This window comes from Haliotis rubra, unplaced genomic scaffold (genome assembly GCF_003918875.1).
Source record: "Haliotis rubra isolate DU_JTF1 unplaced genomic scaffold, ASM391887v1 Scf362, whole genome shotgun sequence".
In the NCBI taxonomy this organism is placed as follows: domain Eukaryota; kingdom Metazoa; phylum Mollusca; class Gastropoda; order Lepetellida; family Haliotidae; genus Haliotis; species Haliotis rubra.
Window position 1 is genome coordinate 951,327 of NW_025767038.1, and position 144,179 is coordinate 1,095,505.

At 40.2% G+C, this 144,179-nt stretch overlaps 2 protein-coding genes and 3 long non-coding RNA genes across 11 annotated transcripts in view; 3 read left to right on the top strand and 2 right to left on the bottom strand.

Moving 5' to 3' along the window:
* Positions 1 to 31,040: 31,040 nt before the first annotated feature.
* Positions 31,041 to 86,597, top strand: LOC124285539 (acid-sensing ion channel 4-A-like). The gene is made up of 9 exons (XM_046721780.1): positions 31,041 to 31,224; positions 31,462 to 31,562; positions 40,245 to 40,426; positions 45,689 to 46,250; positions 47,169 to 47,254; positions 50,038 to 50,129; positions 50,345 to 50,489; positions 86,133 to 86,224; positions 86,446 to 86,597. Exons 1-9 carry the CDS (start codon positions 31,041 to 31,043, stop codon positions 86,595 to 86,597), a joined length of 1,596 nt encoding a protein of 531 aa, XP_046577736.1.
* A 15,040-nt stretch (positions 86,598 to 101,637) lies between these two features.
* Positions 101,638 to 104,827, bottom strand: LOC124285561. The gene is made up of 4 exons (XR_006900837.1): positions 104,768 to 104,827; positions 104,191 to 104,322; positions 102,715 to 102,861; positions 101,638 to 101,686 (listed from the first exon to the last, which is right to left on the bottom strand). It is a non-coding gene; the product is annotated as an uncharacterized LOC124285561 (long non-coding RNA).
* Positions 104,828 to 109,010: 4,183 nt separating this feature from the next.
* LOC124285562 lies at positions 109,011 to 110,382 on the top strand. Its single transcript, XR_006900838.1, has 2 exons — positions 109,011 to 109,864; positions 110,197 to 110,382. It is a non-coding gene; the product is annotated as an uncharacterized LOC124285562 (long non-coding RNA).
* Positions 109,756 to 144,179, bottom strand: part of LOC124285559 (receptor-type tyrosine-protein phosphatase epsilon-like) — a 34,970-nt gene continuing 546 nt past the window's right edge. The window contains exons 1-26 of one of the 7 annotated variants that reach the window (XM_046721806.1): positions 143,909 to 144,179; positions 142,961 to 143,101; positions 142,066 to 142,275; positions 125,611 to 125,743; positions 122,204 to 122,350; positions 120,309 to 120,452; positions 119,733 to 119,870; positions 119,458 to 119,592; positions 119,002 to 119,107; positions 118,824 to 118,915; positions 117,117 to 117,511; positions 116,317 to 116,404; positions 116,154 to 116,230; positions 115,795 to 115,831; positions 115,547 to 115,647; positions 115,272 to 115,397; positions 114,928 to 115,073; positions 114,270 to 114,405; positions 114,011 to 114,157; positions 113,421 to 113,442; positions 113,189 to 113,223; positions 112,810 to 112,929; positions 112,305 to 112,421; positions 111,738 to 111,874; positions 111,408 to 111,540; positions 109,756 to 111,108 (exon numbers count right to left, since the gene is read on the bottom strand). The exon at positions 143,909 to 144,179 is cut by the window's right edge and continues 533 nt beyond it. In XM_046721806.1, coding sequence (XP_046577762.1) covers positions 111,037 to 111,108; positions 111,408 to 111,540; positions 111,738 to 111,874; positions 112,305 to 112,421; positions 112,810 to 112,929; positions 113,189 to 113,223; positions 113,421 to 113,442; positions 114,011 to 114,157; positions 114,270 to 114,405; positions 114,928 to 115,073; positions 115,272 to 115,397; positions 115,547 to 115,647; positions 115,795 to 115,831; positions 116,154 to 116,230; positions 116,317 to 116,404; positions 117,117 to 117,511; positions 118,824 to 118,915; positions 119,002 to 119,107; positions 119,458 to 119,592; positions 119,733 to 119,870; positions 120,309 to 120,452; positions 122,204 to 122,350; positions 125,611 to 125,743; positions 142,066 to 142,095 — 2,814 coding nt within the window. In that variant the 5' untranslated portion in view covers positions 142,096 to 142,275; positions 142,961 to 143,101; positions 143,909 to 144,179 and the 3' untranslated portion in view covers positions 109,756 to 111,036. Of the gene's footprint in view, positions 111,109 to 111,407; positions 111,541 to 111,737; positions 111,875 to 112,304; positions 112,422 to 112,809; positions 113,109 to 113,180; positions 113,224 to 113,420; positions 113,443 to 114,010; positions 114,158 to 114,269; positions 114,406 to 114,927; positions 115,074 to 115,271; positions 115,398 to 115,546; positions 115,648 to 115,794; positions 115,832 to 116,153; positions 116,231 to 116,316; positions 116,405 to 117,116; positions 117,512 to 118,823; positions 118,916 to 119,001; positions 119,108 to 119,457; positions 119,593 to 119,732; positions 119,871 to 120,308; positions 120,467 to 122,203; positions 122,351 to 125,610; positions 125,744 to 141,224; positions 141,326 to 142,065; positions 142,276 to 142,960; positions 143,102 to 143,908 lie in introns of those variants that run through there. The other 6 variants (XM_046721807.1, XM_046721810.1, XM_046721809.1 and 3 more) reach the window with 6 other exon arrangements.
* LOC124285563 overlaps positions 141,389 to 144,179 on the top strand; it is a 5,408-nt gene continuing 2,617 nt past the window's right edge. Inside the window, exons 1-2 of the long non-coding RNA XR_006900839.1 lie at positions 141,389 to 141,477; positions 141,559 to 141,560. This is a non-coding gene — a long non-coding RNA (uncharacterized LOC124285563). The remainder of the gene's footprint in view (positions 141,478 to 141,558; positions 141,561 to 144,179) is intronic.

The window sequence follows — 144,179 nt, forward strand, 5'->3', positions numbered from 1 at the left end:
CTATGTCAGCCTCACTCATATCATAGAGCCATCGGTCCCTATCTCTAATGATGCCTTTGCTGCTGTTTAGGGATTTGTGAGGAGAAACTGTGACGTCAAATTTGCTAGGTGTCTTGTTGCTAGAAGAGTGACAGATTGCTTTGCGGTTTTACATTCGATCAAAAGGAAGCCGGATCTGATCATTTTGACAATTTGAACATCCCCAACAATTCCATAAATTGCTTTGGATGTTGCAAAAGGATTTAATTTAAGAGGTCCACCATCAGTAGACGAAACTACTAGAAATCTGCTCCAAGTATCAGGAGGTTTGTTTGTGGTATTGTCCTCATCAGAGAATGAGCATTCATCTAATGCACATTTATGTTTTTTTGGTTGAGCCATGGTTAATTTGAGAAGGTTCACCATCCCAGCTCCCCACCCACCACGGAGTATCACAAGGACAATGCTATAAACCAGTGGGTCGCCGACTGGCAGCACCAAGGATACTGAGATGGTATACTCCAGCAGAAGACTAATTGAAAATTAATCAAACCACCAGATTGGCCCATGAGCCATCGCCTTCTGGGCATAAGACTCTAGGCATTTTAAATAGGATATATTTCAAAACCAATTTAATATTTTACAAACAAAAAGAGCCAAGACCTAAAGTCAAAAATGTAGTTCATAATATAATTTGTGCAAATAAAAGTAATGCACAGGGCTCGACATGACCAGCCGATTGGTTGAACCGGGCCAATTCAACCACCCGTCTAGGTGAAGTAAGGGTCGAAGTGGTGTATTGGGCAAAGGAACGCTGTTCCTGGAGCCCTTGCCCTCAACCACCAGAATCCCGTCCTCCACCGACACAGAGGCGCAAACCCACGGCAAACGGGTTGGTGGACCTAATATCCCCCCGGGTCCACAACGGGGGGTTGAAGGGCGCTTAGCGTGACCCAGCACCCACCACGAGGAGGTGGCCCTTCATGGGTGCCTATTATTATTATTTGAGAGCATGTCGAAAGAGAATCAACATATATTATATCAATATATTATTATCAAATAATTCGCTGTCATTCTGTTCATTTCCTGAGGGAATTATGAGAACTTTGTACAGGGAGAAAGGTTTAGCACTGTTGATATAGTAATTTTTTGTAGCATGTTCCCTGCCTACTGATACCTCTCGCCTACACAGGTACTTACTTATGACACAATCCAGACCAGTATATTCATTGCAATCATGCATTTGATATTTTACATCTGCTCACTTCTATGTGACGTGATCACCTCAACTTTCGATATGCCACTGCTGTGAAGCAAATGCATATATTCTACAATGTGACCAGGGGTTTATGAGCGATTCATTAACATATTTAGTCACCAATTGTTATCAAGTACACGATACACTTGCCCCACACCAAGTCCTCTAGAAGCATATTAAGATTTAGTGAATTTGAATTGAATACTGAATTAAGATTTTCGGAAAGTCTGGAATTCATATGTTCGGTAAGTCAGGAATGCAAGTGATTCTACATTTATAATAGTAAATAGATTTACTCCCTCCTGCATGCGGATGCTGACAGGAATAATAATCATTGGTAATATATATAATGAAATTAGGAAAATACAAAACATGAATAGAAGAAGACAGTGGATAAATAAAGAGAAAGAATACGTTCATTAAATAAGACATCAATTATATCAAAGAAAGACACAGGCGTATTTTGATCTAGTTTACAGAAAGCGTAAGCTGACAAGCATGGCAATGTTGCGAAGGAGTGGTGCTGTTTTTATGCTTGTCTATACCTTTTATGATAAGATGTATAAGTAGAGAGACTGAAATATACTTTTGTCTGTGTGCAACTCACTGACTGAGTTTGGTTTTCACCCCGCTTTTAGCAATATTCCAGCAACATCACGGCGGGGGACACCAGAAATGGGCTTCACACATTGTACCCATGTGGGGATTCGAACCCGGGTCTTCGGCGTGACGAGCCAACGCTTTAACCACTAGGTTACCCCACCGCCCCGTCTGTGTGCAAACATCGAGAAGATGGTAAGACAGAAATGAACTTAATGAACGTTAATTCATGTGTAAAGTAACTTGACACTGTCGGTATGGGTTGGATTCTGTTTGGTGTCGGTGCAGTGTTTACTTCTGTATTTTCAGAAACACATAAATATGTAATCATATGCCATCATAAACATAAACGGGTGTCTGCGCAGAACAATTCGGATAACGTAGTAACGTTAATATGTTATAATAGTTTTCATATTCACAAACTTATTATGTTCGAGTCACAAATGAGTTTACTAAAACTGTTCAGAATACGGTTGTTTCCACCAAACATTATGGATCACATATATGAAAATATGAAGATTCAACTATATGCCTTTTGGATAATTTCTACAATATTCCAAATGCTCCGATATTACGTTGTAAATGTGAGAGTGACAAGTGTCTGTGAAATAGTAATGCACCTGTAACAAATTACTCTGCTCTATAGATCCGGACCATCTTAGGCAGTGAATCACCATTTGTATTGATTAACCCATGTGGAGTGAGGGATAACATTATTTTAAACGATTCAAAATATTGTCTTGGCGGTTTTTTTTGTCTTTGGTAGAACTGATATATACGCAGTAATGATATACGACACCTATTATGGATGTCAACTTCTTCTCTATTGTATACACAACGTTTCTTGGCTATTCCTTGCCCTTTCATCAGGTGAATAATAGCTGACATTATACATTAACCCTCTTGGGTGATGCCCCATATTACGTCTGGGTGACCTTTCAATTGCTTGCGGTAGGGGAGAGTTGTAATAGGTATTTTAAAGTTCAGAATCAGTAACAACATGTGTAATTAGGACCTGTGGGTCCAGTTAAGTGAAATCAATATTACAAACGCTTGAAGAGCTCTTAGCGTTACCAAGCATCCACCACGAGAGGTGGCTCTTCATGGGTGCAAAACGTCACGAGAGGTCATGACAACACAACTTTTGTCATAGGTAGAATAGCTTGTCTGTTCTCTATGTAGCAGTTACGCCACTGTCCATTTGAATCTGGACTTATTCATAGAAAAATTGCAACGTTTAGATACCGTGAATGAGAGATGTCTGATTTACTTTGCTCAAGGAAGTTCAAAAGAACTTTTTGATCTTAAAATATCTATCACCTTGTGTGTATTAGATGGTATATATTTTGATTCACGTGTAAACACGATATCACTAAATATATAACCAAAAACATATAGACAGTAACGTGCAGAAAACATACGTTACAGTGTTACATGGACAGTTGCAGTCCTGGTGATGACAGCGTATATGTCTTACAACATAACAAAGGAGCTGATGGACTACTACAGATATCCAGTCATCACCAACACAAAGGTCGATGTCCTTTAGGAAGTGCCTTTCCCTGCCGTCACCTTCTGCAATCAAAGTCCGTATAACTTGACCAAAGTAAGAGCAGCTGATCCTTATCTTGAGGAATTCTTCAGGAATGTCAGTGTGTTGGGTTCATTCATGGGACCCGTAAACTGGAACGACCCTGTACTTAATCGGCCTACCTTTCGAGAGAGTCATTCACTTGACTGGTGGAAAAATATACACATGGACCCAAAAGAGATGTTAAGTATTTGTTTGATGAATGGTGTTTCGTATGAACCATGCTGGTCGGTGATGAAACCTGTGTTTACAAACTTGGGCTATTGTGCCACTTACAACTGGAATAATTCTGATGTAACTACAGTGCGTGTAGCTGGTTCAGATAACAATCTTCTCATTTTTGTGAAAGTCGATCAAATCAACTATGTGCTTGGTTATCAACTCTCATCCGGCATAAAGGTACGTTGGACAATACATTAATGCACGGGAAAATGTTAAGCTTATTATATTTGAAATTCTTTAATCATTTCATTTAATTCTATGGACAGTAGACTACGATATGAATATACCTCTTGGTAATCACGATTCGGATGTCAAGGATTGATTATCATCACTTTTCACATGACAAGCGCGAATAATTTTGGATCGGCCAACATAATCCTCTAAAGGTATAATAATTGATGATTAAGCTCGGTTGTTTTTTGGTTGTTTTTTTACAATCAATGTGTTTTTAATGGTGACAGGTAATCCTGCACGATCCTCGTATTCACCCAGACGTAGCGGGAAGCTCTTTCCTGGCAGCTCCGGGTACATCAACTTATGCTGTTATACAGAGATCAACGGTACGCCCTGGATTAGCATGTGTCTTCCAACTGTCACAACTGTTCACACGGTCGAAACTTATTAGCTGGTCGTCCTGATAAACCTAATATGTTACTTAATCTTTCAGGTGAGAGACTTAATTCAACCAAAATTTATGCAGTATTGTTATTAGGTCTCTCTGTGCCTTTTGCATAGATAAGGGCAGGATAGATTTTATGGTGTCGTGTTAATAACGAATTTCTGTCGAATAACTTGTCCGATACACATGTACATATGTTCGAAAGATGGTAAAAATAATTGAAGCGTTGCGGCGACACACGTTATACATGTAATGTTTACAATTTTCTTGTCATCATTTTTGCCTCCACTTGTCGTAATCTCTCACTGCCACTCTGTGGAGTTCACTCTCGCTGTGTTTCGCTCGTCAGGCTTAAGATGTCCATGTTTTCAGCTGTTAATAGTACCTGATGGTACTACAGTATTTAAGAAATGTAATTCATTTTACAGTACATTACATTACATCTTGACATTTCCTTGTGACATATTCTGTTATAGTATCAGTACCTACCGCCGCCCTATCAGGCTTTCAAGAATCGAACATGCGTTGATACGCTGGATCCTTCATTTAACAACACCCTGGAATATTTCGACACATACACATATGAAAACTGCCTTCGAGAGTGTATGACAGGGATAACATACAGCATATGTGGATGTATCGCAATATACGATAACCGTAAGCCCCTAAATCATAAGAATTACAAATCAAACTAAAAAACGCCTCGGTGTTACTGCTTTTATAAGCTCATCTTGAGTTGCTCTTAATTACTTCAGTACTTCAGTAAAGTCAAAAGAAACAAAAACAATACGTAATGTTATAGTCAGTAAAATACATTTTAAGCATGTTTTGTCTGACTGAGAGACTAATTTATGTAAAATGTTCATTTGCGTACATCTGTATTTCTAGGAGCCATTGGACAATATTGTTCTATTTATAACCAGACGAAATGCTATTATCCGACATATGGTAAGTACGATACTATAAACCCTACATAACATCTATCATCTACGATATGGGGATGGATATAGTTGACATCGGGCTAAACATTGGCATGTTTATATATCATAAACACAGTCTTTGTTACTTGTTTTTAATGTTGTTTATTGCTGTTTAACGGACATATTCCTCAGCTTCCATTGATAGCAAAAGTACCATTTCATTGCACGACGAGTTCCTAGATGGGAAATTTCGTCTCTGAAAAATAATTGTGTTTTTACAGCCTCTTTACAACGTTTTACTAAATGAAATAAGACATGAGATTATATTTATATAAATAGGGACATGACCATATAAACAGTACATAAATGAAACTGACGTTGCTTTAAAATGGATATTAATTAAAGATGTACAATGAAATTGCAAAGTCGTTTATTTGACCGCATGATCTTATTGCCTCCATGTCTGAACGTTCAATATTTCTGCTTCTCGACCACTTCTATTCTATTCTATTCTATTAATCACTGCTGCCATATTACATCAAAGATGAGAAACCAATTGTGTATTTCTGGTCATACTGCAGCATATGTGATGAAGAATGCGACGATTCGGAAACTGTGTAAATGTCAACTACCCTGCTCATTCGAGGCATATACTGTCAAGGTATCATCTTCAAAATACCCATCAGATGTCTCTGTTAGAATGCTTCAGGATCTTAACATGGCTTCAGATGAGGAATACATCACGTGAGTACACCCCAAGATATAGTTATAAGAAAAACGAAGGTTATATTCTAGTCGAGTGATTCGTATGTACCAATCGTTGTCCATGCAATACGGGAATACAACTTTTTTTGTGGAAGTAGGACCTTTCGTTTCTGAAGATCTAAGACGATTTGTGAATCTTTAGATGAGTCTGTTGTCGTTTACATAACAAGTAGAAAGGGTAGAGGGGTATTTATCTTTCAAATTGGAAAACAAATTCCGTAAAATATTACCCAAAATTCAGAGCTGGTGTCTTACGTTTAAAGAATAACGTAGGCAGGTGGCAAAATATTTATGTATTTATATTTGGAAATTGTCCTAAAGGACATAGGGATAGATTCTTTTCTCAACAATGTACAAGATGATTTGATATCGTATAGCAATAGTTTTAAAAGTAAAACCGAAGACATTACGAAATATAGCTCGTTTTATCTCTTATGCATATGTAAAGTTAGTAAACTAGAAAATAGGCATTAAATGCTAAAGAGTTCAGTTCAGCTATACATTATATGTGTTACTAATATATATATTTTATTGGCGAGTAAGAGTAAGACAGGTAAATTCTATACATTTTGAGAACTTGTTTCCTTCTGCGTTCACGCGTTCATACCTCTTTGTATATAAATATGTACATGGGCCTGTGGCCTCCATCCGTAACAAAGATTTGATGATGAAGATGATGATGAGGCTTGTTTACCTCTCTGTACTTCGACAGTGTAGTGCAATGATGGAGAGTATTAAACCGTGTGTCTTTAAGATTAGCATCTGTTGACACGCGTGTTTCCCGTTCGAACCCAACAGATCAGGATGTGTGTCGTGGTTTATATCCCTTCTAGTCACACAAACACTATCATTTCAGAAAGAACTTTCACTACATTGAGCTCTGAATCTAAATCAATGCAATCTACATCTTATCCTTTGTTGGATGGCAGCTTTGACGTGTTTCGCATTTGCTATTGTTAGAAAAAAGATTTAGTCCAAAATACAATAGAGCACACTTTCCTTTACAACGTTCGAGCGTTTTATGATAAACCTATCCCTACTACCCACACGAATACTATCATTTCAGAAAGAACTTTCTCGAGATAAGACTTTTCTATGAGGACCTGATCGTCCATTCGACAGAGCAAACTCCAAAGTATACAACCGAGACTCTCATTGGTGAGTTCACTCATGACATTCAGTGTTTCAAAAGGAATTACTTACGAAGTAACATCAGTCAGGTAATTATTGAGAAGTACAATGGTCAACAATATATGATGGTGTGATCCTGTTCTTTGCATATTGTATACATAGGGTGACTGTGTTTGAACAGTGTGTAAGTCAATGTATACCTACTATGTCAATTCATTTGCTATAGACAGGCTTCCAATTAACGAATTTTAACCCAACACGTTGACGTTGTTGTGTTGCCAGGAAACTTGGGAGGACAAATGGGCATCTGTCTTGGAGCTAGCATCTTGACTGTCACAGAACTCGGAGAGTTCCTCCTCATTGTCTGTCTGTCCATCTACAGAAGATGTAAGCGCGGCGGCGAAGTCAAACACACCAAACCTTTGAAGTACTGAAGAATATGCACGTCGTGTTAGTGCATGTTGTCATTGACGACCGGATCGGGTTCCCTTATATATCCTTTTGTTCTTTTCAATTCGATGTTTCAGTTTTGGTGTTGTTACCGTCGAACATGATTTACAAGATATGATATTTTTACGCAAATAAGAGCATGAAGATCGATAAAGTGACAAACTATATTGGATGGTGCCAAGGGTTTGATTGTAATCTGTGGCTACAATAGAAACTAGCACATATAAAAAGATGTGATTGCAACAGAAAAGTTGAGGGCTGACTGGTTGGATAAATAAGGGTATTAAGTTATGTTGCTGCTATTGTCATCCTCTGCATGTTGTAGAGACAGCAAGAACTAGTAGCTGTTGTGATACTCCAAGGAATGCGTGATTCCAGGATTTCTAAGGTACACTGTCAGAGTTTATTAGTCTTGCTCACAGGTCCAAGTGTGAATATCAATGCATCTTTATATATCACTCTATTTAATGCTTGTTCTAACAGTCAACTGAGATGTGATAGGGGGGTCAAGCAGCTAAGAGCACGGAGATCGATAAAGTAACTACTAGAAATTCCAACAATAGCAGGGTAATCAACAATAGACGATATGGTATTGGCCATTAGGAGCATTACATAATTCAAATAATTCGATTAAAAGTGGATGGTTACATGACATATTCTGTGAAAGCACGATAGTGACTCTGTAAATATTACATACGGTTTATACTTACAGTTTTTATTGGTAATTTAAGAGATGTTATATAATTAATATGGCAGTAGTTTCTGTTGTGGCAAGTAGAGCTAGACCCAATTAAAGTGCCATAAGTATCCTCGGATCTATTTGTAGAAGCAGATGTGTATGTATGATATTTACTTTTTAACTGATTAAATTCTTGGATATTACTGTAACTCATTCTGATGTGTTGACTTTGGTCAAGGAAAGGTCTACCTGTGTCTTTGCCAATTGCCCAGGAGGTGGAGCAGGCAACCGTGAAGAACAACTTCCTCGTGCTGAGGGCTGGGTAATGCTAATAGCTCTTCTCCCCGTGTGGACATAGAATAGGTCCTTATCACCACATTGCTGGTCGTGTGTAAAAGGCGAACCTGTTTGCGCCCCTGTGTGGGTGTGGCTGATGAAACTGGTTGCAGGAATAGCGTTGCTTTGCCCAATACACCACTTCAACCCTTACCTAAGCAAGACCGGTGGTATAGTGGGCTCGATTCTTTTAATCGGCTGGTCATGCAAGCCCTGTGATTATTTTTCAATCTTGGCCTAAAAAACTTGGAATTTTTAAATGCATACTGTATATTAATGTAACGTGCCTAGAGTCGTATGCACAGAAGGCTCTGTGGTAAAAGAATATTCTTTTTTTCTTGTGACATGTAAATAAACTCAAACGTCACAATATATTGGAAACTCCAGAGGGACACAACTCGTCAATTCGACCGTTCGGTGAGGTGACTGTCATGGCATTGTCCTCCATGTTTAGAACATATCTTTGTCCTAAATGCCGTTACATTGTACATGAGGGCATACTGCGTCACACACTTTTATATGTTCATTGATCAGGTCATTAAAGGATGCATCATTTCAAGACCATAGATATACATCCCCCTGTTAGCGTGTATATGTTAAGCACTCCACAACGCTTTAACTGAGAGTGTAAAACATGTTGACATAAACGGATGTAGCTTTGTACTTGTCAAATCGTATTCCTCTGTATTTCCGTGATAATGGAATCTCATAGATTGTACAGATATGCAGCACAGAGTAGACAACCAGAAAAGTACTTAAAACAGTGGTAGGAATTTTAGTGGTGCTCGTTGACAACAGTGACAGGCATAAAAATCAGTAGTAATAGCTTGAGCGTAAATGAGCTGCAATTTACCCACAAAAGGACATTGCCAAGAAATACATTTACTCGTTACCGGGTCTCCTGCAGCTGAGGGCAAGGTGTACTCAAATCGTCGGCTTGTATTTGTAGATGTCCCATGCGCGTTTGTTAGACGTGGTTGACAGTATAGATGAAAGAAAAACACGTGCGACTTCTCTGTTCTTAAGGGCGACGGGGTAGCCTAGTGGTTATAGCTTTCGCTCGTCACACCCAAGACACCGGTTCGATTCCCAACATGGTTACAATGTGTGAAGCCCATTTCTGGTCTCCTCCGACGTGATATTGCTGGAGTATTGCTAAAAGCTAAAACTAAACTGACTCACTCTCTGTTCTTAAGTCATACACTCATGCTGACGCGAAGCATGGACATGATATTAAATATGGATTCAATTTTATATGCACACCCACACAAAGATTGTATTCCTTACGGTAACATTGTCTCTGGTCACACTGTTTACTACTTTCAATGCCATTGCCAATGCATATGATTGTCCTCTATGAGTGCGTTGCTTGTTTTCAGTCTTCATAATGCATACACATTCTAAGGCTTGATTGTTTGATATTGTGCTGCGTGAACAGGATCCGTACGATTCAACCACTAACTGAATTTGTCCGAGCATTTGAAGTGGCAGACCACAGACTGAAAGCGTACAATGTAGAACAATTAAGATAATCAATTGATTAAATCTAAGGATGCGTGTCATTTCATTAAATGGGTTTCTAATTTTATTACTTCCAGAACAATTTATTATGGTTTAAACCTTGCAATGCATGTTAATCAGTTGAAAGAGATACTATATGAATAAAGCTTAAATGAAGTATAGAGTACCGAATATAAAGCATACAGATAATGACATACACATTATTGACAACTGACAGTACAAACGTCTCACTTCTTGCTTCAGAGAAACCGGCAGTTGTCGAATTATGCATATCCTGATTGTGTTCAGATTCGGGTCGAATTAATTGTTTGCATAATCAATGAACAGTAAGTACATGATCAATGAAGCTATTAGGCTTGATAATTGTAAACGATTTGTGTAGACACAGTGGCTCCACCATCATGACTAACGACTCACTGTATTACATGGTAATCTCAGCAGTCCATCAACACTTATTGATATAGTCTCAGGTAAGGTAATCTATTGAAAGGTGTTTACCGCAGTTATTTGAAACTGGCAATAACAAATGAGACGCGGGAGCCAATGTATAGAAAGATCGCTATTCTCTGGCCCATACCTCTCTTATGATCTCACTGGCATTAAACTATATCAGTCACTTGTATATGGTGAGGGTCATCAATAACAACATACGTTCGAATTCATGGTTCGGTATGGGATTTCACAGCACTGTAATGACTGATAGTTATCATTTACCTGCACGACTGCGTTTAATGGTGCATAACAGAGCGTTCGCTAAACAAACACAAACCAAATACATGTAACGAAGTAGTGGTAGTTGACTGTATTGGCAACTGGATTATGACCAGATTAGTTGTTTGACAGATGATTGGAATGAAGCATTGTGTTGCAACAACTATGAACAATGTCTGAGAGGAGGGCGGCGTGGACAGATGCCCCTCCTGACAACATTGCACATCTCTAGGCTGATTTCACACAGAACACATGGTGTCACGGCGTCAATTAACTGAGTAAATGTTGTTTTAAGCCGCATCAGCTGATCTTGCAAGAGACTCATAATCTGTAATCTTTAGAGTACTGGGCACTGACGTAAGCTGCGTCTCAGAAAACCGAGAGTTGAGTTTGCTTTGCTGACAGAATTATTAATATGTGTACTCGACTTGAGGGAATTACTGATGGTTACTCCTAGATAAGGATTAACGTTAACTTCTTCTAAATTGACATTACAGGGTTGATAGATGAAGGTGCTTTTATCTTGATAGCACTTCTTGGCGCATTAAAAGACATCCCCCATTCATTGGCCCAGTGTTCCAATGAGTTGAGGTCCGCTTGACATTGTTTATGATTCTCGAATGTAGTTATGGCTCTATAGAGTAGACAGTCATCTGCAAATGGTCGCTCTGATGATTTGACAGGTAATGGTAAACCGTTAATATGAATCGGAAACAAAATTTGTCCAAGACAAGTTCCTTGCGGTACTCCGGACATGCACTGAGGATGATGAATTTCCTCCTACTACAACGCATTGAGTTCTTGGTGTTAAGAATGACTTGATCCATATTAATAAATCGTTATTGACATCGTAACTCTGTAGCTTGAATAACAGCTTCTTCTGGGTGAACTGTGTCAAATGCTTTGCTGAAATCTAATATGGCGAGGTCGACTTGTTGTTTCTTGTTGTGCGAGTTATTTGGAGCAGACAGTATTTGGTAGTTTATCGGGGCCCCTGGCTTTATTTGGCTTGAGTTTGTGAATTAGGGCTTCTTGTGTCAATAACTCGGTTGTCCCTCTGGCTCTGCGTGGTATTACATGCAGACAGGACATAAGATGTTATCTCAAGACATGTACTCTACCACCTACAGCAACCTGCGCGCATTTGACCGATGGATCCGTCTCCAGTGAACCAAATTCCAGTTGGAACTGTCACGACACCACATCAATCATTCGCGCATGTGCCGAGGAGTTAGTTTATGTCGTTTTCGGTCTTCTGGCATTGAACCCTGCTGCTTTGCAGCCCGAGGTTCACGACTTTAAAGTGGGCTTTTCACTCTTCACGGGTGTCAGTGAACGAGGTTCAGCAAATGCACCTTTTCCATGCTTGATCGTCTCTATCTTACAATAAAAAATCTACAAGAAACCATTGCTGCCTAAATCACTTATTTTGGTAATAAATTCCGTAATACTAAGAAAATAGTGAAATATGAACTTGGATGTTGCTTAAATTTTGTCCAGATAGAAATAAGCAGTATGTGGTAAGCCACCCGCGGCCGTCGTTTGGAGATCATTCGATTTATGCGATCATTGGAATGGGTAAAACGTGCATCGGTTCATTGTTGATATGATCCTCTTTAAGGGTTTAAGGATAAGAAAACATAACACCACCCTCGGTCTCATTACATACGAATTACACGAAACGCGCTATCGCTCGGTCAGATACCATTGAAAGGACACTCGTTTCGTATAATTTGTATGTAATGATACCTCCTGTAGAATTCTCTATATATTTGTGTTCCAGCGGACTGATTTATCTTCAGCCTGTAATGCACCTTTCCATCGTTGGTTCTATCGAGAGTAATGTCACTGCAGAGAAAGTCATCTCGAGGTATGGATTTTCTATGAGGATCTGATCGTACAGTCAACAGAGTGAGTGAGTGGGTTAATATTTAACGTCACATCGGCAATATTTCAGCCATATCGTGACGAGAACATACTTGACATTGAAATGGAATGGAATATATGTGTATTATAAAAACCTGTCGACGAAGGACAGTAAAACAACTAGAATATCACAAGTACATCTAAAACTAGTGTAGAAAGTTAAAACTGATAGCACTATTTGGACAATAAAATATAAAAACAGGCTATAGATCGCCAACAACTGAAAGTAGATCACCATACTAGGGACCATGGGGATTTACGGTACTTTTGCTACGTGCATGGGCCCTAGTTGGATAAACACCATCCAGTAATAGTATGGTGTCAGCACATTTCCGAGGTGACGTAACGTGATACAACCTCGAAAATATGCTGACACAACTGACAATAGGTCTCATCAGGCATGACGTCACGACCTACAACGATGGTAGTGACGTCACTTGTTGTGGAAAGTAAGAAGTAAGCATGTGACGTCACCAATAGTGGGGATGGTCACAAACAGTGGTCTTCAAGTGCGTGTGCGCGTGCGTGCATGCGACGTACGTGTGCGCGTACGTGTATTTTGTGTGTGTGTGTGTGTGTGTGTGTGTGTGTGTCACATAATGCCCTCCTGATGACGTCACACAAACAAAAATGGCGGCCATAAGAATCCGAACGCGTCCTTCAGGCTAAAATAGTATTCTCGATTGCTCTCAGACGCGTTTTTTACCATTAATGACATTAATATCTCTTTTTATTTTTATTTTTTTAAGGAGTCTAGGAAATCTAGTGCTGTCTATATAAAGCTCTCTACAATACTAGACCGCAAAACATGCATACCTAGACACTCTTAATCACACGACCACCCCGTCTGTGTAAAGCTCTCTACAATACAAGACGGTAAGACGGTGATATTCTACATTAAAAAAACTGTAATCTGTCAGGTAGAAAACGGCAAAGCAGCAAGAGTAGTACGGAGTGTTACGTTCTTTACCTCGTATCGTAAACCCAAAGCAGGACGAACAGCAATTTTGAAGGAAGTCGGTAAATGTCGTGCTGTCAATCTAAAGCTCTCTACAATACTAGGCAGCAAAACAAATGTACCAAGCCACTCAAAAATAACACGCACTCCAGTTTATGTAAAGCTCTCTACAATACAACACGGAAAGGCGGATATATTCTACCAAATACATAGAAGACATCGAGTCGGGCAGTCTATGTAAAGCTCTCTACAATACTAGACCGCACGAGCATCGTATTCTTCATTGTTTAAACCACCCAAATATACCCACGGGGTAGACAACGTCAACACTTTTCATAAAACACAACAGAGGCTAGTAAACAACATTTCACAAATTTTATTCGTAAATATGCATAGACACAACTATATTTCAACTCACAAAACAGCTCTGATGTCAGTTCACAAAGCAGTTCTCATGTCAGTATGAAACCTGACGGGGCACGTAATTTTGAGAAATGCACACGAAGGGTTGAACGTGTTGTGTTCAAAGTCTTTATCTTCTTCTGCACACCATTTCCACAGTCTTTCCACAGCCTTAACCACCACACATGCACACACGACCTTGTCCGCAACGCCCGTATAAAAGAACCCTCTCCGGGCTAGCTGACGTCCTTTTTGAACCAGTTCTTTAGGCCAGTCCTGGAAAGAAGCCATCCTGGCGTAGCCGCTTATCATTGGTTCGTGGCAGTAGTTCTGGCTTAAATCCGTCAACGGTTTCCTAGGTTCCCCCATGTGTCTCCGAGAGTACCCGCAACTGTCTTTCACCGTTTCTCCTCTACTCTCCCTGTCGTGAAACGGTATCTTGAGAATCCGTTTGGCGGTGGTATCTACGTTGAAACGCGTGAGACCATATTTCCCGTCCACCGACAAGCTGTCTTCGTTTGCCCAACACACCACTTTGACCTTTACTTCACCTAGACGGGTGGTAGAACTGGCCCGGTTCTATCAATCGGCTGGTCACGCCATGCCCTGTGCATTGACATCATTCTTATGCAATTAATGTACGTTTTTGTACATTTTTGACATTGAATGTTTGTATTTCAAATTATATTATATATGTTTGCCTAGAGTCCTATGCCAGAATGGTGGTGGCTCATGGGCCAATCTGGTGATAATGACCTCCAAATGATGTATGTCTCTAATTTCTTGTCTTGGGCCGAACTAGTCGGGCATGAAATTGGTAGATAAATGCAGCTATTTGTGTCGTTTTCTCTGGAGCATAACACCCCTGTATCCCTGGAGTCGGCATCTTGGATATTCGGTGCTATTTGACACTGTCCTTGCAGGGGTGCTGAATATTTTCCTTTCATCATGGCACTTCTACCTTCTGGTTCATCAAGATGTGCCAGTTTTCCTTGGAAAATATATCATATAGACTGTTTCGGTAAGTTTCTAAGTTTTTATAAACCCAATCTTCAGGAAAGAAACATTTCTTAAATCAGCTTGAAAGGATTCACATACAATGTCATCGCAACTTCTGAATGTTTTTTTGTGTATTCTTTTATGATTGTGCAGCATGCTTCCACACTTGTAGGTTTATCGACAACAATATGTATTTCTAGAGGGGGAAATGCATTTCTCTAATGGGTTGCAGTTAGTTTAATCAACATACAATTAGAATGATATCGTGAAACACACTGCATTATCCTACATATCTTTAAACACAAACTAACATCTATTTGTGCTTCATGTGTTTCCATGGCAAATGATGGCACACTACTCCATATGTGTATATGGTCATTGATCCTGCCATAAAAGGATCCATTTATTCAAAAACGTAATTAACTTAACAGTCAGGGCATGTGTACTAAACACTCAACCAACCCTTTTACTGAGAAAGTACAAACAAAACGAAAAGCTACGTACATGTACGTACATTTGTTCTTTTCAGTGAATTGAAAAAAAGTGATCCGGGTCACAGTATGTATTTCACAAAATAAAGAATAGCAAACAAATCCTTCCGAAACAGCGTATTTGCCATTTTAAGTTTTGACAACTGTATTGACAGTATACTTCCGCCAGCAAGGTATCAAATTCCTTTCTGATGATAATGTAATCTCGTTGATCGTACAGATCTACGCCACAGAGTAAATAAACAGGAAAATGTTTAAAACACTAGTGGCAGTTTTTTGTGTTGCATGACTATCCGTACATGTATCATATCAACTAATGACAACAGTGACAGGCATACAAATTAGTTGGCTGGTTGGTTTCATGTTTGATAATTATATTCCAGCTATATTGCGGCGGTCTGGAAATAATCGAGTCTGGACCAGACAATCCAGTGATCAACAGCATGAGCATCGATCTACACAATTGGGACACGATGACATGTGTCAACCAAGTCAGCGAGCCTGACCACCAGATCCCGTTAGTCAACTTTTACGACAAGTATGAGTTACTGAAGACCAATTCTAACCCGGATCTTCACCGGCCATACAAAATATACGATTAGAAGTTGACAACAGTTGGATAAATTTATGTTTTGACGGTTGTTTCGTAGGTATTCAGTAAACGAAACTGTGATAAGGCTAGTCTTACCCTGAACGTTAATGAGCTGTAATTTAATACCATGTTTGTGAAAGCTAAACCAGACAGAACATTGCGGTAAGGGTTAACATTTAATTTATTACAGTAGGTTTCTAAAGCATTAATTTGCATTTTCATCGGCAAACATCAAAATAAATATTTCCATCAGGACTCGTTTTAAATTTTGAATGGCATGCTGCAGCTGAGGGAAACATATTTACAAATTACTGATTGGAGTTGTACTTTTATCATCGACTTGTACCAAAAATTTAGTGCTACATGATTATCTGTAAATGAATCACATCAGTTGGCGACAGCAGTGACAGGCATACAACTAAGAGCTACAGCCTGATTCATGCGCTGTAATCTACCTCACATCAGACACATCACTGCTGAACAATATGGCTACACGCTTCCAGGTCTTCGAGGTGTTAGTGGCCCCATACGTGGGTTACACAAATGTTCTTAACAGGACATGTGACGGTTTAACACAAGCGTCATCTGTTGTTTTTAGAAAATACTGTAAAACTTTGAATCAGGTTTTAAAAAGAACATCATGATGAGTATACAATGGAATCACAAATGTCCTGTGCGTATCTACTCACGTCTTAGTAGTTACATGTGACTACTTTGTTTACTCCTCTCCAGCTCTTTTGTTAACCCTTACAGTCACACTGTACATTATACGGTAACACATCTCATTTCCCAACTCTTATACTGACGTTACACATTCAAAGCCTTGAATTCTCATGATCCGTCAACCGGATAATTACGATTCTACCACTAAGTGGTTCAAGCCTTCATCTGAGGTTGTTTCGACTTCCAGAAGATTGACTTCACAATCCTATCCTATCAATAATGTTTAACATAAAACATTGGTAATGTATCACTAAAGCTTAATTGCAATATAGGGAACAGAATGTTGTAAGTAATTACATTCAAATTATTATTAATTAACAGCACAAACGTATCGGTTCTTGGACACAGACTAACTGGCTGTTAATTGTTGAATAATTTATTAGCTTCGAGATGAGTTAATTGTAAGAGTAATGAATGAACGGTATATAATCGGAGGATATGATGAATGGATCCATTGGGCTTGAGGATTGTAAACGAGATCTCATTGTGTAGACATATTGGCTCTACCACCACGACTCACTGAATAACACAGCCATGCCATAGGTATATCCACAGCCAATGACATTGCTTCAGGTTAAATATCCTATTGAAATGTGTTTGCAGCAGTTAATTGTAACCTTACTGGTCCGTAAGTCCTCTGTCCACACAGCAAATAGGACAAATAGCCTGATGTATAGGAAGACCACCATACTCCGACAGAACCCTGTCCTGTGATCTCCCTGCCCCTAATATGTATCAGTAACTTGAGGGTTGGACCACTATCCTCTGAAACGATAGTTCCCTGTGCCACCTGTCTGTATGATGATACAATGACAACGTCTGGATGTCCGTCGTCAATAAAAGCATAATCTTGTTTACGATTTGCTCACTTATATTCAGGTAATACCAACAATTGAATGAATCAGTTTTGTTTGTTTGTTTGTTTGTTTAACACCGCACTTAGCAGTAATGGAGCTATATATGGCGGTGGTCTGTAAATAATCGAGTCTTGACCAGACAATCCAGTGATTAACATCATGAGGATTGCATTTGGGATACAACTAAGTCAGCGGGCTTGACCACCCGATGTCACTACGACATCCATGGGTTGCTGAAGACCAATTCTAACCCTGATCTTCAGGGATAGATTTCTGTAGTTGTTTGAAAGGACAGTTTTGTCCTGAACTATTATACTTACAGCACGAGGACTTAATGTATTTCTTAAATGAAGCGAACAGGGACGGAGACTATAAAAGCGAGCGTGCAATCACACACACATGTAAAGCATAGTATCTCATGGCACTTGAGTTTGTGTTTCTTGTATTTTTCAATGTTTTCTCAGATGAACTGTGTGAGTGAGCTTCATGTCGACAATACTTCATGTACTAGTATATCGTCACTTAAATAATCTAGGTACATACATTAAGATTGTTCGAAAAGTCGACTATGGACAGTGAAACAACTAGAGATTCGCTGGTAATCATAAGATAACACTATACAGAACAATACAACATACATGGGTTGGATACGCCATTTCGTTCATGACCCCGTTTGATTCCATGCTCGCTTTCTGGGGCTCCATAATTTTGAGTGAGTGGCATCGTTGTAATCGACCCAAAGCAAATGCATGCTCTCCAGTTCTGTCGTGACAATTTACTTCAAACTTACTTTGAAAGGACGCACGCACGCACGCACGCACACACACACGCACGCACACACACACCACACACCACTCCCCTTCCAGCCAAGCCAACTTCAGTGGATTTGTTTCGTGGAACGTGTCGGTTTCTAACTGGCATCCAGAAGAATACATCATTAATAGTATATTATTGATGGATGTCCCTTTGTAAATACTGGGTGTAGATCACACTGTTTAGATAGATACAGACCCTTGAAGATGAAGATTCGTCAATGAGTATTTAGATACGCGCACACAAGTTAGTGATTATGGGTTACCTACATCTATTTGGCAGCACTATAAAAATATGCTTATGGTACAATACATCATCTTATATACTGAGTCAAAAAAGAAACTTCACAAAATGTAATTTGAAAAATAATGAATAATTTTTCTCTGATGGGAAATGGGATCCCTATCTTTCGACTCTAGAAAAACGTTAGCAAACCCCACTCAAACCCATCCATTCCTCGTGCAAATGACGTTAGTGCCAAATCAGGTTTTGCACGTGCAGTCGATCGAGCAGTTCTTCATATGCACGTGTTTGCATTGGCCTCAAGAATTGAAAAAAACACTTATAAAGCAGTTCTAACGGTACTTGAAATGCCACGATTGTCAAATGTGCAACGTGAATGTGCCGTTGGCATGTTGTAAGCGGGTAGATCAGTTACTGACGTCGCAAGAGCAATGGGATGCAGCCGTCGTACTGTGTATGACTTGCGAGGTCGTCTACAACAAACTGGCACCACTTCTGATCGCCCAAGGTCGGGTCGTCCACGTGTGACGTCACGAGCAGAAGACCGTCAAATCGTCCTACGTCACCTACGTGACAGATTTCTGCCGGCTACACGAGCCAGGGCTGAGATGTTTAGAGGTCGACTGTCCTCACAGACCATTCGAAATCGGTTGCGGGCTGCCAATATCCATTCTCGACGTCCATATCGTGGGCCAATATGGACGCTTTTTTTTAATCAACGTCAACGTCTGCTGTGGGCCCAACGCCACGAATGGAGTCGTCATTAATGTTCTTTTATAGTGCCCTGACGAAAGAATGTGAAGTTCCTTTTTTGACTCAGTATATTTCATTGTCGTGATTGCTGCAACTTGCACATTATCCCAGGAAATGGACTAGCAAACATACCGTTGCCACAGTGCTGTCAAGCTTAATTTACGATCCTTGTGTTCGGTCCTATAGTCAGTCTTACCGCAATGTTATCAATGCCAATCGATGAACAAATGTTCCGGTCTGTGTGGATTGCAATATTTACAAAGGCCATACATACAACATGTTTGTGTGGATTGTGACAACTATTTACAAACAACAATCTTTCAGTATTTCACAGCATGCCTGTTCAATGTGGGCTTGCCTTCTACAATGAGTGAGTGAGTGAGTGAGTTTATTTTTACGGGGTTTTGATGTTTTCATTCCTTATTTGAAAGGTGTGTACTCATTTCCGGTATCAGGATTATTCATCAATTTTGAATTATTCATTAGTATTCCCTGATCAGAGTGGGTTCCCTAGCACACTCACATGTATGTTTAGTATAAAGTCATCAATCGTCCTGCTATGTCACTGTGTAACCTGCAAACAAAGCGTACTTTACAGCAGTGGACTGACTGACTGAGTACGGTTTTACGCCGTTTTTAGCAATATTCCAGCAATATCACGGCGTGGGACACCAGAAATGGGCTTCACAATTTACAGCAGTGGAGAATTGCCCTGACGTGCTTTGTTGTGTAATGAAAACGTCTGTAGTTTTGACTCGTCTGGTGCATTGATTTCTTTTCAGACTTGTAACTATTGATCCCTGTTGATGTTTAATTTACAATTAGATCCTCACATCGGATCTGCTTCAGTTTCCCAACACCGTGTACATGCTGTTATGTTGCATTAGCGGCAGGACGAATATGTAATCTTATGACAGGAAGTCAAGATGCCATTGATAAACATTATAGGTAGAAACCATTACCACCTCTCTCTCATATTGAAGCACAGTTTTTAAACATACTTATGCTTTCCTGACAGGAAATTCATACAGAATTCCGATATTTACTGATTTTGCACACACGAGAATTTTGGGTCTGAAATACGAGTCAGTAATGGTGTGTCATTCTACCAAGTAAACTTCCTTCGTGCTCTTTACCAAAGTGATACGGGTATTTGAAACTTTGGAACATAACATGTGGTTTTCCACTGTGCTATAGATTATATATTGATATAATCGGCAGGGTTTTTTAGGTTTTTAAAATTTGCAGCACACATGTGTCATTCTGCTTTCAGGAATCAATCGTGGATATTCGAAATAACCCAGATGAATACAAAAATACAAACAAACATTGAATTTCTGTAATTAAAGAATAAGATAATGGATTAAGTCAATCAGTCAACAAAATATATACTGTAAAGGTGCAACAACTAAAACTGACGACAAGCATGTGCAGTGAGGAAAGAAACTTTGGAGATGACTTGGTCACTAACGGGTAATGTACCAGCAATAGGTGAAACATTCCTTTATATGGCGTTTTATTATCAAAACAATATCATGAGGACCTTGTGGACTCCCCAGACTATCCCTGGCCCAAGTTGGATGATGTAGTGTGTGGCCTGCGACGTCGGCGATTCATGTATCTGATCATGTCCCATCCATGCTCTATTACTGGTATTCAGATGTTAGAGGTAATCACGTAAGGTACATATCTTAAAGCACACATTTTAACTCACTCTAAATAACAATCAAAACGGAGGATTGAATTCAAACTTGACAATCATAGTCAACACATTTTCGGGAATCACATTTAGAATTCATACAAACAAAATCACCAAACATGGTACCATTAAGATACCAAAAGTCAGCATCGTGTGTGGCCTCCATTGGCATCGATGAAAGCGTTACATTGTCTGTACATGGAATGAATGATAAAGGCCATAGGCCTTGCTGCTCGACTCGTCAGAAATGCCCATTTTCCTAGTATACTAAAAACTCCATTTGATGTTCCCCATCATGATGTGCTGCAAAACTTAAACCTGAACCATAGGTTCCAGGTTTTGTCTGATGCTTGTATACCAAATCCTCTGCAAATGCCACCAATCTTGGAAAACTGTGTATCCAAAATAAATTCTCGAACGAAAAAATTAAAGGTGCATCATCTTAAACATGAAGATCAATATTGAACGGCATTGATTCCAACAATAGAATATATGGGGAAGACAATAATGAACTATTTTCTATTCATGAACTCCATACTGCTCTGGAGTGAGGAGTGAGTGAGTTATTAAGGACAGTAAAGCAACTAGAATATCACAGATATGTATGTAAAACTAGTAATTGAATCTAAAACATTTTAACTATAGGGGACAACACAATATAAAAATGGGCTATCGATCGCCACCAACTGAAGGTAGATCACCATACTAGGAGCCATGGGGACTTACATTACTTTTGATACATACTGCTCTGGAACAAACTCACGATACTGCTACTGGGGCTGATAACATACATTATCAACTCCTGAATCACTTACCAGAATCCTGCCTAGAAACTCTTTTAAATATTTTTTATGATATTTGGACATCAGGTAAATTTCCTCCATCATGGCGTGATGCTATAGTACAGTGCCAATATCTAAACCTGGACGTGATCATACGGATCCGTCCAATTATCGACCAATTTCACTAACAAGCTGTGTTTGCAAAACCATGGAACGAATGATAAATAATCGACTTGTTTGGTACTTGGAGGCAAATAACCTTTTAACAGATATACATTGTGGTTTCCGTAAAAACAGAAGTACTGTCGATCACTTAGTGCGTTTGGAATCATTTGTTAAAAACGCTCTTATTAATAAACAACACGCCATGTCTATCTCTTTTTATCTTGAAAAGGCCTATGACACTACGTGGAAATATGGCATTTTAAGAGATTAACATGGCTTCGAATTGCGAGGCCGTTTGCCTCAATTTATAGCCAACTTTTTAAATGACAGACAATTTCAAGTCCGAGTGGGTTTTACCCTGTCTGATCATTACAATCAGGATCAGGGTGTTGCACAAGGCAGTATTTTGTCTGTCACACTATTTAGTATAAAGATAAATAGTTTATCAAAAGTTTCAAATGATTCAATAGATGGATCGTTATTTGTGGATGATTTTAACATTTCCTGTCGTGCTAAAAATGTGCATACTATTGAACGGCAATTGAAGTTGTGTTTAAACAAAATAGATAAATGGTGTCTTGAAAACGGTTTCAAAGTTTCTAAATCTAAAACTAATTGTATACATTTCTGCCGTAAATACAAACCTCATAAAGACCCGGGAACTATTTTTAAATGGCACTCCCATCAAAGTTGCCAAGGAGGCAAAGTTCTTAGGGCTAATTTTATACTCACACTGAACGTTTCTGCCACATATTAAATGTGAAAGCACTTGACTTGTTGAAAGTGGTTTCAAATTCTAAATGGGGAGGGGATCAAGCTACCCTCATCCATCTATATCGATCACAGGTCTGTTCCAAACTTGATTATGGCTCCATCGTTTATGGTGGAGCCTGTACCAGCAACCTAAAACTATTAGATTATGTCCACCACCAAGGTCTAAGACATTGTCTTGGGTCCTTTAGAACCTCTCCTGTTGACAGTCTCTACGTTGAGGCCGATGAGCCATCCCTTAACCAAAGACGTATAAAATCATCCTTGCAGTATATAATAAAACTATATTCCAATGAGTCAAATCCTGCATTTAATTGTGTTTTTAATCCTCTTTATGAGGATCTATACAATAAAACGTCTTCTCTTGTTCCGTCTCTGGGACTAAGAGTCAAGCCTTTGCTTTCTGCTGCTGGCATTGAGCTGGAAAATATATCTCCATCCCGTCTTCTTTCTTCTCCTCCTTGGCAGTTAGTTAGACCAAAGGTTGACCTAACACTGACAACATTTAAAAAATCGAATCCAAATGAAGTACAATAGAAACAAGGATATAATCAATTAAAAAATAAATATGGTACGTACAAATCCTTATTTACAGATGGGTCCAAGGATGGTGGCGCAGTAGCTTGTGCCACTGTCATTGGATCCAAAACAATATCTTCCCGATTGCCCAATAACAGCTCTATTTTCACAGCAGAGGCTAACGCTATATTAACAACTCTTAAATATATTAATAAACACCGTAAATATAAACGGATGCCAGCTATAACGGCGACAAAGCAGAAAGGCGACAAAAAAATAGGCGCAAAAAGGCGACAAACACTGGCGCAAACGGCGACAGAAATTTGACGCAAACGATATTCATTTAATCAAGATACATTTGCGATAAATATTTAAATGAAAACAACGATACTCCTTATATGATTACGGGTTACAATGGCTTTTCAAAATTTACATGTCGACTTGTGATGGTATTTTTACAGTCGGGTATACCACTGATTTTGAAAATAGAAAATCCGTGTATGTCCAGAAATACTACTCTGCAGTAATTATCAATGACAGAATTACACATCTCAGTGTCAATACTACAAAATAGGACAGGGTCAACTCATCGTGATGAACCAATGACCTCAGTGTCAGAAGCTGACTTAAAAAATCAAAATCACTACTCAGTGCTCAGTGTCACAACAGAATATTTAAGAATATGACAAGACGGTGTTGGGCACATTTCAACATGACCAGACCTAAGTGTGTTGTTTGTAGAAGGACAGTTGGAGACAATCAAGATACTTTCAGTTGTGACATCTGCGAAGATCGGACCCATCGAATATGTGTAACCGGTATTTGTGAAGATTCCACATTCACGTGCAGCAAGTGCGGACAGCGTAGATGTCGTCGTGGGCCAGTTTGAGATCGGTTTAACCAGTAGTGTCCCCACAGAGATAAGTAGTCACGATGTTGCCGAGCTGACAGAGCCAGATCCATCACGAAACGAAATGGTGAAGACAACGACACAGAAGAAGAGTGAGTTATTTAACTTTACTTTTTTTTATTAACATCTATTTTCAAACAACATTACAACTCTGTATCTCTAATTCGGCGATGAAATACAATGCTAATTGATAGATGAATGTATTTCAGGTCCATCCTTGACGCTACTCTCAACTTTAGTGCGGCAGGCCCCACCCCACTGGACATCACTGAACAGACGTACATGTTAGTCGAGAATGGTTCTCAGAAATCGAGGAAAAAGCTTGTGGATTTCAGAGGCTATAGTTATGTTCATTCGGTAAGTGATTAAAGTGTGATTAGTATCAAATAAGCTAATCCTCTTAGAAATAAGTATTATTACCCCATCGGCACTAGTGGTTTGTGATTTATGCTAATTAGCGTAATCCTGTTGTTAACGAGGGGGTTAATTGTTGTCATTGTTCTCACAGAGAACCAGAGGAGAGAAGGTGCATTGGCGCTGCAGTGTTCGTAACAAGACACAGACGTGCCGTGCGACTGTCACACAGACCGGGAATTCCTCCGCTCCAGGTCTGCACACCCACATACATCATTCCAATCCGGGGACATTGACTTCAGTGGAGATGAGAGTTGAGGTTGGTTTTGGTAAATCTTTCTCGCCAAATAAAATGCAACCTGTCACTTACAGTCAATAGCGTGTTGTAATACCATTTACAATTACTGTCATTACTTTCAGATCAAGGAAGTGGCTAAAGCCAACAAGTATGAACCAGCCACTTCAATTGTTGAGAGATCTCAGCACAAGTTCCATGGCCTTTCGCAACCCATAGCCCCTGTTAAACAGTCTACCCTAATCCGGATGGCCAACAGAACACGTGAGCAACTGCGACCAAAAGAGCCCCGTTACCTAGAATTTGAGGTATTACATCTACAACTACTAAAGTAATACCACTAATAATAGCAATGACAATCGTATAACAACAACAATAATAATAACTAAATAAAAATATTTATTTCTTTTTCTAACGTTTTTCAGTTTAAAGAAGAATTCCTCCCCCAAGGTTTCTTGCGCCATTACATCCAGCACCGCGAGGAGAGGCATATGATCTTCGCCACAGACAAGCAACTTCGTCAACTGGCTAGAGCTAAGCAGTGGTTCATCGACGGGACTTTCAAGGTGGCGAGGGGTCTTTTTCTTCAACTTTTCTCCACCTACAGCTTTGTCCGCTCGGGAAAGAACCTGAAGATGATGCCGCTATCTTTTGCCGTGGTGTCACGTCGTAAGACTGTGGACTATAAGATTGTTTTTCGTCACATTTTGCGGCTCCACCCTGATCAACCAAGCGTGACAATTATTGCACACTGAGAAAATTATTGATTGATTAAAGACCAAAGATCTCAGTAACTTTATCACTCACACCTAAATCTAAATGATTCGAACTATACTTACATTGCATATTTCCTCTTCTAGGTTGCCTACAGGAGACATGGAGGTATCCACAACTTCATCAGGAACATCATGTCCTAGCCATTCCTCCCCGCCACAGATATTGGGCGTATTTTCTACAAGTTGTGCGACAAAGCTGAAGGCAACACCAATCTTAAGAAGTTCGTAGACTACGTTGACCGCCAGTGGATCCAACATGACATGTTCACTCCAAAGTTGTGGTCAGTCTTCAAGGTGACCGTCCGCACAAATAATCATGTTAAAGGTAATAATGTCTTCTTACTTTTTTATTACAATTGATAGAAAAAGGAATATATATGTGAAATGTTACATGTTTTATACAGTTTATATTTAACTAATAAAACATGGTATCATTATATTCCAGGATGGCACTTGCGACTGAAGACGAAGACCAACTCTCACAAGCTTGGTATATACCAGCTGGCCGAAGTTTTGAAGACAGAAGCCGACATGGTGAACCTTCAGACCAGACTAGTGCGGAACGGTGTTCTGACTTCCCGCCTGAGGAGGAAAGCTACACAGAGCCAGAAGCGTATCTTTGCAGCCTGGAACGAGTACCGAGATCACTCTGATGTCTCTCCTGACAACCTGCGAACAGATCCACGGTCCAATGGAGTGAAATGCAAAATAGGACGTGTATATATTGTATATTTGTGTGTAAAGGACAATGCATGTTAGTGAATATAACTGAAAACAATCTGAAAGGAAGAAATGCCAATTTGCTATTGTGTGTTTACAATCTCAACAATAGACCAGTGAACCTACTAAATACATTATATGCGTAAACAAATCTTAGTTGTTATTTTCATATTGAAAAAATATATGTGTCGACGTTATAGCCAAAATTATTGTAGCCGTTACAGCCAAATTTGTCGCCGTTACCGTCAATTTCTTTGTCGCCGTTACCGTCAATTTCTTTGTCGCCGTTCTACTGTGTCGCCGTTTAAGCTGGTCCCCATATAAACAATTCATAATATTTTCCGATTCTCTTTCATGCCTTCAGGCCATTAAAGATCTTTCTTGTAAACATCCACTTTTAATAGAAATTATTGAATTGTACAATGATCTTGCTACTGGCCAGTGCGACATCGTCTTGTTTTTGGTTTCCCAGCCATGTTGGTATCTCTGGGAACACAATGGCTGATTTTGCTGCTAAGGCAGCACTCAACAAATCTGTGACACCACTTCTTATCCCATGCTCTGATTACAAAGCTAGCATTAGAACTTACATCCGTGATCTGATGCAAAAGAAGTGGGACACCCAGGCAGGTATCAATAAATTACATGCAATAAACCCCCTATATCGGTTACACCTACTTGGGTTGTCAGTCCAGATTTGAAGAGGTTATTATGCGACGATGTCACATTGGCCATACTAGATATATTCACGAATATTTATTGAAAGGCGAAGATCCTCCGTTTCTGTATCCCTTGTGATGAAAGAATCACGGTCAAGCATGTCTTGCTTGACTGCATTGAATATTCCAATACAAGGGATAACTATTTCAAATCACGAACTATAAAGGATCTTTGTAATAATATAAGTTCTCATTTAATTATTGCATTTTTAAAAGAATTAGATTTGTCAAATGATTAATAAATAGATAAATATTTTATTATTGGTAGTTTAGATTAGTATCTGAGATTGTTAGTGGCTGTACCCCCAAAGGAGGTTGAAGTATTGTAAAATGATTGTCCTCCTGAGAAGGTACGTAAGTCCAAAACACATTTAAATTCAATTTAAATCGATCCAACCTTTTAAATCGTAGAATATGCGTGTTTTTAATATATGGCTCAATATGTCTTAACAGCTAATGCCTGAGGGAATGGTGTTAATCCAGCGTGGGTCCATGGAGGAACCAAATGTACTGTAAGTCCACATTGTCCCTAGTATGGTGATCTACCTTCAGTTGTTGGCAGTATATAGTCTGTTTTTACCTTGTATTGTCATCTATAGTTAAACTGTTTTAGATTTAATTACTTATTTTAAATTTGAATCTGTGGTAATCTAGATATTTGACTGTCCTTCGCTGACAGGTTTTACAATTTGCCATTAACTATTATGTATAAAGATAATTGTTCTCGTCACGATATGGCTGAAATATTGACGATGTGAGGATGAATTGTAACTCACTGACTCCTCTCGCAAGTTATGCCTTGCCTTGGTGTCGTGGCATCAAAAGTAAACAACAACTGAATATGCATGTTACAGTTTCTGCAGGCCGGGCAGTGTGATAGGGTTATATATCAATAATGGTGAAAATTATAGGCTTTTGTCAATTCTTATACAACACAATATTACAAATTCCGTATACCAACCACACTGTGTACATATGCTAAGGTAAGCTGAACAAACTAGAGAAACCATTATCAGGTATTTGAACATATCGTGATTACCTCTTACGTCAAAAGTACATCAGAATGTAACAACTCACAAGACACGGACATGACATGATCAGAGAGATCATGAAGGCCACATACTACATCATCCAGCCTGGGCCAGGATTTACCCGGGGAGTCCACAAGGTCTCCATGATGTTTTCGGACAATAAAGAGCCTTTTAAAGGAATGTTTAATCTATTGCTGGAACATGACAAGTTATTGATCAAGTCATCTCAAAAATTTCATTCTTCACCACACATGGCTGTCGCCATCTTGGTTGCTGTACCTTTACAATATATAGTTTGTTGACTGACATGACCGAATCCATTTTCATAACCGTTAATGGCAAAAATTCGATATCTGTCTGTATTTCTGTATTCATCTGGGTTGTTTTTTCGAATATCCACGACTGATTCCAGACACAGGGAACGTTATCCATCTCAGATGGAAATATGTCATTAACCTTTGATCATGTCATTATCGTGATTTGCTACGGACAGAGTATTCACACAATGGCATTAGAGCCATAACGGTGACTAAAGCTGCCAATCTCGCTGAAAGTATCACTCACAATAAGACAAATCAAAGGTAAACAGCGCAAAATTGATTGCTACACCAATTTCAAGAGCGACAGAGCCGTAATGAGGACATTGTCGATCTGACAGCCGACCGGTGTGAGAGTCCAGTAACGGGTTGTAACAATGTCAGCAAAGATCGCAACTTCGGAAAGGAAAGTTGCCTGGACAGATGAACCTTCATCTACAGACAATATAGGAAGTCTGTGGACTGATTTCACACAGAATACGGGATTCCATGGAGCCAACAAACTCACCACTGGACATAACTACAGACCACGATGGTGAGTAGAACAATATCAATATATTGCACATACAATAGATAACTGGCGTGTCAGTCAATTGTGGTAAGAGTATATGTAGTTTATTGAGTTTAGATAACAAAGTACATGCATCATGTACACTCTGAGAGAAAACCATATGATACAAACAAAAACTAGGTCCCATTGCAAAGTAATGCAAAGAGGCCCCGTACAATGCAGGAGTTTATTTTATTATCATTATTAGATAATTGGTCGGCATTTTGGAAAAAAACACTGGATAATTAAAGGTCGCATACCCAGCACGATTACAGTTTTGGAAAGACCCTTTCACAAATATACGTATACGAGTGCAATTTGTAAGTCCCTGCAAAACGTTAGAAGATGTCATGAAACATCTTTTCCGAGAGATAAAATAGTTTCCCGTTGACGAAGAGCAACTACCTTAGTGGGCGGCGCAATATTATATTTTAGGCATGCCACTGTCTAAAAAGTAAGTTTGAATATGGATTTATATTGACAACACTCGGAGACTGGGCGTCATTATATTTGTTGCTGTACCTTTACAATATATAGCTTGTTGACTGACATGACCGAATCCGTCTTTGTAACCGTTAATAGCAAAAATATCTGTCTGTATTTCTGTATTCATCTGGGTTGTTTTTTCGAATATTCAAGATTGATTCCAGACACAGGAACGTTATCCATTTCAGATGGAAATATGTCATTAACCTTTGATCATGTCATTATCGTGATTTGTACGGACAGAGTCACACAATGGCATTAGAGACATAACGGTGACTAAAGCTGCCAATCTCGCTGGAAGTATCACTCACAATAAGACAAATCAAAGGTAAACAGCGCAAAATTGATTGCTACACTAATGTCAAGAGCGTCAGAGCCGTAATGAGGACATTCGCGATCTGACAGCCGACCGGTGTGAGAGTCCAGTAACGGGTTGTAACAATGTCAGCAAAGATCTCAACTTCGGAAAAGAAAGTTGCCTGGACAGATGAACCTTCATCTACTGACAATTTAGGAAGTCTGTGGACTGATTTCGCACAGAATACGGGATTCCATGGAGCCAACAAACTCACCCCTGGACATAACTACAGACTACGATGGTGAGTAGAACAATATCAATATATTGAACATACAATAGATAACTGGCGTGTCAGTCAATTGTGGTAGGAGTATATGTGTTACTTCCATCTTCATAATGCACGTCTAAATAAGCAATGGATATGGGATAAATGATTTTTTTTTATTGAGTTTAGATAACAAAGTACATGCATCGTGTACACTCTGAGAAAACCATATGATACAAACAAAACTAGTCCCATTGCAAAGTAATGCAAAAGAGGCCCCGTACAATGCAGGGAGTTTATTTTATTATCATTATTAGATAATTGGTCGGCATTTTGGAAAAAAACACTGGATAATTAAAGGTCGCATACCCAGCACGATTACAGTTTGGAAAGACCCTTTCACAAATATACGTATACGAGTGCAATTTGTAAGTCCCTGCAAAACGTTAGAAGATGTCATGAAACATCTTTTCCGAGAGATAAAATAGTTTCCCGTTGACGAAGAGCAACTACCTTAGTGGGCGGCGCAATATTATATTTTAGGCATGCCACTGTCTAAAAGTAAGTTTGAATATGGATTTATATTGACAACACTCGGAGACTGGGCGTCATTATATTTGTTCATAGAACATTTGCAGCGTTTAGATACCATGAGAGAATGATGTCAGATATACATTGTTCAAAGAAGGTCAGAATAACTTTCTTATCATAAAATATCTATCACCCTGTGCGTGTTAGGATGGTATATATTTGATTCAAGTGTAAACAATATAGAGAGTTACATGCAGAAAACATACATTACAGTGTTACATGGACAGTTGCAGTCCTGGTGATGTCAGCGTATATGTCTTACAACATAACAAAGGAGCTGATGGACTACTACAGATATCCAGTCATCACCAACACAAAGGTCGAAGTCCTTGAGGAGGTGCCTTTCCCTGCCGTCACCTTCTGCAACCAGAGTCCGTATAACTTAACCAAAGTAAGAGCAGCTGATCCTCATCTTGAGGAATTCTTCAGGAATATCAGTGTGTTGGGTTCATTCATGGGACCCGTAAACTGGAACGACCCTGTACTTAATCGGCCTACCTTTCGAGAGAGTCAGTCACTTGACTGGTGGAAAAATATACACATGGACCCAAACGATATGTTAAGTATTTGTTTGATGAATGGTGTTTCATATGAACCATGTTGGTCGGTGATGAAGCCTGTGTTAACCACCTTGGGCTATTGTGCCACTTTCAACTGGAATGCTTCTGATGTAGCTACAGTGCGAGTGGCTGGTTCAGATAACAATCTTCACATTTTTGTGAAAGTCGATCAGATCAACTATGTGCTTGGTTATCAGCTCTCATCCGGAACAAAGGTACGTTCGACAATATATTACATGGCAAGGGGAAATATCAAACAAAATTATATTTCTTCAATCGTTTCATTTTAATATTGATGGACAATAAAGTACGATATGAATAAAGCACGTGGTAATGACGATTCGGATGTCAGTGATTGATTATCATCACTTTTCAGATGACAAGCATGAATAAGTTTGGTTCGGCCAACATAACTCTCTTAAGGTATAACAATTCATTTGGTAGTGGTGATTAAGCCAGTGTTGTTGTGTTTTACAATCAATTAGTTTTTTCAATGGTGAAAGGTAATCCTGCACGATCCTCGTATTCACCCAGACGTTGCGGGAACCTCCTTCCTGGCAGCTCCGGGTACAACAACTAATGCTGTTATTCAGAGATCAACGGTACGCCCTAGATTAGCATGTGTCTTCCAACTGTCAAAGCTGTTTACACGGTCGTCCTGACAAACGTATTTTGTAACTGAATAATTCTGGCGAGAGGTTCAACCCAAATTTATACAATGTCGTTATTAGGTCACAGTGTCTCTTTTGCATATGTAAGGGCAGGATTGATTTTGTGGTTTTATGTTAATAAAGAATTTTGTTAAATAAATTATCTCGAAAGATGATAGAATGAATTGAGGTGAGGCGGCGACACACATGTAATATTTATCATTTTCTTGTCATAAATCTTGCCTCCACTTTTTGGAGTTCACATCCACTTTCTGGAGTTCACCCTCACAGTGTTTCAATCGATAGGCTTCCAATCTCCGCGTTTTAGCTGTTAATAGCACCTGGTGGTTAGCAAAACATTATTAAAGAAATGTAATTCATTTTATATTACATCCTGACATTTTCATGTGACTTATTCTGTTACAGTACCAGTACTTACCGCCGCCCTATCAGGCTTTCAAGAATCGAACATGCGTTGATACATTGGATCCGTCATTTAACAACACCCTGAAATATTCCGACACATACACATACGAAAACTGCCTTCGGGAGTGTATGACAAAGATAACATACAGCATATGTGGTTGTGTCGCTATATCCGATAACCGTAAGCTCATAAATCATGTGATTTACCAATCACAATCAAAATCGCCTAGGTATCTGTGTATATGCTCATCTGGTATTCTTATCTTTTCTAGTTGTTCTTAATTACTTCAATACATTTGAAGGCTACAAGTTAAAAGAAACAAAAATAACCAGTAATATTATAATAAGTAAAATATACTTTCAACATATTTTGTCTTCTTGCATATTACTGATTGATGGACTATCTTTTGTAAAATCTTCATTCGCGTACATCTATATTTTCTAGGAGCCATTGGACAATATTGTTCTATTTACAACCAGACGAAATGCTATTATCCGACATATGGTAAGTTTGAAACTGTATGTCATATACAACATGTGTCATTTACTGTCTGCTGTTGTGGATATGGGCATGGATAAAGTGGAAAACGAGAAAACCATTGGCATGTTTACATATAATCAAGTACTTGTTATTGTTTTTAATGTTGCCTCTTGATGTTTAATGCATACATTTGCCAGTTTGATAGCAAGATCGCCATTTCATTGCACAACGAGTTCCTAGATTGGAAATTTCTTCTCTGTAAAATAACTGAGTTGCCGTTTTCACAGCCTCTTCACAACGTTTTACGTAATGAAAGAAGACATGAGACAGATACTTACATAGATAAGGATATGACCGTATGAACGGTGCATAAATAGAGCTGACATTGCTTTAAAGTCGATATAAAAGCTGTAGAATTAAATTACTAAGTCATTTATTTGAGCGTATGTTATTGTCTGCATGTCTGAGCATTCGATATTAATGTTTTTGTCCCACTGCTATTCTATTCTATACTGGACAAAATATGTTAGGGATACTGGTATTTTATGATTGATATTTTATCAGTGTGCTAATGAATAAATATATCATTTTTCATAATTTTAAAATTTACATATTTCCAGTATATTAATCACTGCCGCCATATTACATCAAAGATGAGACATCAATTGTGTATTTCTGGTCATACTGCAGCATACGTAATGAGGAATGCGACGATTCGGAAACTGTGTGATTGTCAACTACCCTGCTCATTCGAGGCATATAATATAAAGGTATCATCTTCAAAATACCCATCAGATGTCTCTCTTGGCATGCTCCTGGATCTTAAAATCGCTCCAAATGAAGAATATGTCACGTGAGTACACCCAAACTCAGTAATCAGAAAAACGAAGGTTTTTATAGGCGAGCCTGTTGTCGTTTCAGTTTGGAATACAAATTCCTTAAAAATATTGAGCAAATTCAGATGTGGCGTCTTACGTTTAAATAATAACGTACACAGGTGGCAGAATATTTATGTATGTGTATTTATGTAAGAAATCGTCATTTGTACAAATTAGACTTAGAAGATGAAGACCACTTTTCCGGCTCAAATTTATTTTGGGATTGATTTTTGCCTTACAATTTGCAAGCTAATACGACATTGTTAAGCAATATCCCGAAATAAACCTGAAGACATTACCAGTGTACCTCGTATTATCTCCTATCCATATAATTTTTTCCATTCAAATATTTCAGTGGAAAAACTGTTAAGGATTGTTTTTGTAACAGTTGTTATTTTTTTATATTTAATTATGGAACTTTTAAAAGAATTATAGAATTATTAGATACATTTTGATGAATAGTTTGTAAATAGATAAATGTTTTATTATTGGTAGTTGAGATTAATATCTGATGTTGTTAGTGGCTGTACCCTCAAAGGGGGCTAAAGTATTGTTAAAGGGGAAGTGTACACGGATAAATGAAATTTATTCTTATGTGAATCAAAGTGAACTGTTTTAATTAGTTAATACCAATGTTTGAAAATATACACTCATTTGTCTTACAATGTAAGTATAACCCTCAAAATAAGTGCTGAAATGTTATGCCAATCTGAGGTATTCGTTTGCCGAGCTAAACAGGCCTGAGTTACCGCCCTTTGATTATGACGTAATTGGTGCCACTTGATTTTAAACTAGTCTCCTGTCTAGTCCCAAATCAAAAGATAATAATACTGATATTAATCACGTGAAAAAAGGTTTGTGAAAATACGAAAGAAGCATAAGAACAGAAAATGTAAGCAGCAGGACGGATTGATCGTGTGTATTTTCATTCATTACCACGCTTCAGTGAAAATACCAATATGTATAACAATGTTGACGTCCGTATGACATCACTATCGGGAATTAAGCGACTCTTTCAAAATGGCGTGTTCACTGACACGAGTACGCCGGAGTTTTCGAAGGAAATTTTTGTTGATTCAAGCAACGTATATGCATAAATGTGACGTGAAAGTAGTCCGAAAATTCTGTCAGTCTGCTGGTTGTTATTTTCGTTTTGTTTTCATTGTGACCAAGGGAAATAGTAAGAAATTAAGAGAAGTACCGTCATCGTTATGCGTGAGTTTGCGTCAGTTATGTCGTCATGCTTTCAAAAACTATAATATGTTGTGATGAATCTAGAAAATCATTGGAATACACCTGTTTTATTTAACTATCGCTTGCTACGATACCTTTCCCATGCATGTTCTAAAACTAATGAGCAATTGTATGACACAAGCAGGCGAAAGGATACACAGTGTAAAATCTGAGATTGGCTTTGTATACATTTCAAACAAGTATTCTTTCACAGCGCGGCATCTCATATCCTCGATATATTTCGTTAGATTTCACTGTAACACTTCGTATTGGTGACAGAGTCTCGGTTCATCGATAATGTTTAAGAACGAGCATTGGTGATTCGATCATACAACAACAAAACTACCGCTGATCACAATGATCACGTCTTTTTCTTTTAAATTCAATTCTCCCAGTAAAATTTGACATTTGAATTACGACATACCATAAATTACGCAAAACGCAGTGAATGGTGATTTAGAATGTGTCAAAACTGGCGAGATTTACGATGCATGTAATTTTCAGTAAATTTTATCTACAATGAGCGGATGATATCATAGAAAAACGAATTTCAAACAGTGTTCAAAACTGCAAATTGCATTTATCTGCGTGATGTATTTGGATATGTACTATCGATATCAAAGTGAAGGTGGAAGAGGAGGGACGTATCGTACCATTTATGTAAGAACTTTAGTAATAAACGTAGAATGCCGGCACATTCACCGATGGCAAGCAAAATGTAGTGCATATACGTTTTAGGTTTCATGAAAAAAGATACTGTTGGAAAGGCGACCGACTCCGGTTAAATATTGCATGCATAATATTTATTGATGGTCTGACGTTTGTAAAATTTTCAATCGTGTTTATCTATATTTCTAGGAGCCATTGGACAACATTGTTCCATTTATGACCTGACGAAATGCTATTCTCCGACATATGGTATGTACAAAACATATATCCTATATAGCATAGGTCATTTATTATCTGCTGTTGACGATATGGGCACGGATAAGGGGAAATCGAAAATAACATATACATGTTTACATAATATATTATAATCATAGTTTGTGTTATTGGTTGTGGGGTTTTTGGTCGCTTATTTATTGATGTCTAATGGTTGTATACGCCAGCTTTCATTTGCAAAAGTACGATTTCGTTGCACAGTCAGTTCCAATGTTAAAAATGTCGCCTCTGAAAAAATAACTGTGTTGCCGTTTCACAGCCTCTTTACAACGTTTTACTAAATGGAATGAGATGTGAGACACATGCGTATATAGATAATAACATCACCATATGGATAATAAATAAATGAAAACAGACATTACTTTTTAAAATGGATATTCTAGCTATAAAATGAAATCTTGCAGTCATTAATTCGACGGTATGTTCTGAGCATTCTATTTGCATGTCTGAGCATTTTGTAAATATTCGCCCCATGTTTTACACTGCTATTCTTGTCATGTTCATCACTGCTGCCATATTTCATCTGATCAAGTGTGCGAAATCAATTGGGTATTTCTGGTCATATTGCAGGATATGTGTGATGAAAGAATGCGACGATTCGCAAACTGTGTAAATGTCAACTACCCTGCTCGTTCAGGAGGCATATAATGTAAAGGGGTTTCATCTACAAAATACCCATCAGATGTCTCTGTTCGCATGTTTCTGGATCTTAATATATCCCAAAGTGAGGAATATATCACGTGAGTACATGTAAAAATATAGTAATCATAAAAACGAAGGTTTGATCATCATTCCTGTGTATAACCGGCTTCAGTTTGTGTCCTCTTGACCCTAATGCATCAATCGTTGTTCATGCACCCTGTTGGATCAATGATAATACAATTTTGTTTCGAGGAATTAAGACCTTTTGTTTCTGAAGATCTGAGACGATTTCAGAATTGTGGAGCTAGCTTTGAGCCTGTGCATGAAAATGTCCATCCCGGTATTGTCGCTCACAGAACAATTAGCAATGTTAGTGCGTCGTTTATAACTAAGAAGGCTACACCTCGTGAAAACAACGCACCACAAACTCACTCAATACTATATGTTATTCACAGCTTAATTGTAATCTGTATAATATTGGAATATTGTTTTACTTTTCAAACGCTGCATGTTTCTATGCTGTTGGGCAGGTTTGGAAAGGGATCGGATGATCATCGCTTTGAAAGCTTTTGCTATTGTAAAGGCAAAACCAGGTTCATGAACGTTTCTGATATTGATCAAAACTGAAACCACACAAAACAATGAACAACAATTACATTTTTGACCGGAAAGACATTGAGCTATCAGTATCTCAGTAACTCTTTACACAGCTAGAGATTGGAACACTTGGCCATGCTGGCGGAAACACACGGTGTACGCATCAGAGCTAGCTTAATTCCTACCGAATGTGCGGGCTACAGTGTTTTAAGCGATACATCCACTCTGCATTATCACTTCGCAGTGGGGTAGGTTTCATTAATCCCAATGAGATACTGAAATGCTACCTTGCGAAGGAGCCTGATGGTTTTCGCAATCGCGACTTCCGTCCTTGGCTGTACCCTGGGGCGATATTTTTTGTGAAGGAATATATCTTAGTGCTGGTAATGCATTATGGCACTAATGAAATCAAATGAACTTGAGAAACACAGGCGATGTTACGTCAGATAATTATACTAGTTATACTATAAATATTATATTAGTTTGATTAAATTTCCCCGGCTTAATGAAGTATGTGGTAGTGTAGGAAGTCGTGTGAATATAGTGTAATAATCGTGTAATTATAGTCCAGGAAGCTTAGAATGATGTCTAGTTTACATCTGACATCCCGAAATGACTCACTGTTTAGCTCTACCATACTTTGGGCAGTGTAATTACATAAGTGCAATGATGGGGAGTGATTGTTAAAAGCGTTGATTCTTACGTCATCTGTTGACACACGTGTGTCTCGTTTCAAGAGATCTATGACGGCAGATATGGCTGAAATATTGCAGATGTGTACGTTAAATAATAACTCACTCACTCACTCACTCACTATGACAGCAGATCAGAATGTACGTTGTGGTTTATATGTTGCCGAGTCGTTAGTAAACACACATCTTTGTCTCACACCTTTCGAATGTTTTGAGATAAGTTCATTAATTACAGCAAAGACAAAAACTACCATTTCAAGAAAACCCTACCGTGAGCTCTGAATATAAATCAATGCAGTCTACAACCTTGAATCCATTGTTGATGGCTGGCAGCTTTACATGTTTTTGCATTTGCCATTGAAAATGAAAAATGTAGTCCTTGTCAAAATACAATAGAACACACTTTGATTCACAACGTTCGAGCGTTTTATGATAAACCTTTCCCAACTACATACATGAATACTGTCATTTCAGAAAGAACCTTCTCGAGATAAGACTTTTCTATGAGGACCTGATCGTCCAGTCGACAGAGCAAAGTCCGAAATATACAACGGAGACTTTCTGATTGGTGAGTCGGCACCTCATGACATCCAGTGTCGTTTCAGCGTTAATGTAGGAATTGCTTGAAGTTACATCAGGTAGTTACATATATGACGGTATGATCCTGTTCTATTTTTGCGTATTGTTTTGACTGTGTTTGGACAGTCAAACGTATGCCTTTTGGCGTCAATTTGCACTGCGATAGACAGTCTTCAAATTAAAGTATTTTTAGCATCACTCACATTGACGCGTTTTATGTTGTTAGAAACCTGGGAGGCCAAATGGGCATCTGTCTCCGGAGCTAGTATCTTGACTGTCACAGAACTTGGAGTTCCTACTCATTGTCTGTCTGTCCATCTTCAGAAGATGTAAAGCGGGGTTGCGCCCCTGTGTTGGTGGAGGAAGGGAGTCTGGTGGTTGAGGGCACTGGTTCCAGGAACAGTGTACCTTTGCCCAACACACCACTTCGACGCTTACTTCACCTGGACGGGTGGTTGAATGGGCCCGGTTCAACCAATCGGCTGGTCATGCTAAGCCCTGTACATGCATGTTTGTTATACAAAATTTTGAAACTATTCAATTTTTGTCAGTTGTCTTAGTTTTATGATAATATATTTGCATTTCGATCAAGTAACTATAATTTAGTGTTTTGCCTAGAGTCCTATGTCCAGAAGGCAGTGGCTCATGGGCCAATCTGGTGGATTAATTACTTGTTAATTATTCTGCTTGAGTATATCATCCGGGTATCCTTGGTGCTGCAAGTCGGAAATCCACTTGTTATAAGCATTGTCTTTATGATACTCCATGGTGGGTGGGGAGCTCGGATGATGAATCAATATATACTACGCCATGGAATACGAAACCCCTCTAAGAAAACAAAACGTCCTCTTGACAACGATGATGACCAACGACCCTCCACTACAGTTGATTACTGGCCACGTTTCTTGATTGTTGAGACCTTGGATAAGACTCCTTTAAACTGAATCCTTTTGCGATTTCAAAAGGTGTTTATGGTATAGCAGGAGAAGTGAAGACCGTTAAGCGCTTGCGTTCAGGATCACTTTTAATTGAATGCAACAGGAAATCACAGGCAACGAACCTGCTATCGACAGATATGTTTGTTGGTGTTCCCGTTCTGGTCTCTGCTCATAGAACCTTAAACACTAGCAAAGGGATTGTACGAGACAGAGATCGTCTCTTTGCAGATATGACGGAGATTGATATCGTATCTGAGATGAAGGACCAAGGAGTGTTATTTGTCAGAAGATTTACCACCCGTAAAAATAATGAAACTGTACCAACAAACACTTATCTCTTTTCGTTTTCCGCTCCAAATCCTCCAAAATCAATCAAGGCTGGTTATTGCAATGTGAACGTTGATATGTACATCCCCACTCCTCTGCGGTGTTTTAAATGCCAAAAGTATGGACATGGTGTGAATAACTGCACATTGTCTGTTACATGTGCTCACTGTGCTGAGAATACACATGTAACAGAAGATTGTGACAATAGTTATAAAAAATGCGCCAACTGCAACGGTAGTCATTCATCTTTTTCTAAAGATTGTCCTATGTGGAAAAAGCAGATGGAAATAAACAGGATTAAATATACCAGAAATATCAGCTTTGCTGAAGCAAAAAAGTTTGTTCTTTCTACAGAACATACTGAAACCTATGCCTCCATCGCCAGCACATCAACCGTACCAACCCATAAAGAAAGTTCTTCAACAACCACTATTCTTACTTCCTCACACTCCTGCCAAACAGACTTGACATGGGTGAACTCTGACGCTCCCAAACGCTTTTCTCCTGATCAGTCTACTCAGACGGAGAAATCACTTCCTGCACAGCAGACCCTCTCGCAGGGACAATCATCTCCTATTCCACCAGCTTCTATTCCACCAACTAGTTCTCAGCGTGAAAGAAAAGAGAAACACACCGGAAAGACCAAAATCAAATCAAGAGCAGAAACTTCAAAACCAGATCGAGCACCCAAAGGGTCAGATCAGATAAAGATGTATAATAAATTCGGGTCACTAGAGGATATGGATGTGTCTGATAGCATCCACCCAAGGGCACATAGCTTGTCGCCCTCCAAGACAGTGCGGGGTAGATCCCCAATCAACCCACCAAAAAGATAGTTTTTTTCCAAAAATATAATACAGTGGAATTGTAGAGGATTAAGGATTAATTTTAATGAATTACAGATATTAGTCCAAGATTTTACACCTTCAGCATTCTGTCTTCAGGAAACCTATCTGAAACAGACAGATACATTTAATTTACATCAGTTCGATACCTATCATTGTTTTTTCACCTCCAGGTGACAGGGCAACCGGCGGATCTTCAATACTTGTTAAACAGGATGTTATCCATAGTCCTGTGGCACTTACAACTAATCTCCAAGCTGTTGCAGTTAGACTCACGCTTCACGTTACCTTTACATTGTGCTCTCTGTATATTCCGCCTTCTTCAATACTCCAGCAGTCTGATCTTCAAGCCCTCTATGACCAACTTCCGACACCCTGTATTCTAATGGGTGATCTCAATGGTCATAACCCAATCTGGGGTGGTACAAGCACTAACACTAAAGGTAAAATACTGGAAGATTTTATATCCAATAATGACTTGTGTATATATAATGACGATTCCAGCACTTATCTGCATCCTGCAACCGGCACTTACTCTTCTTTAGATTTGTCTCTTGCAGACTCTAACCTCCTCAATGAATTTGATTGGTCAGTCCACAATGATCTCTGTGGAAGTGGGCACCACTTTTCCAACTATCCTATCAAGAAATTTATCCCTCTGATTCTACATCTTATACAAGATGGAATTTTTCCAAGGCGGACTGGTCCTTATTTCAAACTTTGTTCACATCTAAACTAAAAACTGAATATTTCAGTGATATAACAGATCCTATTGAGGTTTATTCTGACGTCTTAAATAAAATAGCTGATGAGTGTATACCACTTAAAGATGGTGATAATTTAATTACTGACAAGTCTAAAATTGCAGATAAAATTGGCGAAACTCTTGCCAAAAATTCTTCATCGGCAAATTATGTCCCTGAGTTTCAGAGATACCAGAAACAACAGGAAAAGACTAAACTTAATTTCGAATCAAATAACGGTGAAGATTATAATGAAGTGTTTTCATTACATGAGCTACATACTGCTCTTGAGCAAGCTCATGACACTGCAGCGGGTGATGACATATCCATTACCAGCTACTGAAACACTTACCTGAACCATGTCTGATGACACTTTTAGATATATTTGACCAAATATGGACGTCCGGAAATTTTCCTCCCTCGTGGCGTAATGCCATTGTAGTCCCAATACCAAAACCTGGCAAGGATCATACAGATCCGTCTAATTACAGACCAATATCTCTAACTAGCTGTGTCTGTAAAACCATGGAACGTATGGTGAATAATAGATTAACTTGGTATCTTGAAACCAATAACCTTATAACAAATATTCAATGTGGTTTCAGGAAAAATCGTAGTACCATTGATCATTTGGTACGTTTAGAATCCTTTGTTAAAAATGCTATAGTAAATAAACAACATGCTGTATCAATTTTCTTTGATCTCGAGAAAGCTTATGATACGACCTGGAAGCATGGCATTTTGAAGGATTTACATGATTTTGGTTTGAGAGGCCGTTTACCTCTTTTTATATCACAGTTTTTAGAGGCAGGCAATTTCAAGTCCGAGTGGGTTCAACCCTGTCTGATCATTATAATCAGGATCAAGGTGTCCCTCAAGGCAGTATTTTGTCTGTCACATTGTTTAGTATCAAGATAAACAGTTTATCAAAGGTTTTAAATGATTCAATTGATGGATCACTATTTGTGGATGATTTTAATATTTCTTGTCGTGGTGGTAAAAATATGCATACTATTGAACGGCAATTGCAGTTGTGTTTTAAATAAAATAAATAAATGGTGTCTTGAAACGGCTTTAAATTTTCTAAATCCAAAACTAATTGTCTACATTTTGTAGAAAATATAAACCGCATAAAGACCCAGAACTATTTTTAAAATGGCACTCCAATCAAAGTTGTTAAGGAGGCCAAATTCTTGGGTCTAATTTTCGATTCCCATTTAACCTTTCTTTCCGCATATTAAATCCCTTAAAACTACGAGAACATTTTACATTGTACCGGAATATGTATATATTATAAAACCTGTCATCGAGAAGGACAGTAAAAGCAGCTGGAAGTATCACAGATATATATGTAAAACTAGTAATTGAACCTAAAACATTTTAACTATAGAGACAGCACAATCTAAAAATGGGCTATAGATCGCTAACAACTGAGTTGCAGATCACCATACTAGGGACCATGAGGACGCAGTACATTTGCTTCAAAGGGCCTAATACTGGATTTATATCATCCCCTCAGCCGTTAGCAATTAAAGACATATCTAGCCATACATTAAAATTACAAATATTCTACGATTAACAGACCGGTGGGAGTGCCCAATATTCGGTTGTAACAATGTCAGCGAAAATCGCAACTTCGGACAAGAAAGTTCCCTGGACAGATGAACCTTCATCTACAGACAATATAGGAAGTCTGTGGAGTGATTTCACACAGAATACGGGATTCCATGGAGCCAACAAACTCACCCCTGGACATAACTACAGACTACGATGGTGAGTAGAAGAATAATACATTGAGTGAGTGAGTGAGTTACCTCGGCAATATTCCCGTCATATAGTGATAAGAAAGGTTTTGCATACACAATAAATATAACTTGTTAAGTAATCAGAGGTCATCGAAGGACTGTAAAATAACTAGAGAATCAGAGACGGTGTCTAAAACTAGTGTCGAAATCTAAAAATAGCGTATTTACGAAGACAATGCAATATAAAAACAGGCTACAGGTCGCCAACAACTAAAGGTAGATCACCATACTAGGGACCATGGGGACCTAAAATGCGTATGCTACCTGCATGGACCCCAGTTGGATTTACACCATCTCTTCAGCCGCTGGCGATTGTAGGATAGGTTTTGCCGAAGTTTGAAATAATAAAAATAAATCTGGTAAATTTAGATTTAACTTTGAAAGTTTTGAGACTTACGTATCCTCTCAGGAGGAAAATAATTTAACGATACTTTAACCTCCTTTGATGATACAGTTGTTAATTTATACTACCATGTATAAAATGCCATTTATCTATTTACAAAACCTATCATTCAAAATTTATCTAATAATTCTATTTCCTTTAAAAATAATGTATTGAGCATACCATGGATAACTGGAATTGCAGTGGCTGTGTTACTTCTATCAGCATAATTAATGTCTAAAGTATCATAGGAAGTGTGATAAACGATACAAAATGCTATGTTAATATCCCTAGATTACCTAGTACATGCATCGTGTACAATCTGAGAAAACCATACAATGTAAATTAATTTAGTCCCTTTGCAATGTAGTGCAAAAACGTACACGTGCAATGTTGGTAGTTTATTTTATTATTTATTCTATCATAATAGGTAAATGATTGGTCAGAAATCTGGGTAGAACATTGGATAGTTCAAGGTTGCGTACCCAGCATTATCACAGTTTGGAAAGATTCTTTCACACTTAAATACTGAAAGGCAAAAGAATCGTCGTATGTAGATGAGATAGTAGCCGGTGGAATGGTAACGTCGTGTTTTTTAGATTATGGATTTGGTATCAATGATGTATGTTGATTAACTAGTTATCACTTGATGAGTGAAAACAAAATTGAAACAAAATGATTCGAAGACTAAATGATACGTTTGTCACTGTTTTTGGACAAGGAACAGCTCAACCAAACGCAACACTGAAAGCACACTGCGCGTGCATCTCGTGTGCATACAGGGTATAAATTGCCAGCTTGACTTCAGTCGTTTCCTGACTACAAGGTTAACAAGGACGTCTACACGTAGGTCAACGTGCTACTGTTATTGCCAATGACTTCAATTGTTTTGGAAGAGTGATCCATTCCCCCGCTTTCTATAGCATCTATTTATGACGTTTTTTGCCTTTCAGTATACATAGGTTTCAATCAATATATAGGAAATACTCTGTGATGCTTCACCTAATTTGTCAGACATAATATGTTATGTACCTTGTTTCACTTTTTGCCGTATGAGATATCTGATTGCAGTCTGTAATCACATTATGAAACGTTAGGAGAGGTCATGAAACACAACTTTTCACAGACGTAGAATAGCTTCCCGTTGCAGGTACTGTAGTGAGTGGAGCAATGTGTTGACGTGCTAAACGTGAACACTGACAAAGTTGAAATATTTAGGCACTTGTCTGCTGCGCTATCTAGCAGTTATGCCACTGTCTAAAAGAAAATTTGAATCTTGACTTATATTGACAATACACGGAGACTGGGCCTCATATATTTATTCACAGAAAAGTTGCAATGTTTAAAGAGCGTGTGTCGGAGATGTCACATTTACTTTCTTCAAAGAATTTCAGAACAACTTTAAATATTTCACTAAAGAAAATAAACCAGTAAAGGCAGTTACATACAGAACATGTATATTACAGAGTTACATGGACAGTTGCAGTCATGATGATTTCAATGTAATTTATTTCAAAAAAGAATATTTCAGTTAAATAGAGAAAATAAAACTCATCACTGTTTAACACACATTACAGTGTAACATGGTCAGTTGCATTCCTGGAGATGTCAGCGTATATCTCCTACAACATAACAAAGGAGCTGTCAGCTTCTATATTATGAGGAATAGAATGTTTTAAGAAGTTTACATGCATAAACTCTCTTCCGTGTGTGTGGTTTGTAAATGTCATTGAAAGACATTATTTCATTTTGTTGATATCTGATTGCAATCTGCAATCCCGATACGAAACTGTTTCTGTGACAAAAAGAAGCTTCCCGTTGACAAAGAGCAAGTACTGTCGTGGTCGGAGCAAAGTTAACACTGTGAATACAGACAAAGTTGAAAAATTTAGGCACTTGTCTGTTTCTTTATCTTGCTGTGACGCCACTGTCTAAAGGAGAATTGGAAGCTGGGTCTATATTAACAGGACACAGAGACTTGGCCTCACTATATTAATGCGCACATTCAGAGAAAAAATTCAACGTTCAGATACTGTGTGTCAGACATGTTATACTTACTTTGTTCAAAGACGTTCAAAATAACATCTGATGATAAAATATCAATAACGTTTTGTGCATTGGGATGGTATATATTCTGATTCACGTATAAACACAGTTACATACACAAAACATACATTACAGTGTTACATGGACAGTTGCTGTCCTGGCGATGTCAGCGTATATGTCTTACAACATAACAAAGGAGCTGATGGACTTCTACAGTTACCCAGTCATCACCAACACAAAGGTAGACGTGCTTGAGGAAGTGCCTTTCCCTGCCGTCACCTTCTGCAATCAGAGTCCGTACAACATGAGCAAAGTAAGAGCAGCAGATCCTTATCTTGAGGAATTCTTCAAGAATGTCAGCGTGTTGGGGCGTCTCAGAGGACCCGTAAACTGGAACGACCCTGTGCTTAATCGGCCTACCTTTCGAGAAAGAAAGTCACTTGACTGGTGGAAACAGATACACATGGACCCAAACGAGATGCTAAGTATTTGTTTGATGAATGGTGTTCCATATGAACCATGCCGGTCGGTGATGAAGCCTGTGTTAACCACCTTGGGCTATTGTGCCACTTACAACTGGAATGCTTCTGATGTAGCTACAGTGCGAGTAGCTGGTTCAGATAACAATCTTCACATTTTTGTGAACGTCGATCAGATCAACTATGTGCTTGGTTCTCAACTTTCATCCGGAGCAAAGGTACGTTCGACAATATATTACATGGCAAGGGAAAATATCAAACAAAATTATATTTCTTCAATCATTTCATTTCAATATTGATGGACAATAGAGTACGGTATGAATATAGCACGTGCAAATGATGATTCGGATGTCAGTGATTGATTATCATTAGTATTCAGATGACAAGCATGAATAACTTTGGTTCGGCCAACATAAAGGTACGTTGGACATGGTATGGGGGAAAATGACTAAAGTATATCTCGCGAATCATTTCATTTCAACACTGATAAACTGTAGGCTAAGATATGAATATACCATGTAGTTATGAAGATTCGGATGTCAAGGATTGTTTATCATCAGTTGTCAAAGGACAAATATGAACATTATCTAAAGGTATAACCATTGATTTGGAAGTAATGATTAAGGTAGGGTTGGGTTTTTTTGACAATCAGTGAGTTTTTTCAATGGTGAAAGGTAATCCTGCACGATCCTCGTATCCACCCGGACGTAGCGGGAACCTCCTTCCTGGCAGCTCCGGGTACAACAACTAATGCTGTCATACAGAGATCAACGGTACGCCCAAGATTAGCATGTGCCTACAAACGTCGCTTCTGTTTACACGTTCGAAACTCCCGACAAACCTAATTTGTTGCTTAATCTTTCTGGTGAGAGACTTGGTTTCGTTCAACCCAATTTTATTCAATGTCGTTATTAGGTCTTAGTGTGTCTTTGCATATGTAAGGGCAGGATCGATTTTGTGGTTTCATGTTAATGAAGAGTTGCTGTTAAATCAATCATACCTATGTATTGATGCTCGAAGTCTTTACCATCACAGTGTTTCAATCGACAGGCTTTAGATCTCCACGACAAGCTGTTATTAGACCCTGATGGTTAGCCAAACATTATGAAAAGAATGTAATTCATTTTCTGTTACAGTACCAGTACTTACCCCCGCCCTATCAGGCTTTCAAGAATCGGACATGCGTGGATACATTAGAACCTTCATTTAACAACACCCTGGAGTACTTCAACACATACACATACGAAAACTGCCTTCGAGAGTGTATGACAAAGATAACATACAACATATGTGGTTGTGTCTCGATGTCCGATAACCGTAAGCTCATAAGTCATAAGAATTACAAATCAAACTCAAAATCGCCTAGGTATCTGTGGTTGTATAACCTCATCAGGTATTCGTCTCTTTTCAAATTGCTCTATTTACCTCAGTACATTTGAAGGCTAAAAGTTAAAAGAAACAAAAACAACTAAATAATGTTATAATCAGTACAATACACGTGCAGCATCTTATTTCTGCATGCATAATATTTATTGATGGTCTGACGTTTGTAAAATTTTCAATCGTGTTTATCTATATTTCTAGGAGCCATTGGACAACATTGTTCCATTTATGACCTGACGAAATGCTATTCTCCGACATATGGTATGTACAAAACATATATCCTATATAGCATATGTCATTTATTATCTGCTGTTGACGATATGGGCACGGATAAGGGGAAATCGAAAATAACATATACATGTTTACATAATATATTATAATCATAGTTTGTGTTAGTTGTGTGGGGTTTTTTTGGTCGCTTATTGATGTCTAATGGTTGTATACGCCAGCTTTCATTTGCAAAAGTACGATTTCGTTGCACAGTCAGTTCCAATGTTAAAAATGTCGCCTCTGAAAAATAACTGTGTTGCCGTTTTCACAGCCTCTTTACAACGTTTTACTAAATGGAATGAGATGTGAGACACATACGTATATAGATAATAACATCACCATATGGATAATAAATAAATGAAAATGACATTACTTTAAAATGGATATTCTAGCTATAAAATGAAATCTTGCAGTCATTAATTCGACGGTATGTTCTGAGCATTCTATTTGCATGTCTGAGCATTTTGTAAATATTCGCCCCATGTTTTACACTGCTATTCTGTCATGTTCATCACTGCTGCCATATTTCATCTGATCAAGTGTGCGAAATCAATTGGGTATTTCTGGTCATATTGCAGGATATGTGATGAAGAATGCGACGATTCGGAAACTGTGTAAATGTCAACTACCCTGCTCGTTCGAGGCATATAATGTAAAGGTTTCATCTACAAAATACCCATCAGATGTCTCTGTTCGCATGTTTCTGGATCTTAATATGGCCCAAAGTGAGGAATATATCACGTGAGTACATGTAAAAATATAGTAATCATAAAAACGAAGGTTTGATCATCATTCCCTGTATAACCGGCTTCAGTTTGTGTCCTCTTGACCCTAATGCATCAATCGTTGTTCATGCACCCTGTTGGATCAATGATAATACAATTTGTTTCGAGGAATTAAGACCTTTTGTTTCTGAAGATCTGAGACGATTTCAGAATTGTGGAGCTAGTCGAGCCTGTATGAATGTCCATCCCGGTATTGTCGCTCACAGAACAATTAGCAATGTTAGTGCGTCGTTTATAACTAGAAGGCTACACTCGTGAAAACAACGCACCACAAACTCACTCAATAATATATGTTATTCACAGCTTAATTGTAATCTGTATAATATTGGAATATTGTTTTACTTTTCAAACGCTGCATGTTTCTATGCTGTTGGGCAGGTTTGGAAAGGATCGGATGATCATCGCTTTGAAAGCTTTTGCTATTGTAAAACAAAACCAGGTTCATGAACGTTTCTGATATTGATCAAAAACTGAAACTGACAAACAATGAACAACAATTACATTTTTTGACCGAGACATTGAGCTATCAGTATCTCAGTAACTCTTTACACAGCTAGGATTGGAACACTTGGCCATGCTGGCGGAAACACACGGTGTACACATCAGAGCAGCTAATTCTACCGAATGTAGACTACAGTGTTTTAAGCGATACATCCACTCTGCATTATCACTAGCAGTGGGGTAGGTTTCATTAATCCCAATGAGATACTGAAATGCTACGTACCGAAGGAGCCTGATGGTTTTCACTGTGACTTAGTTCTTGGCTGTACCCTGGGGCGATATTTTGTGAAGGAATATATCTTAGTGCTGGTAATGCATTATGGCACTAATGAAATCAAATGAACTTGAGAAACACAGGCGATGTTACGTCAGATAATTATACTAGTTATACTATAAATATTATATTAGTTTGATTAAATTTCGGCTTAATGAAGTATGTGGTAGTGTAGGAAGTCGTGAATATAGTGTAATAATCGTGTAATTATAGTCCAGGAAGCTTAGAATGATGTCTAGTTTACATCTGACATCTGAATGACTCATGTTTAGCTCTATATACTTTGGCAGTGTAATTAATAGTGCAATGATGGGGAGTATTGAAGCGTTGATTCTTACGTCATCTGTTGACACACGTGTGTCTCGTTCAAAGATCTATGACGGCAGATATGGCTGAAATATTGCAGATGTGACGTTAAATAATAACTCACTCACTCACTCACTCACTATGACAGCAGATCAGAATGTACGTTGTAGTTTATATTTGCCGTCGTTAGGCAAACACAAAGACTTTGTCTCACACCTTTCGAATGTTTTGAGATAAGTTCATTAATTACAGCAAAGACAAAAACTACCATTTCAAGAAAACCCTACCGTGAGCTCTGAATATAAATCAATGCAGTCTACACCTTGAATCCATTGTTGGATGGCAGCTTTTACATGTTTTGCATTTGCCATTGTTAGAAAAAATGTAGTCCTTGTCAAAATACAATAGAACACACTTTGATTCACAACGTTCGAGCGTTTTATGATAAACCTTTCCCAACTACATACATGAATACTGTCATTTCAGAAAGAACCTTCTCGAGATAAGACTTTTCTATGAGGACCTGATCGTCCAGTCGACAGAGCAAAGTCCGAAATATACAACGGAGACTCTGATTGGTGAGTTCACTCATGACATCCAGTGTTTCCAACGGAATTACTTACGAAGTTACATCAGGTAGTTACATATATGACGGTATGATCCTGTTCTTTGCGTATTGTTTGACTGTGTTTGGACAGTCAAACGTATGCCTTTTACGTCAATTTAACTGCGATAGACAGTCTTCAAATTAAAGTATTTTTAGCTCAACACATTGACGTTTTTATGTTGCCAGGAAACCTGGGAGGCCAAATGGGCATCTGTCTCGGAGCTAGTATCTTGACTGTCACAGAACTTGGAGAGTTCCTACTCATTGTCTGTCTGTCCATCTTCAGAAGATGTAAGCGCGGTGACGAAGTCAAACAAATCAAACCTTTGAAGTACTGAAGAATATGCACGTCGTGTTAGTGGATGTTGTCATTGACGACCGGATCGGATTCCCTTTTATATTCTTTCGTTCTTTTCAATTCGATGATTTAGTTTTGGTGTTGTCACCATCGAACATAATATACAAGATATGATATAGTTACGCAGCTAAGAGCATGAAGATCGATAAAGTGACAAACTATGTTGGATGGTGCCAAGGCTTTGATTGTAATTTGTGGTTATAATAGATAACTAGTAGATATAAAAGATATGATTGCTACAGAAATGTTGAGGGCTGGCTGGTTGGATAAAAGAGGGTATTAAGTTATGGTGCTGCTATTGTCAATCTTCGGCTGCATGTTGTAGAGACAGCAAGAGCTAGTAGCTTTCGTGATACTCCATGGCATGCGTGGTCCCAGGATTATTAGTCTTGCTCACAGGTCCAAGTGTGAATATCCATGCATGTTTCTATATCACTATATTTAATGCTTGTTCTAACAGTCGGTTGCGCCCCTGTGTCGGTGGAGGACGGGATTCTGGTGGTTGAGGGCAAGGGTTCCAGGAACAGCGTTCCTTTGCCCAATACACCACTTCGACCCTTACTTCACCTAGACGGGTGGTTGAATGGGCCCGGTTCAACCAATCGGCTGGTCATGCTAAGCCCTGTACATGCATGTTTGTTATACAAAATTTTGATTTTGAAACTATTGAATTTTTGTTAGTTGTCTTAATTTTATGATAATATATTTGCATTTCGATCAAGTAACTATAATTTAGTGTTTTGCCTAGAGTCCTATGTCCAGAAGGCAGTGGCTCATGGGCCAATCTGGTGGATTAATTACTTGTTAATTATTCCGCTTGAGTATATCATCCGGGTATCCTTGGTGCTGCAAGTCGGAAATCCACTTGTTATAAGCATTGTCTTTATGATACTCCGTGGTGGGTAGGGAGCTCGGATGATGAATCAATATATACTCGCCATGGAATACGAAACCCCCTCTAAGAAAACAAAACGTCCTCTTGACAACGATGATGACCAACGACCCTCCACTACAGTTGATTACTGGCCACGTTTCTTGATTGTTGAAACCTTGGATAAGACTCCCTTTAAACTGAATCCTTTTGCCATTTCAAAAGGTGTTTATGGCATAGCAGGAGAAGTGAAGACCGTTAAGCGCTTGCGTTCAGGATCACTTTTAATTGAATGCAACAGGAAAGCACAGGCAACGAACCTGCTATCGACAGATATGTTTGTTGGTGTTCCCGTTCTGGTCTCTGCTCATAGAACCTTAAACACTAGCAAAGGGATTGTACGAGACAGAGATCGTCTCTTTGCAGATATGACGGAGATTGATATCGTATCTGAGATGAAGGACCAAGGAGTGTTATTTGTCAGAAGATTTACCACCCGTAAAATAATGAAACTGTACCAACAAACACTTATCTCTTTCGTTTTCCGCGCCAAATCCTCCAAAATCAATCAAGGCTGGTTATTGCAATGTGAACGTTGATATGTACATTCCCACTCCTCTGCGGTGTTTTAAATGCCAAAAGTATGGACATGGTGTGAATAACTGCACATTGTCTGTTACATGTGCTCACTGTGCTGAGAATACACATGTAACAGAAGATTGTGACAATAGTTATAACAAATGCGCCAACTGCAACGGTAGTCATTCATCTTTTTCTAAAGATTGTCCTATGTGGAAAAAGCAGATGGAAATAAACAGGATTAAATATACCAGAAATATCAGCTTTGCTGAAGCAAAAAAGTTAGTTCTTTCTACAGAACATACTGAAACCTATGCCTCCATCGCCAGCACATCAACCGTACCAACCCATAAAGAAAGTTCTTCAACAACCACTATTCTTACTTCCTCACACTCCTGCCAAACAGACTTGACATGGGTGAACTCTGACGCTCCCAAACGCTTTTCTCCTGATCAGTCTACTCAGACGGAGAAATCACTTCCTGCACAGCAAACCCTCTCGCAGGGACAATCATCTCCTATTCCACCAGCTTCTATTCCACCAACTAGTTCTCAGCGTGAAAGAAAAGAGAAACACACCGGAAAGACCAAAATCAAATCAAGAGCAGAAACTTCAAAAACCAGATCGAGCACCCAAAGGGTCAGATCAGATAAGGATGTATAATAAATTCGGGTCACTAGAGGATATGGATGTGTCTGATAGCATCCACCCAAGGGCACATAGCTTGTCGCCCTCCAAGACAGTGCGGGGTAGATCCCCAATCAACCCACCAAAAAGATAGTTTTTCCAAAATATAATACAGTGGAATTGTAGAGGACTAAGGGTTAATTTTAATGAATTACAGCTATTAGTCCAAGATTTTACACCTTCAGCATTCTGTCTTCAGGAAACCTATCTGAAACAGACAGATACATTTAATTTACGTCAGTTCGATACCTATCATTGTTTTTCACCTCCAGGTGACAGGGCCACCGGCGGCTCTTCAATACTTGTTAAACAGGATGTTATCCATAGTCCTGTGGCACTTACAACTAATCTCCAAGCTGTTGCAGTTAGACTCACGCTTCACGTTACCTTTACATTGTGCTCTCTGTATATTCCGCCTTCTTCAATACTCCAGCAGTCTGATCTTCAAGCCCTCTATGACCAACTTCCGACACCCTGTATTCTAATGGGTGATCTCAATGGTCATAACCCAATCTGGGGTGGTACAAGCACGAACACTAAAGGTAAAATACTGGAAGATTTTATATCCAATAATGACTTGTGTATATATAATGACGATTCCAGCACTTTTTTGCATCCTGCAACCGGCACTTACTCTTCTTTAGATTTGTCTCTTGCAGACTCTAACCTCCTCAATGAATTTCATTGGTCAGTCCACAATGATCTCTGTGGAAGTGACCACTTTCCAACTATCCTATCAGAAATTTATCCCTCTGATTCTACATCTTATACAAGATGGAATTTTTCCAAGGCGGACTGGCCCCTATTTCAAACTTTGTCCACATCTAAACTAAAAACTGAATATTTCAGTGATATAACTGATCCTATTGAGGTTTATTCTGACGTCTTAAATAAAATAGCTGATGAGTGTATACCAAAGTCCTCTACGACTCCCCATGTACGGAAACCATGGTTTAATACAGACTGTAGGCAAGCGAGAAAAGCGCGGAAAAAGGCAGAGCGTTATTTCCGCCATCATCCAACTGTCCATAACCTAAATAAATTTAAAATACTCAATGCAAAGGCGCGTCGTACCTTTAAACAAAACAAACGACAATCTTGGAGAAATTATGTCTCCAAAATTAATTCACGTACGCCAATGTCCAGAGTATGGAACATGGTTCAAAGAATTAAAGGCAAAGGTTCCAAATCTGCTGTTCATCATCTTAAAGATGGTGATAATTTAATTACTGACAAGTCTAAAATTGCAGATAAAATTGGCGAAACTCTTGCCAAAAATTCTTCATCGGCAAATTATGTCCCTGAGTTTCAGAGATACCAGAAACAACAGGAAAAGACTAAACTTAATTTCGAATCAAATAACGGTGAAGATTATAATGAAGTGTTTTCATTATATGAGCTACATACTGCTCTTGAGCAAGCTCATGACACTGCAGCGGGTGATGATCATATCCATAACCAGCTACTGAAACACTTACCTGAACCATGTCTGATGACACTTTTAGATATATTTGACCAAATATGGACGTCCGGAAATTTTCCTCCCTCGTGGCGTAATGCCATTGTAGTACCAATACCAAAACCTGGCAAGGATCATACAGATCCGTCTAATTACAGACCAATATCTCTCACTAGCTGTGTCTGTAAAACCATGGAACGTATGGTGAATAATAGATTAACTTGGTATCTTGAAACCAATAACCTTATAACAAATATTCAATGTGGTTTCAGGAAAAATCGTAGTACCATTGATCATTTGGTACGTTTAGAATCCTTTTGTTAAAAATGCAATCGTAAATAAACAACATGCCGTATCGATATTCTTTGATCTCGAGAAAGCATACGATACCACCTGGAAGCATGGCATTTTGAAGGATTTACATGATTTTGGTTTGAGGGGCGTTTACCTCTTTTTTATATCACAGTTTTTAAGAGGCAGGCAATTTCAAGTCCGAGTGGGTTCTACCCTGTCTGACCATTATAATCAGGATCAGGGTGTCCCTCAAGGCAGTATTTTGTCGGTCACTTTATTTAGTATCAAGATTAACAGTTTGTCAAAGGTTTTAAATGATTCAATTGATGGATCTCTATTTGTGGATGATTTTAATATTTCTTGTCGTGGTAAGAATATGCATACTATTGAACGGCAAATGCAGCTGTGTTTAAATAAAATAAATAAATGGTGTCTTGAAAACGGATTTAAATTTTCTAAATCAAAAACTAATTGTATACATTTTTGTAGAAAATATAAACCGCATAAAGACCCAGAACTGTTTCTCAATGGCACTCCCATCAAAGTTGTAAAGGAGGCCAAGTTCTTGGGTTTAATATTTGATTCTCATTTAACCTTTCTTCCGCATATTAAATCCCCTTAAAACTAAATGCATGAAGGCACTTGATTTATTGAGTGAGTGAGTGAGTTAATATTTAACGTCACATCGGCAATATTTCAGCCATATCGTGACGAGAACATTTTACATTGTAATGGAATATGTATATATTATAAAACCTGTCATCGAAGGACAGTAAAGCAACTAGAGTATCACAGATATATATATGTAAAACTAGTAATTGAATCTAAAACATTTTAACCATAGGGGACAACACAATCTAAAAATGGGCTATAGATCGCTAACAACTGAAGGTAGATCACCATACTAGGGACCATGGGGACTTACAGTACATTTGCTTCCTGCATGGGCCCTAGCTGGATTTATATCATCCCCTCAGCCGTTAGCAATTAAGACATATCTAGCCATACATTAAAATTACAAATATTCTACGATTAAAAAACGGAAAATTTAAATTGACTTTGAATGTTTTGGGACTTACGTACCCTCTCAGGAGGACAATAATTTTACAGTACTTTAACCCCCCCTCGAGGATACAGCCACTAACAATCTATGTTACTAATTCAAACTTCCAATAATAAAATATTTAGCTATTTACAAATCTGTTAACAAATCTAATTCTTTTAAAAGGCAATAACTAAATGAGAACTAACATTATTAAAAGATCTTTCAATGTTTTGACATTAAAATACTTATCCCTTGTGATGGAATATTCAATGCAGTCAAGCAAGACATGCTTGACTGTGATCCTTCATCATCACAAGGATACAAAACGGAGGATCTTCGCCTTTCAATAAATATTCATGAGTATATCTGGTATGGCCAATGCGACATCGTCGCATAATGACCTCTTCAAATCTGGACTGACAACCCAAGTAGGTGTAACCAATATAGGGTTTTATTGCATGTAATTTATTAATACCTACTTGGACGTCCCACTTCTTCTGCATCAGATCACGGATGTAAGTTCTAATGCCAGCTTTATAATCAGAGTATGGAATAAGAAGTGGTGTCACAGATTTGTTGAGTGCTGTCTTGGCAGCAAGATCAGCCATGGTATTCCCAGAAATGCCAACGTGGCTGGGTAACCAACAAAAGACGATGTCGCACTGGCCAGTAGCAAGCTCATTATTCAATTCAATAATTTCTAATAAAAGTGGATGTTTGCAAGAAATATTTTTAATAGCCTGAAGACAAGAAAGAGAATCTGAAAAGATGATATATTGTTGATATTTACGGTGTTTATTAATATATTTAAGAGCTGTTAAGATGGCGTTTGCTTCTGCTGTAAAAATAGAGCTGCTATCTGGTAAACGAGAAGATATTGTTCTGGATCCAATGACAGTGGCACATGCCACCGCGCCACCATCCTTGGATCCATCTGTAAATAAGGATTTATATGTATTATATTGACTTTTTAATTGATGATATTCTTGTTTATACTGTAATTCATTAGTTTCTGCTTTTTTAAATGCTGTTAATGTTAGGTCAACTTGTGGCCTAACCAATTGCCAAGGCGGAGAAGAAAGAAGACGGGAAGGAGCTATATTTTCCAGCTCAATGCCGGCAGCAGAAATGAATGGTTTAATTCTGTGTCCAAGAGGCGGAAGAAGAGAAGACTTTTTGTTGTATAAATCCTCATAGAGAGGATTAAAAACACAATTAAATGCAGGATTTGACTCGTTAGAATATAGTTTAGTTACATACTGCAAGGATAATTTTATACGGCGTTGGTTAAGAGATGACTCATCAGCCTCGACGTAAAGACTGGCAATAGGAGAAGTTCTAAAAGATCCAAGACAAAGCCTTAGACCTTGGTGATGGATAGAATCAAGTAATTTAAGGTTGCTGTTACAGGCTCCACCGTATACAATGGAGCCATAATCAAGTTTTGAACGGATGAGAGATCTGTATAGGTGTAGTAGGGTAGTTTGGTCCCTTCCCCACTTAGAATTTGAAACGACTTTTAACAGATCAAGTGCCTTCAGGCATTTAGCTTTAAGTGACTTAATGTGTGGCAGAAAAGTTAAATGTGAATCAAAAATAAGGCCCAAGAACTTGGCCTCCTTCACAACTTTGATGGGTGTGCCATTTAAAGATAGTTCAGGGTCTTTATGCGGTTTGTATTTACGGCAGAAGTGTATACAATTAGTTTTGGATTTAGAAAATTTAAACCCGTTTTCAAGACACCATTTATTAATTTTGTTTAAACACATCTGCATTTGCCGTTCAATGGTATGCATATTTTTACCACGACAAGAAATATTAAAATCATCCACAAAAAGTGATCCATCAATTGAATCGTTTAAAACCTTTGATAAACTGTTGATCTTGACACTAAACAATGTTACAGACAAAATACTGCCTTGCGGGACACCCTGATCCTGATTATAATGGTCAGACAGGGTTGAACCCACTCGGACTTGAAATTGCCTGTTATTTAAAAAGTTGGATATAAATTGAGGCAAACGGCCGCGTAATCCAAAGGCATGTAAATCCTTTAAAATCCCATGTTTCCATGTCGTGTCGTATGCTTTTTCTAAATCGAAAAAGATCGACACTGCATGCTGTTTATTAATTATGGCATTTTTTACAAAAGCTTCTAAACGCACTAAGTGATCGATGGTACTACGGTTGTTACGGAAACCACATTGTATATTAGTTATCAGGTTGCTGGTTTCCAAGTACCAAACAAGTCGATTGTTGATCATGCGTTCCATGGTTTTGCAAACGCAGCTAGTCAGTGAAATTGGTCTGTAATTGGAAGGATCAGTATGATCACGTCCAGGTTTAGGGATGGGCACAATTATAGCATCGCGCCACGACGAAGGAAATTTTCCAGATGTCCAAATATCATCAAAAATGGATAAGAGAGTCTCTAAACATGCTTCTGGTAAGTGCTTCAGGAGTTGATAATGTATGTTATCAGCCCCTGAAGCAGTATCATGAGCCTGATCAAGTGCAGTATGTAGCTCATGTATCGAAAAGGTTTCATTGTAGTCTTCCCCATTATCTGAATTGAAATTAATAGATTTCTTTTCCTGCTGCCTTTGATAATTTTGGAATGTAGGTACATAATTAGATGAGGAAGAATGTTTGGCCAACGTCTCACCAAGTTTATTTGCAATATCTGATTTATCAGTCAATAAACTGATTCCCATCTTTGAGATGGTGAATGCTAGATTTAGAGCCCTTACCCTTGATTTTCTTGATCATATTCCACACCTTGATATAGGTGTGCGCGTAATTGATTTTTGAGACATAGTTTCGCCAAGAGTGGCGTTTTTTTTGCTTAAAAGTACGACGTGCTTTAGCATTTAAAATTCTAAATTTGTCTAAATTATGGACCATAGGATGGCGACGGAAATAATGCTCAGCTTTCTTCCTTGCCTTCCTTGCCTGTTTGCATTCGTCGTTAAACCATGGCTTTCTATGTGTGGATTGACAGAGGACTTAGGGATACACTCATTGGCTATGTTATGCAGTTCATCAGAAAACATGTTATAGCGTCAGCAACATCAGTGAAAATTTCAGGTTTAAGTTTTTTCAGCACAGAGATTCATATAAAGGCCAATTAGCCTTCTTAAAATTCCATCTGGATGACGGAGGAACATCAGATGGGGTTACAGGTGTTAGAATTGTAGGAAAGTGATCACTTCCACAGAGGTCGTCATGGACGGACCATTCAAATTCATTCAGGAGGTTTGAGTCAGTGAGTGACAAATCAAGATTAGAATATGTACCTGTACCAGGATGTAAATAAGTATGTGAACCATCGTTATAAATGCATAAGTCATTATTTGAAATGAAATCTTCAAGTAACTTACCTTTTTTGCATGTGTGTACACTGCCCCAAAGTGGGTTGTGGCCATTTAAATCGCCCATTATGATACACGGTTTTGGAAGTTGATCATACAGTGCTTGAAGATCAGTTAGTTGAAGCGTCGACGATGGAGGAATGTAAAGAGAGCACACGGTAAAAACAATGTGCAGAGTTATCCGAATTGCGACAGCCTGAAGATTGGTATGAATTAAAACAGGGCTGTGGATCACACCCTGTTTTACAAAAATAGAAGATCCACCAGTTGCTTTTGTCCCTGGTGGAGAGAATGAATGGTAAGCATTGTACTGACGTAAGTGAAAGTTGTCAGTTTCTTTTAAATACGTCTCCTGTAGACATATTGCTGACGGCTTATAATCTTGTATTAATAAGTGTAAATCATTAACATTGGTCCTGAGACCTCTGCAATTCCACTGAATTAGTGAACTGGAAATGCTCATCATATAGGTGGATGCACGGGAGATCTATTTTTCCCTTTTCTAGGCGACTTACTTCTGTTGCGCCGATGGGAGAGAGGAGAGACTTCCATGTCCTCCAAAGATTGAAATCTGTTATGTATCTGTACAGGGCCACGCTGACCCTTCGGTATACGATCTGAATTATCATGTTTTGTATTATTCTTCTTCACAACAGGAGATGGTTGTGATATCAACGTTGGAGCCAATGGTGACGTTGAAACCACTGTAGAGTGATTTTCAGTCTGGGATGAAGCAGAACATGATGATTGTTGATGACGTTTAGCCTGCACTGGAGTCGAGGACTCAAGCCACGTGTATTCAGTCTGGCAAGCAACCGAATGGCATGAAACAGGTCTAGAAACAAGAACATTTGGAACCGAGGCAGAAGCAGCGGCCGCGTAAGATGGGCCTGGTTTTTCATGAGCCAGAACATATTTCTTCGCTTCTAAAAAGGTGATATTGCGGTCATGTTTGACTTTTGAAACTTTGGACTGAAACTCCCATGTAGGGCAGTCTCTAGAAGACGATGGATGATTTCCTGAGCAGTTTACACATGAAGGAGCTTTTACGCAGAGTTTACTATCCTCACATTTGCCACCACATCGATAACAGGCAGCCGTGTTGTGGCATGACTTTGAAGCATGACCATACCGTTGACATCTGTAGCACCTAAGGGGATTGGGGATGTAAGCATCCACCCTTAAATGACAGTATCCAGCTTTGAGTGAGTCTGGTCATGATGGAAGACCGAATGTAAATAAATATGTGTTGGTCTTAATAATTTCATTGTCTCTCTTGGAAGAAAAGCGTTTAACAGCTGTAACTCCTTGTGAGCATAATTCCGAAACAATATCATCCTCATCCATGTCTGAAAGGCAACGGCCTACATCTCGGACAATGCCTTTACTGCTGTTGAGGGTCCTGTGAGGTGAAACCGTCACGGCAACATTCGCTAATGACTTTGTTGACAGTAGGATTTGTGACTGAATCTGCTTTTTGCATTCAATCAGTAGACAGCCAGAACGCAGCTTTTTAATTTCTTTTACGTCGCCAGCCAGACTTCTATGCCTTTGCAATGGCAAAAGGATTCAATTTCAGTGGACCATCATTCGGTGAAGACATGACTAAAAAGCGAGACCAATTATCAGGATTAACAACAATTGGAGGAGTCTCATCCTCGGACGAAACTGAATCATCAGATTCATACGATCTTTTTTTGAGTGGGGGTGCCATGTTTATATTAAATATAATTCACCCTCCTAGCTCCCCACCCACCATGGAGTGTCAACAAGGACGATGCCTTATGTCTGTGGGCCTCCAACAGACGGCACCAAGGATACCAGGAGGGTATACTCAAGCAGGAGAACATCTTGAAAAGATATGTCCTACCGGATTGGCCCATGAGCCACCGCTTACTGGGTATATATGACTCTAGGCAAATTTCAAAATTAGTAACGATACGCTTGAAATGCAAGTGATAGATTATTTGGCCAAGACTTTTGTCAAAACATGTTAAAAGGTTGAAGTATTTTGTGTAAAACAATAATACACAGAGCTTGGCATGACCAGCCGATTGGTTGAACCGGGCCCATTCAACCACCCGTCTAGGTGAAGTAAGGGGCGAAGTGGTGTGTTGGGCAAAGGAACACTGTTCCTGGAACCAGTGCCCTCAACCACCAGCCTCCCGTCCTCCACCGACACAGGGGCGCAACCCACGGCAAACGGGTTGGTGGACCAAAATATCCCCCCCGGGTCCACAACGGGGGGTTGAAGGGCGCTTAGCGTGACCCAGCACCCACCACGAGGAGGTGGCCTTTCATGGGTGCCCTTGATTTATTGAAAGTCGTTTCAAATTCTAAGTGGGAAGGGGATCAAGCCACTCTCCTCCATCTATATCGATCATTGGTTCGCTCAAAACTTGATTATGGCTCCATCGTATATGGTGGAGCCTGCAAAAGCAACCTTCAACTTTTAGATTCTGTCCACCACCAAGGCCTGAGACTTTGTCTTGGGTCCTTTCGAACTTCTCCTATTGACAGTCTCTATGTCGAGGCCGATGAGCCTTCTCTTCCACAACGGCGTATAAAATTATCCTTACAGTATTTAACAAAACTATATTCTAACGAGTCTAATCCTGCATTTAACTGTGTTTTCAATCCTCTTTATGAGGATTTGTACAACAAAAAGACTGCTCTTGTTCCGCCTCTTGGGCTAAGAATTAAACCATTCATTTCTGCTGCCGGCATTGATCTTGAAACTATATCGCCTTCCCGTCTTCTTTCTTCTCCGCCTTGGCAATTGCTTAGGCCACAAGTTGACCTAACATTAGCTACATTTAAAAAATCAGAAACAAATGAATTACAGTATAAACAAGAATTTAGTCAATTAAGAAATAGATATAATACATACAAATCCTTATTTACAGATGGGTCCAAGGATGGTGGCGCAGTGGCATGTGCCACTGTCATTGGATCCCGAACAATATCTTCTAGAATACCGGATAACAGTTCTATATTTTACAGCAGAAGCAAACGCCATCTTTAACCGCTCTTAAACATATTCAACGACATCCTAAACATAAACAGTACATAATCTTTTCCGATTCTCTTTCGTGTCTTCAGGCTATTAAAATATTTCTTGTAAACATCCACTTATATTAGAAGTTATTGAACTGCATAATGAGCTTGCTTACTGGCCAATGCGACATCGTCTTTTGTTGGTTACCCAGCCACGTTGGCATTTCTGGGAACACAATGGCTGATCTTGTTGCTAAGGTAGCACTCAACAAATCTGTCACACCACTTCTTATCCCATACTCTGATTACAAAGCTGCTATTAGAACTTACATCCGTGATCTGATGCAAAGAAGTGGGACACCCAAGTAGGTATTAATAAACCATACATGAAATAAAACCCCTATATCGGTTACACTTACTTGGGTTGTCAGTCCAGATTTGAAGAGGTCATCATGCGACGATGTCGTATTGGCCACACTAGATACACGCATGCGTACCTATTGAAAGGTGAGGATCCTCCGTTTTGTATCCCTTGTGATGAGAGAACCACGGTCAAGCATGTCCTGCTTGATTGTGTTGAATTCTCCATCATAAGGGATAAATACTTCAATGTGAAAACAGTTAAGGATCTTTTTACTACTGTTCATTCTCATTTAATTCTTGGTTTTTTAAAAGAAATTGACTTAATGAATGAATTTTGAATAATATGCTGTGTACATATTTGTATTTTAATTATTGGTAGACTTGATTAATAACTTAGATTGTTAGTGGCTGTACCCTCAAAGGGGGTTGAAGTATTGTAAAATTATTGTCCTCCTGAGAGAGTACGTAAGTCCCACAACATTTCAAGTGTATTTAAGTATACCAGGTGTTTTAATCGTAGCATTTTTGTCATTTTAATGTATGGCTAATTCTCGGTATAAACGCCAACAGCTGAAGGGATGGTGTAAATCCAGCTAGGGTCCATGCAGGTAGCAAAAGTAATGTAAGTCCCCATGGTTCCTAGTATGGTGATCTACCTTCAGTTGTTGGCGATCTATAGCCCATTTTTATATTGTGTTGTCCCCTCTAGTTAAAATGTTTTAGATTCAATTACTAGTTTTACATGTATATCTGTGATAATCTAGTTATTTTACTGTCCTTCGTCGGCAGAATTTTATCATTTCACTTAAATTGTTGATATAATTATAACTTGCTTTAGTCACGATATGGCTGAAATATTGCCGATGTGACTTTAAATCTTAACTCACTCACTCACTCTAACAGTCGACTGAGATGTAATGGGGGTCATACTTGCTGTACCGTACGAAGTAGAGGTTTTGCACATTGTTTTGTCTGGTAAAGATTAGTAATACTGTTGACATTAAACAAACAACACAAGAAATGAGACTGCTTACGGACACGGGGCAAAGGACGTGTAGAAATTATTCATGCATAAGCGATGTGAACTAATTTTGTATGTGTGTGTATTATTGTTTATAAATCCTCTTATTATTTCGAAAATGTTAAAAACTGTAGTTCAATACCACCTGATTCAACGACAGAAAACGATAGCAGTAGGTGATTGGATACGGTCAGATACGTTATATCTGAATGTTATTGTCAAAACGGTTACCATGGAGAACCAAACAATATAAAAAACGGCCTCCTGATCGCCAGCAACTAATGGTTGATGACCATTCCAGGGACCATTTGAATATGCAGGACCTTTGCTGTACTCGGGGGCGCGGTGGGCAAGATGGCTAATGATCGAGCGAGGTTGATGTGTCGGGATCGAGCCCACCTGTGACCGGGTGTAAAAACCTTGGAGTCAACTTTGTGTGCAGACTTTTTCAGTGTTGTCACTTTTTCCCTGTGCACTTGAAAGAACCCACGAATCCGTTGGTATATGACCAGATTGTGGCCAAACACCTAGTTGCGGTTACAGCCACGTGCAGTGAACTTGGACAAACTACTATGGCTATATGTCCCAGTCCACCCAGCTGTGAATGGGTTCCTCGTCAGGATGAGAAAGCCACCATAACTCGGTGCGCCTAGTGGCTGCAAGAGTTGTATACTCCACAGGGAGTTTAGATTAATAAAACTATGTGCCGTTGAGATTGACATCCAATGATCGAGGGACAAAATACCAGCGCCTTGTTGCCTGGATATGTGCGCTATATAAATATCCTGTAACAATAATAATTATTATTATAATAATAATACAACAGGGACCTGCTGATGTACGCCTCTCCGTGGTGGGCCTAGATAGGGGAATTGTATTCCCTGAACTAAACGTACATCATCCAGTTAAGGCTGACCCCCCGAAGATGGTTTTACACTGGGTTACCGAAAGCCAAGGAGAATATCATCATTCAACTCCGCAGCCCAGTCAGCCTTCCTCCGGTAGTCAAACCAACCTTACTGGAGATGGGACTTGCCCCAGGGGAAGGCACAGCACCCGATCAAGAATATCTTGGTCAAACCAGCTGAAAAACACACTACTAGATAAGGCTGATGATGAGCCTTACCAAACTGACTGTGCCAGGATCACCCGAACCCTCTCTGCCGCATACTTTAATCTGTAAAACATAATACAACAGCTGCATGTACACCAAACCATTTATGTAATGGTGATATTGAGAAATGCAGCCGAACGTTGTAAAAACACATATTCGTCAAGGAAATAATGGCAGATATGTAAAATACTGTGAATGGCATGGTATTACACTCTCTCTCAGGGTGACAAAAATTTCACAATATTTCAATCCCAGTCGAGGCCACTGCTGTGACCATTAGCGGTTAGTAGTCATATACTCCTAATTTATGCAATACGACAGTTTGTTCATGAACATTTAGAGCTATTTCATTTAAAAAAGACAACAAAACTCATAAAATGCGATGAGAATTAAGTCTATTAAACAGGTACTTTTGACATTGTAATATTTATCTAAATCAATCAATACATTAAAGCAGGGCATGCTTGACTGTGATTTCTGTCATCGCAAGGGATACAAAACCGAGGTGTCTCAGCTTTCAACAAATATTCATGAGTATATTCGCATTCACCAAACTGGCATCGTTTTAAAATGACCTATTCAAATCTGGACTGACGGCCCAAGGTATCAGTAATATTTAATATATAGGTGCCATCGAAAAACCGTCTTTTGATTGGTATCACTTCTAGAAGTGGTTCATAGATTTGTTGAGTGCTGCTTTCGCTACTGAATTAGCCGTTGTGTTACTGGAAATTCAACTAATTCAAATAATAGCAGGGTAATCAACAACAGACAATGTGTGGTATTAGCAACATTAAATAATTGAAATATTTCGATTAAAAGTGAATGTTTTACATATTCTGTGAAGGTATCATAGTGAGTCTGTAAGTATTATATACTGTTTATATTTAAAATATCTATTGGTATATTTAAGAGCTGTCAATATAGCAGTTGCTTCTGCTGCGGCAAATAGAGCTTGAACGTAATCGAGGAGATATTAATCAGGATCCAATTAAAGCCTCACAAGCATCTTCGGGTCTATCTGTAGGTACAGAGTTGTATGTATTATATCTACTTTTTGACTGATTAAATTCTTGCATATACTGTAATTCATTTATTTCTGGTTCCTGAAAGGTATACCTGTGTCTGTGACAATTGCCGAGGGACAGAAGCAGGTACACGTGAAGAATAGTCTCCCAGCTCGTGGTGAGGGCTTATCTTACACTAGTAGCTCTTCTCCCATGTGGACCAAGGGTAGAATAGGTCTTCACGCCCCTTTGCTAGTCGTAACAAGCCGAACGATTTGGGCAACCTGTTGGACATGGGTTGCGTCCCTGTCGGTTTAGGACGGGATTCCTGCGGTTGATGTCTTTCTTTGTCCAATGCACTACTTACCGGTGGTATGGTGGTCCCGATTCTATCAATTGACTGTTCACGCCAAGCCATGTGATTTTTTTGTCCAGTCGTGGCAAAGAAAAACTGTAATTTGTAAATGCATAATGTATATTCATGCAATTTGACTAGGGTCGTATGCTCAGAAGGCTCTGTTGTGGACTTCTTTTTTTTTCTGGTAACATGTAAATAAACTCAAGCATCACGGTACATTGGAAAATCTACAGGGACACAACTCGTCAATTCGTGCAACACAATGAAGTAAGACCTGGGAGCTGATGCATAGGAAGACCACCATCATCTGGCCTATAGCTCTCTAATGATCTCGATGGCCATAAACTATAAAAGTAACTTATATACGATGAGGGTTGGAACACTTAGCAATAAACATATGGTCATCGTCCGCACTCTTGTACACAAAATACCAACAATTTCCCGAAGCTATTGCGTCCTAGCGATTTCGCCATGCACTTCCCCCTTCACGGATAATAGAAACTATTACAAATAGTTATTAATGTTACATTTTCATTAAAATCAAGAACGCTATTGATCAGTAGGGAACAGCAATAACATTTACGCGACTGATAAGTTCTATGGTCTTTATTTTGTTTGTTTAACGCCGCACTCAGCATTATTCCAGCCATATGGCGGGGGTTTGTAAATAATATAGTCTGGGCCAGACAACCCAGGGATATTTATAAACCAAGTCAACGAGTCTGACCATCCGAGTCGCCTCTTAGGACAAGCATAGGTTGCTCAAAACCAATTCCAACCCGGATCGCCTCTGGTAATCTACCAAATAATCTGTCACACGGGTTCGGGCCACGACCATCAATTTTGGACGGAGAGAATAAGAAAATGACATCGATAGAAGGGGCCGATCTTGGACTCTAATTACGCTTAATTAATCGACAGTTTAGAAAAGATCGTTTTGACTTTCCGAATGCCAACTTGAAAGATTTGTTTTATATAAATACCAAATGTGTGTGGGCATGCAGATTTGGGCGTGGCAAGAACAGTCGTGTGAGGACCCGTTCTTCCTTCTGTCAATGCGACGTTATGGTCAATGTGTTTTTTTCCTGCGCCATCAATCCTTCCTCTCCCATCACGGGGACAGAGCCCACGACAAACAGGCTTCCTAATTCGATACGGTCTTCCGACCTACAGGGTCCCAACTGGTTATCTCAACAGAAATGTCCCCATACCCGTCCACAGACAACATGCAGTGACGTTCTGGTCGTTATTGCCATCCCACCCTATATTATTACAGATATGCCTTGTTGCCTTCCGAATGACGTTCGTTGGGCACCCGTGAACGACTTTCCACAGAATCCAGCATGAATCTTGTCTCATGTACATTACTTAATACCATCGTTGATTGCTAGAATTTCTACGCAAATTGTCTCGTCATTACTTTGCACTGCAAAGACCTGGCAAAACAAAACAGCATTTTGATAACTTGATTTGGTTCAATACACGTTGGTTTCAGCGAGTATCTTACCTTACTTCGCAAGAAGGCGACTCTTGTTGCGGTAGCATCATAGGTACACGATAACATATTGTTTGTTACAGCTTCTTTCTACAGGCTTGACATTGTGTACCGATTGATAAAAATAATGGCTACCATTTAAGGGTTTTTTTTTCAGTTCTTATACAGCACAATATCACATTTCACGTATATCAATCGTGGTGTGTGCATAAATTAAGGTATGGTGAACAAAGCAGAGGAACCATTATCAGGTACGTACCGTGGCTACCTCTTACGTCAAAGGACATCAGAATGTAATGACCACTCACACATTAGACAGAGTCAGAGATCATGAAAGCCACATACTACATAATCCAGCCCGGGCCAGGTATTACCCGAGGAGTCCCCAAGGTCCCCTTGATGTTTTTCGGACAAAATAAAACCTTATAAGGAATGTTTCACCTACTGCTGTGACATGACTAGTTATTGGTCAAGTCAACTCAACGTTTCTTTTGTTATTACACATGGCTGACGCCAGTCTTGGTTGTACTTGCAGTACCTCTATAATATATGTTTTGTTGACTGACAGCCAGAATCCATTCTCTTATCCATTAATTACACTAGTTCAATATATGTTTGCATTTCTGTATTCTACTGGGTTACTGTTTTCGGAAATCAATGTCTGACTCCTGACAAATGGGAACGTTGCCCATTTCAGATGAAAATATTTTACCAGCCTTTGATCACATCATTATCGTGATTTGCTACGGGCAGAGTACTCAGACAATGGCATATGAAACACGACAGTGACAAAAGCTCCCAACCCATTAAGAAATATCACTTTTATAAGACACAAATCAAAGGTAACTAACGCTCAGTCGATAGCTACATCTATGTCAAGAGCAGCAGCCCCAGTATGCGGACATTCTCGATCTGACCGCCGACCGGTGTGAGTGTCCAGTATCTGTTTGTAACAACGTCAGCAAAGTCGCAACTTCAGGCAGGAAAATTGCCTGGACAGATGAACCTTCATCAACTGACAATACAGGAAGTCTGTTTACTGATTTTACACAGAATACTGGATTCCTTGCAGCTAACAAACTCACTCCTGGACATAACTACAGACTACGACGGTGAGTAGAAGATTCATATATTGAACATGACATGGATATCTAGCATGTGTCACATCAAACAGCATTAGTTATAAATAGTCCCTTAAGTATCGAAGGAAGTGTAATGACCAACCATATAAAATGTCCTTTGACCGTGTTATTACATGCATCGTGTATATACACACTGAGATAGCCATACCATGCAAACTAAATCGGTCCCTTCGTAATGTAATGCAAAAATGTCATCGCACTACATAGGCAGTTTGCTTATTCTCATGGGTAAATGATTGGTCAGCATTCTGGGGAACAGGCACCCATGAAAGGCCACCTCCTCGTGGTGGGTGCTGGGTCACGCTAAGCGCCTTTCAACCCCTCGTTGTGGACCCGGGGGGGATATTTTGGTCCACCAACCCGTTTGCCGTGGGTTGCGCCCCTGTGTCGGTGGAGGAAGGGAGTCTGGTGGTTGAGGGCACTGGTTCCAGGAACAGTGTTCCTTTGCCCAACACACCACTTCGGCCCTAACTTCACCTAGACGGGTGGTTGAATGGGCCCGGTTCAACCAATCGGCTGGTCACGCCAAGCCCTGTGCATTGATTACATTATGGAATGTTGCACAAAATTTTGAAAATTGTAACTTACTCTTTTTTAAGTCTTGGCGATTTTTTAGGAATTAGAATTTCAAATATACACTTTCATGTTTTGCCTAGAGTCGTATGCCCAGAAGGCGGTGGCTCATGGGCCAATCAGGTGGAATAATTACTTTTGTATTATTCTGCGTGCGTATATCATCCGGGTATCTTGGTGCTGCAGGCTGGAGACCCGCCTGCTTTTAGCATTGTCCTTGTGATACTCCTCGTGGTGGGTGGGGAGCTCGGATGACGAAACACTATAACCTTACCATGGCTTACGAACCCCTCAAACAATCAAAGCTTCCTTCTTGATACTACTGATCCTGATGTTAACAACCAAAGACTGTCCACCTCTATTGATTACTGGCCACGATTTATTGTAATTGAGACCACTGACAATACTCCATTAAAGCTGAACCCTTTGCCGTATCTAAAGGCATACAAGGCATTGCAGGAGATGTGAGAAATGTTAAACGTTTACGTTCTGGTTCTTTACTTGTTGAATGCACTAAGAGGCACCAGGCAAACAACCTCCTTTCAACTAAATCATTTGTCGGCATTCCAGTATCAGTCTCTGCCCACCGAACACTTAACACCAGCAAGGGCATTGTGAGAGACCGTGATAGACTTTTTGCTGATATGATGGAAATTGATATTGCCTCTGAGATGAAGGACCAAGGTGTGTTATTCGTCAAACGTTTCACTACCCGAAAATACAACCAGATCCAACAAACAAACACTTACTTGTTTTCATTTTCTACTCCTACTGCTCCAAAGTCAATCAAGGCTGGCTATTGTCACATCAAAGTGGAAACGTATATTCCGAATCCACTGAGATGTTTCAAATGCCAAAAGTATGGTCATGGTGTAAGTACTCAGACATTGTCTGTTGTGTGTGCTCACTGCGGTGAGAAGACCCACACAACAGAAGATTGTAACAGTGATTACAAGAAATGCACCAATTGTTCAGGAGATCATTCCTCTTTCTCTAAAGAGAGTCCAATTTGGAAGCACCAGATGGAAATTAACAGGATTAAATTTACTGAAAACATTAGTTTTGCCGAAGCAAAACAACTTGTTCAAAGATCTGACCCAAAGGAAACATATGCTTCAAAAACCAAAACACCGTCTGAGCCATCCACTAAAGTTTCTAAATCTTCTTTAGGTTCCCAAACCAACTTGACTTGGGTGAACACCGATTCTCCACAGATTGTCTCACCTGCAATATCTACTCAGACTGCTGAGCCACTTCCTGGCAATTCACAAAGTCAGTCAAAGTCAGCCTCTGTGCATAGTTCATCATCACAGCCACCCACAAAGTCTCAATCTTTGTCTAATGTACAACAAGTTCCTAGAGGAAAAAATAAACCTAAGCCTGATTCTTCACAAAAGCAAGTGGCAGAGCCCCAAAAGGGTCTGAAAATAAAATCAAACTTTTACAACAAATACGGATCACTTGAGGATATGGACGTGTCCGAAAAGGTCCAATCTAGGGCACGAAGCTTGTCGCCCTCCAAAACAGTGCGGGTAGATCCCCAGTAAATCCCCGAAAAGATAGTTTCTTCCAACACCATCGTACAGTGGAATTGTAGAGGACTACGGCATAATTACAATGAGTTACAGTTATTAGTCCAGGATTGTATGCCATCAGCATTTTGTCTACAGGAGACTTATTTAAAGCAGACGGATCTTTTTTGACCTACGTCATTTCAATGCTTATCATTATTTCTCACTCCAGGTGACAGGGCCACTGGAGGTTCTTCAATCCTAGTCAAACAGAATGTTATCCATAGCCCTATTACACTTACTTCTAATCTTCAAGCAGTTGCAGTGCGACTCACTTTATTACACGTTGCATTTACATTATGCTCTTTGTATATCTCACCGTCTTCAGTCATTCAGAAGACTGATCTTCAAACTCTGTATGACCAACTCCCTAAACCCTGTATTATTATGGGGGACTTAAATGGCCACAACCCACTCTGGGGTAGCATAAATACAAACGCTAAAGGTAAACTACTGGAGGAGTTTTGTTCAGACAATGATTTATGTATTTATAATGATGGTCCCAACACGTATTTACACCCTGGTACAGGAACCTATTCTGCTCTCGACTTATCAATCACGACTTCAGAATTACTTAATGAATTTGAATGGTCAGTCCATGATGACCTATGTGGAAGTGACCATTTTCCTACTATACTAAAACCTGTAAACCCATCTGATATTGCTCCATATTCGAGATGGAACTTTAAAAAAGCTAACTGGCCTTTGTACCAAGCTCTGTGTTGTAGCAGACTTAAACCCGAACTCTTTATAGAATGTACTGATCCTATAAAAGATTTCTCTGATGAACTAATTAATATTGCTGATGAGTGTATCCCCAAATCCTCTGCAATTCCACACATACGAAAACCATGGTTCAACAATGAGTGCAAACAGGCTAGGAAGGCACGGAAGAAAGCTGAGAATTATTTCCGTCGCCATCCTATGGTCCATAATTTGAATACATTTAAAATTTTAAATGCTAAGGCACGGCGTACCTTCAAGCAAAACAAACGTCAATCCTGGCGAAATTATGTATCACAAATAAATTCACGAACGCCGATTTCAAAAGTATGGAATATGATCCAGAAAATAAAAGGTAAGGGTTCTAAATCTAGCATTAAGCATCTTAAAGATGGAGACGAATTATTAACTAGTCAATCTGATATTGCAAATAAACTTGGAGAAACTTTTTGGCCAAACACTCTTCCTCATCGAATTATTTACCTCAATTCCAAAATTATAAAAACAACAGGAAAAGAAAACTATTAATTTCATTTCAGATAATGGGAAGATTACAATGAACTATTTTCTATTCATGAGCTTCATACTGCTCTTTGATCAAGCTTCTTCATGATACGTTACAGGTGCTGATAACATACATTATCAGCTCCTGAAACACTTACCGGATTCATGCTTAGAAACCCTTTTAAACATTTTTGATGATATTTGGACTTCTGGACAATTTCCTTCTTCATGGCGCGATGCTATCATTGTACCCATCCCTAAACCTGGACGTGATCATACTGATCCTTCGAATTATAGGCCAATCTCGTTAACTAGCTGCGTCTGCAAGACCATGGAACGCATGATAAATAATCGACTTGTGTGGTACTTGGAAACTAATAACCTTATAACAGACATTCAATGTGGTTTCCGTAAAACAGAAGTACTATCGATCATTTAGTGCGTTTAGAATCCTTTTTATTAAAAATGCCATTATTAAAAACAACATGCAGTCGATCTTTTCGATTTAGAAAAAGCATATGACACCACATGGAAACATGGTATTTTAAGAGATTTACACGATTTTGGATTGAGAGGCCGTTTGCCTCTTTTTATATCACAGTTTTTAACGGACAGGCAATTTCAAGTTCGTGTGGGTTCTACCCTGTCTGATCATTACAATCAGGATCAGGGTGTCCCACAAGGTAGTATTTTGTCTGTGACTTTATTTAGTGTCAAAATCAACAGTTTGTCAAAGGTTTTAAATGATTCAATTGATGGATCTCTTTTTGTGGATGATTTTAATATTTCTTGTCGTGGCAAAATATGCATACTATTGAACGGCAAATGCAGTTATGTCAAACAAAATAAATAAATGGTGTCTAGAGAATGGTTTTAAATTTTCTAAGTCCAAAACTAATTGCATACATTTTTGCCGTAAAATACAAACCACATAAAGACCCTGAACTATTTCTAAACGGCACACCTATCAAAGTTGTAAAGGAGGCTAAGTTTCTGGTCTTATTTTTGATTCCCACTTGACGTTTTTTAAGCGCGTGATATTAAATCACTAAAGGCTAAATGTCTGAAGGCCCTCGACTTGTTAAAAGTTGTTTCCAATTCAAAATGGGAGGGATCAAACTACCCTACTTCACTTATACAGATCACCATTCGCTCCAAACTTGATTATGGCTCCATTGTATATGGAGGAGCCTGTAAAAGCAACCTTAAAATATTAGATTCTATCCATCACCAAGGTCTCAGACTTTGTCTGGGATCTTTAGAACTTCTCCTGTTGACAGTCTCTACGTCGAAGCAGATGAGCCATCTCTACACAACGACGTATAAAATTATCTTTACAATATACTACAAAACTATACTCTAACAAATCTAACCCTGCATTTACTTGTGTCTTCGATCCCCTATGAGGATCTATACAATAGGAAACCTTCTCTTGTTCCGCCTCTCTGGGCAACAGAATTCAACCGTTTATTTTTGCTGCCGGCATTGATCTTGAAACTATATCTCCTTCCCGTCTTCTTTCTTCTCCACTCATAATTGGTTAGGCCACAGGTTGACCTAACATTAACTACATTTAAAAAATCAGAAACAAATGAATTACAGTATAAACAAGAATTTAGTCAATTAAGAAATAAATATAATACATACAAATCCTTATTTACAGATGGGTCCAAGGACGGTGGCGCAGTGGCATGTGCCACTGTCATTGGATCCCGAACAATATCTTCTAGAATACCAGGTAACAGCTCCATTTTTACAGCAGAAGCAAACGCCATATTAACGGCTCTTAAATATATTCAACGACATCCTAAACATAAACAGTACATAATCTTTTCCGATTCCTTTCATGTCTTCAGGCTATTAAAAATATTTCTTGTAAACATCCACTTTTATTAGAAATTATTGAATTGTATAATGAGCTTGCTACTGGCCAGTGCGACATCGTCTTTTGTTGGTTACCCAGCCACGTTGGCATTTCTGGGAATACCATGGCTGATCTTGCTGCCAAGGCAGCACTCAACAAATCTGTGACACCACTTCTAATTCCATACTCCGATTATAAAGCTAGCATTAGAACTTACATCCGCTATCTGATGCAGAAGAAGTGGGACACCCAAGTAAGTATTAATAAACTACATGAAATAAAACCCTATATCGGTCACACTTACTTGGGTTGTCAGTCCAGATTTGAAGAGGTCATCATGCGACGATGTCGTATTGGCCACACTAGATACACGCATGCGTACCTATTGAAAGGTGAGGATCCTCCGTTTTGTATCCCTTGTGATGAGAGAACCACGGTCAAGCATGTCCTGCTTGATTGTGTTGAATTCTCCATCATAAGGGATAAATACTTCAATGTGAAAACAGTTAAGGATCTTTTTACTACTGTTCATTCTCATTTAATTCTTGGTTTTTTAAACGAAATTGACTTAATGAATGAATTTTGAATAATATGCTGTGTACATATTTGTATTTTAATTATTGGTAGACTTGATTAATAACTTAGATTGTTAGTGGCTGTACCCTCAAAGGGGGTTGAAGTATTGTAAAATTATTGTCCTCCTGAGAGGGTACGTAAGTCCCAAAACATTTCTAGTAAATTTCAGCCTACCAGGTTTTTAATCGTAGTATATTTGTCCTTTTAATGTATGGCTAAATCTCAGTATAAACGCCAACAGCTGAAGGGATGGTGTAAATCCAGCTAGGGTCCATGCAGGTAGCAAAAGTAATGTAAGTCCCCATGGCTCCTAGTATGGTGATCTACCTTCAGTTGTTGGCGATCTATAGCCCATTTTTATATTGTGTTGCCCCCTATAATTAAAATGTTTTAGATTCAATTACTAGTTTTACATATATATCTGTGATACTCTAGTTGCTTTACTGTCCTTCGTCGGCAGGTTTTTATAATATCTATATATATACATTGTTTTTCAATATCAAATGTTCTCGTCACGATATGGCTGAAATATTGCCGATGTGACGTTAAATATTAACTCACTCACTCACTCTGGGGAACACATTGGATAGTTTAAGGTTTCATACCCAACTCGAGTACAGTTTAGATATACTCTTTCACTAATATAGGCTATATTTAATAAAAGGGAAATACTTTGTGATACTACACTTAATTTGCCACAGATTTACCTTGTTTCATTTTAAGGAAAAGAGTTTTATGGATACTGGCTTCTTTGTTATTATGAGGAACACAACGGTTCAGACCCGTTGACAAAGCGGCCACAGACACATAGGACACTATAGTTGTAAAATAAACAAACATTTGTTTTACAAAAGACTCATATAAACACTTGTCCCAAAAATAGAATAGATATGCACGCTGATATATAGTTCGGTTCGTACATATTGAGAATTTCTCATCCCAGTTTTAACTCCAAGGTTTATTCAGGAGCACCTATGATAATGAAATCTGCTATCAGTGTAAGGGAGGCAACTCTTCTTACATACATACATACATACATACATACATACATACATACATACATACATACATACATACATACATACATACATACATACATACATACATACATACATACATACATATAGCGTCGATATCCAGTACAACTGCTCAAAGGCGCTTTGTTTTCTCTCTTGTTCAATCTCAACTCCCTGGGGATCATACAACTCTGGCTACCAACTAGGCGCACGAGAGACCTTACAAGACATGTCAGATTTAGAGCTACCGTCCCTGTATTTTAAGCAAACGACATTTTCCAATGTCCAAAATGGTTGTTGTTGTACAATGAGGTTATCAATGCTGTCCATACACTGTCAGAGAGAGCAGACACTCATCTTTCAACTGTGTACAGGGTTAAGAAGAATATTGAGAGTGGAGCTGGAACTGAGCACAAAAAAGGAGCAGGCTAGTGAGGCCCAGAAATTGGATTTTGGAGACCGGGTCAGACTTGGTATTTTGGCTTCCACTGAGAAAAGAGTATATCCAGCATCAGGTATGAGATGCTAAATAGAGAGTCACCTAGTGTTTCTATATCTGCTATTACAGTCCGTTTGGGTTCAAATTCAGAACGATGAATGATTAAGTAACTCGAAATAGGAATAAGAGGACAAAAACATAAATAAGACACATATGGTCCTGAAATCTCTGTTCACAACAGGACCTGAATTCTGACGTTTTAGGATCGATGACGGAAAAGCTTGTTTGTGAAACTATCATGTAATATTGTTCTATTTCCGCATCATGAGAACAGGCAATGATATGATAGTTACAGCTCTCTGATGATGAAATATCAATCAACAAAGAGTATATTAGGTGGTATTTATTACCAACGAGGGGCAAACATATCGGGGTTCATATTTTTCATGTACGATACTCACGGCAAAAAATCCCTTTGTCATGGTGACGTTACGTCATGAACAATGTTATGACGTCACCATTTCTTCTGTGTTTGTTGCGTTCTACCATGTAGCGATGGCGGGTAGCCAACCTATGTTTGAAAGTAGATTTGGGTATATTTTCCTCAATTTCGACTTCGATAATAAACAGAATATTATATTCGTGCCAATGTCTCGCTCGGGAAATACCAACAGTTAGGCCCTCGTGTCCGTAAACATAGTTTGACATGGGCACTCATATCATAATATCCTCTATATATTCTAGTGACGTATTTGACTTAACATAAACCAGTAAAGACTATTACATACATTACAGTGTCACATTGACAGTTGCAGTCCTAGCGATATAATGTGCATGTCCTACAACTCATGAAGGAGCTGATTGGCTACTACAGATACCTAGTGATCTACAAAACCCACGGGAACTGGCCCTCAATATATTCAGTCATTGATAAATTACAGCGGTATGATGGATTAGGTACTGTGCGTCGGAGATGTCATATTTACAGATCCGAGTGACTATGATAATAAAATATCTGTTACCTTGTGTGTGTATTAGGGGTGGTGCATGTTGGGTTGCACTTTGAAACACGATTTCACTTTAAATACTCCAGCCTATACAGCCACATACAGAAAACATATACTGCAGTGTAACATGGACAGTTGCGGTCCTGGTGATGTCACTGCATATCCACCACAACTTATAACAGAGGAGCTGATGGAATTACTACAGATACCCTACTACAGATGCGGGATCACTGGCTTCAAGGTCGAAGTCCTTGAGGAAGTGCCTTTCCACCATTAAGTCACCTTCTGCAATCAGAGTCCGTATAACGTGGCAAAAGCAAGAGCAGCGATATTCATCTTGAGGAATTCCTCAAGAATGTCAGTGTGTTAGATGGATTCGGATGACATTTAAACTGGAGCACCCTGTACTTAATCATCCCACCTTTCGAGAGAGTTATTTGACTGGTGGAAACAGATCCGCATGGACCCAAAAAGAGATGTTAAGCATTTGTTTGATGAATGGTGTTTCGTATACTGTTTGTTTTAAACAACCATCTCACAAGGTGTTTTATCTATCTTAAAAATGCTTAACTTCTATATATTTACAGAAATTCTGAAGAGAGGTTTCAGCCGTACGTGGTACACAGTAATAGAGAGAAAACGTTGTATTGGACTATAGTATTCTATGCGTGGAATGGATTGCGTAAACATATTCATCCATGCCTTATCGGTGGGTGTCTACAGCAGCCGAGGAGAATTCCTACAGAAATGCAGAGAGTACATTGAATGTTTGCAGAGCCATTTCCTCATGAGCCTTATATAACTAGCGCGACGTTGGCTGTCCGACCTGCGAAAAGCTGGGGAATCCTAATGTCCTACGAAAGAGAAGCGCATACAAACAATATTAGATAAAATGGATGTAGCTTGCTCTTTCATAGCGAGACACAGCGGCGTAACCATATGATACTCTTCAAAGAAAGAGGGAATCAAGGCAGTCAGTATAGTCCCCGTGTACGTATTTAACCTTGCTCTTTGGAATTAGAAAACAAACAAAGACCAATTACATCAGCCCGCCACATAATGCGGGTTCTTGTCCTGTTCGTCCGATTGTCCAGTCAACAGAGCAATATCCAAAACACACAACGGAGTTGCTAATAGGTGAGATAAGCTCAATCAGGACGTTCAGTATTTCCGACGAATTTCTTACAAAATTATATCAGTCAAGTAAGAGTAGTGAGAAGTATAACTGACTACAATATATGATAGTGTAATACAGTTCTTTGAGTATTGCATACATAAGGTAGCTGTGTTTAGACGGTATGCAACCAATGTATGCCTATTATCTTCATTCATGTGTGCAGCATAGATATTCCTAAGTGGGTTTCCTTAGCAATGTATTTTTAAACCTACACGTCGGCGTTTCTTTTGTGGCCGGGAAACGTGGGAGGTCAGATGGGATCTGTCCCGGAGCGGACTCACAGAACTTGGAGAGTCCTCCTCATTTTCTGTCTGTCCGTCTTCAGTCAAACAAATCAAACCGCTGTAGGGCTGAAGAATATGCAAGTAGTTAGTTTGTGGATTTAGATAAACCGAACTGGGTTGCCTTGCATATTACACATTTTAAACATGTCTCTGATTATGTTGTTGTTACTGTCGAGCAAGTAATGTGCGACAAGATATTATGAAGTTACAAAAATAACTTAGTGAAGATTGTTAGAGTGATACATTAGAATTGATGGAGCCAAGGGTCTGATTGTAATACAATAAGTGGTTACAATAGATATACGATGTCATTCCAGCTGTTAACGGTAATGGCTGACTGTTTGGATAAATGAGGGTATATGTTACGTTGCTATACACTGTCGTTCTCGTTCTTCGTTTGCAAAGAAAACTAATGTCGTAGAGAATGCAGGAACTAAATAGATTCTTTGTGGATACCCCAAATGAATGCGTGACATCATGGCATCATCTTAAAATGGCCCCCTTAAAATTTAGCGACAGCCTAAGGAGGTATAAGACATTTATATTATTATAGTAAAGATATCTATGCCAACACCTAATAGGCCGGCTAGTAATAAGTGTATGAAATCAGATGTTGCTAGACTTATTGACTGCTGCATTAGACGCCAATATAATGATGTAGTAGTGGTCATTTAGTAACATCATTATATAATCTTAAATTATTTCGACTGGAAAGTGGTTGTCTTTAAGGATATATTCTGTGAAGGCACGTTAGTAAAACCCCACATATACCGGCTTATATTTTGGGAAAGTGCTTAATGATATATGTAAGAGCTGTTAATATCATGGCACTTGCTTTGCTCTGACAAATACATCTAGTGCATGCAATCGGGCCACCTCATCATTGTATCCTGTAGAAACGGATCTGTAGGCGTACATTTACTGATTAAATCATTGCATGTACTGTAATTCATATATTTCCTGATTTCTTGAATTTGGCCAGTAAATGGTCTACCCGTAAGTCTTTGCCATAATTGCCAGCGAAGAGAAGAAGCAGACTCAAAGGATATACTGCTCTTTTGGTTCAATATCAGCAGTAGAAATTAAAGGATTGATTCTATTCCTATAAGCGGAATTAAAGGAGATTTCATTGCAGAGGATTAACACCGTGCTATACAGTGGTTTGAGCTTAATAGGAATGTGCTTTCGTGGATTTATCTTAAAAAAATAGTTTGATTCATAGTTAGTTTCAAAAAGATGGCTCATCAGCCTCGACGTAAAGGGGAGTTTGAAAAGACCCAAGGCAAAAAATTCAGGATCTTTAAACAAACATTAAACAAAACAAACTGAAATACAATATCGTTGCAATTACCTTTATGAAGACAAACCTACTAATACATCAGTAGAAGTTGAAATTTAAATTGCGATATATATTTCTTTTATTTAATTTGACTCCATCGATTGTGAGTTCCCTATCAAAGAGGTGAAATACAGTGATATTGCCTTAGAATTGTTGAGCATAGAAGAAACGGATTATACTCAACGCATGGGTACCATTTACAAGCCGCACTGTAGATGCAAAGGCTCGATAGTCAGCGCGCTATTGTACTCCGTAAATACAATAAAATGATTGTTCATAAATTTTAGGTACTAGTTTCTTAGTAAAACTTCTATGTAATGCGACACAGATGTGTTACAATTTTGCAGTAATGTTCTTTAAGTGTAATTACACCGCAAGAACAATCATCAGCCATCTGGAGGCAAATGATACCAAGTTATCTAACGAACTCATCCGGCCCAGGCATTCACAAATGTCCGGCGTTGGTGTACAAACCCTCGGTGGCTAATTTCGGGTTAGATCGCTGACTTTGTGTGGCCCACTCATAGAGAGGGTCAATTTGAAACTTGAAAGGATTTCAACTTTCACAAAAAGTTGTTGTGGAATTGGTAATTTCTTAACTTTGCAAAATGTTATCCGAATTATGGCTTTCATCATACGTTTGGCAAATCTCAACAGGCAAACGTATGCATCCATAGCTAATGGCCATTACAGATCAATCAACACTCTGTTAGAGGGCTACTTCACACGTAAGTCATAGTCTGGACCATAACTTGCCGGACTTCCATATTTTGTGGGATGCCTCTTGTGGCTGAGTGATTCAGATCGCCGATATGCTATGCTGTTGATGTGGCGCCTCCTTCTGATAGTGCGTGCATGCAAATTCCGGATTGGGTCTTCGACCAAAACTCAATACTTCATGATTTTTACTTTACAAAGGAAGTGTAAACCCTAATATAAATAAAATGTTAGTACCAGGGCTTCGCAGACAGCAGTATGTTACTGGAAAAAGAGTGAAATATTCTTCTGGGTACCGCAGTGCAGCGAATTGCTGGTGCATAAGCAAAGGAGTACAAAGATCATACTGGCGTACCAGTTCGTAGGAACGTTATACATTCTAAAGGTCCGTCAATCAGAAAATAAGAGCTTCCTTCAGATGTGGAAATAGCGTCAGTATCCTTTGATCAAGCTTTACTTTGCTCATGTGTAATGTGTGTAGAGTACTCAAACAAAAGCATAAGGAACCATGATATCAACTAAGTCCCCCAATCCCGTTTGGAAAAATCACTGACTAAATAGCACAAAAGCAGAAGGTAAACAATGCAAAATTGATTGGTAGATTGCCATAGCGGCAGCACCGTTACGCTGACATTCACGATCTCACAGCCAAGCGGTGTGAGTGTCCAGCATTCGGTTGTAACAATGCGTTTCAAAGATCACAACTTCGACAAGAAAGCTGCCTGACAGATGAATCTTCATCTACCGGACAATATAAGAAGTCTGTTGATCTGGATTTCCACACAGAATACGGGATTTCATGGAGCCAATAAACTCACCCCCGGACATAACTACAGACTACGATGGTGAGTATGGAAGAATAGTATAATGATCATACCATGGTTAACTGGCGTTGCAGTCACCGTTAGTGATTGACAGTGAAAGTGGTAATAGTGGTTTTGTTAATTTACATCAGCATGATAAGTGTCTAAAAGCGCATCATCAATGGGAAACGATATAAATTCCTCCTTTACAGTGCTTAGAGAAGACAGAACGTTTACGGCTCGGAGCATAGGGAAATTGTAACTACATAGTGAACATACTATGGATCATCATTCGCGTTGCAGTCAATGGCGGCAGGATTGAGTTACCTCCATCAGCATTAGCCACTGAATGACTAAAGGTATCAGCTGAAATATGTTCTAGTTACAATATGATAACCCGGTCCAAAACTCATATTATATGAATCGTACATGTAATCCTTTGAGATAAAAAGATACAATGTAAACTCAATTAGTCCTTTGCCATGTAATGCAAACACAAGCTCATCGAGTTATATATGGCTAAATCATTCCCTGGGTCCTGGGTAAATTAGCATTTGCATAGTTGAAGGTTTGATATCTCGGGCTCACAGGAACCATTTGGAAAGATCTTTAACATTTACAAAGCTGGACCCATTTATATATTAAGGATAAATGTATTTATATGAAGCTGAATTTCTGGGATTTGCTTGATTTTAGGTTGTATTGGACTTTGTAATTCTGTTAATGAAACGCTAAAAAGCAGGTCTATGAAAAATCCAAACAGTAGAACTCCTTTATCTGACGAAATATAGCTTCCCAAGCCGAGAATGAGCAAGTGCGCTTTCCTGACAAAAGTGGATAGATTACTGGGAACAGTGACAAAGATGGAAGATTAGATTAAAGTCATCTGTTCATATTTCCTGTGTAGCAAGCTATGTTATGCCACTAAAAAGAAAACGTGTTGCTGGGACTGTATCAACTGATGATGCTCTGATTGACGACCCGATACTGTGCTGTAATAGGTGAGGTGAAATTCGGTTTAATCGTCGTGCTTGAGAATATTTCTGCCTATAGCGACGACGTGCATGCGTGTGTGTGCGGCTGCTTGTACTAGCCCAGACTTAAGCTGGTTTTATAGTGCTAGCCCACTGAGATACCATGCCGCAGTGAAGCATACGAATACCCCACTCAGACACATTATACTGACTCCGAGCCGACCAGTCCTTTGTTGTACCCATTAATGCCGAGCGCCAGGCAGGGACCAACAAGTACCATATTTTAACGTCTTTGTTGGTATGACGCGTTTCGGGGATCGAACTCCGCGACCTTCCGCTCCAGGGCGGGACGCTCTAACCACTCACACCACGGAGGCGGTCCCAGTTGTAATATATTAATGGTACAGTCTTATAAGATGACGCTCTTAGATGTCATTTGCCGCTAGGTATCATATATCATACCTACCGCAGAAAAAATATGCATAGAGGCACTATCCCCTTGTGTGTTTTGGGATTGTTTATGGAGCTGTGGGTTGGTAAGAGGTGAATGTGTTCGCGAATGCCACTGAAGACAGGGTTCGGATTGTATGGTGCAAGAGCGCAGAAGTCCATTTCTAGTGTTCCCTTCGACGTGATGTTGCTGGAATATTGTTAAAGCGGCAATATACCAATAATACACTCACCGGCGAATGCACCAGCAGCGCCTATGGTCGCACGTACCAGTTAATACGCCGAACAAAACCCATCGCCCGCCATATTGAAAAACATGGCTGAAAGGTGTCCGGCATTAAGCAACATAACAAAGGAGCTGATGGAATACTTCATAGATATCCGGTGTTATCACCAACACAAAGGTCGATGTCCTTTTGAGGAAGCGCTCGCTGTTACCTTCTGCAATCAGAGTCCGTATAAGCTGGACCAAAGCAAGAGAAAGCAGCTTTGATCCAGCATCTTGAGGAAATTCCCGTAAAGAACAAGTCAGTGCGTTGGGTAAATTCAAAACACCCGTGGAACTGGAGCAACCCTAAAATTTAATCGGCCTATCTTTCTGAGAGGAGTCCAGCTCACTTTTCGGGCTGGTGGAAAAGTATACAGAACCCAGATGATATGGCTTATAGCAGCGCGATGAGATGGTGTTGCATATATGCAAACTACGCTGGTCGGCGATGCACAGTCTGTGTTTACTCACCTTAAGTTTCTGTGCCACTTCTCTAACTGGAATGCCCCCTGATGTAGCACAAAAAGTGTAGCTGGTTCAGATAACAATCTTCTCTCATTTATGTGAATATCGATCAGACTTCAACTATGTAAGCGGTTCTCAACTCTCATCTGGAATGAAGGTACTTACCATGATATATCACAAGAAAGGGAGTGGGGAATGAAACGCAATTATATTTCTTTCAGTACTCTCATGTCAATACTGACTAGCAGATGGAATAATATTCTCCACATGGTTAAGGATTTATTCAATGATTGGTCATGAATGGATATTGGTCTGGGGGAACATAATTTTTCGTAAAAGTATATACGCGTTGATTTAGCAAATGATGACAAGCTTGTGGTTGCCATGTTTTAACAATCAATGATTTTTTCAATGGTGAAAAGCAAAAAATCCTGCATGATCCTCGTATTCACTCCGTACTGCTGCGGGAACTCTCCTTCCTGGCAGTCCGGGTAGGCAAACAACCAATGCTGTTATCTTCAGAGATCAACGGTACGCCCTAGATAAGCCTCCGAGAGACTGTCATGGATGTTAACCACAGTCGCCTGGTCGAGAGTCGGTTGCAGCAGTCTTTGTAAAAGTCTCCTAATGGTTCCAATGGGGAATAGGGTTTGGTTTCTTATTGAGGTGCGGCGTTGACGCATTGTTTGAAATGGCAAACACTTCTTGTCATCCCATTTTGCCTCGGCGTGTCACCGGTTCCCTCATACATCCATTTCCTTTCGTGTTCGTACCTCATCATTACTTTGTTCCAAAACGCCAGTTTCTGTATTTTTAGTTAGTTGGGTTTTACGCCGCTTTCAGCAGTATCTCCAGCAATACTACGGCGGGGACAATTCAGAATGGGCTTCTACACATCAGTCCTGTTGCTAGAGATCCTGATGTGCAATAATACATAATAAAATATATCTTGTTCATTTTATGTTCCATCTTGACTTCTTTCTTTGTGACATATTCTGTTACAGTACAAGCATTTACCGCCAGCCCTATCGGGCTTTCAAGAACTTCTGAATTTGTGTGGATACATTGGATCCTTCCTTTTAACAAACACCCTGAAGTACTTCTGACACATATACATATGAAACTGCCTCGAGAGTGTAACATGACAAAGATAACATACAACAGATGTGGTTGTGTCGCCATATCCGATAACCGTAAGCACATAATCATATGAATTAAATCAAACAAATACAAAACCGCCTAGTTATCTTTTATAACTTTTCATTTGAGTCGTTTTGTTCTGTTCAAGTTGATTCTAATTACATAAGCAATGTTGCCTGCATAAATATACTTTCTATTGATGCAATCTACTTGTTAAAAATGTTGTGTCTTTTTCGTCAAATTTTCATTCACTTATAAGCCCGTTTCTAGGAGCCATTGACAATATTGTTCCCATTTATAACCCTCACGAAATGCTATGCTCCGGTATATGGTAAGTACTGTTTATCCCTCTGTAGCTTGAATCATTTATTGTCTGCTATGCATGTGGTAAAATGGGAAATCGTGATCACATTCTTTTAATATTTGTATGGCTCAATGTCACTTATTGATTTGATAATGGATATACTCATTAGCATTTAAAGTTAGAAAAAATATCAGTGAGTCCCTTTGACTGAAAATTTCTGCTTTGAAAAATAATGAGTGGAGTGAGTGAGTGAGTGAGTTAATATTTCACGTCACATCGGCAATATCTCAGCCATATCGTGACGAGAACATATTCTTTGAAAAAAAATAATTCTATAGCCGTTTTCACAATGAATTTACAAGCGACGATGCTATCTCCACAATGGCTTGCTAAAACATTCAGACATTTCTGGTCACATTGCAGGAAATGTGATGAAGAATGCGACGATTCGAAACAGTGTGATTGTCAACTACCCCTGCTCATTCTGAGGCATATAATGTAAAGGTATCATCTTCAAAATACCCATCAGATGTCTGTGTTCGAATGATTATGGATATTTTTATGACTCCGGATGAAGAATCTATCACGTGAGTACACACAAAAATGTAGCAATCACAAAAAAATAGAAGGTGTATTCGATTTCAATGCATAGGTCACTGTATGACCTGGTTTATTTTGTGTGTCCTCGTGGCTTGAAGGCATCAGTCCTTCTTTATGCACTCTCTTGGTCAATGGGAATATAACTCGTTTTGTTTGACTATGACCTTCGTTTCTGACGACTTGAGGCTATTTTAGAACTGAGAAGCTTCAGTCGTCCACTCTGGAATCGTCGCTCACTTTGGAAGTAGTAGTAATAGTTTTGGCCGCCTTTAGCAATAGTCCAGCAATCACGGCGAGGGACACCCAGAAATGGACTTCAGACATTGTATTCATGTGGGGAATCGAACCCAGGTCATCGGCGTGATGAAGAAACGCTTTAATCACAAAAGTTGTAAACATGAACAAATTACAGCACAAACTTTCTCAATAATTATGCTTATTGACAGCTGATTCTCATCATAAATGTGACTTGTACAATAATGGGTATATATGGTTCTATCCAGAGATCATTGTGTTGCCAGCATTTGCTTTTAGAGTAAACATAGAGATAAAAGCATTGTCATCTTTAGGGCTTGACAAAGCTGTAGTTTTGTTTTGCAGAGTATATGCTGTAATATAAAATTACTAGCAAAATAACTGCCTTTCGACAACTACCCGTGTTTTTGGAACAGCTACTGCCAAACCTGGGTTGCTGCAAAGCATAATGCCCCACGAGCTGTACGAATACTATCATATAAAGTGGACGAAGCTTGTCCTTCTTAAGGAGACGCAGATTGTTATCTCAAGCGACTTAGCCGTGTAATACTTTGCAGAGAAACAGGGACACAATGGGTTCCGTGCGTCGTCCCGTAAATATCGTGACCGGACACACGCCACGTTCTGAGATTGCTATTCTTTAACAGTGTCGGCGAAAAAAAGTTGTCCCTTATCAAAATACAATTGAGCACGCTTTGCTTCACACCTTCGAATATTTTATCATGAATCTATCCATTCCTGTCACACAAATACTATCATTTCAGAAAGAACTTTCTCGAGATAAGACTTTTCTATGAGGACCTGACCGTACAGTCGACAGATCAAATTCCAAAGTACACAACGGAGACTCTCATTGGTGAGTACACTCATGATATTCGTTATTTCAACGGGTTTTCTTACGAAGTATAGGAAAGTATTGAAGTACGACTGACCACAATATATGACGGTGTGATCCTATTCTTTAAGTCAGCTGCTTCCCTATTGTATTCATTTATGTAGAATTTATAGATTTTCCTAAGCAGGCTTCCCAGTTAACCTATTATTCATCCTACACCTTGACGTTTTTTGTGTTGCCAGGAAACCTGGGGGGTCAGATGGGCATCTGTCTCGGAGCCAGTATCTTGACTGTCACAGAACTCGGAGAATTCCTCCTCCTTGTCTGTCTGTCCATCTTCAGAAGATGTAAGCGCGGCAGCGAAGTCAAACATGTCAAACCTGTGAAGCAATGAAGAATATGCAGGTTGTTTAAGAGGCATTTAGACGTTGTCATTAACGACCGGGCAGGGTTGTCTTGTGCATTATATTTTTGCTATTCTCTTCATCGGTGTTTCGATTGTGGTGTTGTTACCGTCGGGAAACTGGTGTGCAACTAGGTACGATGTCGTTATGCAGCTAAGAGCTTAAGTGCATCAATATCGATCAAGGACAATTTGACGGAGCCTCTGGTTTGATTGCAATGTGTGGTTGGAATAGATGACTAATACATATATATGATGTGATTCCATTTGATAGGTGAGGGATCCTCAAGGGTGCTAAAGTACTGTAAAATTATTGCCCTCCTGAGAGGGTACGTAAGTCCACAAACTTTCAAAGTAAATTCAAAGTTTCTAGTATTTTTAATCTTAGAATATGTGCCTTTTAAATGTATGGCTAGAGTTGCTAACGGTTGAAGGGATGATGTAAATCCAGCTAGGGCCCATGCAGGAAACAAATGTACTGTAAGTCCCCATGGTCCCTAGTATGGTGATCTACCTTCAGACGCTGGCAATCTATAGCCTGTTTTTATATTGTATTGTCATTAATAGTTCAAATATATTAGATTTAGTTACTAGTTTTAATGGATATCTGTGATACACTGGTAGTTTTACTGTTCTGCGTCAACATGTTATTAATTTCTTACTTTATTGATCTTTAATATAATTATAAATTGTTCTCGTCACGATATGGCTGAAATATTGCCGTGTGACGATAAATATTACCTCACTCACTCATGATAGGTGAGGGTTGGCTGCTTGATGAATAATAGTATTTGCTATCCAATGCCATTCCCTCGTCTGCAAAGAAAGCCAACGCTGTAGAAACTGCAATAACTAATAGTCTGTGGATACTTCCAAGGAATGCGTGAGCACGGATTTGTAAAGAACAGAGTCAGAGATTATTTGTCTTGCTCACAGATCCATATGTGAAAACACATGCATTTTGTGCAGATTTGTATATCACTCTAGTTTTATGCTTGTTCTAACAGTCGGATCAGATGGAGTTTGTGTCATATTGGCTGAGTGTTTGAAGTAGAGTTCTTCTCAAGGTTTTAGGGATTGTTTTGTCTGTTCAAAACTACAGTTATTATGCAACCTGAGTAATGTTGACATTCATGGAATGTCGAGTGAGGCCGCACACTGACACGGGGTTAGGAACGTTCACATAGGTGTGAAATATCACTTTGAAAATGTTGGGATCGAATTTGCTTTGCGATAGAATCATTAATGTGCACAGCCTCCTCTCAATCCCATACCTTCACAAAAATCATTCACACCAATATAAAGAATGATATATTGTATAAACTTTGCATATGCTTGTATTATTGTCATTAATTGCTCCAAGTATTTAGAAAATGTTAAGAACCGTGTTAAATTGTTTCCACCTCATCAGACAACAGCAAAAGTAGCGGCACGAGATAGCGGATACGTCTTACGTAAAGTGGGACGAATCAAATAATAGCAGACGTATTCTGACTAGAACAATTTATACAAAATTGAATAAATTTAGTCCATAGAACCTCAGTAAAAAGCAGTGAAACTACAAATGTATCACAGATTCTGACTTAAAAGTAGCAAGCTATCAGAAACAAATATTACAACAGAAAACAAGACAATATGGAAACGGGCGACAAATCGACAATTGATCACCAGCAAAACCAGGGGCCATGCGGAATCACAGTACATTTTCTACTTTCTTTGACCACCTACAGAAGATATAAAAAATGCACCAATCTCAAGCCTAGCAAACCTACTAATACATCAGTAGTCTGAAAGTTTCAAGATAGAAGTTTGATGATATATATTTCTACATTTGAATGACTTGTGCACTATTACTTCAAAGCGAAAGTAGTGTACGAAATGTGACATCGCACGGAATTGGTGAGCACAGAAAAAAACCAACTAATTGTACTGACAATCAGTATTTACAGGTAAATGTAGATGTACATGCACACGTATTTAAGAACTATTACATGCTGTAAACTTCGTACAATTTGCCATTTCGACAAATGCCATTAATAAACATTATGCAGCATTGCTTGACCTTTTTGTCCTTTTTGCCACTTTCATTGCACCATTTGACGCAGAGAAATAACATGGAGAGATACGTCATCTTTACCCAGTGCTTGTCTTATCCAGCTGATTTATAAGATCGGGTTATCCGGCTCTGGTGGTCAAGGCGCCATTGTAATGCAAATATATAAATTATTGTTCATACCTTTTGGTACTGGTTTGTCAGTACAAACGTAATATTTAATACGTTAGGTGGCCTGCAGGGTTTGAGTGATCATGAAGCATGCGACACAGTCAGAGGAACATAATCATCAGTTATCGGGAGAAAATGTTACTAAGATATCTAACCAACTAATCCCCGAAGCCATTCTCAAAAGTTCGGCGTTGTGGAAGCTGCGATGGCTGAGTGGGTTAGATCACTGACTTTGAGTACTGGGCATTTAGTGCCACATTCCGAAAACGTGAACTCGTAACTAGGGAAAGGATTCAACCTCCCAATAGATGCAAGAATATGTACTGGAACAACCCATTTTATCAGAAACAATGTCACAATATATTTCTAAAAGGACATCATGTATTAATAGCTCAAGGCCATAGAAGATTTGCGAAATAACACTTGTTAGAGGGCTACACTAAGGTTGTGGATCTTGAATATGATTTGTCGGATTTCCATTTTCGTGAAATCAACTGTGACAGTGATTCAGATCGCTGATATTGTATGCTGGTGATGAGGTGCTTCTCTTGGAGTGTGGATACGAATTCCTATTGATTCAACCAAAACAAGTATTGGTCCAGCATGTGTAATTTACAACGGAAGTGTAATCGCAAATATAACACATGTCAGTATTGGAGTGCTAGTCAACACGGATGACATTTTGAAGTGGAAAAAGAGAGAAGAAAATGCAGGTGCCTGCTGAGTGCAGTGAGTTGCTGGCATAAAAGATGATCATGTACCAGAAACATGCAAACGTTCAGTGGGTCTTCAGTCAGAAGACTAAAACTTCCTTCCTTATGTCAGTAGCCTTTGATGATATCATTATGTTCATGTGTTACGGGCAGACTACGTATAGAGCAGCATCAGAACCATGACAGCAACTAAAGCCGCCAATCCGGTTATATTACGCACAGCGAAGACAAATCAAAGGTAAGTAACGCTCGATCGATTCTTAGACATAGATATGGCTAACAGCAGCGTTTCCAAGACATTCGCGATCTGGCAGCGGGTGCCGGTGTGACGGTTCAGTATAAGGTTGTAACAATGCAGCAGAGGCCCTGACTTCGGACAAGAACGTTGCTAGGACAGATAAACTTTCATCCACTGACAATATAGGAAGTCTGTGGGCTGATTTCATACAGAATACGGGATTCCATGGAGCCAATCAACTCACCCATGGACATAACTACGGACTACGATGGTAGGTAGAGCATAGAGTAACTGTAGCAATATAATGAACACACCCTGCATCAATGGGTTTGCAGTTAGCGGTACTGATTGACAAATGTGTGGCAAGACTGGCTGCTATGCTTCCATAGTTATAATGACTGTCTAAGTATCAAAGTAAGTGTTGAGGTTATAATGTGATTTCTTCTAATTTAATTTTAATGTGTTTAGATAACATGGTATATGAACCGTGCATATACACTCTGAGAAAACTAATACAATACAAACTCACTTAGTCCGATTGCCATGTAATGCAAAAAGACGTTACTGAGATGGATAAGTGAGATTATTTTCTCTCATGGGTAAGTGATTGGTCAGTATTCAGTGAAACACAATGGATAGTTGAAGATTTGATACCGAGTACAGGCACAATTCACACGTAGACTTCATTTAATATTAAAGGAGATAGATTTAACATAAACATCTTAGCATATGCTAAATCGACGAACAAATTATACTTATTTACTCCAATTTATTAAACTTAATACCTGATCTTATTATGATCTAAAAGGAACCAAACAACTGCTCTTATTGCACAACCTGCTCATTGCTTGTTGCACAACCTCAGCAAAGCTCGCGCTATGACATCAGAGTGGAGAGCCGCCTCCCGTTTGTTTACAGTGCATTCATCTAAATAACACTCGGGTGAGTTTTCCGTTAATCTTGGTTTGTGCGAGATTCTTTCGTCGGGGTATCCCAGTCCATCAAAAATGTACCAAGTGACATTTCTTAAGATTTCCAAGCATAACTGTAGACAAACTTAGCAAGGAGGAAATGTCGGATATTGCATAACTAGTATCAATGGTAAATGGTCACAACCATGTATACTACACATACTTTTCAAAAGTAAAGTCAGCAGTAATCATGTACATAAAGAAGTGTTAGGTATATTTTAGATTAATATTGTCAGTTTTAATTCAATAGTGCTATGTTTATTTGTTCCTTCGTTTATGTTGTGTTTGTGTGTAATATAAGGTAGTCCGTGATATAATGATGGATCTTTTGGTTAAGACTAATAGAGTACTTAATGTGAGCTTAATACTAGCCACGGAGATTTTTCAGTGAAGTACATGTACAACAAATGTTTAAACGGCAAGAATAACTGAACCAACCATCACTAGACACAGACAATATACAATTAATGCATAATTTTCATTTGTATAGAAAACAAGAAATCACAAGCAATTTATTTTGACAACAATGAGCTTGCACAATTCACATAAGAAAATCTGCTTACGAAAACATAGATAAGTATCGTCATTTTTACAGAAACGCGAGGGTAGCGTCTAATATTACTAGGTTTATAGTATAACGCTTCTAGTTCTCCTATTCACTGGTATATGTATATGGTTACATAAATATGTACAAACATATGCTTGATTCTTGAATTACTTTCTGTATAGTCATATGTACACACACACCACTGTTACACCTGAAACATAAATACACCTGTGAAGAAAACTCGCAATCGTAAAAATTGTAAAATCTGTCTACGAAGGACAGAAAGACAACATTACTAGAAAATCACAAATAAATAGTTTAAAACTAGCTACTATCTCTCAGATTTGATTTCAATCTGGACAATACAAGAAACAAACGGGCTGTAGATCGCCAGCAACTGAAGGGACCATGAAGAATTTGATCTGGAACAAATATACTAGCCGTAATTGACAATTCGACTAAAACATGTGACAATTGTACCAGAATGTATCGGACGTTAACAAACGTAATAATGGCATTTCAACGACCTGATGTGTTTTACATACTGTAAAGACGGTTTGTTAACATTCAGTTGTATATATTACAAACAAAAACGAAGGTTTTACGACTTTTAAGATATAGTGTTACTAACAGCTTGACCTCTTCATTAATGACGCCGAGTATATATCGACTGCTGTTATGTTCCAATTGACAACACACGCAATATATTAATGCGCTCATACAAACAGCAGTTTACACACCGTTTGATAGAAATGTCACATTTACTTTTATGACTGAAGTTCAAAAAATAATTTCATATGAGCTTCAAACACTTTTGTGTATTTTGGGATGGTAAATGGGGCGGCGGGTTAGTCTAGAGGATGAAGTGAGTGAGTGAGTTATAATTTAACGTCACCTCGGCAATATTTCAGCCATATAGTGACGAGAAATGTTTTACATCAACAATACATTAAAGTTGCTAAATAATCAGTCATCGAAGGACTGTAAAATAACTAGAGTATCACAGATGGAGTCCAAAACTAGCATGAACATGTAAAACTATTTTATCTACGAAGACAATACAATATAAAACGGGCTATAGATCGCCAACAACTGAAGGTAGATCGCCAAACTACGAACCAAGGGGACTTACATTACTTTTGCTACCTGCATGGACCCTAGTTGGATTTACACCATCCCTTCAGCAGCTGGCGATTGTAGGACAAGTTTAGCCAAAATTTAAATGAACAAATATACTACGTTTAAAAATCGGGTAGGCAAAAAGTTAACTTTGAAAGTTTTGGGACTTACGTACCCTCTGAGGAGGACAATAATCTAGAGGATGAATTGTTCGGTCATCACGCTAAAGACAAGACAAGGTCTGATTGCCAATATGGTTGCAATGTCAGCAGTCGCGATATTGCTGTAAAGCCACGCTCAGTCACTCGCTGGGATAGTATCTATTTTGTATCACGTCGAAACAAGATTTCACTTTCAATAACAAACAGTTACATACAGAAAACAAAACTCATCACTATTCCACACACATAACAGTGTAACATGGACAGTTGCTGTCCTGGTGATGTCAGCGTATATGTCTTACAACAAAAAAAGGAGCTGATGGACTACTACAGATGCCCAGTCATCACCAACACAATGGTCGATGTCCTTGAGGAAGTGCCTTTTCCTGCCGTCACCTTCTGCAATCAAAGTCCGTATAACTTGACCAAAGTAAGAGCAGCTGATCCTTACCTTGAGGAATTCTTCAAGAATGACAGTGAGTTGGGTAAATTCATAACACCTGTAAACTGGAGCAACCCTGTACTTAATCGGCCTACCTTTCGAGAGAGTCAGTCACTTGACTGGTGAAAAGAAATATACATAGACCCAAGAGAGCTGTTATATGTGTGTAAGATGAATGGTAATTGGTATGGAATATGCTGGTGGGCCTGTGCTTACCACATTCGGTTATTGTGCAACTTTCAACTGGAATACCTCTGATGTAGCTACTGCGTGCGAGTTCCTGGTTCAGATAACAATCTTCACATTTATGTTACAATCGATCAGATCAACTATGTGCTTGGTTCTCAACTCTCATCTGGAATGAAGGTACGTTCCATGATATACTCCCCTTCAAAAGTTAGGGCTCACTAGTGTAAATGTAGCCACTTACTTCAGTAAACTGTTCTGAACTAGATATTGTAAAATAACCCATACAGTTTAAAGGAGCTGATGTATTGTAAAACAAATTCGTGACGGTAAATATTTTATTGTCATGTGTTCAATAAATGATGAAACTCAAATTGCGATTTTTTATCAAAACTTTACATCCAAACTCAGCTATTCAAATGCACGATATTTGCACATGCTTTTCAGCAATTTGATGCATGATCCTCGTGCAATTAATCTGCATAAGGTTTGCAGATGTTTCCCCTAAGCTAGTGGAGAAATTCATCTTCGTTGTAACCATATGCACATACATAACATATCGTGATTGATTTAAGCGAGTCTAAATTTTTGATGGGTAGTATATATTTCAGGGCATAGGAAAAAAATGTAACGAAAGTATACTTTTTCAATGGTTCCATTCAACAATGGATGCCTTGACCAAGATAAGAACATGCTGCATGGTATTGAGGATTCGGATATCATCAGTCTCGACACATATGAATGATATATACTGATTCGGCAAACTTAATTCTGTTATATAGATTCATTTGTCTCTGGAGAATCGATTATTTTTCCAACGGTGAAAGGTAATCCTGCACGATCCTCGTATCCACCCAGACGTAGCGAGAACCTCCTTCCTGGCAGCTCCGGGTACATCAACTTATGCTGCTATTCAGAGATCAACGGTACGCTCTAGATTCAAATGTGTCTTCCAAACGTTGCCAGAGCTGATAACCACACGTTCGCTTGATCAAGATTCAGTTTTGGCTGCTCGCCCTGACAAACCTAAAGTTTGGCTTTAATGGTTCCAGATATGAAATGGGTTTGGTTTAGCCTGAGGCTAGCTCTTCCCGAAACGTTCGTAGCCTTACGTGAGTGAGTGAGTTAAATTTAACGTCACCTCGGCAATATTTCAGTCATATAGTGACGAGAAATGTTGGCCATACACAATAAATATAAGTAGGTAAATAACCAGTCATCGACGGACTGTAAACTAACTAGAGTATAACAGATATGGATATAAAACTAGCATGGAAAACTAAAGCATTTTAATTACAGCAGACAATACAATATACAATACGGGCTATAGATCGCCAACAACTGAAGGTAGATCACCATACTACGAACCAAGGGGACTTACATTACTTTTACTTCCTGCATGGACCCTAGTTGGATTTACACCATCCCTTCAGCAGCTGGCGATGGTAGGAAGATTTCGTTAGCCGAAATTTATAAAAAAAAAAAAAATACTACGATTAAAAAGTATGGTTGAGCGAAATTGATTGGAAAGTTTTGGGGACTTACGTATTCTCTCAGGAGGACAATAATTTTACGCTACTTCAACCCCTTTGAGGATACAGCCACAAACAATCAAAGTTGAAAATCTGAACTACCAATTATAAAACTTTCGCTATTTACAAAACATATATCAAAAATCCATTTAACAAATCTATCTCTTTTAAAAATCAATGATTAAATGATAATTAACTTTATTAAAAAGGTCATTTACCCTTTTGGTATTAAAGTATATATATTCTTCCACTCTGTCTATGGTTTCGCTATCAATGGCAATTGGCAACAGCTCACTTTTACTATTCCGAAAATCAATTACCATGTCTTTTTGTTTTCTTAACATTTAATTTGAGGAGTGAGTGAGTGAGTTTAGTTTTACGCCGCACTCAGCAATATTCCAGCTATATGGCGGCGGTCTGTAAATAATCGAGTCTGACCAGACAATCCAGTGATCGACAGCATGAGCATCGATCTGCGCAATTGGGAACCGATGACATGTGTCAACCAAGCCAGCGAAACTGACCACCCGATCCCGTTAGTCGCCTCTTACGACAAGATAGTCGCCTTTTATGGCAAGCACATGGGTTGCTTGAAGACCTATTCTACCCCGGATCTTCACGGGTCTTTAATTTGAGGAAGTTGATTTTACATCAGTCAAGATATTTTGTGATTTCAGAGCGATAGTCATTCTCCGAGTGCATTATAAATCCATGAGTGTATTGTTATGCATTCTGAATTTTCAATATTTCTTTGTGCCATATTTCACACTGTTATTCTATTCTGTTAATCACATTACATTTGATCAAAGGTGAGAAATGAATTTCGCATTTCTGGTCATGTTACAGAAAATGGTATGAAGAATGCAACGATTCTGGAAACCGTGTGCTTTGTCAACAACCCTGCTCATTCGAGGCATATCATGTAATGGTATCATCGTCAAAATACCCATCTGATGTCACTTTTCCCTTGATTCGAGACCTCAATGCGGCTGCAAAATGATGAATATATCACGTGAGGACAAACACAAACAGACACACACACTTTCCAAACGACCTAGTTTACCTTGCCATTTGTTTCAATAACCAACAAAGACTTATCACCTTTATAGATTGCTATACTTTGACAGTGTAGTTATGGAGAGTATTGAAGGGTGCAGTTCTGAACTCAACACCTTTGACACATAATCTATCTTATACGGAAGCGTAGTAGGGCCACGGTGAAATCAACTTGGGGGTCACTATCTCCTACGTAGGACTTAATTATCTCCTACGTAGGACATACTATCTCCTACGTAGGACTTTGTATCTCCTACGTATGGCATACTTTCACCTACGTAGTAATTTAATATATCCTTTTAAGGATGGTTATTAAATTGAGAAAATGTTTGGCTATGCAGGACGTTAGATAGTTGAAATGTGAGTCAGTGAATATTCATGACACTAACGCAGTGTTACTAAACAGTGTTATTGTGTGTGTGTATTACGTTAGGTATTACGTAAAGTCCTACGTAGGAGATACTATTATGTCCTACGTAGAAGATACTAAGTCCCACGTAGGAGATACTAACTCCTACGTAGGAGATACTAGGTCCTACGTAGGAGATACCCACTTAGGAGATACTACTCCTACGTAGGAGACACTAAGTACTACGTAGGAGATATTAAGTCCTACGTAGGAGATACAAAGTCCTACGAAGGACATAGTAAGTCCTACGTACGAAATACTAAGTCCTACGTAGGACTTAATACCCCTGCGTTAGTATCTCCAAAGTGGGTATCTCCTACATAGGACTTAGTATCTCCTACGTAGGAGTTAGTATCTTCTAATGGGTATCTTCTACGTAGGACTTAGTATCTCCTACGTAGAACATACTATCTCCTACGTAGGACTTAGTATCTCCTACGTAGGACATATCATCTCCTACGTAGGACTTAGTATCTCCTACATAGGACTTAGTATCTCCTACGTAGATCTTAATATCTCCTACGTAGAACTTAGTATCTCCTACGTAGGACTTAATATATCCTACGTAGGATTTAGTATCTTAGTATCTCCTACGTAGGACATATCATCTCCTACGTAGGACTTAGTATCTCCTACGTATGACTTATTATCTCCTACGTAGGACATAGTATCTCCAGACACGCACACAATCTCCTGTTTCACTGTCTCAGTCACTGTGAGAGTCTACAGGCATTCCTTTCATTCACTATTAGAGTCTACAGTTATGTGTTTCATTTACTATTAGAGTTTATTATCATGTGTTTCAATTTATTATTAGAGTCTACTGTTTCCTTCTGCTATTAGAGTCATGTTATACTTTTTACTGCCTTGCGTTCAGTTTACTATTACGCGTTGCAGTTAGTTCACTGCTATATGTTGCACTTCGTTACACTTTACTATTATGCATTGGAAATTTCAGAGGTCGTTGCACATGAATCATAATCTGCGTGTACACACGTTTCTTAGACTATCGGTGGCAATCTATGTGTACGTATCCCCTTATATTTATACAAATAACTATAATGACAATTCTTTTGCCTTTTGAATTTCTGTATTGTTTTACGCCGCACTCAACACTTGTCCACCCCAGTCAAGTCAACCTGTAAACAATTACGAAAAAATCCGCAAACGAGCGTTGCATCCGATCCAACCTAGCCCCATCAGGACCAGCAACAACTTGCGGAGGTCGTGTTATAACCCGAGTTTCATATCACAACCTCACCTCCCAACCATCCCACCCACCTCTGTGTGTGTGTGTGTGTGTGTGTGTGTTTGTGTGTGTGAATAGATGTATGTATGCTAGATTAAACATAACCATACCCAAACCTCCATAACTGCAGTTAGAACAGGGTCCACGTCACCCTAACGTAATACACACACACAATAACACTGTATAGTAACACTGTATTAGTGTCATGAATATTCACTGACTCACATTTCAACTATCTAACGTCCTGCATAGCCAAACATTTCTCAATTTAATAACCATCCTTAAAAGGATATATTAAGTACTACGTAGGAGAAAGTATGCCATACGTAGGAGATACAAAGTCCTACGTAGGAGATAGTATGTCCTACATAGGAGATACTATGTCCTACATAGGAGATACTAAGTCCTACGTCGGAGATAGTGACCCCCCAAAAAATTTTCACCGTGGCCCTGCTACGCTTCCGTAATATTGCGTCGATATTGCTTTATAATACAAATACAAAAAGGATGCATGGATATCAACATTGGGAATAGTGAAGACAAGTGTTGTTATGTGAGCTTGAATATCAAGAAATACACTACGAATAGTTTAATTGTTATATAACATTTGGCAGCGTGCGTAAATACATCTCCCGTGTCCTTACATCCTAATGGTTTTAGTAGGTTGCTTTATACAAGGTGCATGATATTGAAATATGCCTATATTTGCTTTTTATCACATATTTTATCATTTCTCCTTGTGTAACCAAAGACGATTATATGAGTGAACGTCTTATGCAAGCCAACGAGAACATTTTCTTCCCAAAACAAGACATGGCAATTATTATAATCTTCAGTTTCTGTGTCAATCCACAAATGTCAATATCTCGTTAAACTTCATACTTGATGTCGTCTCAAAACGACAACCTCAAATCTTCAACCAAGACGGTGTAAATTATGTTTTAAAACAGGTTTGGATTTTGGTACGTGGGATGACGACATAGGCAACTAAAAGTATATCTATCAAAGCAAAGTATACTAATGGAATCGAATACTAGTGTTACAAAGTAACATGATAATATGGCGACATACATGTCTGAAGTACATGCCGATAATCAATGTCAATGGTATGATTACACATGTCAATGGTGTTATATCGTCCACACAAGATCTCAATCAAATACCCGTGAAGATCCGGGTTAGAAGATGCTTGTAAGATGCGACTAACGGGATCGTGGTGTCAGGCTCGCTGACTTGGTTGACACATATCATCATATCCCAATTGCGTAGATCGATGTTCATGTTGTAGATCACTGGGTGGTCTAGTCCAGACTCGATTATTTACAGACCGTCGCCATGCAGCTGGATTATTGCTGTATGTGGCGTTAAACAACAAAGCGACAAAACTAGACCTCTATCAATTGATAGAGATACGAGACCAGATTGAAATAGCTGTCCTCTTCGAGCTCGTGTGAGAGAAAGTATTAGGTCGTATTAACATCGTTATTCAATTTAGTATAGTCACCATCCATGTCACGCGAAGTACTGTCAAGCGTTTCATATGTCCGTGGCTCTGTTGGCTCGTATATGTCGTCATCTTCCTTGTCCGCCACTTCATCAGATGCCCCATCGCCTGGCTTGTCTGTGTTGAGCGTGCAATATGTCTCTGCAGAGCCTTGGGCGTTATCTGACATCCCATTGACGCACTCATAAGTTCCTGCTTCAAGGTTAGTTGCTTCGTTTTCTGGTGATTGGTTTGTTTCAGGTTTCGAGAGATGACTTGTGGTGTAGTAATCGTGAGATTCAGGTTCCTGCAATGCTGGCCTGAAACATAAAGTAGACATAAACAATCAGCAGCAGAACCGTCTCTACATTACTTCATGCCTCTTCATATCAAAACCCTAGGTTAAAACACAAATAGTGTAATTGCATTACTATCGAGTTTCCTTTTCTTTTTCTACACGTTATATCACCGCTCATGTTCAGGGAATGTAATAGATCATTGAATATTGTTGGAATCCGTTACCTTCGTCTTCTCCAGATGATAAAACCGACGGCAACTGCTACAACTACAGCGACAACGATTGCTGTCACTGTCACTGCAGGTATAAGTCTGTCCTCCCCTCTCACTGGTTTGTCTTGCTGAGGTGAAGACGCTGGAACCGAAACAACACTTTTACCCTTAATGAAAACAAACATTGTCACTTAGGTGACATAATTCCCCGCCGCAAATGATCAAATCAAACTTAAAAAGTAATGAAAGTTTAAGATGAAGTTAAATGTCAACAAAAACTTGACCAGTCAACCTCTCTTGATATCTTCTCTTTAGCTGTTCAAACACACAAATATTTTCAAGACTGACTTTGACCTTGACATGAATGTCATAGTGTATTAAATATGCAAAAATGGTACTAAAGAAATTGCTTATTGAAAAACATTCAAGGGAAGTCTTGAAAGTCTATGAAGAAAATCAAGTGAATTCAGGTTAACATGCTGAAATCTTCAAAGTATCGCTGTGACCTTGAAAATTACGTGAAGGTCACCAAATATGAAGAAAATCTAGTGAGAGGTTTTTGAGATATCTCGCTGGAAAGAGTAAAACATTAAAGTCCCCTTGTGACCTTGAAATGAAGGTCAAGGTCACCAAACCTGACTCGGACCTTTCTTATACTGTGATGAACCTAGACACCAAATACGAAAGAATCTAGTCAACGGTTCTTAAGATAATACTTTAAGATAATTGCCAAATGCTATATCAGGTTATTATAATATAATATAATATTAGGTCAGTGGTATGCCGTGGTTTGACAATTAACAGCATGTTTTAGTCACTGTCTATTCTTTGGTTGGAAATATCATTCACAGCACTTCTACATTTTCGTCCGATTGTCACACTCTTTGTGTGAAGTGCATATTCCGATGATATCTTCCAATCTTGTATTTGAATTCAGATAGAAGTTTCGAAACAAACATTTGGACGAAAGTATCAGTGAAATGACATCCAGCCAAATGGTTTTATATGGTCAAAAGAGTGGAATTGAAGTTTACAGTTCGATGTTGTCTCCGTGTATGGTCTGTTTTAAGTAAGTAAGTATTCCTCCCCTTGAGTGGTTTGTTTTGCTGGAGTAAAGACAATGGAAATGAAATAACACTTTTTAGCTGCAATGGCAATTAGGCCCATTACGAATAATATCGTGCTTTGACAATTAAGTAATTGTTTCCTTTGCAGACACTATTTGTTCTTTGATTGAACACAGACAATCATATATCTGTCACAACATTTATATATTGGCATCTCTTTGTGTGAACGGTTACAGCGCATATTCCGTTATCGATGATACATTAATACTTTTGTATACATTTGGCGAACATTATTAGTGAATTAACATTATTGCAAATACATATAGCTTAGTAGTTTCATTTTGGCGAAAGAGTTTACAGTTCGGTGAATGTGGTTACTTTTAGGCACCTAAATCATATTTTTTTCACCTTAATACTTGAGAGAGACATGATACAATTATACAAGCAGATCTAGATATCCTGTAAACTTAATTCAAACAGACATCCCTACAGAAAATGAAGCAACCTTTGTTATGATTGTCCTGATTTCACATGACACTCATTAAGTCATAAATGTCTGCAGAGGGGAATATTACCCCTGCAGTCAGTCTCTGTCCACCCTGTCTCACACCCATAGTCACATCCCCATGTAGATTTCCCCATACAGTGTCTGAGGCGCAGGCCTCAGCGCAGTTAGCTCGGTAATGTTGGTAGTCACAGACTTTACAACACATACAAACACTGTCAAGCAATACAGTACAAAATAACTGATGTATATATGACGTGATTCATCGATCGTGCCATAGGGTTAGGTTACATGGAGTTGTGTCATCCACTGATCGCCTTGTGCTTATCTACGTCTATCAGTATCGACGACCATTAACAACTTCTTTAATTTCAAGTGGTGTCTTACTTATATATTATTTTATATTTATATTATAATGCAATAACGTTAAAGTAACAAAACATGTAGAACAATAGAACATCTCTGGAGGTTTGCACGTGTGTTTAACACGTGAAGCTGTGTTGATATGTAAAATGTGCCGTTACCCTCATTACAGTCTTCATCCATCCATCCAGAAACGCATCCCAAAATACATGTTCCTCTCACATGGTCACAAGACGAATCTCCTGCACATTTTCGATCTGAACACGCCATGCTGCAGTACTGACCATAGGTTCCGCTGCTACATTCTGTAGGGGAAAACATGTGTAATCGTTATGTGTTATGGCTTACTTAACACGTTTAGTGTACGATTAAATTTCAGTTATGCACGCTGATTATCACTAGTTCGGCTCCTGCATATCAGTGGTTTGTAATCGCATGAGAATTTACTTTGATATTTATGACTTTAATTGAAGTATAAACGTAGAAACCGAAGTGCAAAATGTGTATATATACGCCTAATGGGTACAGTGCTTTTACTGTATAAACAGAAGCAGATATTGTAATTGATTATTATACGTATGTCAATGATACCTTGACTTACTCCCTTATTCAATTAGTAACACAAACATCAGTACTAAAGTAGTGACATCGAGCAATGCAATACTGCAACAAAGGCTCGCCCATTCTTCAACAACCAATGAGGACACAGTATTTTGTAACTGTAAGCTTTTCAGTGTTTTAAAAAATACGTGCACACAGTTGCAGGATTATTCAAACAGATGTCACTGAAGAGATTGCAGCACATTTATTACTAAAAATATAGAATAAGGCAATAACAATACAAAAGGACATACTAATCACTGAAAACAGAAGATGATATTCAGGGCCCCTATATGTTAACGTTCAATTAAACCGACTAGTCAAATGTTTTACATGAAGTTATAGATATTCCTACAACTCCTCATTCATTCCAGATCTACGCTATTTTGAGTCCCTGTCAGAATAGATCTCATGCACTCCAAGAACCGACTCAAGCATATACTTTCTCAATAGTAAATTGTGACTAAAATGTAATATCCCGTCAAATGAACGTGAGGTAGTGAGTTGCATATCACATATTGATAAATATTGGAGTACTCTGTGATTTAAATAACAGATGTCAGCATGTACCTTGTGTAGTGAGTGAGTATGGTTTTTTACGTCGCTTTTAGCATTATTCCAGGAATATCACGGCTGGAGTACACCAGAAATGAGCTTAACAAATTGAACCATGGTCTTCGGCGTGACGAGCGAGCGAACACTTTAACCACTATGCTATCCCACCGCCCCGTACCTTGTGTACAGTCCACACCTCTCCAACCAGGAAGACATCCCCTGTCACATGACCCGATGTGGCGATCACATGACGATATGACATCAAAACACTTCCTGTTAGTACATGTGTTCACACAGTTGACTCCGTAGTGACCAGCATCACATTCTACAGGGAAAAACACAATTTGAGCATTTGTCAAACGATCACATCGGGATTTCAAGCAATCGACATCAATGTTTATGCTATCCGGGTGTTCTGAAGTCAAAATAATGGTGATGTTATGTTGTATGAATCTTCTTGTTATAATCACACGGTCAGCGCTTTGAAGCAGTTTTCAAAAGAAAATAAATTTGGAATAAATAAGATTTCATTTGTATACAGACATTACATTACCCTCATCGGTTCAGGAAATATACTTTTGTATCAGAATTCATTCGATTGAGACACATTCTCTTCACCTGTTTCAAAACCTGTGAAGATCATACCTGTCTCTCTTCCACCCTAGTCTACAGTTTCCAGGACTGACACACCACTAACTTGATCTCCTGACATACTAGTACGTCATATCAACATCCTTTACACTATAGCCTCACCCGCATCACACCTGTCTCCCCGCCACCCTAGTCTACAGTCTCCAGGACACACACCACTGACTGGATCTCCTCACCTGTATCACACCTGTCTCCCCGCCACCCCTGGTCTACAGTTTACAGGACTGACACCGCTGACTGGATCTCCCCACCTGTATCATACCTGTCTCCCCGCCACCCTGGTCTACAGTTTACATGACTGACACCACTGACTGAATCTCCTGACATACCTCACATCAACCTCCTTTATACTATATCCTCACCTGTATCACACCTGTCTCCCCGCCACCCTGGTCTACAGTCTCCAGGACAGACACCACTGACTGGATCTCCTCACTTATATCACACCTGTCTCCCCGCCACCCTGGTCTACAGTCTCCAGGACTGACACCACTGACTGGATTTCCTTACCTGTATCATACCTGTCTCCCCGCCACCCTGGTCTACAGCCTCCAGGACACACACCACTGACTGACTGGATCTCCTCACCTGTATCACACCTGTCTCCCTGTTACCCTGATCTACAGTCTCAAGGACACACACCGCTGACCGACTGGATCTCCTCACCTGTATCACACCTGTCTCCCTGCCACCCTGGTCTACAGTCTCCAGGACACTCACCACTGACTGACTGGATCTCCTCACCTGTATCACACCTGTCTCCCCGCCACGCTGGTCTACAGTCTCCAGGACACACACCACTGACTGAATCGCCTCACCTGCATCACACCTGTCTCCCCGCCACCATGGTCTACAGTTTACATGACTGACACCACTGACTGGATCTCCTCACCTGTATCATACCTGTCTCCCCGCCACCCTGGTCTACAGTTTACATGACTGACACCACTGTATGAATCTCCTGACATACCTCACATCAACCTCCTTCATACTATATCCTCACCTGTATCACACCTGTCGCCCTGCCAGCCCGGTCTACAGTCTCCAGGACACACACCACTTACATGGTCACACTCCTCTTTAGCGCAGTGACAAAATCTATTACAGGTTTCACCAAACAATCCTGGGCTGCAGACTGAAAATAGGAGATATAGAGAATAATAAATAGAGGATATTATATGAGAACCAATGTCATACTATGTTTACGACAATAGTGCCTAAATGTTGGTATTTCCCGAGCGAGGCGAGGGATATGCTGATATATTTAGGCACGAGTGTCTAGGAACGCAACGTCATAGAAGAAACGTGACGCAATAGCATTGTTCAAGACGTCACGTCACCCATGACAAAGTGATATTACATATACAGATTACATATGCATTACATATACTGAATGTCCATATCTGATATTCGTCGATATGTGTCCGATCATGGCAAACGTATATATGTGTGTCCTGTATCGTTGACAGATGTATACACCCAGTCCTATATTCACATATCTGCCGATCGTGGCCTGTTTTCAACACCTAACTAATGATTGAACTTGTATCTATCTCTGAAGAAATTTAATAACCCCATACCATATATCTCGACCTCACAGAGATTGAGGGTATGTGGTGTTTGATATCGAGATTGAAATATCTTCCAATGCCATCACATGTTGCACTGTACATCCCGCCGTTTCTGACAGGGGTGTCGGATGAGAAGGTATAGCAAGGGAGGCCCGTGGAGGAGCTCGTGTTACTTAAGTACAGCACACAAGACCGGATTCTTGCTGGGTCTGAAATAAAGTTACCGAAGGAAGACCGACCAGCTATTATTTATACAGACTTAATTTCATCAGTGACATTTGTATTCGTACATTAAACAAAGGACAAAAAGTGAAGATTAAGAGAGTGTGTTTGTATTTTGTCACAGTTCTGACATTTACAATGAAACATAAGATGTAAGAATGCACCAGAATCATGTGAATGCTATTATTTAGGCATTATCCCAATGAACCATCCTGAATCTTGCCTTCGCAAAGGAACAATTGTAACCTATATTTGTCAAAATGAGAGCAATACATAACGTGAACATTTCAATATTAGAGTAGTCAATTTCAGTTAGTCAAATCCTTACAGTGCGATGGCTGATATATCTTGACATCATGTATCCTGTACTGCTTTCCTAGGTCCACCTTCCACAAACCCCATGTATTGTCAGCTGCGTGGAAACAAGAGTCGTGGTACACATTCTGGTCCCTGTTCCCATCTACAGCTATGTCCGCAGACCATGAGTCTACATACAGCCGAGTAGGGGAGGAGGCCGTTCTTCTGTAGGCAACATTTTCTGTTTTGGCAAAACAAATAAAGTAACTATTCCTCCAAGCAGTTCTTCTGGTATCTATGACATGCTGTCTCTTTCTGTTGTTTAATATACATATAGAGGTGACTATGAAATGTGCTTATTATAAACATTAAGCAGTGGACAAATACATAGTGTTGTTCATTCAGTAAAATATACAGATGTTAACATCACACCTTTCTGACAGTTAGCTCCATGTCCTCCAACCCAGGCAGAGTCACAGTCACCGACACAAACTCCAGACTTCTGGTTACAGGGTGTCCACAGTGACGGGAGTAGAGACAAGATTGACCAAACGTTCCTGGTGAGGCATGTTCCTTTTGGACATACATGTTCGTGATTACTAACGGCAAATCTAAATATTCAGTAAATAGTTCTTGTATGCACTGGCATATTCAATGATTCATACAGAATATAGCTCGAAAATTACGTGATACATCAATAACTGATGTTTCAAAACAGTCAAAGTACAATCAAGTATGATCCTTTCACCAGGATTTCAAAGACTCAGATTCAGACGTTGTTACAACATTCAACTGCTACAAGCCTTTCAAATGTTGTAAGGTAGACAATTATGGAACTGCCTATTTTGACGAACCTTAAGTTTCCGTGTATGTTTTTTGCAACTGAACCATTGACTAGCATTTAAATATATTTGACTAGTGCTACCTATACGCTTACCTTTTCGCTAACACCTAGTATCAACACATAAACAACATGCGCATGGCGTAGTCCATATTTACCGCCGACTCTACTTTTGGCAGATATCCTCTATTGATGTAGACTGACTGACTATTTATTTATTTCTTAACTGGACATTTAAACAAAGTTGTAATGAATAGGTGCCCGACGTTGATGACGCTTTAATTGATAAACATGAATCATGTAAAAATGGAGGATGACCAAAGAGTGATAACGTCATGCGATAGTGTATCATTTTTGTAAGCCCTCAAATGGCAGCTAACCTGTAATACGAGGGGTTTATATTCGTTTAATATTGAGTGAAAGAACTAGGGAACATTTCATTTTGGGGTGATACTATTTGGGAATCCACATGTACGGTTTATACATGGATTATTTCATTAATAACGTGTTATGAATTTCGCGCAAACATTCCAATTTATGCCCACGTGAACATCCGTGAAACGTGTTATTAATGGTTGCGTGTACATTTCAGAGATAAAAACCTGACTGAAAGTTGATTTGAAATTGTTTCAAACTCAGTTAAACGTTTGTTGACGTGCTGCGTCTTTTACGCTACGTGCAACCGGCATGTTGGAATTTGGAGCAGGACATATGTTGGTATGAGCTCTTAATTAATCAGTCGGTAATTATTGAGTTACAATCACGATATCGACATGCAAATAACGTTGATGATAAAACTCGATTTGGTCGACCATGTGCGACAACCGACTCATAAGACGTGTTCATCAGAACGACTGTGTTACGACACCGTGTACACCACTATCCTAAATGACAAACTCAAAGAAAATATTCATTCTTTGATCCATGGATATGTGTAAGTAAACGCGGTGAGCATAGATATACTCACATGTCTATTTTCAATGGTTAAGGACAATTTGTCAAAATTGACAGTAAATATGATCTGAAAATATATCATTAAAGATATAGATTATCAATAGTTGTGGCACCATTTTAGTAAATATAACCATTTTTCAATGTATGTACAAACTTATATTATTAGCCATTTGGACTGTAACATTAAATTTGTTACTTTAGACATTTTATTTCCAAAAACAACAGTTGGCTTTTATAGTGGTGAAGGTAATTCATTTAAGCTCAAAACAACTTTGTCAGTAATAACATAGTCTACTTAATGTCCATCTCATTCTATAAGTTACATTTCTCGTAATGATAAGTTTAATACTAACTAAAACCTAAAACAAAAGTTCCCACAGAGTTTTGGGTGATGTAAAAATTCATAACGTCACATTACTAGGTTACATTACCTCGTGATTGAGTTGTCGTTAGTTCAGGACATATTCAGTGTCAATAAAGTTGACTTGTGTTTGACTATACCCACGTAATTAGATTCAGATCCATACTTGTCAGGGAATTGCATTTCTATTGTTTTCAACAGTGATGAATATTTTATCATGACAACTTTTGTGTCATGTCATTATATTGAAGATATAACATATGTTTACTAACACTACGTTTATATAGTATATATCACCGTCCCATGCAATCTTACTCTCCTTTACACATGCCATTAACTGGTCCATGAGCAGTGATCAGTGTTGTAAGTTACTGCCGAGGGTTAAACGGCCGTGGCAACAATGCTTCACAATACGGCAGCGTCATGACAATGATGGGCTACAGAACAATGTACATTAAATAAGGAAACATAAAGTGACGCCGAGTATTAGCTGTAACCAGCAAGCTGTGACCAGGAAAAGGTTAATATCCCCACACTCGCCATGTTGGACAACCAGGAAGTTATTTCCGCTTGGCTGTATAGCTGGGACACCTGTTTCCCAGGTACAATTCATGCTGCTCACTGTCAAAATACGCGTTGTAGTCTATAAGCGGGAATTTGAGTACATACAATGTAAATATCTGATATGCATGTTTATTTGTGTCCTTTGTGTAAAATTGAGTCAAGTGGTTTAATGGTATACAGCTTTCAAAACATTCCGTGAATATCGTGAAAGTATTTTCATGCATGTGGACACTTCTTTTGCCCAAAAAGGATTTTATTGTATGTTATTGTTTGCAATCCCCGAATGTTGGATTCAGAGTGTCGACACGCTTTCAAGCGCAGCGAAAAATGTGTCCTTCACTTTTACTATGTGCAATCTCATATGATTTGTGGCTCGGATACTGCCTGTGTACTATCTGACTCCTCTAAAATCTAACTCATACATTTTCATATGTATTAGATCATAATTTGAAAATGTTACTGGTACAAAATGTCTTTGCAGTGTATGTTAGCTGAACAAAAGTCAGGCTTGAGTACATGTTTCACAAAAAATCTACCTAATCTGCCGGATGCTCGAAAAAATAAGGTGTGGTTGGTCGATAACGTGTCTCAGTTAAAAGAAAAATGAATATAGTGTTGTCTAAAACAATGACCTTTCTAATTCTGTTAATGCACACTCAGTACCAGATCTGGGCGTTCATGGAACTGTTCTAATATTCATGTGACAAGGTTATAAGCAAATAGTCACGTGGCTCACATGACATATAAAATATCAGTAATATAAAAATGAGGTGTGTTACCAAAGTTAGACGTCCCAAAAGTCATACATCCCAATTGTCAGACAAAATCAATCAGGCATGACTGTGATTACAACCTAGTCTTACCCACTGATATAATGAACCTGTCCCATAAACTAACGAGATTGTTTTCACATTTGTACAGATATACTTTGATCAGAATACTAATGTTGACAGTTAATCGGGAGAAAACTCAAATTGTTGTTTTAGAAGAGAGATTAGATAATGTACTGTTGACTATTCTGTATTTTTCAAAATATTTGATACCCAAATTCAACCAATCCTTTTGTATGGTGCCGAAGTATGGGGTATTAATAAATGTACATTTAACTGCATGTAAGAAGTTCTTAAATGTTGGTCCCCAAACACCAAATGTAATTGTTTATGGTGAATGTGGACGTTACCCAATGTATATAAATGCACAACGGCGTTTCATAAAATACTGGCTTAAACTTGTAAATATGCATCAACAAAGAATTCCAAGAAAAAGCTTATGATATGCTAATGTATTACGATAATTGTGGTTACGAGAACTATGTTTCATATGTGCGTAATTTATTGTTTTCAAATTGATTTGGTAATGTTTGGTTATTTCAAGGTGTTGGTAATGAATCTCAGTTTCTTCAAATGTTTCAACAAGTTGCAGTTGACATGTATATACAGTCATGGAATATTTTTTGTTTATGAGTTTTCATTAACCTAATGGAGTTACTTCCTTCCTAACATTGTTTTTCCAACATAAACAATATAAAATACAGTTATTGTCATTATCCATAAACTCTTCTCTTTGTGTTTGGATTAGTACATTTGGACCAGTCCATTAATTAACGAAGGTAATAGTGTAGAGAACCTTAGTGCAACCAACCATAACCGTTAGGAAACGTCCTGGCCTTGAAAAAATAAACGGTCCAATCACACTGAATTGATACTCTCTTTCATAGCGACTTTCACGGAGCAATGAAAAACAACAAATACTCAAAGATAACACAATAAGCCATAGTTTATTTGTGCATAAAATATGTCTAAAACGTGAATCATTAGGAAATATAGTGAAGTTCACAAACGAAGTCCTGTTATAAATGTTCACACAGGTGTATGTCTATGTTTGTGTTCACAAAGTATTACGCGTACATTCCGCGTTAAGCGTACTTTACAGATTATGTTTCTTTACCAGAATAAATGAGGGGTGCGAAGTTTCTATTGCTAATGTAATCGGGTATGACGACGGAGAACTAGCTCAAAAGGAAGAGTAAGAATACATGTATGTCGAGTCCGCCCAAATTCGCTTAGTCCTGTAGTTGACAATACAACTACATTAACTAACAGTCCATAAATGTGTTTGTGTCTGTGTGTATGAGAGAAAAAAGAGAAAATAATAGAGAGTGGGTGTGTGTATAAAGGGGCGAAGATCAGCAGTGCACAGTAGTACATATATAAAGAAATCCACAATGTGTGTGTGTGTGTGTGTGTGTGTGTGTAGTACTGTACATGTATGTATAGTCTTTGTTTTCCTTAACGAGATGCTGTACACAAGGGAAGTAGTCAAGAAACGGTAATGCATACAATATACTCGGTTTGCAAAACAGTACAATATCAGCTCACACTGTGATAAGTAAAGATACAGAAGCAGAATATAAATCTATGTTGTCTTGCGCCCAAGGACAACTTGGGATGTTACCATATGTTAGTTCCTAGGATTATGAACTTTCATACAACTAACGCCAGGTTGTACAGGCGTCGGAACCTGAAGCTTACAGCTTATATTTTACTGAAACACGGACTTCAGTATTGATCCTGATACCTTGGCAAAGGTCAAACGAAACGTCGCTGTTCAAGTAAAACTAAATAAGTTGTTATCCAAGATGTGATTACTTTCTTCTTGTCTATTTTCCACTTAATATACAAGTTACAAAACTTAATGTACAAGTTACAGCAATCATCTAATTATATTACAAACATTAGCAATGTCCTCAGCAAATTGCAAGTATTTTAAAGCAGTTATTAATTTAAAAACAACAACATTCAATCCATTTTGCAGCAATTCATAGTTTAACCAGTGATGCAGCACACCTAAGAATAAGTAATAACAGGCACCTTTGGATTAAGACACACATTTCTGGAATATATAGAAATCTTTCTACATGGTTCAAAATGTCAGGTTGTTTTGCAGTTCATGTTCATTGAGCACAACTCCGGTCTGAGTACATGTTGGGGTACATGCAGGGTCCACGTGTACAGCCTGCGATGCTTTAATCTACATGTGTCAGAAGTTGGCGTAAACTCCAAGCATTTCGATCCTCCGCCGAGTAAACTCCAGACAGAGTCTCACGTCAGTCTGAAAATAAATGAGAGCTTAGTCAGCAAATACCCACCCTTGTTTATAAGCAGACAACAGGTTCAAAATGACGAAAATTCTAACAAAGTTCTGTTGAACAAATGCAAGTTTACGGAATACAGATATATTGAAATATGCTATACATTTCTCTAAATGAAGCGATACGAACTTTTGACAAACTGGTAAACTGTGTTTTGCAACATATTAGATATGAAGCCGTCATGTGGTCATTGGGAACAGAGAATGATATTCGTGTATGTGTTTTGATAAAACGATACACACTTGCATGTCTTATTTACCTCGGTGAACTGCGAACCTCCAACCCGTGTGTAAAGCTGCCGCATGTTGTTAATGACGTCCACTCTACCATCGTCTTGCAGTCTGCTGGCGATGTTCAACAGAAGCACCAAGTGACGAAATTCTTCTACAGACCTATGATAACCAAATAGCGTTCCAATAAGTATAACTCAATTCACACTTAAACGTTCGATAAGATTCTATGAATAAATATGACACTATTTTCATTCTTGATGTTGTTATGTTAACAGTGTAAATGGCTATGGCCTTTACATCCGCATATCATTAACCCCTACATTTATTTGTATTAAAATGTATGAAGGCCTACATACTCTGTGACAACGGTGCTTAAGCCTCGTTTTGGATCACTCGTCCATGTGAGGAAGTTGTCAGTCAGCAAGTTGAAACTGGGGTCCCCTGCACTTCCCGTGATGTGGTAATGTTGAATGACAGTAGTGTCATCGTTATCCTGAAATATTTAATGGTTTAATGACACAGTAAAGTTAAGGGTTATGTTTCATATATAGCTTGACTATTTGTTTCTTGCTGTTAATCTGTATATATTTTAATGTGTTTAGGTTCATGGTCGTGAGTTTCGACAGGAGAATTGAACTGCACGAGTAGGTAAGTTTAGGTTTAGGCCGCGCTCAGCAAATTTATACCAGCTGTATGACGGTGGACTGCACGGACAAATGTACGGACTGGGCTTACACTCTGCCAAGTTACTTGTCTCAGCCACCAAGATTTATTCAGTTATTTTACAACAGTACTAATCTCCTTCAGATTCGACAAGGAGTTGTTCGTGATGGTAAAATATATTGCGATATTACAATTGCACTGCCACTCGTGAGCTAATGCTATACACAATAACAATGATAATATTCAAACGATTGTGCAACCTTTAGTTTCAGCTCCACTGTGTTTAGAAGGATATCATCGGACAGCGCTGTGGACTTGGACATGCTCACTTCAAACCTGGCGGTGGAAACAGGAGCATCTACTGACGGGAGATAGTCCTGGACGGAATAGTTAATTTAAAAGAAGAACAGTTAGATTGTGAACCCTATATCACGTCAATATCGACAGTAAATTTACAATTGAGTTACCATTAGATCGTGTACCTATACGTCCTTTGCACATCGGTAACAGTCAACTGGACAAACATGCTCATGTTATTACAAAGTTAAAGTACGGACGTTTCACATAATATTCTGTAAAAGACACCTGCACTATGTTCTTATAGTGATTGTTGTTTTTCAAAGACACAGTCATCAGACTAAAAGAACAACACCGTACATTTTCCTGACGAAATGTAAATAATTCCTCAGGAAAGTAATAGTGACAAAAGATAGTGACAAAAGCACGAATTTATTGTTTAGCTACAGGTCAGACATATGTACTAACCAGAACACCTGCGGCATAGGTTATCAAGGTGTGCGAGTCACTGTTGTAAACCTGATTCCACACTTCCTCTCTTTTTGGATGTGACGTCATAATGAAGAAGCCATTCAGAGATGCATACGACTGTTAAAGGATTATTGATAAAATATGTTAGAAAACCATACAAATTATGAATTGTATGACTTATATATGCATCGTTGATGTTTTGTTTTCCCTTTATTTTTCTGCATTTAAATATTTCGGGATAAATTTAGTGTTTGTACCACTAGAATGTGAACAATTGATATATTGTATAATGCTTCCTACTTACAGCCGCCGTGATGTTGCTGGAATATTGCTAAAAGCGACGTAAAACCAAACTCAGTCAGTCAGTCCTACTTACAGGGACGCTTGTGACAACTGCTTCATCGACATATCCTTAAATGTAAATACAATGATTTAATGAACTTTAACTCAGAGGCTATTCCCCAAGTTTAATCTTTGACAAATGTTTGGATATTGATGTGCATGCAGAATATCACTTCAGAAATACCGTTATATTTTAATATTGTTTAATAAATCACATTATATATAATATCATCTCACTATAGCAATTAGGATAACACCCTGCTCACCTCCACCTCCGTATTGTAAGGCCTGAAATAAAGATTTTGAAGATATTGAGTGATTGATTGATTGTTGTACAGTTCAATGACGCACTCAGAAATATTCCAGCTATCGGCGATCTGAAATAATCGAGTCTGGACCAGACGATCCAGTGATCAACAGCATGAACATCGATCTATAGTTTATACACAGCTGATACGATGACATGTGTCAACCAAGTCAATGAGCCTGTCCACCCGATCCCGTAAGTCGCCACTTACGACAAGCATGTGCTCCGGAAGACCAATTCTAACCCGATCCATCTTCACAGGTCGATTTTGAAGATAAAATAATCATTACATTTGACGACAATTATTCACATTTGATCATACTGAGTTCTAATTCTCGGATTGCATATGGTCATTAAAGTTTTTGATAAAAGTATATTTTGGAAATTGTTGAAAAGTATATGGATACATGAGAGCACATTAGTATCCCCGGCATTTGTCAACTGTGTGTATCAACGCTGACTGGACCAACACATTTTGTAGATGATTCTGCTCTTTTACGATAGAACAGAACTGAGAAAAGGTGAATTGGTGTGAATAGGTATGCCCACCTCGAGATGTTGTTGTACTGTCCTGTTGCCCATAGTAACATCTAACACCTGATCAAGGTCAAGGTGTCTGATGGTGGTGGAATCAAGAGTTGTGTCCCCTTCTGACACTGCCCTTGCCAACGCCTGGTAGATGAACAGGTACTGTTCCTGGGTATATCAAGATGTTTCGAAGTAGTGATCGATAAACACAAAACACCTATATTCTACCAATAACAAGTAAAACAATAACAATTGTTATGATTGTTTAGATTACGATTACCTTTGTCTGTATCATGTTCTTCCTCTGCCCTCTCATGTTGGAGACGAAGCTGACGACGTCCACAACGCCCTCTGTCTTTGCCTGCTCCACGAGGCTGTCAATAGTGATGTAGGTCCCTGTTCTCCCTATACCAGCACTGACGAAGAAAAAGATGAAATAATAATAGATATGAGTGCCAACTTTCATTCTTTGATGCACGCACACAGTATCCGTCATTTTGAGCAACTCAGATACTATCAAAACTGCTTCTATATTATAATCAATCGACCAGACCTTTTCAACGTAGGTTTCAAAGAACTTCATACCACCCTTGCTAAAGGTTGCGTTCTAAAGGTTACATTAATTAAGGCCTAATTAGCGTTTTAAAACAATTTATCGTAGATTTCGACAGGGCATTACCAAATGTGACGCATAAGTAACAGAAATGATGTCCTATTGCTACTTGCTACCAAATGTTCCCAGGGTGGTCTTTTCAGGACAATAACTGACTTGTTCTCGTGGCTGTGACGTGTACCACCTGGGGCAGGTGTAGTCGGTGTGTACATGTCGGTGTTATGGTTTCTTGTACTGCAGACCGCACATTGTGGACGAAATAATAAAATCAGTCTTTGAAATTGGTGCAAGATGTGCGCCTTGTGTGGTTGTTGTTGAACCGAACCTGCAGTGGACTATGATTGGCTGAGTTTGTTGTCCAGACATGACCTTGACCCTCCACATGAAGTCCAGCAGGGCAGCAGTGTCCGGCACACCATGGTCTGGCCAGCTGGTGAAGTTGAGGTGGTTGACGTCCTGTTTCTTCCCTTCCTGTCGTCATAAACGATTATGTATCACCCAAGAGCGGATGCTGCTGACAATCGTAATGTACTCTTGAATACTCTGTTCAAATTATACACGTTTGCAGCCTCCCTACAATGATGTCTATTTAGAATCACACATTGTGTGGATTAGATACAGCCAACAGGGCTTACTCATAGCTAACATAGCTCCACAGCATCAACCTACCTTCCCATTCTGAACAGCCAGCTTGGTGATGGTGTAGTTTGCTAGTTGTATCCGTGCTGCCAGAGTTACCTTGATGTCACCAAACGTCTTGGTATCCTTCTCTGGCCAGTATTGTAGACACTTCATCTTTAACAGAGATTGCGTGTATAAATAGAGGATCACACAACAACGCATGCGGTGTTTTAAATTCGCCTGCATAAAAGGAACATTAATGCTTACACTGTAACCTAAATTTAGCCAGAAAGTCAAATTACCTCGGAAAATCAATGTCATACCTTGCTTCCCTCCACCAGTCCTGTTACCATGACAACAGTGTTGCATCCCTCCTGCCATATCATCTTCCAGAAGTCAACTAGTATATCCGGTTTGTATGGACCTGTATCAAATTATTAATTAATACTTTGCAAAAGCATGGTCATAACATAACACGGATGATGAACAAAGAAAGATGACATATTTACTTAGTTTTTATTCCTCTAAATTCTGTTCCTTGGATTAAAATGTTACGTCTTATCCTTATTACCTTGTGCTGCTATATAACGCTTCTCAGTCTTGTAACCCTGTACGAAGACAACGAAAAAATAAAACAGAACGTCACTAAAACGAATAATGTACAGTTCAAACATTTGTAAATGGAAGTTGAAACAACTGTATGTTAAAATGTGAAAAATACTTGCTACATTGTTCACATGAATATTCAATTTGTCAAGAATCAGCGGCTTGGGTTAAACAGGACTTTTGACAGGATTCTAGTTATCTCACAGCGTTTAATGTAAACGGAACATGTCTTCGATCCTAGCTCCAATCCAAACAATACAGTTGCAAACATATTCACGGTGGTTTTATTGTACTTTCAGAAAATGTGATGTAGATGCAACTCACATCCAAGTAGCTGGCGTTGATGTAGTCCTTTCCACTGTCATCATTATCGTCATGCAAGATCACCCGATTGTAGTCATCTGCCAAAAGGATGTACAGAAGATAGTAGCGAGGTCTTAATAGAAGATCTTGTATGCGTGTATTGTAGACAGTGTTCTACACTTACATGGGTAATATCCCTTGAACCTGTTCTTCCCTTTGTTCTTCGACTTTTGGGATTCCTCATAGGAATGCATGAAACCATCGGGTAGACGCTGGAAGGAGGAAAGGAAAACAATATCAACATGAGGTTGATACTGTTCAATATAGCAATATGTATGCTACTCCGTGTACTATAGGGTATGAAAGGTCACCTCTATTTTGACGTGGGGATGATTCGAGGGCTGTTAACCCCAAATCGTGAGTTTGCAATCGTGCAAAAGTAATCGTGACTTCTCGGACGATATCTGAATCAAAACAAAGTCTCATTCAAAATACATGGTAAACTTATAACTACCCATATACGTGCAAAGATACCGGAGGCTCGTTTTTCACTTTGTGTACGTGTCAAACGAAGCCATGAGGTATTTCCAATTGACCGTGTGCATTCAAAATACATCCGCAAATAAAAGATGCACATCATAGCGTCTCTATATCTTTTCTGACAGGATGCTTTCTGCGTATGACCACCAAAGATCATAAACAATTATGATTAAACATATGACTATTTCAGAAGTACCCTAGATTAGAGGATGAGTGAGTGAGTAAGTTACGTTTTGCGCCGCCCTCAGCAATATTCCAGATCTATGGCGGTAGTCTGAAAATAATCAAGTCTGAACCAGACAATCCAGTGAACATCGATCTACGCAACTGGGATAAGATGACATGCGTCAACCAAGTCAGCGAGCCTGACCACCCGATCCCGTTAGTCTCCTCTTACGGGATCTCTTCACGGGATTAGAGGATGAACTGAAGTTAAAAACTCACCTTGAACTCTTCTTCAGACACTTCAGGGTGGTCTTCCATCTCTTGCACTCGCGTTGCAAATGAGGACACGGGGATAGCCTGACGTGGTCTGGCATCACCCAGATTGTAGTAATTAATGTCAGCATGACCTGGTGCCTCCTGCGGTGCTATCTGAGCATGGGCATCATAATCTTCTTCATCCTCCATGTCGGGCTGATCTTGACTGTCGCCTGGACGATCAACAAGTACGTTGTCACGTTTGTTCCCACTTTGTATTTTACTGATCTCTCCCTGATGACCAACTGGTGGTGGAGAACCTGAAGCCACATGTGCAGAAGTGGTCGGCGTCTTCTTGGATGACAAGCCTGGCTTCGCTTCATCATCAAATCCAACATTCATGTATGTATTTCCTTCATCTGTGTCCAATGCAATATACACATCAGTATTCATAAGTATATAACTGATTATAACTGGATTACCTTACACGAATTCAAAGCAGCAACGCCAGAGAATAATCAGTTGCGCATGTCAACAGTTTGGTTGGCATTCTAGAAGTTGATGGGTACATGCGAAAAAACTTTATTGATATGAAGTTCTGGTTTATTGCATATGGTGACGTTGTTTCATGACAGATTCTTACACTCTTATTAGTAAGAGGTAGCTGCAAGCAAGCTAAGAGAGGGTGTGTTGCGGTAGGCTGGACATAAACTTTAACAACCACAGGTAGAAGATGTCAAGTAACACATAGATAATTGGATAAAAGAATTCATGTCAATGTAGGGTGGGGTAATTCTGAAGGAGGTTCATTTTGACCTGGTCTGTTTTAGTTTGGACAGGAGTGTGGTAGGAGGAGGTCTCTCCTGACTTCACTGTCTCCCCACTCCTTATTAACATCCTCCGCTCTAATCGTCGAAAACCTCCATTAAACGAGTAACTCCAAAAGTCATATATATGACCAATTGTGTCAACTGACAGTTCCCGCCCCGTAGATATAACCATCAACCAACTTCAAACTGCAGACATCACATCACCCCTATCGGCCCACCAGCAAAAGTCCCAAACCATCGAATTCATTTTGACAAGGCCTAAAACATCTACTTATCACGACTGTACAAAAGAAAACTCGAAGAAGATACAGATATTCGCTATCACAGAGCCTGGTCTGATCAACAACGATCAAAGGTGTTATGTGAAGAAATCAAGAAATAGATATTTTAAAAGTAATTCTAATCAGCCTGCACCACCTGCAAAATATGTTTAATCCTTATACTTACTGTACATCTATATTCATATCGTGAGTTCCATTTGTTGTTGTCATTGTTCATCTGTCTTCATCTAATCTATGTGCTCTTTCTTATCTTTTACCTGTGGTTATTAAAGTTGATCTGCTATTCATCTCAACATACCGTACGTATATACCTCACTTAACCTGGCTGTAGGCACTCCAGCTTCATAACGGTCCAAAACGCCCCTATATACAGTAACCCAGAAGTTGTGATCGATAAAACTTTATGTTTGCTTCGTATATCGGCTAAAAGAGATTCCAAAAATATAAGAGATTGTAAAACATATGACCGAAGGGATTATAACATGAGTTGATCACTAAAACACCACTTATGCTACCATGTTTTCTAACAACTGTCTTATAAAATGAATAGGTTAATAAAATAAACAAACGCGTTCTATTTGCCAAATCATGTTTGAAAAGAGTCTTATTACAATACGTGCCATGACGGTTCTTCTTCTTTGAATGGATATGTGATGCTTCATGTAGGACTGATTCATCGTGAGAAGACCCCTTTCCTTTCTGACGTCTTCTTCTGTTAAATATACATTACATATTTGCTTGCAAATACAGTCTCAACAATTTATCAAATGAAAATTCAAACGTAACAAAGTAACCGACCTGATAAGCAGCACAATGAGAATGATCACCAGGGCCACCAGCACCACACCCACTGCAGCTCCTACTACAGCTGCGACAGGGACGGACTGGGCAGTTTCTGATAGATCAATGCGACAACATGTATGTCTCGTTGATAAAATGTGTGTTTGTGTCAGCTTTAAGTGAAAATGTCTAGCATTGTAAAAGTGCCATAGTTAGATATCCAGTTTGCACATCGACAATATTATCATTGAAACAGTTTGATGAGAGTTTGTCGGGGATTCTGAGAAATATGCTGTGTTTCTGATTACACGTCTTCGTGAACTCTGGCCAGTGGTAATTGAAAATATGATGGTCTTCATGACTTTACATGATATACAATACTGATATACCATGATAACTCATCACACACAGTGTACATATGAAACATGTTTCTTATACATGTGATGAGTTTTCATTTAATTCTGTGAAACTGACCTTTGCACTGGGGCCCAATGTTTCCTTCAGCACAGCCGGAGTGACACTCTCCTGAACGAGCGTCACACGTGTCTTTACCAGCGCATTGTCCACATTCCTCATTACATTCGGCACCAAAACGGCCTCTACTGCATACTAGTGGATGAACAATCACAACGAGGAAGCTATTGAAATGAATGATTCAAACCTAAATTAATCCTGATAAACATTTATCCGAAATCGTTGATGGGTATTGGCTTTTACGGAAGTATTTTCTTACCAATCAATATTATTACCTGTGCAATCAGCCTGTGCCCAGCCTTCCTGGCATCCATTGTCACAATCCCCTGTTGAGTTACAGGAAGAGTTCCCCACACAGTGTCTGGAGGCGCAGGTCTTAACGCAGTTAGCTCCGTAATGTTGGCTGTCACACGCTTACAACACAGGCAGACAATAGAGCAAATACTGTCAAACGTTCCAAAGTAAAACAAAACTGATGTAAACAAGGCACATTTGCTTTGAACTATGGGCTCTATAGCACTTCTTCTCAAATAGCTACCAACGAAAAAGCAGCATCTTTCTTTGATAACATTTTTCTCAAATATTCACATTTAATGGATATATTGTACAAACAAATTGTGTATTTGGAAGTTTGATGCATCATGGTACACTACCCATAAGAACAGTAACAAAACATGTTAACATTTTGGAAACACACGTTATGGGACATATCTGGAGCTTTATACTCTGACAGCTGAAGCACGACTGGTACATCATATTTCTTCATTATTGATCCTTCATTCATGTTTTCATCGTATTTACATGTAAACAGCTACATGTATATGTGTAAGGCGACTAAATTACATCGTTACCCTCATAACAGTCTTCACCCATCCATCCAGACACGCATCCAGCAACACATGTTCCCCTCACATGGTCACAAGACGAATCTCCTGCACATTTCCTTTCTGAACACGCCATGCTGCAGTTCTGTCCATAGGTTGCGTTGTTACATTCTGTGAAGGAAATGCTGTCTCATTTTAAATAATTAAACAATACACATAGACAAATCAGTTATATGTTGAACGAGTGCAACTCCGCTTTGGAATGGGATGTTAGATTAGCATGAAACTAATGAGCACTGTTTTGATGCTAACAGAGTAGGGATCATACATTCTGTTGAACATGTCATGCTGCACTCAGATCCACTCGTTCAGTTGTGGCATCCTGTGACGGAAAACACTATCTTGTAAAGTATCTCACTTAACCCACACAGACAGCACACAATCACTCAATGGCTCAGAACGGAGGAAGCTGGGTAAGAGAGAGTGGTCACAATATGTGTCTTTGCTAATACTGAACGATAATGTATGGTTTGAAGTCCACAATTTCTGCCTCAGACGTTAAATATTATTTCTGTACTGACATATGACGTATATATATATGCATATTATACAGATGTCCAAGGGTGTCATTCAACCCGAGATAGCGTGAGTTAATGAACACATATATTTCGTAGTGTCGGCTTCCTTGAAGGTGTGATATTAAAGGAAGGTTGAATAACGAGTATTCTACCATGACTACGTGAAATACTCGAATTTGATCGGCCAATCAAGAAAATTAGACACCATCAATCCTGGATTGAAAATGCGTCTGATTTCATGACCGCTTCAGTGCGAACGTATACAACACTGCCGCACTACTTCAGCTTGACCACCAACATGGCTAATATCAACACAAAAGACATGATGGAAATTCTTATAAAGCATTTATCAAACTCTAACAATACAATTATATGATTTTTCCTCATCAATTATTAGGGAACCTCACTATCACATTACCTTGTATTATATAAATATTCAAACTCAATTACAATGCACAGCTCCAAACATAAACAAACAATATCGCACTTATAAATCAGTAAAAACTTGAACCAGCACTGACACTCTTTCGTCGCATGATGGGGTGGAGGCACGTGAAATCATGATCGACACACGCCGGTAATAAAAATCAACAGTCTTTGATGTGTTACAGGTCGTAGGTCGATCAGAAAGGGATCTATTCTTCGATTCTGCAGGGTTCAGATTCGACAGTCAGTCAAGTAGTTTCCACAGTCACTTCAAATTTCAAACTTTCTCAAAATGTAAACATTGGCTCGTCCGCCATTTCAAACTGTTGCGCTGTCAACAAGCACTTCCAAGAAAATAAGTAGGTCAGACGATACCATTATAGTGTGGCCTGGGGGTAGAGTCGCACGGCACGCAAACCAATAGGCGGGTTTCGGTATTGTGAAGTTGGGATTATATAAACCAAACTGTTAGGTATCACATTATTGCATTGAATAAACTGTAGTTTGTTTTCTTCAGACAGAATTATTTTTATGTGGCAATGCTTAAAAAACCCGAACGGCACCTACCATTCCCTTTACAGATGAGTTCAATTCGCCTCACGTCACTTGCCGGATTACGCAGTGTCTTCCGCGAAACGAAGATGTTCGATTTTAAATTGGTTATGGTAGAATGGAGATAAACATACTGTGTTTGGAAATTAGATGAATGTTAGACCGAATTGATAGTCTCTAAATTACTCCTTTGAAACCTAACCCTACGCGTTCGGCTTCAATTGAAATTTAGACACTATCAATTCGGTCAAACATTCATCTAATTTCCAAACACAGTACGTCTATCTCCTAAATATAATAGATAGGTGAAGCATTTGGGTGGGAAGTAGATTCAAAGTTTTCTATGATTAAAATATCAAGTTGTACCTTGTGTACAGTCCACACCTGTCCAACCAGGAAGACATCCCCTGTCACATGACCCACTGTGGCGATCACATGACGAGTTGACACCAGAACACTTCCTGTCAGTGCATGTGTTCATACAGTTGACTCCATAGTGATCAGCTTTACATTCTACAGTGAAAACAGAATGAAGATTTTTAAAATCATTATTTGCTCGTCGAAGATAAGCTACATTATGGCAGATATTTATGAAAGTTATTGTAAAGGAATCACGTGGAATCACGTGATTACCTGATATTGTGTCAGTGTGTACCAACAGCACGGAAATGCAGTTCATTAAATACTCTACGTTGGTTTTCTATAACCTACAAAGAAACTTGCTTAGCACTCTACCATCCCCTCATCATCAATAATGATTGCACGCGGTCTAGAACATTAAAATATTTCATTATCTTTGTTAAGAATATGTTGACACATTTAGCTTCTTGACGCATTACTCAAATTAAACACAATAAAACACAATTTCAGTGTTATCTGAAAGCTAGTAAATAACTTAAATTACATTTATTACATCCAAAATGACTATGGCATTCAAAAACCTCAACAAATAAAACCATTTTCATTTCAAATGCACCGTACAATATCCTTGTATGCCTCCCTGGTGTACTGTCTGCAGAACGGATACCACAGACTCAATCCCCAGTGTTGGAAAATCACCTCATTTGGCTGTTAGTTAGCTCGTTGTTATGGTGTATTGTTATGTACATTGATATCATCTTATAGCAACATGCTGGTTTGAAATGTACATCTATGGTTGTTTTTACTGTATATCTTTGACAGATTTTACGTAATTTGAAGATATTTCTTATTAGTGTATGCACACCACTTCACTCACTCCTCACCTGTCTGTAAAAGTTTCCACGACACACCGGTGACGGAGTATTCTAACCTGTATTACACCTGTGTCCCTGCAATCCTGGTCTACAGTCTCCAGGACACACACCACTGACTGGATCTCCTCACCTGTATCACACCTGTCTCCCTGCCATCCTGGTCTACAGTCTCCAGGACACACACCACTGACTGAATCTCCTCACCTGTATCACACCTGTCTCCCTGCCACCCTGGTCTACAGTCTCCAGGACTCACACCACTGACTGAATCTCCTCTGACCTGTATCACACCTGTGTCCCTGCCACCCTGGTCTACAGTCTCCAGGACACACACCACTGACTGAATCTCCTCACCTGTATCCACACCTGTCTCCCCTGCCACCCTGGTCTACAGTCTCCAGGACACACACCTCTGACTGGATCTCCTTACCTGTATCACACCTGTGTCCCTGACACCCTGGACTCCAGTCTCCAGGACACACACCACTGACTGAATTACACACCTGTCTCCCTGCCACCCTGGTCTCCAGTCTCCAGGACACACACCACTGACTGGATCACCTCACCTGCAATCACAGTCTCCAGGACTCACCTGTGTCCCCGCTATCCAAGGTCCACACCTGAATCTCCCTCACCTGTATCACACCTATGTCCCTGCCACCCTGGTCTCCAGTCCCTCCCTCACCTGTATCACACCTGTCTCCCTTCCACCCTGGTCTACAGTCTCCAGGACTCCACACCACTGGGTCTACAGTCTCCAGGACACACATCTCTGACTGGATCTCCTCACCTGTATCACACCTGTGTCCCTGCCAGACTGGTCTACAGTCTCCAGGACACACACATCACTGACTGAATCTCCTCACCTGTATCACACCTATGTCCCTGCCACCCTGGTCCAGGACACACACCACAGACTGGTATCACACCTGTCTCCCTACCACACTCCTCACCTGTATCACACCCTGGACCACCCTGGTCTTCAGTCTCCAGGGACACACACCACAGACTGAATCATCACACCTGTCTCCCTTCCCACCCTGGTCTACAGTCTCCAGGACACACACCACTGACTGGATCACTCCTCACCTGTATTCACACCACTGACTGAATCTCCTCACCTGTATTACACCTGTGTCCCTGACACCCTGGTCTACAGTCTCCAGGACACACACCACAGACTGAATCTACCTCACCTGTATCCACCTGTGTCCCTGCCACCCTGGTCTACAGTCTCCAGGACACACACCACTGACTGGATCACCTCACACTGCATCACACCTGTATCACACCCTGCCACAGTCTCCAGGAAACACACACTGACTGATCTCCCTCACCTGTACTGGATCTCCTCACCTGTCTCCCTTCCACCCTGGGTATCACACTTGAATAGTCCCCTGTATCACACCTGGTCCTACAGTCTCCAGGACACACACCACAGATCACTGAATCTCCTCACCTGTATCACACCTGTGTCCCTTCCACCCTGGTCTACAGTCTCCAGGACACACACTCACAGACTGAATCACCTCACCTGTATCACACCTGTCTCCCTGCCACCCTGGTCTACAGTCTCCAGGACACACATCACTGACTGGATCTCCTCACCTGTATCACACCTGTGTCCCTGCCACCCCTGGTCTACAGTCTCCAGGACACACATCACTGACTGGAATTCTGGTCTCCTCACCTGTATCACACCTGTATGTCCCTGCCACCCTGGTCTACAGTCTCCAGGACACACACCACAGACTGACACCTCACCTGTATCACACCTGTCTCCCTTCCACCCTGGTCTACAGTCTCCAGGACTCACACCACAGACTGACCCTCACCTGTCCTGCCACCCTGGTCTACAGTCTCAGGACACACATCACTGACTGGATCCTCACCTGTACCACACCTGCCACCCTGGTCTACAGTCTCCAGGACACACACCACTGACTGAATCTTCTCCAGGACACACATCACTGACTGGATCTCCTCACCTGTATCACACCTGTGTCCCTGCCACCCTGGTCTCTTCAGGACACAGTCTCCAGGACACACACCACTGACTGAATCTCCTCACCTGTATCACACCTGTCTCCCTGCCACCCTGGTATCACCTCACTCTACCTCACACCACACACCTCTCCCTACCACCCTGGTCTACAGTCTCCAGGACACACACCACTGACTGGATCACTCCTCACCTGTATCACACCTGTCCCTCCTGGTCTGCCACCCTGGTTGACAGTCTCCAGGACACACACCACTGACTGGATCTCCTCACCTGTATCACACCTGTCTCCCTGGTCTACAGTCTCCAGGACACACATCAGTGCCACCCACTTGGTCTACAGTCTCCAGGACGGTCTACAGTCTCCAGGACACACACCACTGACTGAATCACCCTCACACCTGTATCACACCTGTCTCCCACCTGCCACCCTGGTTGACAGTATCACACCTGTCTCCCCCTACCACCCTGGTCTATGGTCTTCGGGACACACACCACTCCTGAAGGACACACACCACTGACTGGATCTTCCTCACCTGTATCACACCTGTCTCCCCTGCCATCCTGGTTTACAGTCTCCAGGACACACACCTCTGACTGGATCACATGTTGCTTGTAGGCAATGGCAGAACTGATTGCAGCTATCGCCAAAGACACCAGGGCTACAAACTAAAAATAGGATGATAATTTAACATCCTTTTTTTAAAACGTTTTCCATGTGGTCACGACAGTATGCCAGATCTATCACTTTTAACAACATCCAAATCAAGTGTAGGTTACATAGATGATCCAGATTAATCCCTTTCTATGACTTCCACGGAGGTCTGTAAATCAGAGATCACTACTTTATAATGTGTGAATACTTACAAAAGCTGGCAGTTTTTGCACGATTCACTTTCACTCATTTAAAAATCCTTAACCACAAACAAGGGACATAAGAGCGACCGTCTTGTTCGTTTATTATTTAGATCCATGCATACAGATTCAGAACACTCTCAGTAGTATATACAATGATAGTCCGAGATCACTTTCAAAAAAGGTCGCTGTAAAGCTTTATTTCATAAATAAGCTTTTGTCAGGCCTTTAGATCTCGCCGCCATTGTATATACTACTTTTGAATCCCCAGTTAACTTCGAAATTCCCGGTCACTATGACCGCAAACTTACACTTTCCTGATCACGTGGCACTATTGTGCCCGCCCTATGTCGTGTTGACCTCAATGAAACAGTTTAATGTGAATCGCCTATGATCTCTTTGGTGTTCGTAAGAAAGGCTTGCTGGGCTTTTCGTACCCCTTGTTCTATGTACTTTTTTTTCTCGTCTTCGCTGATAGCAGACTTACGAGACTTGGACCAGATTTCTTGTTTCATCTTACGGTACATGTCGAGTTCAGAGAGGATTGAACGAAATTCCTCCTCTGAGATCTTACTGTCAGTGAGTGCTATGAAAATACTCTCACTTACCGTGTTCAGCTTTGCTTTGGCCAGAACCCTGATCTCGTCGTGTTTCAATGCTTTACGATGCAGTCTGGAGGATGCAAACTTAAACACCAACCCTGTCACCCCTACAACCCCAGCTATTCTTTCAATGCCTAGCACTATAGGTGCGCCACGATGGTGGCTAACAACCCAACACCTGCCGCCCCTAGTCCCATGCTGGTTGCCGTAAGGACAGTATCAGCCCCATCCACGATATGGAAAGCTCTATGGTACTTCTTGCATAGTGCTAGTCTTGTTCTAGTTGGCGTTTTACATCACATAACTGTCTCAAGCGGAACCCATCGACGGTTTCCAGGGTCTTCGCGACTTCCTCTACGACTGGGTACAGGCCCATCCTGTGTGCATATAATATATTCTAAAAAAGATCTTTAAATCGTACGACATTTAATTTTTGCTCAGTGTATTTGAGGCTTATAAGGTTTAGATCATCGTACAGGGAAATAGGCGAGAGGCTAATAGGTAACTCTGCGTCCACATGAACATCATCGGAGGAGCCTCTGAAGGTGCTTACTGAGGGGACTATAGAACCCGTTAAGAGGTCCGGTCGTATGATGAAATACGGCAACGTTGGAGCCTGCTTGTGGCGCCCCAGCGTATTGTCACCCCGGGTAAAAGCTGCGTTCTGTATCATCAACAATCAACCCGAGGTAGACTTCTAGGGCGAGTGTGGAGCCTGGTTTCACAGTCATAACATCCAATCGGGGACGTCAAACCTTAACTCGTCCTCCCGGCCTGAAACAACTAACATGTTACTCGTGTGATCCCATGGTAGCTGAGTACTTATCCTATACTTCGGAACGAAAACCCCAAGCCAGATAACGTTGTTCCTAATTTCGGAGACCTCCCTATCTTTGTTTAGCGAGATATAAGGTGCGGTGAGGGTCATGTTGATCAACCATTTGGGCTCTATAAAGTCGTATGGCAGATGCTGCCGCACGTACATGCCTTTTCTTAAGGACAGGACGTACGAGGTGCCGTCCACGCCAGGCAGATCGAACCCCATTGTGCCTCCTAGACCCCCGAGTGTGATGTTGGGTAGATGATCGGCCATTGCCGCCCGCCTATACACGTTGTCTTTTAAGCGTAGGACGTACAAGGCGTCTTCCTCGCCGGGCAGATCGAATCCCTCCGTGTCTCCTAGATCATTAAGTGTGGTGTTGGGCCAATGACGATTGGGCATTGCTATAATACTGTTACGAGATAGTTTCCAATTGTTTTTCTGATAATTTCTCAGGGGTGCACTTCACCCCCATGAAGTGTATGTTGTCGGGTAGGAAGATCTTGGTGAGTGATATCGTGTCTTCTATGGTCACGGTGACCCCCTGCAGATTGGTGTGGGAGTCGACACCCACCAGCACGTAAACAGTGCAAGCCTGATACTGGTGTTGTTTCCCCCACCGGAGTTTAATTCCCTTCACGATTTCAACTTCGCGCTGTGGTTCACCTAGGTAGACTTGGATGACCAGCGTGGAGTTCGCTGGTAGAATCTCCAGGATGTTGACCACACCTTCGAATTCAGACACCACCTGCAATGCCACGTTTTGCATCCAGGGCTTGCTCGACAGCATGTGGGCTGTAGCACTCGAGACTAGGCTGATGACTACGCTACGTCTCTGGGCAGGGACGTAAGCCACGAGCAGGGTTCCGTTGTTCACGACTTTGTTTAGGTAGTTGTCTTTGTTCTCCGTGAACACGTAGGGGGAGCCGAGCCTAATGTTGAGAAACCAGTCGACTTTAGTGGGCAACAACACCCACTTGTCGTCGTCGGTGAAGACGAGGGTATACTGCTTGAACAGTTTGCCTCCGAACGATTGGGATACCACCCATCTATCATCACCGATGCGGACTAGGTCCAACCGAGTGTTGAGGTCCACTCCTGAGGTATCTACTATGTCACCTAGTGTTCTTCTAGGGGACTTCAACGCGTTTTTAAATGTTGTTTTTCAGTTGCAAGGCGTACAATTTACCATCTACTCCGGGGTCGTCGATTCCGCGTGTGTCCCCGAGGTCGGAGATCCCCACATTGACGCATTTTTTCAACTTCATTCCGGGGCCTTGTGCGCTAGTCATTTTATGTGCAGCGTTATGCTGAGGTATCCTATATTCACAGGATTATGCTTTATATCTAACACTGATATTATCAATTCAGGGATGTTGCCCCGAGTTAACCTCTTATACTGACGCGGTGAAAACGACTCGGTTCTACCGTCATTGTTTTTCTCCATTTTCAACGGTAGGGCTCTCAGGATTGTGGAAGGGTGCCCACCTTGAATGTTGTCCGTTGTGCTCAACTGACTGAGATGAATGCACAGCTCTCGGTACGGTACTAGGTCGGGTAACTTCATGCCTGTGACGGTAGTTGTGAGTTTTATCTCGTCCGGCGACATCCCGAGCCACAGCCGACCAAAAGTTAGGCGTCAACCCAGACATAAACGTGAGTCACGTCCCACCCCCCACGACCGGTGAAACGGATATAGTAGTACCACCCCCGGAGCCCAGGGTTCAACCCACACCACCACAATCCCAACAGCAGGCGTCCAATCAGCAGCAACATAGACCGTAAAACAGCGCTGGTGGTTGGTGGGATCGCGGCCGGGTTGGGTCTCATTTGGTTAAAAATTCCTTAGCCGCTATGTACGTACACCAGACCCACCACTGCGACGACGGCTGCCCACAGGTTTTGACCGAGCCACGTGACAGTTTTAGCCAGCGTGCTAAGCAGCCACGAGACGATGCTACCCAGGATGCTGGGCAGGGCTTCGGCGGCCTTACAAGCGAGTTTAGCCAGGGCCTCCCCGAGGGATTTCAGATGTTTTTTTATCCAGTCTCTAACATCACCGCCACTTGGTGGTGTGGGTGTTGGTGTGCCCCCACCCCCTATCAACGACACGACCATAGTAATCACTTGCTCTCAGAAAAGGATTCGGATCCTGTTGGCCAACGTGGTGTCTTCATTTAGGACTCGATGGATGGTTTCCCGCATGTGGCTGATCTGGGATCGAAGCTGTTCCCGGTTTAAGGAAGTGGATTCCAACCGAGTCTGTCTTTCATCTTGCAAGTTGCGCAATCGTTTTTCGATGATGGTTTTCAGAGACTCGTCTTCCGTTTCGGTGAGTTTTATTTTCTCGTGAGCGATGTGCTCATCAATTTCGTTCAGTTTGCCCATGTTGTTCACGAGTTCTCCGCGTACACGTTTCAAGGCTTCGTCTAGGCCTCGCAGTTCTCGAACAGGAAATTCTAAAACCAGGCAAGGGTTTGTCATGGTACGTGGCCAATATTTTTTCGTTACTGTCTGATGTTTCTTTGGCATCACCTTCACCGCTGAGTTCGGCCCTGTTTTTTTGCAGATCTTGGACGACCTTCCGGGGAAGCTTAGGCCGTGCGCCTACGTAATATATGAAGCCTAGTTCATCACGGATCAGTTGCCCACCATAACGACTGACTAGCGTAGACAAGGCAAGCGGTTTTCTCGTGCGCTTATTCACGAGATCGATCTCCGGGTGAGCTTTCAATCACAGTGTGCCCTTCTTATCGATGGTAAACTTGGAATAGTCTAGCCCCAACGGATCGACGTAGTTTCTATCGGACTTCCACGCGTCGTACTGATCGTCGACGTTGATTTGAAAAGTTCATTGCTAACTGTGTCGCCCATAAATGAGGTGTCATCGTAATCCCCATCATACGCACCAGCATCAAAATCATCAATCGGGATGTCCTCATGGCCGCCTTCAGCCATTATTTATATACTGAAAGGCAAAAGAAATGTCGTAATATTGGAAATGACATTTAAGTATCAATGGAACATTTGAACCTATTTTTTTAAAATAATACGCCACTGAAATGCAGTACCGACTTTCATCAGAGAAGATAACCCCTCTCCATTGTCCCCGACGACAGTTTTGCCGCTGTTGTGTCCACTTGGATACGTTCCCGGCGGTGACGTTGGGTGAATATGGGTCTCCTGGCAGGACATCGACAAAACAGGTTCCTGGCTTGGAGACGTCGCCGAATGGTAGGTCACTGACTGGTCGCTGGTGGTTTCCTATGGTCACCCAAGCTGTTTCTCTGGCCCTTGCGAATAGGTCTTGCACATGTTGATGGACGATATGACGGTCCTGGCGACGTGTTGTTACACCGGGTTGACCACTACGTGGACGGTCATCAGTGCTGCTGGTGGCTTTGTATCGCACTCTAAGGCGTTCTATCGTTTGTACACTGCAACTGAAGTCATTAGCAATGACTCGAGCATGTTGACCAGCGTGCAGACGTCCAATAGCTTGTTGTGGTTGATCTCTCGTTAACCTAGTCATAGCTGCTGTGTTCAGAAAACAAGTGAACAATTGCCATTCAAGCTGACAATTTATGCCTGAATGCATTTATGATGCACGTGCATCTTGATTTCAATGTTTGTGGGAACTTTTCCCTCTCCAAACAACAAAAACATTTCTAACTTCAATCTCAAACAATACTTTATTGGGCAATGCAGGCTATACGACCACGAATCATGTTTCCTCAAACTTGACTTCTGGTGTATATTTAAAAAAATAGGTTCAAATACTCCATTGATACTCAAATGTCATTTCTAATATTACGACGTTTCTTTTGCCTTTCAGTATTAAACTTTTATATTTTATCTATATAACAATGTATTGTAGGAAACTAGATCCTTTCTGAAGATCAAGAGAGCCTCTAGGCGTCAGAGCCGTGCGCCAGTCGGTGACAATCACCAACAATCCCAGCAAGATAGACCAGAACCAAACGCTGCTGGTTAGATTCTCAAACCTGGGTGAGAATGACCTCATCGTACCAGGCACGGTTCGACTGACGTTCAACCTCACGTTGACCTCTGACAATGACAAACGCGAGCTAGTGCGGAACGTAGGTCGAGCCATCATCAAGAAAACCACTATCAAGATCAGCGGTAACGAGGTGCTGAGCATCGACGACAGCGACGTCTTTCACTGCTACGAGGACCTCTGGAAAAGCGAGGGAGAACGCGTCAATGACGTGTACCAAGGCATCAGCAAATCGACTCAGTTGCGTGTGCTTCATGCAAAACCAGCTAGACAAGATCTCAGAGGGTGAAAAGGTTATCGCCCAAGCGTATGGGAACAGGTTCTGCGTGCCACTCGACTTCGAGTTGCTCACGGGACACGCGCCGTTTTACCAGGCCGCGCTGGGTGATAGGCTTGAATACGAGCTCATGTTTAACGACTACAGCAAAGTAGTGCATACGCTGAACGGTGATGAGGCCAGTTACGCAATCAACAATATCTCTCTGGAGTTTGACATGGTCACTAGCCCGGAGCTGGCCAGGCAGGTTCAAAACCAGTACTCGGGGAAGGTGGCCATCCTGTACGACCGCATACTGAGTCATAGAGCGGTCATGCGACACGGATAAGAGCGACAAGCTGTGGAACATCAACCTAAACGTGCCGGCGCTATCGATGAAAGGTATCCTGATCGTCTCCGTGGAGGATTACGAGCCGTTCCGAAGGGACAGTGAGAAGTTTTTCAACCCTGCAATTGAAAAGGTGGAAGTGACCATCGAGGGCGTGCCCAACCAGCTGTTCAGCGCCAGTATGAGGGCACACCAGCAGTGGGACGAGATAACGAAACTACCGACCCGGCACCAACACGTCATCAAAGACCTGGACCTATCCTCCGTGCAGATCGGTGAATACCTGACCACCAAGTACGCACTATGGACATGCGATCCATGGATGACAATAAATTGCACGGCAGCGGTCGCCGCATCGACAACGGCAGCGAGGAGATAACAATCCAGATTACCAAGAAGGCTCAACCCGCGGGCAAGTTGAAATTATATCTGTACGTGATTATGGACGCGCAACTTTATATAGAGAATGGGAGATTCGTGCAAGCCATCTACTGATGGCAGCAAGCCACTGCCTGCTGGCGGCGAGCCATCTATTGATCTACCCCGCGACCCGCACTGCGCCATAGTGTGTTGGCAGACGACCTGTGGGAAGACCATTTTCGTGCTGGATATGCTGGAGGGGTACTACCGGGATGTGTTCGACCACATCGTTATCATGTTCCCTACTTTGCACATGAATAGGACGTACACGGAAAGACCTTGGGTGATGACGGACCCGGACATACACAGAGTCGACCCGGGGACACGTCTGCAGGACTGGTTGAAGGCTTATCACGGAAAATGTATAGGGGAGTCGACGCTGTTCATACTGGACCACTGCAGCTAATCGAGAGATAACAAAAAAGAGAGACATGTTATCGTACCTGGCCTTCTCTGGCCGGCACGTAAAGCACAGCGTCTGGGTGCTGACGCAGAAGTTCAACTCAGTGTTGAAAGACCTTACGGAGCAGACGCGATGGGTGGCCTTATTCCACTGCAAGGACAGGGATTCGTTCGACGAGTGTTTGAGAGAGAACGATGTGATGAGCAAACTAGAACGAGAACGTGTGAAGAAACAGCTCGCTGAAACTAAGCATGCTAAGCTCGTGCTCAAGACTGACCAACCCGAGGCCTATATGGTGTTTTATAGCATTGTTTAGCAAATGCTTAGCAAATGCTAAGCAATTCTTAGCAAATGCTTAGGAATGCTTCGCAAATGCTTAGCAAATGCTTAGCTCTTAGCTCTAAGCTCTTAGCAGTTATAGTTATGACTTTTTTTTAAGTGCTAATCGTGTGCAACTTAACCTTTATCTCGCTATGTTTCACCTGCATCGGGTATTATATTATTAAAACTAAAACTTGCTTATTACATTATAAGATGGAGTGTGATGAACTGCTAGAACAACTGTTGGTGCCGCAGGATCAGAGTGACGACAAGCGAGAGAGACTGGTAGCGCTGGCTGTTGGTGGTAGAGCCAAACAATACTGTGGGGACTACACTCCCGATAAAATTCACAACATGTCAGCCGAAGAAATCGATAAGCTGTACGCGAGATACGAGGCTAGACTCGGTGCAGAGATGACAAAGACTATAGGATCAGCTATGACCCAGATATACACTGGTATATCGTCGTACTTCCTTCCCATTCCCCCGGAACGTCGACTTTACCTGTGGGAGGACCTCGAGAAAGACCCGTTTATTGAACACGCCTTGAGCTCTGTCAGCTGCGTGCTGTACCACAAATACGGTATGTTTTTAGCCCCGGTGACGGCGGCAATTATCACAGCGAAGCATTGCCAATTTAAGGAGGGAAAAAATAATAGTAATGGTATACAAGATGGATCAAGAAGTGACTCCGACCTCAATAGAGGAAACCCAATAGAGGAAACCCCAATGCGGAATCCTCCGGAGGAGAATCCTACAGTCACCAGGAAGAAGAACCCTAAGAGAGTCGCCGTCGGTAGAAAAGGAGGCTTAGCCAAGCATAACTACACTCTGTGGATTGCAGGGGCAACTGCTGCCGCGGCTCTCTCATTATTGTTATAATATTATAGTAAACAACTACCCCCAGCACCACAACCACAATTAGAGGTCAACCCACATATCATGTTATAAATATATATTTTTATATCATTTACATAATGTCTGAGGGGAAACGTTCGTCAACGATGTATACCACGCCACTGTGGTCGCCAGTCTAGCTGTAGGGTACGCTCGGTTGACCAAAATGGTGCTTAAACAACCGACTATCAAGCTAGATTTCAACCTGCAGGATATGGGCATGCTCATAATGAACCTGGGTATGGTGATGGCCACCAAGGACATCCTCGTAAAACAAGGGATCATACCGAAAAATATTTTGAAGTAAATGTAACTATATATAGGATGGCCATGATCGCCATGATGGTTGGCGGGGGCGTTAGTAAACGCCCTGGCATTTTCCGAGAGTAATTTCCTCTTCTCGAAACTACGGGAGTCGAACGCGGCCGAGATACAGGCTGAACGGAAACGGCACGACATAGCCGTAGAGAAGCTGCAAGCCGCGCAACCCGAGTACGCAAAGAAACGTATACAGATGATCGATTACATTAACGAACAACTCCAGCGTGAGAACCATGTCGTTAAAACATTCGAGAACGTTGAAGACGGAGCGAGAGAATTATACCTGCTAACCGGTAAACAGCTAGAACCACTCCATAAGCCCACACTCACTCAGTACTACACACCATCCCCGGGGGCAAAAGGACCAGGAATTGATCTTTATCGTGCTGGGTCTAGCAGCGACTGCGTTGGTTGTAAAGCAATTAGACTAAGTCCCCATATAAGTATACCAAAGATGAGACCTGCCCCGTACCGATGCCAGTGCATACTTAGGGGGGAAGACCAAGACCTGCGGTAGGAAATGTAGGATGGAGGGGTACTGCTGTTTTCATAGGAGATGTTTTGCGAACTACACGTGTTCCGTGTGCGGTATTGGAGTGAAATGTCACATCTGTTCATGTAAAGCCCACGGGGCAAACGTAGTCAGGCACCAGCTTATCTACAAGAAAAAAAAGACTACATAAACGAATGTAGGCGCCTCCTAAGTATGGAGGTGTTATCTTTACTTAGAGCTGGAGGAGTTACCTCCCTTGCCGGTGCCCCAATTAGAGCCTGTGTACACCTAGGTAAACATAATGTACTATGGGTATTATGCCTGCAGGGTATACGCAGGGGTATTATGCCTGCGTTCATACGAATTCCACCCCCGGCTTTTGGCCTGAGAATCTGGTTGATGTTTCCGGGTAAATGTAGTATTGATGACATCAGACCTCTGGTCATTAGCAAACTCGAAGAGGAAATAAACGAATTGGGCCACATCAACTTCCAAATGATTGTTACTACAAAGCCGGATGTCTTCAGAGAACAAGTATTGACTGAATCAGCTAATATAAAAATGTGTATCCCCGACGTTCTGGAAATAATAAACGAGAAGGCTATCCTGAAATCGATACGCTTATTCTAAATATTTTCATTTTTACTCAGTACCGAACACCCAATTAGAGATTGTATACACCTTGGTATAACAATGACTACTGTCCGAGAGCTCAAGCAGATTGCGAGAGAACGAGGCGTAGCGGGTTACTCCCGAATGAGGAAACCAGAGTTGTCGAGATTACTCGATATGCAACCCCCTTCCAGCTGGGGCTGACGGGTTATTCTCGTATGAGGAAAGCTGACCTAATTGAGCGGCTGAACGACCCCGTTCGTCCCCACACTGTGAAACAACTCAAACAGGAGGCTCGAGAGCTGGAGTTAGTAGGTTATTCTCATATGAGGAAAGCCGGCCTAATTGAACTATGGCGTCAGAATAAAGCTATTGATCTAGAGTTCATGCGCACTGAGCGCACTGTAGGTAACTATCTGAGACGCTGGCGCATGCATGTTGATAAGAACATAGACATCGCCGACATCAAGCCTCTAATCGCTGATAAAGTTAATGAGGAACTAAACGATTTGGGAAGTATAAAGTTTCAAATCACAGTGAAAATGTCACTCGATCAACAGCAGAATGGGGGGGGGGGGGGTGGTCATTGAGTACGTTCAGCCTTACTTCCGGGGTAAACAAGAAATCGTGACTCTACCGAGACTATAGACGAGTCAATCGACATCAGTTTTCAGCAGATACGAGAATACTTAGAATGCTACACACACATGGGTTCCGGGTGGGTTGTGGATAAAATCGATAAGGTCTATCTAGACATAGCTAACTACGTACCATTCAGAGGGGGGTCGTACCTAGACTTGCCCCCTTACTACAAAGCAAAACAGGCCATAGTCAACATCAAGAATAGAGGAGACGATTGCATGAGATTAGCTATCAGGTCAGCCTTGTTTCCAGCTGACACTTATTCAAACAGGCCTTCTAGCTATCCCCAAGACGATGGGCTCAACTGGAATGGTATAGCCGAACCCACCCCCATATCCCAGATCACTAAAATAGAAAACCAGAATGATATAGCTATTAACGTCTTAGGACACAAAGGCAACACAACGGTCGTGCACAGGGTCAGCCCAATGTTGGGGGAACCCCACCGAGTGATCAATATATTCATGATCCAGCGAGGTGATAAGTATCACTACGCGTGGTTAAAACACCTCAGCAGGCTGTTGCACAACCAGTCGAAACATGTTGGGAAAAAACACTTTTGCGTACGATGCCTGCACGGTTTCAGCCGACCCACCCTGCTGGAATCCCACCGGGTGGAATGCCAAGGTGTGGGGCAGATGGCCATATGAGTCGACAAGCCCAAGGAAGGCGACAATATCCTAAAATTCGACAACCACAAGAACCAGATGCCCGTGCCTTACATCATCTACGCCAACTTCGAAGCCGTGGTTAAACCCGTTGACGCTGCCGCCGGCCCGGAGGTACCCCAGGGGGCACACAAAAAAACACAGGAGCACGAGGCCTGTGGGTTTGGATACGTGGTCGTCTGGTGTGATGGGGAAACGAAAGCTCCCGTAGTGTACAGGGGACCCCACGCAGCTGAAAAGTTTCTAAAATGTTTGCAGGGGGAAGAGAAAACTATCAGGAATGCACTGTACACAGTCGCTCTCATGCGTATGGCTTAAGCCGACCGGATAGCTCATGGCTGCAGCACTCACTGTCATGTGTGTGATAAACCGCTGAACGGCGATTCGGTGAGCGATCACTGCCATGTCACCGGTAAGTATAGAGGCGCCGCTCACAACGCGTGCAACCTCAAGCTTAGAATCAACCCCAAGACAATAAACATCCCTGTGGTCTTCCACAACTTGAGAGGGTACGACTCTCACTTGATCATGCAGGCCATCGCGAGGATCGACGGCAACCTGACGTGCATCTCCAACAACATGGACAGATACATCTCCTTCAGCTTGAATGGCCTGAGGTTCATCGAATCAGTTCAGTTCCTCCTGTCGTCACTCGACAGTCTGGTCAATGCCAACGATACCTTCCCTATTACCGATCGATACACTAACGTCGAGACTCGACCCCTGCTGATGAGGAAGGGCGTGTACTCGCACGCGATTAACGTATGGAATAAACTGGGCTGTAAGAATCTGAGGTGACTACCACAACCTGTACTTGAGAACAGACGTACTCCTGCTAGCCGACGTGTTCGAGACGTTTAGGAGGACGTGTTTCAAGCAGTATCAACTCGACCCCGCATGGTACTACACCAGCCCAGGTCTCTCTTGGGATGCCTTGCTGAAGAAAACCGGAGTTAAGCTGGAATTGCTCACCGACACGGAACCTGTATTGGCTGGGCCATGAGCCAGTATCTACCCACAGGGGGATTCGAATGGGCCATCACTCACATCCGAGATCGATGCTATGAGCATCGCTACCGGATTCGAACAAAGGCTATATCCTCGGAGTGGACTTGGAATACCCGGTGGACTTGGCTACCCTGCACACATCGCACAACAGCTACCCCCTGGCCCCCGAACGTTCGAGGGTTAACCTGGACTGGATGTCCAAGTACCAACATAACTTGCTGGGTGGGCGGGTGGCAGACGTTGAAAAACTCGTGCCTAACTTAATGAATCAGACCAAGTACATCGTGCACTATCGCAACCTACAGCTGTACCTGTCGTTGGGTAGGAGGCTGACCAAAATACACAGGGTGCTCGTGTTCGACCAGATCCCCTGGATGGAGCCCTACATCAGAATGAACACGGACCTGCAAAAGTTGGCACCAGTGACTTTGAGAAAAACCTCTACAAGCTCATGAACAACTCGGTGTTCGGTAAGACGATGGAGAACCTGAGGAAACGCGTGACCGTGAAGCTAGTCCGGTTAAAAGAGGAAGACAAGCTCAGGAAACTGATAGCCAGCACGGCATTCAACCGGCCTGTTTACGTGGGGATGAGCATCCTCGATTTATCCAAACACCTGATGTACGACTTTTACTACAACGAACTGAAGAAACAGTACGGCGACAGGTGCGAAGTACTGTACACGGACACGGATTCCCTGCTGATGGAGATTCGAACCGAGGACGTGTACGAGGACATGAAAAAACGCCATGATTTTTACGACACCAGTGACTACCCCAAGGACCATGCCATGCACAGCACAGCACAGCACGGTTAACAAAAAGGTCCTCGGTAAGATGAACGACGAGTGTGCCAGCACGCCCATAGCTGAGTACATAGGCTTGAGACCCAAGATGTACTCCATCCTGAAGGCCGACAATGGTGAGATCCGAAAGGCGAAAGGGGTCAAGAAGCACGTGATTAAACAAGACATCAAACTCGCCAGATTCAAGGAAGCCCTGTTCAAGACCCACACCTTCAGGCATCAAATGAACACGCTTAGAAGCGACGCGCACAGGATATACGGACTGACGATAAACAAGACGTCCCTGTCGCCGATGGACATGAAGCGTTGGATAGCCATCGACGGGATCAACACGTACACGTACAGGCATGAGAAAATTGAACCAAAAACATAGGTGTATATATAAATACCCTGTCGGGGCGACAACGATGTCACGGAACCAAAGGAAGTTTGAGGCTATTTACTACAGCCCGCGTGGGTACTGGAAAGGAGCTAGCGCTATATAAGCTGGCCAAAATGGCGCGAGTATCCCCGGATGAGGCCATAGCGTGGCTTGAAAAACAAGTCCATGTGGCAGATCTATTTACCGGCACCACGCTACGTGCCTAAAAGGAAGTTAGGCATTACCGTACCCAATAACGCCCACCAGGCCGAGCTCCTGTTCCTACACCACGACAGGAGGTACAAGTATGCCCTAACCGTCGTTGACGTTGCCAGCAGCTACAAGGAAGCCGAGCCCTTGACCGTGAAGGATGCGGCACAAGTAGCCCGCGGATTTGACTGCATATACAAACGCAGTCCGCTGACATGGCCCACAGAGCTGCAAGTCGACCCCGCGCGGGAGTTCATGGGTGCCGAGTCACAACTGCTAGCCAAACACGATACCAAGGTCAGGCGTGGCACTGCCGGGGCTCATCGCAGCCAAGCCATAGTCGAGAGATTCAATCGGACTTTGGCCGAGCGTTTATTCGGGCATCAGTATGCGAGAGAGATGGCCAGCCCGGGAAAACGATCAACGAAATGGGTAGCGCGGCTACCTCAAGTGGTGTCGGCTATCAACCACGAAACCACCCATCTCACCTGCAAGAAATCAACCGACGCTATCAAACTGAAATCAGTGGTGCCTGAGTCGGCTGCACCATCGCGTGGGAAGGAGAAACAGATACCCCATAGGGCCCTCGTGAGGTACCTCTACCAGCCGGGGGAACACGAAGGGGACACTCGGAAACGAGCCATCGATCCGATATGGTCAGTCAAAACTTACAACATAGATAAAGTGGACATCAAAGCTGATGAGCCGAACTTGTACTACTTGAGAGATGGGCCAGGGAGAGGTTTCGTTAGAGAGGAATTATTAGTCATATAATATATTTAACACTTACCTTGTCGGGTAATCCAAATAGTATCCTGTAATGACATAGTGTCACGTGATCAGGAAAGTGCTCGTTCGCGGTCATAGTGACACAATAGTGTCACGTGTGGCCGGGAAGTTAACTAGGGATTCAAAAGTAGTATATACGATGGTGGCGAGATCTAAGGGCCTGACCAAAGCTTTATGAAAGAAAGCTTTACAGCGACCTTTCTTGAAAGTGATCTCGGACTATCATTGTATATACTACTCGCTCCACAAGACTGTTAGACAAGAGGGGTGATCTTCGGCCACCCATGCTTGTCGTAAGAGGCGACTAACGGGATCGGGTGGTAGGGCTCCCTGTCTGGGTTCACACATGTCATCGTATCAACTGTATATAGATTATATTTCGATGTTCATGCTGTTGATCACTGGTTCGTCTGGTCCAGACTTAATTATTTCCCGACCACCGATAGCTGGAATATTGCTGTGTAACCCATGCTTGTCTTAAGAGGCGTCTAACGGGACCAGGTGGTCAGGCTCAAAGACTTGGTTGACACATGTCATCGGTTCTCAATTACGCAGATCGATGCTCATGCTGTTGATCACTGGATTGTCTGGTCCAGACTCGATTATTAACAGACCGCCGCCATATAGCTGGAATAATGCTGAGTGCGGCGTTAAACTTAACTCACTCACTCACTCCTGCTGATCACGTTTTGGGTTTTACATTATAACAATATTTCAAGGAGGGTTGTACGAGGCTGGCTAATAAGTTGTTTCTCGGATTACAACATTCAGCGGATCATTAAGAATTTAAGCTTCGTGTGGAGGCAGTTTCCAACTTTCACACTTCAGTGACCAAAATACGTCCGATGCGTACCCTCCTTTTGACTTGTACCATATGAAAAACGTGAACAAGTGCCTGGCCGAAGTACGTACGGGTACCTTATGTTCACCTATTCACAAACACTTCATATTATGACCGTTTGACAAACTAAGTGATTCATAGACACATGCGTCTGGTTTTGCTGTATTCGTATAATCGACTTTGCTTTTGAGATTCCTGATGGATATTGACAGGGTTTTGAAAGTACCTAGCTTACTGCGTAAAACTACAATTTTACATGCAGCTGTCAATAATATATTTTTCTTCCACGTTAACCATAACTTACCCCATAAGTATCAGTTACAGGTGGTAACATGTAGCAACTGTGATCATGCTTGTACAGTTAATGTCAGGTGCCCTTTCCTTCCTTCCTTGATTGGTTAGGGATGATGTTGGAAAACTGATCGTTTTAAGTTGAAAGACAGTTTTGAATAATCCTACCGTAAATCTCTACTTCACACAGATTCAAGTGTGAGGGATCAGTGATGGTGAGGTATCTCCTTATTCCATCACAGACCACGTCGTAGATGCCGTTGCCAGTGACTGAAGTGTTGTCGGGGAAGGAGTAGCAGGGGACACTGGGTGTGGTGCTGGTGTTACTTAAGTAGATAACAGCTGTGCGAATTCTGGTGAGATCTGAAATAAATATCAATTCAAATACATGCTTATCTCATTTAATTGTAAATGTGATAAAGTTAAAAGCCGGAATTATACATGGACAGAACATCGCTGACATTGCGCCAGTACATATTCGTGTCTTGGTCGGACTAATCAGTGGTTGAAATTATGGGTAATGTCCCACGCCGTCTTGGAGTGAGTGAGTGAGTTACGATTTTAAAGTCATATCGGCAGTATTTAAGCCATATAGAGAGTAAATAAGTTATAGATTTATAATAAATGAAATTAAATTATAAAACCTGTCAACGAAGGACAGTAAAACAACTAGATTATCACAGATATAAATTTAAAACTAGTATGTAAATTTAAAACTTTTAACTATAGATGACAAGACAATATATCCTGACGCTTTATGTATCATGTAGCATGTAGCTGTCATAAATAAATCATTATTCAAAAACGTAACACCACCATCTTGGAACGATGGCACCAATCATGTGCCTTAGTCCGATGATCCGATCACTAAATGTAATTCCAGTAATAGTTACTGGAGTTATTCTAGTCATGATCACCATATGGGAAACCTGACTTGTAACGCAATGAGTAATCATAATATCATGAAAGAAGAGAGTAACATTGTTATGTCATTGCATAATATTCTTACAATTCTGCTGATGATATATCCTGACATCATGTATCCTGTAGCTGTCACCCAGGTCCACTTTCCACTCACTCGGAACGTTGTCAACAGTGTTGAAACAGGAGCGCCCTAATACATCCTGGTTGTGGTTCCCATCTACAGCTTTGTCTGCAGATGAGTAATCTGTCCATAGTCCTGTAGGGGAGGAGGCGTGTCTTTCATAGGCGACATTTTCTGGTATTAGGAAAAATGACAGGATATAACACCCGCAGTATCATACAGACACTTGCCGTATAGTTGCTTTAAAATACATTCTTAGAAAAACATCATCCCGACACAATTTTTCACTCATTTTCCAGTACAGACATTCCATTCTAAGAGAAAACATATTCACTGAATACACTGCAACACACATAAAACATAACGGTTGTGTACTGTTCAGGACGCCAGGTTTACCTGTTACAGCTTGTTCTGAAGTCATGCTATAACTCTACTTTCAGGAGGGGCGGTGGGGCAGCCCAGTGGTTAAAGTGTTCGCTCGTCATGCCGAAGAACCAGGTTCGATTCTCCTCATGGGTACAATGTTTGAAGCCCATTTCTGGTGTCCCTTCCGTAATATTGCTGGAATATTGCTGAAACCAAACCCACCAAGTCACTCACTCTACTTTCAGGTGGGGCAGGAAGCGCGTCTTCCATAGGCCACGTTTTCTATTTGATCCCAGAGTAATGCCCCGATTAAACTGTTGAGTTTAAACTGTCATGGACATGTCGACAAATCTGGATGAATTATGAACTCTCGACAAACTGCTGACCAACTTGTATACCTGGATTGCTGTCACTCACTCACTCACTCACCCCAAATCGCTTCCTTATTCATGCATTCACCAAATCTCGCATTATTTTGTTGTTAAGCCCTCACCTTTTAACAGTTTGCTCGTTTTCCCTCCCACCCAGCCGCTGTCACAGTCACCTCCACAAACTCCAGTTGTCTGGTTACAGGAGTGTCCACAGTGACAGGAGTAGACACACAAATCCCCGAACTTGCCCGGTGAGCAGGAACCTGAGGATATATTCGAACAGTTGAACATGGGCACAGAAACAGGGTGGGGTGCAGTGGGGCGGGGGCTGTCGAGGCGAGTGAGTTGAGTAAGTTGAGTCAAGGTGAGTTGAGTTGGGAATCTGTAAACTTCATAATGTCCATGAAAACACTCAATATGAGGTGAGGTGAGTTGAGGTGTCAGCGTAACAGCAAGTGCCATTTTGTATTGTCTTTCCGTATGACGCGGCTTGATCAAACCTACGACCTTCCCCTCCCCCGACAGATGTTTCAGCTCCCACACCACGGAGACGGTTTTGTCAATGAGTTGACATCAATAAATATAGTCTCATACTCATTTTGGTATTGGGAATCCGTAAAGCTGCACAACGACCATGTCCAAATGTAATGTACCGTGACTCACTAGATATTGTTATCCACAACGATCTTACTTGAAGATCAAAATGACTGTTGGTCGGCATGAATAATACAATGATTGGACAATCATCAACTGTTATATTATCATTACATTACATCCATCATATTCGAACTAACCCGTGAAGAACTAACCCCTCGTAAGAGGCGACATTGGTATTATTCTGAATATATGACGTGTACGTTATTTTCTCATATACAGGACATGCATATATCACATATCAACATCTCCATGTACAAACTTACTCTCCTTGACGCAAGCCATTATCTGTACAGTGACAGTCTTGGGTGAAACGCTGTGTTGGGTGGCAACAGTGATGCCCAATACAGACACGCCATTACGATAACGGACACAAAAAACAACAACTGTACATGAAATAATGATGTGTTACTCACCAAGTATAAGCTGTATCCAGCAAGTCGACGTGATTACGGAGACAGTTAATATCCACACACCCGCCATGTTGGGCAACCAGTAAATTATTTCCACTTGGCTGTATAGCTCACACAAACTACTTCCCGGGTACATCTCATACTGTTCACCGTCAATATACACACTGCAGCCAATAGGCGGTGTTTGCTTACATACAGAGTAAATATCTGGAATGCATGTTTGTCTTTGTCCTGTGTTATGTGACTAAACTTCATGTGATGGTCCAGAGGAATG

Coding starts and splice junctions, on each gene's coding strand:
- LOC124285539 (XM_046721780.1), top strand. CDS start 31,041: ATGTCTTACAACATAACAAAGGAGCTGATGGACTACTACAGATATCCA. Junction 47,255..50,037: donor TCATTTAACAACACCCTGGA/GTACTTCAACAC, acceptor CTGTCATTTCAG/AAAGAACCTTCTCGAGATAA. Junction 86,225..86,445: donor CACAACGGAGACTCTCATTG/GTGAGTACACTC, acceptor TTGTGTTGCCAG/GAAACCTGGGGGGTCAGATG.